Here is a 142001-nt window from a genome sequence, read left to right as displayed (position 1 = left end):
CTGTTGATTTCAAAGCAGTTGTGTTTTTTTAATAGCAAAACAAAACAAAGTGAAGTGTATCACACACTGTCTGGAGAGCATGGGATGAGGAGGGTTATTTCCTTCATTCACTGATTTAATCATAACAGTTTAGGAATTTCATTTGTTTGAGATCTCCAGCATGGTTATCCTGCAGCCATTTCAGTGCACGGATCTGTTTGATGTTCATGAAAACGAACCAAAGCACGAAGGCGGCTCCGCAGCCCCCCGGCAGCGCTGCCTGGGTGTGTGAGTGCCGAGCCACGGGGCGGGCAGCAGGGTGCTGTGGGCAATGGACCTGAGGGACACATCTCTGCAGCACCAGGGATTTAATGGGAGAATAGGTCAGCAGAAAGGTTTCCTCTTTCTTACATTATCAGTGAGATGCGTGCCAAGCAAGAAGATGTTTGCAGGGATGCAAGCGCAGCATGTCTCTGGGCAGTGTTAGCGGGGGGTTGTTTCTCTGATAAATGTTGGAATCGTGGCTTTTTAGCCAAAAAATCCCATCAGTAAACACTTGTGCAAATGCAGTGAGTGTATTTCAAAGTGGCTGACTGACACAAGGGGAATTAAGGAGTTATGGTTTGATTATCAAACAAATGGTTTCGTTCAAAAAACTTATGAATCTGCAGCCTAAACTGGGGGACTTGGGGGGAGCACGAGTGTATGAGCACCCAGGTCGACTGTGTCATAAACTGCCCCTCAAAAGGAAACAGAACCTGCAGAGAAGTGCTCACAGTATTGCTCACACAGCTGCTGCATTGCATCCTAGAATTGAAGACCTCATTGCTTTTAGCTGTTAACCAATATCGCCTTGTTTTAAGCCTGCAGCGTTGGAGAATGCTTCCAAAGTTAAATCTAATCTTTGTGTTGCTCAGTAGCACCCACAAGGATTAATTTTAAATAATATTATTTAAAACTTTGTTTTGAGATTAATTTCCCATTACCTCAGAATTCATCTGGGCTTCTCATCTCATAAATCCAAAACAGTTGATGCTGTCATTTAGTTCAGGCATTTTCTCTTAAGCTGCATACCTGCTATTCAAGTGCCCCAAAGGTTGGTGCTTCAGCTACACGTCCCATGTCGCCCGATGGTTCTCATCCAGCTGTCTGACTGGGCAACCGAGCAGATCACCTTCCTTTAATTAGAACCAACTGTTCCTCATCATTTACAACGAGAGATAGCAAACGAGGTAAGCGAGACTTTGTTGGCGCAAGCGGAAAATGGAAACAAATGAATTAACAAGCCCTGCAAACTAGCCTTTGCAGTGACAGATTTTCTTTGGTTAATACCTTGCACACATTGTGCATTTAACCACAGGGAAGCAGTGGGTGCTTAAGGTGAAAAAGAGCCCTTAGAAATATTTCAGCTAATACCATTATGTCCTTCACGTAGTTCTGTGTACCTTTCATGTCAGTGGGGAAAAGGAGCAATGACATTTGGGTATTAATACACCTCGAAACTGGGAAGTGCTGCTTCAGTGCTGCTGGGAGCCGCTCTGTGAGAGCTGAGCTTCTGCACTCACTGAGATCCGTAGCTGGAAAACAACAGCCCACAGGGACGGCGAGTTGTGCAGTGAGCGCCCCGACCCACTGTGAGCCCACAGCCAAGCCTGCACGGATCAGAGAGCTCTGCTGGAAACACTCCTGCGGAACAGCAGCTCTCTGTCGGCGAAGGTGGAATTTAGGTCGTAGAAATCATCGACTAAGATCCAACAGATAGCAGTATCTTTTCAAGACATTTAAAAATAGTCCTTGTCCACAAAGTCATCTTTCTGACTACACGACTGTACCAAATGCTGCAGAGAATTCGGCATTAGCTGAGTGCAGAGGGTCCCTGCTGGTCTCAGTCCTCCAGGTATTCCTCGCAGTGGACTGAGTCCACATTTGTAACATTCAAATGCGTTTTCCCAAACGACCTCAAAGACCTTTTAAATCAATATTTGGATGATCAGGGAGCAAATGTTTGAATTGGGAAAGGAAGGGGCGAATGCAGCCCGCGCATGGCTGCTGCGTCAAGCAGCGGGGGGGAGAGGATGGGGGTGCAACGCTGCGCCGGGCTGCGCTGGGCTGGGCGGGCGCCCCGCGGCGGTGCGGGGCTGTCAGCTCCAGTGCGGACGGACGATGTGGGGGGAATCACGGCGCCGTCCGGAAAGGGCTGAGTTTTGCCCGGTTACTAATGACGCGGAGATAGAGAATAGGGCGAGAGACTTCGGGGCAGCATCATTCACCAGTTCTTCCAGGTACTTCATCTGATGTTGGCAGTGAGGTGGAAGACTTGCAATTCGTGGCAGAAACCAGAGGGAGCTCATTTTTTGTCCTAAGCTTAGAAGGAAACTCCTTTGGTGCTGTAAGCACAACTGAAATCCTTTACGTGGTCAAAAAATTAAGAGAAAAATCACTCTCTTAAGACCTGATAGAGGAAGCTTCTGGCATCCTTATGTCTCAGCTCAGCTTTTCTCTTTCTCATTTAAAAATTCAGGAGAGGAGAGATGTATGCCTAGCAGTGATTAAAAAAAATTCAACAACCCCATTGAGAACACCTGGATAACGTTTGAAACAGACTATTAGGGTTTCTTCCAAGCGTGCGCGTAAGCTTTGTCCAACAGGAGCTGACTCAGACGCAGTGCGGTTCCATCACTGCTCCCAGCTGGCTCTTGGCAGACCTCGTCTTGGTTTCAGCACAACTCTCAGAAGACACTGATACTGAAAATTACTACTGGAAAGAGATAGCCAGCTTTTCTGCACCGCTCACATAGAAGATGTGTGCTCTGGACTTCTCATCCGGACTCTTGAAATATTGTGTTAAAGGAAATCATCAAAAGAAATCCCTAAAACCTTCAAACTCATAACCTGATGGCGTGTGCTTTTGTTAAGGGTGTGTTGAACTATCCTGTTATTATTCAAGGAACAATCAAGATAGCATCTCTTTAAGCTACATTGATTCAAACTCTCACAGACTGACACAGACAGAGCAGAGAGTGCAAATTAATATGGTGAGGGATGGTGCACACTTAAACCACGCTTTGAAACAACACACTGCTCCAGAAGGCGGTCTGCTGAGAACACCCTCATCTCATTTAACTGAAATTAATTGAAATTAAACGAATTCTCAATACGTCAAAAGCGATTGTAAAAAGAACAATGCGCATTGCAAACCCCTCCACCTCAGCAGCCATTATGTTTAAAGGAAATCTGTGATCTGCAACCAATTAGGAGCAAAATGGTTGTAAAATATTTAATTTGCGAGTAGCATTTTAAATTCAGTAACAGCTCTAGCAAAATGGGTAAGTAAATGACATTAATCACTCTTGATACTAAATTATCCCTATTTTGCTTCCAAGACAGGAATCAGACTGGGCGATGTTTTCTATTAGTTAAATACATCCATAATCCAATGAAAGCCTAGGAGGCCATTTAACTAATAGGAATTTCAACATCCTTGCTGTTCCTTTATTTTGCGTGCTTTTTAAAGGTCGTATAACCGTTTTAAAGAGTCACCCCTTGATGTTTCAGCAGAGGTAGTAAGCGTTGTTTTCCCGATAAGAGCGATTTCAGACAGGTAGAACAGCGTTTCCTGCAGTGAAGACTAAACACCAAGCTCATTTGAAATGATTTTAACAACTCCATGGCCTAGAGGAAAATACTGCTCTCTGGCCTACAACACCAGCACTTCGGTTTGGTTTTGTTGTTGTTCTTGCTTTTGTTTCAAAGAGGAAGAATTTTTGGTGGGTTACATAAGGCAATAAAATGTAAGTGGTTACTTTCCACAGCTGAGCTTTGGTTTCTTGGTATCTTGTTTGTTTGAATAAATGCATAACAAGTGCAGAGTGGTGCAAGTGCTGCGCTGCTCCCCGAGGGGCTCGGCGCGGCCACAGCCTCACGCTCACCTGCTTCCCAGGCTTTTCTATACCCTCTGGCTGCGTGTTTCCATTTCTCATTCATGAACACTGAGGTTGTATTTTTAATACATTTTAAAAGAAAATAAACATATTTTTAAAGCCCATTTTAATTCACAAACGTCTGAGGTTAGATTCAGCTTCTCAAGATGAATTATTTCCTGCCTTCTTTCTTGTAAATATCTTCCACCACCAACCACCTTCTGCAGATAAAACTTTACCAATTAGTCATTTACAGACATAAACTCACAAGGCAAAAAACAGCCTTTGCAGCTCTAGGCCTCTTTGATGATGATGATGTTTACAAATGCTTTCAGTGCTGCTCTAGTAATGTGCACTTTGCCATTAGCTCTCTGAAACTGTTCAACACACAGAATGTGCCTTTCAGTAAGTCAGATGGCAAGAAAGATTGTTCCTTTCATTACATGCAGGACACTTATAAAATAAATAGTGGCCAGGGGAATGTACCGCAGCCTGACTTCATCAGGCTGAAGAAAGATGTCTTTTTCACAGTGATTCCACTGAATGAACAGGTCACTTGTGTGAAAAGTGTCCCGGTGCGATTGCCACCATGCCCGTGTTGCCTACCAGTAGCAGGCTGTGGTGCCAGGTGATGGCTGTGCTCACTGCTCGTCAACCCCTGCATGAGAGACACAACCAAACCCTCTTCTCTTCTGTGGTTTCTCCAGTTCTTTGACAATTGTGGTTCTCTCCTTTTGGTGTCAGTTTCACCATCAGGACACACTGGTTCCTGGCAGTGCTATCATACATGGCAAAAAAAGCTCTATGTTCGATGGAGATGCAGGAGGTTAAAAGGGTTAAATCAGTCAAGAGAGACAAGAGTGATCTGCACTGCCTGAACAGAAGCAGAAGTTTAGTTCCTGAATTGTGCAGCCCACAGGACGAGTAAGTGAGACAAATGTCAGAACCCAGGGAGTGAGAGCAAGCAGAGACGTTTATACTGTTTGAACATCACAGGTGTTAGAGCCCTTTTATTGCTGCAAGCACTCTCAGATGAACAGCAAAGTGTCCATTTGGAGTCAGTCTGAAGAGAGCACGAGGTATCCCAGCTCAGCTCTTCTGTGCACTCTGGTTTTCCTCCATTTGTCTGCTGGGATCGACTTTTCCCTCTCCTGGAACTGCTTCACAGCTCAGTTTATCCCAGTACAACCAGGTTTTGCTTTACGAGTGACCTGGAAGAGGCCAGTACTTGGAGAACAGGCAGCATGTTCCATTTTCATCTGAGTACCGGACACTCTGAGGAATTCACAGGTGAGGAAGACGAATCACCTGCCCTGTGCATTTGCTTCCCCACGATGCTCTCCTGTAATCCACAGGATTACCTAAACGTCGGCTGAGTTTTGAGTTTGCTGAACGTCTACCAAAATATTTTAATAGATAATTTTGCTATTTCAAGAAAGAGAAAAGTAGCTAGAATAAACTGGACCAAATCCTTAACCCTGTGGTGCAAAATCTCTCCATCAGAGTTTTAATAACTATGTTAAAACGAAAGTCAGAGAGAGAGTAGTACATTGTAAGAATAGAATCAAACTCCTCCAGCAATAGAATATCCCTCTTTGTGAGGTGATTACATTGTGGCTGTGCATCATAGTCCCTGCCTGGATGCAAGAATAGAAAATGCTCCGAGTAATAGCAGATTCCTGTGAATTTGTCATTAGGGCATGTATTTGCTTGTCAGGAGAGAAAACCTTACCTTGAGTCCTCTCATACTTACATACTGTGGGGCAAAGCAAGCACCAGGGTCTTTACTCCTCGTATCTGTTGTCTGGTTATGTGTGTGCAGGGCATGAAGCTCTCCAATCTCAAGAAAAAATGGGAGAGGGAGTTGAAGTTTTGAGCATAAATATTGAAAACTGTCTCTGGGTCAGCAGGAAAACAAATCAGAGTATGCTCAGAACATGGATCTGCTTAAATAAATGTTCTTAGTGCATGGCACTGAGATTGCTGATGATCACGGTCTATTGATGCCTACACAGTCTGATGTCCTTACTCCAGGGTTCTTGGATTTCAATTACATTCTTTTGTCTCCTGTCTGCAGCTAGAGGGGGAGCAGGTTTCCTATGGTTGAGTTCCTGGAAGAAAAAACTGGGATCTGATTGCTTTGTTCCCCTGAGACATTGGCTCCTCTGGGGACAGTAACTGAGGTGTTCCAGGTTCAAACAAGGGCTGCACAGAAATGTGAATCAGCCTATTTGATAACGTATTTTCTCTTGCTTTCCTCCATTTCGTAAGACCTCAGAGAATCTGGACAATAAGATTCTTCCCTGCACTGTAGTCCAACACTATCTCCACCTCGGTACAGTTATGCGGTGTGGCTCTACATCAGCACTGCTGCTAAGTCTCTGAGCTCTGCTGATAGGAATGAGAGATATTTGGGAGAAATGTGCACATGACTTCTGTGGTGTCCTGTCATCAGAGGAAGGTGGGCACGCCTCTAGTAGATCAAAAGAGCGATCCCAGGTTTGTTCCAGAGCAAGGCACTGACCTAATTTAATGTATTCAGAAAACAGAGATGGGGAAACCCCTGTTAGTCTCTCTAGTCAAACTGCAGTTATCGGTGGCAGGACCTGTGCACTGAGAGACAGCGATCTCTGGTAAGGTGGGTGAAAAGCAAGAACTGCAGAAGTCAGGATCATTTCCCATAGTCTTTACAGATGTGGATCAGGTCCCTGGGAGCTGACCAGGTTTAGCATTAGAACTCCGTGTAAATGAGTCTCTCCCAGGGTGTTTTACTCTCCAGGTATCAGTTCAGTGCTTTCCTGCACAGTTTTATTTATGCACTGTGCTTAGGAGTGGCTGATTATTCATGTTTTAGGATGACAGAGTATCACTCTTTTCAACTCTCTGAACACAGATGATGCCTCACATTCAGTTTTCAGATGATGGTATGTTTTGGGGGAATGAAGAGTGACTGCACATATGCAGGGTGCTGTCAAGTACAACACAGGGTACTGGCACCCAGCTGAAAGCCAGCAGGATTTTATTTTTGTTATGTGAACACTTGCTTTTGAGTGAAAGAATTCCAACGCCATCAGCACTTGTGAGCAGCGAAAGAAAATGTTCTGGTGACGATGTGCGCTCGGTAAAAAAGCTGCTCTTCCTACAGCGGTGGGTTAAAGTCTGTTTTACTGCAGGATTTCATTGGGGCTGACTGGAATTTGGCCTGAGTAAGGTGCTCAAGGTTTTTCTTCAAGTAACTTCACAGTTATTCAGCATGGAGAACTGGGAACCACGTGATGCTCCTGGCATCGTGTGATGTTCCCACTCCTGCTGCAGGAGCACACTTATCTGAAGATTAAGCAGAACTTGCCCTTACAGAAGTGCACACTCACGCTGAAGGCAGACAAAGACCTTGGAGCTTTTGTGTAATTGGAACTCAGGTTATTTATTCAACTGTCCACCGTGGCAGGAATTTTTCTGCTAGATATATAATTCCCTACTTTTTTTCCTCAAACAAGAGAACCAGAGGGTGAAAGGGTTGAAGATTAAAATGTAAACAGCAAAATTTATTATAATTACAAGAGTGTTTCAAATTATTTCCTTAAACTGCAACATAATTTACCTCTAGTCAAGGTCTCTATTGGTGGTGAAAGAGGAAACTGCTTGACCTTGGGGTGACCTCTGGCCCCCGGGGGTCAGCGCCCGAGGAATGCGCAGATGTCACGGTTCATAAGCAAGGACAGAAACTCTCAGGTTTCCCAGGCAGAGAGGCGCCAGTTAGGGGATGGGGCCAATATGTGCACCTCCCTTTGAACCAACCACTTGTACCTGAAATCGCGTGGAAAACAAGCGTGTGCTGGACTAGGGATGAGAAGAGAGCAGGGCAGGATGGAGGCTTGCTCCAGGAACAGGCGCAAGCAGCAAGGAGCTTGTAGGAAATGCAAAGGCTCAAACAAGAAGGGCCCATGTCTGCATTGCCTTGCTGTGTGTGTGGAATGCTGCGAATGTACATGGTTTGCAGTACAGGGCCATGTGCAGCACCTGGCAGATGCTTTGACTGCAACAAACCAATGCAGCCTGTCAGTGCAGCAAAAGCAATGTCCTGCACCCATAGCAGTGTGAAGAGAGGAGAGTGAAACAGAAGGATTTATTGCCCACGCTATGTCAAGAAAAACTGGGCATGGTCTGAGTTAATGTGGTGCAAATTGCTGTTAGGACTTTTGGAACATCAGCAAAGATCCTCGAGGCAACCCAGATCTGCTGTTCAGCTTGCCTGCTCTCTGCCCCACAAGAAAGCAGTTTGCTTTGCCAAACAGTTTTCTTTTGACAAACGAAAAGAAGCATTTGAGACAAAAAAATCAAGAAGTGCTTTAAGAAAATTGTTCCTAATAAATACCAATAAATAAAGTCTGAGCTGAAACAAATTGCGTGGTGAATATTAAGCTAAGGGAGAGAAAATTATACCCACAATAGTATTCAAATAAGTAATGAGATGAGGGTAAAGCACAGACACGAGGTTCATTTTAATATTGAAATCGTAACTTATGTATCAAAATAAAATTTATATTCAAGGAAATTGTGAACCCAAGGGTTCCTTTTAACTATTTTCAGTCTACAAACCACAAGTCGTGCTAAGCATGATCAAAGTACTGCACAATTAGTTTGGTCTTAAATCACTATAATTGTCAGCCCAGGTTGTAATCAGAGAAACATTGTTCTGAGGCAGCAGCAAACTTGTCCTGGTTGTAATCTGGGGAAAATTCGAGAAAAATGCTGGGACTTGGTTGATCCCCAGGAGCACAGCATGAGTACGTGGGGACATTGTGCTCACCACGACTAGCACCAGAGAGACTGCACCGAATTTGAGACTGCCAGGCTGCCTCTCCACCAGGGCCAGGACCTCTTTACTGCTTCTGATCAGATCCATGCCTCAGTTTCCTTTGTGGGAATAGTGGGGATGATACCAGAGAGCCTTTATGAAGAGTAACTCGTGAATGCTACGGAACACGTGAGCTTCAGGTGGTGCTGCAAAGTGCCTGCATGTGCCAGTTGCAGGTTGATAGGAAGAGGAGGCTGGAAGCGCAGCACAGAGCGCTTGGATGGAGAATGCAGGAGTGCCAAGAATGACTGCAATGCAAGCAGGAGCCTGCTGGCACATTGCTCCTTTAATGATGCTGGCAGCACGTTATCTGGAAGCTGCAATGGTTTTCTGAATAGATTGCTTGGAAGTTTCAGGTTGGAGAGCTCTTCTAGGGGCTTTGCCAACAGCACAACAGAATAGGGGAAAAGAAAGCTCAAATGCTTTTGTAATTATTAACCGTGTTGGTTGTTTTTTTTTTTCAATTAAAGAGATCTTCCAGGAATACAGGAAATAAAGCTGGTCTTTGAAGGAATCGTGCTTTCTAGACATTAAAAGAGAAGAGGTAGCTTTAATCTGGACTTTGCTATGGAGAAACTGAAGGGCATTTCCCCTCTGGAAGCCTTGAAAGGAGAACTTGCTCAGCAGTGCAAATGAAGAAAACAACAGGGCTTTGTGCTGGAGGATCTCAAAGCGTTTTCTGATCTGGACCAGGAAATGTAATACCTCCTGGGAGCTGCACTAAATTGGAAACAGGGACACTGAAAGCTCACTCAACTCTGCTCCGGCTGCGTGCAGCCACGTTTCCACCCGTGCTGGTGGACCAGAAAAGCAATGTTTTGACAACTTGAGTCTTCAGCCGTGACTTCTCTATAGGGATGTGGGAGATTAGTGGGCAGTGTAGGGTTAGTGAAGAAGTGGTTAAGAGAAGGGAATTAACTTTGCCACCTTGCATCCAGCCAACCCTGAGGCTTTCCTTGGCCTTGGAAGAACGGCCACATTCTCACCTTGACTGTTTTTGACTAGTGAACATCTGTGCTCCCAAAAATGTGGATAACAGCATGGTGGCAATGGGGAGGTAGGGGGACATTGGCTGAGCAGGGTTTACATTGCACAGCAAAGCTTCCCTCGCTCAGTTTCGGAGGGAACTGAAGGAAGCACAAACACCATTTACCCCTTCAGTCATCTTCTAGCCACTGAAATGTAGTGAAGAGTAGACAAGAGGACTGTGAATGTGGAGGGAGATGGTTAGTGTGAGAGGTGGAGTCAGGGGCTTGGTCTCTTCTCCCATGCAACTATCGGTAGGACAAGAGGGAACGGCCACAAGTTGTGCTAGGGGAGATTCAAATTGGATATTAGGTAAAATTTCTTCACTGAAAGAGCAGTCTGGTGTTGGAATGGGCTGCCCAGGGAGGTGGTGTGTTGTCCATCCCTGTAAGTGTTCAAGAAACATTTAGATTTGGTACAAAGGACATGGTTTAGTGGGGCAGTACTTGCGGTAGGTGAACAGTTGGACTGGATGATCCTGAAGTTCTTTTCCAACTTCAGTGATTCTATGATACTAAGATTCTATGACTGAGTAAATCTTTTGGCTCCATTATCAATTTGTGTGTTTGGTGGTACATCACATCTCAGTTCTTCATCACGAAAGCTTTATGAGTGTGGCCTTGTGTCTAGTCAGCACACTTTTGTGTATCTTAATGTGAAGCAATAGTCTGTTTTGCTCTTGTGCGGATTTGAGTACAAATGCACTTGAGAACAAACAAATTCCAGCATTGTTGCACCAACATGTGTTTGATCCCAGCTTCTGATTGCATACGAGCTGGATGCGCCCTGGAAAGTCTGTTGTCACGTGAGTCAGCCCAGGCCAGGTAGCAGGATGCAGTCCATAAAGTTGGTGAGGGGGAGAGCAGTAATAAAGCAAAGGAGAAGAGGTGAACCAAGACTGCTTCTGGTATTTTTTTCCCCCATTTCATGAGAGGGGATGGAGGGACAGCTTCTGGGAGGTGGTGATGGGAGGGCTCCTCCTTTGAGTGCCTCCTCTCAGGAAACAAAACTCTTCCCCATGAGAAGCCGAGGAAAGCAGAGGAGACAGAGGGAAAGAAGTGAGATGGCGGTGCTGCAGCCAGCCCTCTGGCAGCGCTGAAAGCTGGTGATGGAGGCTGTTTCCCAAGCAGACAAAACCCGGAGCTGCTTCTTCAGCTCTCCTTTGGCTGGTCTAAGTTTTTCATGCTGATGGGAATTGCTGAGGTGGGAATGGTGGGGAGCGGTTTTGTGTGATTCTTCCACTTGAGTGTAGAGAACAGGGAGCGGAAGGTGCAGACTTTCAAAGAGGTCACAGAAGTGGGAGGTCTGATTCTGTTTTCCAAGCCGTGTCTGTTAGACATGAGTGCAGGGGGGTCGCTGAGCTCTGCTGCCCGGCGGGGCTCAGGAGGCAGCGGGCGGGCAGCGGCACTGCGCGGCCAGCAGCTCCCGCGGCGCGGTGGGAGGGAGGAGGCCGGGTTTTGCTTTGCTCTGCTAATGGCATCTCGCCGCGGCCAGGCACTTGTGTTTAAAATCACACCGCTTGTTTGTGGTTATGCAAAGGGTTACTCTGGAGGTGAGTACAGCTTACTGGTGCGCCTTTAAGCACAGCAGCCACTTTTTCAGTGATCACCTAACATGCTGTAATTTGCTGGATCTAAAAACTAGGCATTTTCCCAGAGCAGAAAACCCATTCTGGACTGAATGGCAGGTATTAGCAGCTGCTCTCCTGGAGAAGGGCAGCCCTGCTGCAGTCTGTTTCCTCCCCAGCCCTTCCCAATTCGCTGATACGTTTTGGGGAGAGGGTACCAGGGGCTCCTCACACAGGTTTTGATTCAATGTAAGATTTATTTCCGAGGAAGAGGCAGATTTACCTGTTTAGGTGGTATTATCTTGACTCAGTTGGCACCAATATCCTCTTGGACAAAAAGAAAAAAAAGGCCAGAAAGTCACCCTGTATGGACACTGCTTTGCCAATAATGGCACTACTCACTGATACTACTCACTAATATTAGGATTCTTGTTGCATCTGAACCAATCCATGGCATGTCTATAATAGGCCACAAGTAAAGACAAAAAGGGACAGATATGAAAGGGAAGATGCGATAGGGTCTCAGTTTAAGGCTGGCCATGGACTGTATATGACATTCTTGTAAGTAAACTGACAGTGTCCAGGTTTATAATAGCTAAACTCCTCAGTTTCCTTTATGTAAACATTTCACTCTAATGGAACATTATACCCAGGACTGTGCTTCAGCAGACACGCATGTATATGAATTGCATAAAGATAGACCAATAGATAAATAGATATCTGGATTTAATAAACACTCACGTTCTAACACTAGTAGGCTGGTGAAATCTTACAGAGAGGGAGCGGGAGACTGAAGGAAAATACAAAATACTGCTGAGAGTTTACAGACTGGAACAACTGGAAGCACTCAGCATCAAAAGAATGAGGGGAGAGAAAGGCCGAGATGGAACAGGCAAATTCAACATTAATAACATTTTCCCATCTCGCTGCAACGGATGCCTGCTTTTTCTTCAGAGGCAAAATCACCATTCAGTTCAGTTTCACTTATAAACCATGGAAGTAGAAGGATTCAGATGTGTTTTTGCCAAAGTCAGAGGATCTCTAGGGATGTATTTTCCTTGAAAGTAGGGTAGGTGCTTTTGAAGATTTTATCTTAGATGTTTCTCAGAAGCAAGAATGCTTCTGAGGATAGACTCTCTTCTGGATGATCATTTTCCTGTACACTTTTCTTAACGTTCTCCCTGCTGTCATTCATCTTAACATAAAGAATTATTAGTAGCTGACTAAAGTCCTCCATTCCCTATCACAAGCATTTATCTCCTCCAATACTTACTCTGCAAACCCAAATCCTCTAACACTTGTTGCTTTCTACTGAACTTGTTGAAACTGTGCCACTTGATAGAACGTGGTCCTGGCAGCTGGCAAGGAAGGCAGGAGGACTGCATGTCCAAAAAGCCTGTGTGGGAGGGCTCAGATAATCCCCTTCAATTATTTCACAGAATCACAGGTGTTGGAAGGGATCTCAAGAGATCATGGAGTCCAACCCCCCTGCTAAAGCAGGTTCCCCAGAATAGGTCATACACATCCAGCCAGATTTTGGATATCTCCATAGAAGGAGGTTCCACAGCCTCTCTGGGCAACCTGTTCAGTGCCCCATCACACTTACCATAAAGAAGTACTTCTGTGTGTTAATACGGAACTTCCTATGTTCAAGTTTTAGGCCACTGCTCCTTGTTCTGTCGCTATGCATCACCAAGAAGAGCCTGGTCTCATCCACTTGCCTCCAACCTTGCTTCAGATATTTATAAACGTGAATCAGATTCCCTCTCAAGTCTTCTTTTCCCCAGGCTGAACAGTGCCAGGTTACTCAGCCTTCCCTCACATGGGAGATGGTCCAGGCCCTCAACCATCTTTGTGGTCCTCCGCTGGACTCCTAGGAGATCCCATCTTTTTTGAAACAGGAAGCCCAGAACTGGACACAGTATTCTAAATGCAGCCTAACCAGGGCAGAGTAGAGGGGGAGGAACACTTCCATCGACCTGCTGGCCATGCTCCTCTTAGTGACCCTAGGATCCCATTGGCCTTCTAGGGTTCAAGGGCACACTGCTGGCTTATGACAAGCCTGTTGTCCACCAGGACACCTGGGCCTCTCTCCATGGAGCTCCTCTCCAGTAGCTCATCCCTTAACCTGTACTGATGTATGTGGGTTAGGGGATAATTCCTGTGGCTTCGGGCTTCAAAGCAGCCAGGTAAGAAGGAAGAGAATTTCCTGCCAGTAGACAAACAACAAACCAAAGCCCCAGATTGGACTTAAACTGGGGAAATTGATTTCTGAGCTCCAGCCTGCCCGCTCCAGTCTGCCTTTCAGTCTAGTGTCATCTACTACCCAAGTAAGGTGCCTCAGCCCAGGCCCCTTTTCTTTCTCTGTTTTTGTAGTCCCTGAGTTTATTTTTCTTCTCTTTATTTGACTCTATTTGACATCACATAAGCTAACGTTCATGCTGGTCTCATGGGGCAGGGAGTGTCCGTTCTTCGCTACATCCGCGGCATGTGAGATGTCCATTGTGGCAGAGCCCACAGCGCCCAGAGGGCTCTGCCTGTGGACTGTCTGCCACCATAGGGATCCTTGGAATTTTGGAGAGCCCAAGACTTCAGAAGCAGGCTCCCTCCTCAGCTGTCTGTTATTGCTGCTTTGTGCTGGTCTCAAGAAAGGAGTTCTCTCCTTTACGAAGAAAAAGCAGTAAGACAGAGGGGGCTGCAGCGTGGAGCTGGGAGCACGGTGCAGGAGCAGCCCCACATGCGCTGTGTTCGCTCCCACCAGGGATCTGGCAATCTTGCATGCATGAATTGCCTTGCAATGGCCACTCGGCTGTCATTCTGTCAGGCCCATTTACAAATCGCATAACAGGTTTGATTTTGAAATCTCTCTTCCCTTCCCCCCCCTCCCTTTATTTTTGCTGAAATGGATTTACAATGAAAGTATTTGAAAAGGAATAATTATCTATATGAGCAACAGAGGCACAATGCCTGCAGAAGGGGGGTGGGGCAGCAGGAGAAACGAGTCCTGAAGCCTGAAATCTCCGTTTGTACATGCCTACGTATTTACAGAGCTGGGTGTTTGTAAATACCTATGAAATATCTGGTGGATGTGTGCATGACGTGATTTTAAATTTTCAGACATGTGAAACCCGATCTCAGCTCTTGTTTTGAGATAAATGCCACGTTTTCAAATAGTCTCCTACCTTACGACTGTGCACTTTATATCTGAAGTCACATTAACCAAGGGATTGGTTACCCAACCCTCAGAAATGCTTTCTGCAGCCTTTATGCTTTATATTTTAAAAAGGAGAGCAGCCCATTCCCTGCTTTATGCAGCAGTGGACGTGAAGCTTGGGCTTTTTCTATAGTCTCTGTCCATTTCTCTCTGTGAATTGAATCCAGTCAAAGGTCAAACTGGCCAGAGGCACTTTTATTGTCATGGTAACCATGACTTAATCAAACAATCCTGAGATTCCAGGTTTGTGGGAACAGGCAAAGATCTGAAGAGGCTGGAATTAATCAATCAAAGGGGGCAGGGAAGAAAATCCTAAGATATATGACTTATCCTGCCAAATCTATTACTCTGCCCTTAAACACACAAGAATTATGCCTTGGACAAAGCTTCTTTTCAGACCAAATACCTCTGAATTTTATTTTCCTGTCCTTTACACCAAATTTCCTAACATACCTCTGTCCTACAGCAAATGAACCTAAGCCTAGATTGAAGCCACAAAGAAAGAGGAAAACAATTTAGAAAAGATGAAGATTATTTGGTATAAAGCTGCTTAAAGGAAGAAAAAAAAAAAAAAAAGAAAAACAAGTGAAAATTCTATCAGTGAAATAACCACACTTGATTTGGAAACCTATTTAAACTTGTTAGTAGCTATCTAGTGCAGATCCACAGGCAGTAAGTGTATTTTTAAGGTGGCCTTGATTTAGGGACTTCATTCCATTTGTCGCTCATGCTGCATCTTCGTGGGAAGGCAAGGCTGGGGACTTGATGTTGTCTCAGGACATTCAACAGCGCTGAGTTCATCTGACCTCTGTTCGTTCTTGAGAGCACAGCTGCTCAAAGACTGTTCTGATGCATCTGGTGAGCACCAGGGGTTAATCTAGAACTCAGCTGGGGATACTCTTATATTCTGTGCATCTTTGTTACTTTTGAAATCCATCTGCTTGTGCCTTACCTCTTGCAGGAAGGGATGGACCTGCAACTTCTGTTCTCCTCCTCTGTTAATGTCTAGTGTTTTCCTGGGAGCTGCAAGCTGCACCCATGTGCCTCTGAACCAAGAAACGAATTATTGCCTTGGCTTCTAATAAATGCGATGCACTGCTTTGTATTCTTTCTGACCATAGAGGTGACAAATAAAGCAGTAGAATTATGTTGGTATGGCAGGAGTAGGAGGGTTTGCTGAAATGCTGGTGGCAGTAGATTTGCCATGTGAGCGCAGGTTAGGTGGAGGCATGCCTGTTGCTTTCTGGCTTCGCAGAAGAATTATCCAGAAACCTGAGATGTGTTTGCTCTTGGAGGCATTGCAGAAATTGGTGTCTGGCAGGTGGGATTAGTTGCCCAGTGCATCTGTGCAGGCACTTGCTCTGCAGTACAGAGTCATGTGGAAGTTGAAAAGCTATTACCTGCTAGGCCATGCCGGGAGCTTGCTTTTGTGTCTGTGCATAGAGATCTTCATCTTTCCACCCTGCTCTCAAATGCAAGGCAGGCTGAGCTGCCTGTTTCCTGATGGCTACTTAGTCCCTGGGAAATTGCTGCTGAAATTTTGCTATATTCATGTCATATGAGGAATGCTGGTAACTTCTTGCGAACCCCAAGCCTAAATATTTTAATGGCAATCAAAGCATGAAAAGAGGTGATTGCTTCTTGTTCTAAGGGGTGAATTGGCCTGGAAAAAGAAAAACCTCTTTTTTCACTGCTAGATGATCTGGGACTCACCTGCAGAGGCAGGTGTTGGTAGTTAAAATACACAGAGAAAATTGTGTTGCAGAGCATAGCAGATGGACAGAACTTAATGGAGGAGCAGGGTACTGGCAGAATGGAAAACAAATGAATGAAGCTTGAGAATCTGATAGGGAAAGGGAGATTTGGTAGCACAGGAGGTCTGGAAGGAAGAAACACTGACTCACACCCAAGGAAGATGTGAAAAGTAAAGATCCCCTTTTGATTCAGCTGTAAGGAGGGGCACTGGTACCTCTGACCAGAAGGATGACTTGGAATGGAGACAGTTGAAGCCGTGTGAGGAGAATGGAGGAGACGCTTGGCGTGAAGAATGGTAGAGCTTAGAAAGTTAGAAAACAACAAGAAGGGTGAGGCACAAAGCTGATGGTGGTAAGCAAAAACCTGTCAAAGATCTGTAGACCTGACTGCAAACAAAAGGAATGCAAAATAAAAGTGGAGGTGGGATGAGAGAGGATAGAGATCAGGAATGAGAAGCAGGTGGTTGGTTGAGTAGCTGCGTGAGCAGAGAAACGGGACTGCTGATGTTCAGGGAGGCTTACTGAGGGCACAGTGAGAAAAATGCAAGGCGAAGACAAACTGTGCAGAGCCTGCTCTACAGATAGGAAGGGGCTGCAGCAGAGAACTTGGCATTATGAGAATTAAAGAGTATTCTGATGGGTTTTGATGAATAAATCTTCATTTCTTGTCCAGTGTGTCAACGCATCTTTAAATACCAGGGCAAAGAACAATGCTGATAGAGATGAATTGCCTCCTGCAGAAGTGCTGGGCACCCTCCCTATCACAAGTGCTGGGAGCAGTGGGCACTCAGCACTGCTGAGAAAGAAGCTTTAAATCCTCTTTGCTCCTAAATCTGTTGATCCTCTCAGGTCAAGGCTGAGGAAATTGGTGAAATGAGGGACCATGGGTAGGTTATGCACACAGCCACCACTGCACACGACCTGTGCTGAAGTGAAATGCAATTCTGGGAGGTAAAAAGCACTGTAAAACTCCACCCCCTTTGCAGAAATACACTCTGAGTTAGCTTTAGCACTGAGTACCATGGTTCCTGAATGCTACGTTTAAAGGTTAGCTTGTAAACTATAGGAACAGCCAGGGGCAAAAAGAGGCCTACTTCTATTTTATATGTAGAGATGCTGCAGAGAGCCAGACTGGGGGGTCTCAGAGCTCTCTGTGCTTTCCTTCCCTCCTGAACCTGAGATGGCTTTGAGGCTCACATGGAGCTGTGTGCCAGTATCCTTTCTTTTTCTTCCTGCATTGCAGTAATCAGCCATTTCCAAAGGGCTCAAGCAGGGGAGAGTTCTCCATCCCTGGCTTGCATGCCACACAGGGATGCCCTGCAGGAGGGGACTAAAAGTGGAAAGACTTTGGTGCACAGAGAGAAGAGAGATGCCTCTGCTGGGAGTTCCCAGCTTTCTTTGCTGTCTGCTCATCTCTGCACATTTGCTCCAAGGCAAGGGGACCCATGGGACAGTCAGGGTGCCTGGGACAGCTGTTTGCTTCAGATGTGAGTATCTTTAGCTGGGACCTTGCTTTGTATGTACGGGTGAGCAGTACACCTGCCTTCCCTGTCCAGCAGCTCACTATGATGAGCAGCAGAATTTTCCAATTTCCCAGTCTTTATCTTGTCCCTGCTCTTGGAGCAGGCACAGGACTGACGCTTACTGCTGAGCAGAGTCAGCCCTGCTCCCGGCCAATGTATTAGGTGTTACTGCAATACAAATAGCAGAACTTTCCTGGTGTCCAATGAATGTTTAGCTTGCAGAGATATGAGAACACTCTGCGGACTTTACCCCACACTGTAATCAAAAGAGTTTATTCCAGACTAAGCCTTTCTGCAAGCTGCTGCTTTCTACTCTATTATCTGCTCCGATAGCAACAATATTAATAGCAGGAACCTTCCTTGCAAAGCACCAATTGCAGCTACAACATGGCTCCCATTGCACTCTTTGCTGGCAATGCTATCGCTCTGTGCACGAAAACACTTCCAGGTTTACTCTGGTGGTTACAGTTAATGGAGATCTCCATTCATTTATCCTACATCAGCATAAACAGTCCTATCTGTGGGTGGTGCCTGCTGTCAGCTTCCACCCTTTAAAACAATACTGGAACTTCCCTGTGCTCAGAAGTATGAACCAAGGTCTCCAGCACTTTCTAGACAAGAGCAAGGCTGAATGTGACTCTTGAGGAACAGAAGTGCAAAATCTTTCTGGGACCCTCTGCCAGAGAGGGCTTCCTCCATTGTGCTTTTCTCTTTTAAAGAGGTCTCTTTGAAAACCTTTAAAAATACCTGGGGGGATTTGCAAGTATTCACTTAAGGGATCAGGAAAGCCCAACCACTTGATAAAGGTCATTATTTTTATCTTCAGTGAAAGAATGTTAATACTGGGAAGCTGCCATCTGCTGTTGCAAGGTTGTCCTTATGAAGAGATGTCGTTTTAGAACAGCAACATTCTGGGAGGAAAGATTTATCTGGCCAGAGAAGCTTTCCAAGGATCTTTCCAAAGCTTAGTTTTTACAAGAACAGATAATGCTCTGAGAACCATTTCTGTTGCCATGATAGACTTCACTTCTTCTGTGACAGCTGCAGGACCAGTCCTCTTCTGGATACTTGAGCATCCCTGACTGTGAGAAGTCTGAATGACGTTGATTGCTGAATGCTTCAGAAGGTATTTTCTGGAATTCATTTTCAGGGGGGAAATGTTACTTGTACCAAGCAAAACCTCTCTATTGCTTACTTGAAAAAAAAATGTGGAAAAGTACATGAAAGTGGCCACTTGGAATCCCTACTGGATGAGTTTCCCCGTGCTCTCTAACAGATACTCAGCACCCACCGTCCTCCCCTGTGCAGCCTGGGACTGTGGCTTTGCTGGAGAAAGCTGAATTCCACTGGTGTCTGTTTCCATGTTCCTCGGTCACACAAGTCAGAACAAGATCATATCAAGAGATGCAAATTCCTTTGCCAAACTTAGCCTGATCTGTAGAATAGTTCCAAATAATCTCGAATTCTCGTACAACATATCAAAACCTCTTCAAACAGTTTCTACAAAGGTTTCCAGTAGACTTTTGAGGTGTGTTAAAGCATAGAAGCAACATGTGCAGATGACTGGGAAAATCCAGCATAGGGCCATTTGCTTCAATGATAGATGCTCAGAATATTCTTTTACCGATCATGAACTCCATGAGTAAGGGCCGAGAGGATGTGCCCAAGGAGTTTTGCTGGCAGATGGCAGATGCAGGAGGAAAACTCAAGGTTAGTTCCCGAGGTTGTGTACAAAGGTTGCAGTAGAAAGTACTGGGTTTAGTTCAATCAGAGGGAGATGCCTAAAGCTAAATCACTTCATCTAAAAAGCAATGGTCACATCTATATGAATTTGTTTAGAGAATAAAACTAGTTCTACCCCTCAATAAAATTAACAGCAACAAAATTGGTAATGAAAAAAGAATTATACTGCTAGGTGAAGCTTGGAGTCTTATTCCAGGTTCGCTTTAAAACACATAAATATGAAGGAACTCGATAGAAGTCAGTGAGTTTACATCCCTTCATGCCCACTGGCAGGGAATGCAAGTGTTGACCCCGAGCCCGGCGGTGTTGGGCAGGCAGGCAGGCAGGCAGGCAGGCAGGCACGAAGCCACATCACGCTGCTTTGGAGGAAGTCACACTTCCCAGATAAGGATCGGTCAGTGGCAAACATTTTCCTCCCTGGGATGTGTGTACTCCTCCAATGTTTAGAATAAATGTGGTGCCATGAATAGAGAATACAGCTTTCACATATTTGATTACTTCAGCATTAAAGCAGCATGATAATATTAGTGGTACCCTTTAACGTGAACTTTGTGCCATAACTTACAACTTCCAGGCTTCAAAATCTAATGAGGAGTAAAACTGAAAAAAAAGAAGAAAAAAGGTCTTCAAACAAGGTGGTCTTCAGCACCTTTATAATAGATAACGGAACTGCCATCATCACGTATCACTGGGAATGCGTTACGACAAGGCGTACAGGCTAACATAGTGCACTGCCTGCTGAGGCTTGGTAACTGGCATAGGCCAGTGAGTTACTCTTTAATTTGATCTAGGATGAATTGATTCCACTTATACAAGAATTCAGAAAGTTTTGTCTGAGAAACTTAAACCTAGAGTCTCTCAGCACTGATTTCCAGTGCAAAAAGAGCACCACATACTTTGTTACAGAAGTTGGAAAATGATCTCTTTGCTTCTATGAAACTTGGAAAGAACAGTGCAGAAAGTTCTGAGCTTTCAGTGCTCACAGGTAAGAACGAGCTTTGGGAGAGCTTGGGATCCAGGCAGGCCACGAGATGAGTCAGGTTCTTCTCGTGCTGAGCTCCATTCCCAGAGCACTGGTGTGCCTGGAGCGTGTCTCACCTTCATTTCCAGGCTCCAGATGCGAATTCTGGGTGGATGTTCCTCAGGCCCTCAGGCCCTCAGGCCCTCACACTGCTGGCTCTGGTGTCTGCCTCATTCCCAGGTCTGCCTAGCAGGGAGCGCTTCAGGGGGTCTGCAGACATCACTATTGTGTCCCCTCCCATACAGGAACAGAAGGTAAGGTGTATATCTAAGAGAAGTACAAGTAAAATGCTTGAGTGAAAGTTTGGTCAGCAGAATGATATTATTGCATGTGATGTGCATGCTTCTCTGCAGCAGGCAGAACTATTTCTCTAACCAGCTATTGTCAAGATTATCCCCTCTGCTCTGCTTCTCCCCTGGCTGTGAATGTCAGACCTGGGAACATATCTTTCTTCTTTGTCACTGTTTCACATTATAACTCAAGAAAGTACAGTGCACGTTTCCAAAATGTTCCTAAAAGTACTCATTTAGCTCTTCCAGGCAGGTCAATGGACAGCTGGAACTGGGATGACCGAGAAGCACTGAGTCATTTGCTGACGACTTTTTTCCTTCCTTGCGCCTCCAATCATTGATTTGTTTCCTGTCTTCCTTTTGATTAGCTCTATAATATACTCAGATTGTAAAGTGAACTCGGTTTTCTCTCTTATTTTATCTGTAGTGCCTCATTACCCTTGGTACCATTATAATCCTTCTTTGAATCATCATTTTTCTACAAAAGTTTGACATTTAGGCTGGTTGGTTTTTTTGTTTGTTTGTTTGTTTGTTTTTTTCCATTTCTGTTTCTTCCGGAAGGCAATGGAGTTATTTCTGCCATCTAATCAATATAAATCAATTAAGAACACCATCATTTTTAAACACCGGCATTGCTTCACAAATGTTTTCAGATTTGGAATAGGTGGCATCAGCCACCCTGAGCTCAGCCACCTGCCTGGCACAGGGCAGGAGCCACCTCATGGTTTGCAGTGCCGCTCCGCAAGAGCTGAAGTCTGCAGGGAGTGCAGATGCTGCAGTGTGGCCTTGAGCAGGCAGGACGTGCTTCCTACCTGGGCTGGAATAAGGACAGCGAGTGAGTTCGGCCTCCCCGACCCTGACAAAAATGCCTAGAAGTTTTGTAGGGGCTGGCAGAAGGAAATTCTCCTTCCCTGCTCCTCTCATGTCTGCCTGTGAATCCAGCTGCTCTGTGGGAGGGCCTTAGGTGGAGAAATATTACTTTGTTAATGTCTTGAAATAGTCAAAGCACGGTTGCTTCTGCAGCTTCCTACTTGAACAAGGCTGCAGTGTTGATCAGCATTGAGCTCAGCCTCTCTCCACATCTTGTTCAGTTTCTACTGGAGCCTTTTATTCATCCGTGGGTATGCAGCACATACAGCTCTTGAGAAAACATTGGATTTCTCTCAGAGCATTTCCCCTTCCTCCACTGGCTTTGCACTGACTTTCACGATCTTGTTTCACTAAATACGATCTGCATTTTTCTAATATTTTTCTTTTCTCAGCTTCCCATTCCATGTGGTCTCACTTGAGTCTTGGTTTAGCTATGATAAGTTCTTTTGTTTTCCTATTCATCTTATCTTCACAGCCATGTTTATTTTGCTAAAGGCAGGCAAAAATTTCTTACTGCTGCAGAGCTGATGCAGAAAGCTAGAAAATTCTTCTCAGCAGTCCCAAGTCAGCTGGCTTCCACACAAGTGGAGCTGTGTGTACACAGAGCACACGCTTTGCTGAGCTGGGGCTTTTTCTTGACGGGGTTCTGTAATGTTTTTGAGCTGCAGCAATGGGATGCTGAGCTCTCAGTCTGTGACATCCTGAAAAACAGTGCAGTTATGAACTGTCTCGTAAGACTACCATTCTTTTGTCTACAAGACCAGGAATGCCATATTCCCACAGTATCTCTGCTGGGCTTCAGTTTGGCAGAATTTTGCTCTGGCTAGTAAATATATCACCAGTATTTAGGGTTCAGGGGATTACCTGAGGGGAGAAGTGCTTGGTGAGGTCACCCTGCCTGGGGCTGTCCTGCAGGTACACCTTGGCTTGTGGTGACACCAGAAGGCTCGATTCCCGTGCACTTGTGGCTGGTGTATTTTCGCTTTTGAAGGGGCTGAGAATGTTTCCCTCTCCTGAGCAGTCACGCTGTTATGACGGAGAAGCTGAAAGGACCAATTACCCACCCCGTGATTTTGTCTGTAGAGCAATTAGAACTGACAGTGTGATTAAAACCAAGAAGTTATTACTTCTTGTTTTGGAGTGGGAAGAGTGGCTGTTTGCAGATGAACATGCACCAGATCTGCAATGGGAATAATTTCCTCACCCACTGCGTAATCTCCACTACTTCATTACTAGCTGGATGTATGTAGGTGCATAGTGGTGGTTGGCTTTTTTTTGTTTTGTTTTTGTTTTTTCACATGAATTAATGCTTGTAGCTAATAGCTGTAAACTCACAAATGGACTATTACTTTTTACAGCCTTTTAGCAGACTCAGACTAATGGAGCAAAACCGTTAACAAATTAAGACACATTTGACAGGGCTTCAAGCAGGAATCATAACCCAGGAGTCACTGTTTGGAGCTGGGATGGAAAGATCTCTGCAGAACCTCCATTTATCTCAGCATGGGGCTGGTGGCTACAGCAAAACAGTTAAGGCAACAGTTTCTTGGTCACTCTGAGGTTTCCAGAGCAAGGAACTGATTTCCTTTAGTATTAGCAACAAGCTTGTCACATCTGGAGCGGCACCAGATACAAAACAGTAGTAACGATAGTTAAAGAACACATGGGGGGCCTTTAGGTGGACAAATAGGACTTGCAGCAATGTAAATATCTCAGGCAGCCGCAGCAGCCTGACACTGCGTGGGCCTTCTAGGGAAAGCACATGCCTTTGGCTGCTGGCTTTTTAGTGCTGAGGTGGAGGTGGCTCAGCCAGGGCTGGACGTGTGCTGGAGTTAACGTGGAGCAGCTGCGCGCCTCGGAGCTTTCTTCCTTTCCACCTCCAACTTTCAACCCTATAATTCTGCTTCTTTGGGGGGATTTCTGTAGTGTTTAATCCCATCTACCTTCGTCTTAAAGTAAATCTGGTCACCTCTAGCCTTTTGCTTGTTTTGGAGCTGGCTGTCACTTGTGTATGACACTGCTTTATTCTTCACTCAAGTTTTGTACAACTCAGCACTGTTTGTGGTAGTAAGACAGAGATGTGACATATGCCTTGAAACTCAGCATAAGCTGTAGACCCCAGGGGGGTTTCTCCTGTGCATTCTTATTATGGGAGCTTGTTGACTGTAAGTGGCGTCACATCAGGCACCCACATATGCTCCTGGCAGGGAGTTCAGCCTGTGGCAGCAGCTCTCCAGTTGCTGTGCTAATTACTAACTCACAAAGCCCAGGCAGTAATGTTCAGACTTACTTTTTTTCTTTTTTTTTTCCTTTTTTTTTTTCCTATTTCAAGACTTCTCCTCCTCCCTAGGCTTGCTAAAACTTCCTTCAGTGTCATGCGAAGGCTTGTTCTCCTAATGCTTTGTGATATTCCACTAAGAACATTAAACGTTACAATTCCAGCATAATGATATTTTCCTCATCGGTGTAAAATGTGTCTACATCAATAGCTTATTAAAAGAGTGTAATAAAAATTATGACCCCACAATTTTGCTATTAATATAACGACACAGGGCCAAGAAAAATCCCTGATTCTTCTTCCGCATCTTCTGTAGCATGATACAAGAGCAGAGCATCTTAAGTCAGTTTAATCCCTTCTCTTCATCCCCTAGCAATATATGTTGGCCCATGAGAGTAACATGAACTAAAAGTTTAATTTATTAATATGCGATAGTGATAATGTCAAAAGAACAATATATAAAAACCCGCACAGAAAAGGATTATGCCGTGCAGAGGGGAAAGCCTAGAGCTAATATTTAATACTGTAAAACAGAGCCAAAAATAACTTCTCATCCAAGGAGCAAAAGCGGGAGAAGTGTGCAAAGGATGGAGACACAGAGCCCAGCGAGCAGCCCTGAGCCAGAGCCGCTCCTGTGGAGCCTGCGGAGATCAGAGGCTGGGGGTGGTGGCTGTTGGGCAGTGACCAAAGGCCCGGCTGTCAGCTTGTCAACCTCAGGCTCTCGCAGCTCCCAGAGAACTGCACACCAGGCTCCAAGCAGCAGGCACAAGTGGCACACGTGGAAAGCAAGCCATGTCCAGCGCGCAGCGAGCGGGGAGCCCCGTGGCTCGGCATTTCAGTAGGTGAAGCGTGAAACCAGCTGTTCACTTCAGCTAAATTGTTCACTTAAGCTTGGATGATTAAACTTTCACCAGCAGCCAATATAACCTGCAGCCTTAGGAGGCATACAGACACATTAGCGTTTCATGAGCTTCGCCTTAAAGAGCAATTTGCCCTATAGTCTTAAACCAGTAACATTCTTGGAAGTGGAAAATGTTTCAGCCTCCAAGAGGCTGGCAGGTTTCAAACACTTTCTAGTTTGCTTTCCTGCCACTTCCCTAAAAGGAAGAACAGGGGAGGAGGGAACAGATGTGGAGGAATAAATCCCAGTACTTTCCCAGCATTACTAAGCGTGCAATGTGCAGCCCCTATCCGAAGGGCAGAACTTGCTTGAGGAAATCTGGGTCTGCAAGGGGAAGGCCTGCAGAGGGCTGTGCATGTGGGGCATGGGGCAGGTTCCAGAGTGGCTGTTGCTGGCCTTTGGCCTTGGTTCAGATTCCAACCAAAGTGTGAACTCCAGACCAAAATGACTTCTGGGATTCCTTCTGAAGGATGCTAATGGTAGAGCTGAAAATATATATATAAATGTTGGCAAGGATTGGACTCCTAGACTGTGGCAAAGCACTGGATCTTAGACCAGAGGAAGAATGGCACATCCTCAGAGGAACTAGTGCTGGAGACTATGCAGAAAGCATCTGTGACATGAGTGTCTATGGAGTGTTATTCCACAGCCTCGTGGGCCAAAGGGACGTGAGGCTGGAGGCAGATAAGTGAGTCTCACTAGTACAGAGTTTATCTAACTTTTACATCAGTGGGTCCTCAGCTGCCTTTTGCAGCTCTGGTAAGTGAGGGAAAATAAATCAAAGAAGAATCTGGCTTGCATGGGTGTTTCTATAATTCTGTGGTTTTAAATATCTCCTTGTATTACATCAGTCAGACACAGGACTATGAGAGGAAAAAGGAAAAAGAAAAGTGAAAGAAAATGAAGAAAAATGCCATCCTCTTCAGTACAAATGGTTCTTTCCTGGACTGAAGAGGGCAGAGGGAAAGAATTACAGAAAATTTTCATCACCAGTTGAAAGGCAAACCTGAAAGGTGCTGAGAGGAAACTGGAGGGAGTGATTCTGTAGTAAAGGGGGAAGAAAAGATTAAGATCTGACCTAGATACAAAAATCGCTCCTATCCTGCCCTTAATTTGCTAGGTCAGGAGAGGTAACAAGAAGACCAAGATGCTCCAAGCACTGCGACGGAATACCTTCTAGGATCTGAGCCCAGCTCCGTGCTAACACCGAGATCCTGCTGCCTGCCTGTGTGCCTCTGGGAAGTGCTTTGTTCAACATGTCCCCAGTGCTCCGCAGCTCTCAGCACCGGGTAAAAGCCAAGAGGTGGAGGAGGATGCGTGTGGAGCGACGGGTGAGGTTAGATTGGCCCACGAGTGACATGGTTTGGCTCGATGTTTGCCTTTGTGGCAGCACCTGAGCTCCCACCGTGTGCAGGAACTGGTCTTCTTTGTGTATGCTTTTCCTCTGCCCTGGGAATGGTCAGGCTCTTGCTTTGTCCACCTCAAAATAAGTGCCTGAAGCTTGGCTGCACAATCTGCCAGCAGATGGGGGATCTGGAAATACCGAGGATGCGTTAGGAAAAATGGTAGAAGAACAGAGCTATGAGTAATCAAATGACGTCGAAAACAGAAGAGACACCTGGAAAGTGTGCTGGAAGGTCTGCTACATGGAGGCATAGCCTTTTGGGATAAATGTGAGCCTTCCTGTGAAGCCATTCATAAATTATGTGATCTGTTTGCTTTTAAAGCTTCATAGTGGAGACAACAGCCAGCTCACCCGTGAGCTCCCAGTACATCCAGGATCCTTTCTTGCCTGTTATGCCAGGACCCCTATGACAAGGCTTCCTTACACCGACAAGTTAAGTCTGCTTCCCCAGATGATCTGTGCCAGCAAGGCTTGCTTTCTGTGGAGCTCATTCACCAGAAATTTGACATAGATATTTCTTGCTCGAAATGCAAGCTCTCTTACATGAACATTGATGCTGTGTGTATGTATATATGTATTCTGGGCTTGAATTAAATTTTAAAAAGTGCCCAAAGTGATTGCCAAAATCTAGTTTAATTTTCAGAAGTGACCTGGGCATCTCAGCCTATGTGAATATGGGTCCATTTAAATTCTGGGCAAGGTCTGGGTCACACATTCCTCCAGCCAGGCTTGGCTCCCTGCTGGTAACTGGATCCAGAGCTTTGTGGTGAAGCTCTCCAGTGTGAGCTGAGAAGGAAGAACACCCACGTGGACTCTGTCGATAAAAACCTTTGGGTCCTTGAGTGAGATAATTAAGTAACGTGAGAAAGATTTGTGGAAAAGCATATTTGACATTTGTTTTTTATGGACCAAGAACACATAAATGATGCATGTAACATGAAAATCAAAGTTTTACCTGCTGGCTTTCCTAAGCAAGGCACACAACATTTTTTCTACTCCACAGTTTGAGAAAACATTGATTTGATCCACTGAAGTGATGAATGACCACAGAATAAAACTTTTTTTTTTTTTTTGCTGGATGACCTCGCGCAGATTAGAGCAGCGAGGCAAGAAATCCAGCAAGTATTTATCAAAGGATTCTAAGACAGTGCAAACTCTATGGAGTTCAAAAGCAAGAGACTTTTCGTCTTCGTACAACTGACAGGGTTATAACGTTTCAAGAATGCCAGGAATCCATGTGGCTGTTCCATTAAACACCTCTGATTAGTGAATGTGCTGATAAACTTTGAGAGTCAGAGGTCAGAGCTGTGGAGCCGAAGGTACCCCAGGTATCTGAAAACGTCTCCAGGATTCCTGGTCCCCTTTCCCAGTTAACCCCTTCTGTCACTTCACCCACAGAGGCCTAAAGTGGAGCGTCTCTGATGCAGTACCTCCCTGATAGCTCTGCAGAGATGCTAAGAGTTATTTTGAAAACTGTAGAAAAATGACCTCAGGAGCTTCCCGTGGAAATGCTCTTGACAGCTGGCTGCTCTTTGATTTCAGCCCCAGTTCCTCGTTCATATATGTGCAGAATGCCGTGTTGCCACTGGATCATCCGGCCCCTCTCTCATCAGCTTCAGGTGATACAACGATGGCAGCAGGCTGTGCATTAAAATACCTCTGAAGCTATCAAATTGCAAAGAGGAATGCAATTTCAGAATGCTCAGACAGGAGCAGTCGCAGCACCCTGTCACCGCGTAGAGCTCTCCGCTTTGTTCACATTTCATCCTAGCAGCTACAGCTCTACTCCCACCGAGCGCCTGCAAACAGCAATTGGGAAATCCAGCAAACAGGACTCTGTGCCCGACTGCTGCTTTATCAGAGGATCCCAGGAAGCTGAGTTACCCCAGCAGTGTCCCAGACCATTTTTCTGGCCTTTGCCCTAACATTCAAGCCCATCCCGATGCAGCATGGGTGCTGTTTTGTCTCTGTCTCCCGGATGGCAGCTCAGGGCTCCAAGTTTATCCACTCCTGCAATATACGGCTTTTCATCCCACACCCTGGTTATGAGCTGCTGGAGGTACTGAGGATTTGTCAGTGTGACCCCATCAGCTTCTTTGAAAATCAATAGGAAAATGCCGAGGAATGCAAAGGAAGCAGGGACAGTCAAAGTACAGACAAGTGATGTCCTGTAATGGCCATAATGATTCTGAAACACGCAAGGTCACAGATAATTAGGAACCTAATTCTCCTTTGAAAGAATCTGTCAAGTTACTTCCCTACCTCAAAAACAATTGCTGATTGATGTTATTTCTGGGCTAACAAACTCATTGAAGGTAGTCTGAATGGGGGATGTACGGCCCTTGCTGTCCAGGTGGGGTTAGGTAGTCACAGCTGGAGAGTAAAACTTGAGTGAAAGAGATTTTCATTGCCACAGTAATGGTCTTAATTGGGCCTGATTCACAGAGGTGCCAGCTCCTTCTTCTCTACAACATTTCTACCCACTTGGGTTCTTTTTGATTTTATTTTATTTTTACTTCTAATTGTAAAGAGTGAGGCATATGCTGGTCTCCTGTAGGAGAGAGGGAAGGGGTTTTCTAACACCCACAGGGACTGAGCCGGCTCCTTCCCTGCCGCTGTGCCCCCCACTGCAGGGCTGCTGGAGCTCATGGCAAGGGAGCTGTGGCACGGGTCCAGAGCCGCAGCAGCATCCGAACAGTGGAGGTAAAATGTGGACTTCAGCACAAGCATGGATGTTAACTAGAAATATATAACACTACTGACTCACAGCTCAAAGGCCAGGGCCACAAGCAGTGAAACAGCAACCCCACAGCTCCAAAGCAAAAATTTGTTATTAGAGCAGATGACAGCCACAGGCAGAGCAAGGAAGAGGCTTTAAGAGCCTCTCATATAAAAAAAATGCAGTACTGATGAACCCTGTTCTGAGAGCTTTCTGTTTACAAGATGTCTTCATTTTTTTCTAAGGCTGGTTCTCCAGCTTTTTCACAGCTACTGCAACCTGGTGAAGGACTGCATGTGAGGGGAGATCGCTGATTTCTCCTGAACAAAGAGCAGTGCAGCTATGGTTCTTTGGGTCGTTTTAACTTCAGAGGTGTGGGGCAGAGAAAGGATGTAAGAAAGGCTAGAACATAAAAATGCAGTTATGTTTTCTGCCCCAGCTTGGATGGAGAGGGATGTAGAACTCAGGCAAAAATGAACTTCTGGTTTGCTCCAAATGAGGTCAGCAGGCAGAGCTCTTGGTACTGAGGGTTCAACCCAACTCAAAGCAGAAATCCCAATTTCCAAACCCAATTATAAACAAAAACCAAAACCAACCAAACAGCTGAAGTTTCTGCAAAGTGACAGCAAAGAATTTACCTCACCCCTAATTTACACAGCTCAGACACTTGGAAAGCAGAGATGTGAGTAATTAGGTATACAGCAGACTTTACAAGACTGTCTGAACCTGCCTGTATGGTTCTGAATTATAAAACACATATTTGCTCACATCCAAATGTTGGTTCTGTCAAGGTATATTGGTATCTAAGATTGATTTGTTTGAAAAAGGTCTTTAAAATTGCAAATATATTTGACTGTAGCCAGAGCACATGTAAGTCTGTTCTGCCAGACCAGCGTTAGGTTGTTAGCAGGGCGACCTGCAGGTCTCCATGCTAAGTGTTACAGCTGGCAACACAGGGAGCATATAGATGCGGGTCATGGAGCAGAGATGTGACTGCAAGCAACCTAGGGCATTTATCAGCCTGGAATTGGAGCTAGGGTATGAGAGCGTGGGCAACTGTAGTGGGTCCTCAGGGTGGGGAAGGAGGAGCTGGTCACAGTGCAGGACAGACTGTGCAGGAGTTTGGAAGGTAGATCAGCTCCTGGAGAGCTTGCATGTCAGTGCCCTGTGACAGTGACTTCCCTGATGTGACACGCAGACAACGTTACCTCCTCTGGGAGGATAGGCTCTCCAGGGACGGGAAGCACGCTGAGTCTGCTGATGGGAGGTGATCTCAGAGCATGTCTGCACAATGCGGTGAGAGTGCAACTTGTGCAGATCTTTCTGCTCAGATAGGCTCCCACATGAACTGCACTTCCCTGATCTCAGCTCCTGGCTTGGAGATGGGGCCTTTGTGGCAACGTGGCTGTGCTGCATCAATTTGCAAATAACAGCATGAAAGCAGCTGAGGTCTGTGCTGAGGTCTGCATCTCCTACAGCTGTACCCTCAGGTCTGCAGCGCAGTTGCCCACACGCAGGGAACGTGGGGATATGGATTTCAGATGGTCACCATCATGTTGATTTTGTTTCTTTTTGCTTTGTTTCTGTTATTGTTTTGTTTTCTTATCACAGACTGCATTTGGAGAGGGATTATCCAACCTGAACTGTGGTTTATTGTCAGTGCCCAAACTGGGCTGGAACACAGAGGCCGGTGCAAGACCAAACCTGAACACAATATGTGTATTTAGTTTCTCCTGTTTCATCCTTGTGGATCCATTCCCATTCACACAGATCCTTTCCATCAATTTCAAGAAAGCCTTAAATGAGAAGTAATGCTTCAGAAGATAAATGGGCACTTTTAGCTCTGCAGTCTCTTTAATGTGACATGTTCCCCCACCATGTCAGTAGGTGAGCCTTTCTGCCTTGCCAGTACTGCACAAACTGGCAAACACACTTGGATACATACGGGATTGAAGTCTGAGTATTTTCTAACACAGAGCTTTGGTTATCTGTGGGCTTTTCCATTTCTCTTTGAATAAGAGACTACTACCAAAGGGGAAAATTGGGTCAAGATCCTACGAGATGTTGTGTGTGTGAGTGTGTGAGTCCAGGAAGTAAGAATATCCTATTGCAGCCAGCATCCACCTTCTTCCTTCTCCTCTTCCTTCTATTATAATTTTTTAAATTTCTTATAAGAAACAAGTAATTTTTGCTTCAACCCAAAGTACTTTGAGAGCTGTTATTTCTCTGTATGCAGTTGACTCCTGCTTCCCATCTCTGAAGTATCTGGAGACCAGACCTGTGCTCGGGATTTCAGGCACATTTTTGTGGCCTCATAGTTCTTTATTAGTTCCAAAAAAGAAGAAAAACTGTTTTTTCATCGCCTGCATTTCCATCACTTCTGATGTCTATGGCATCCTCCCAGATGTGTTTCTGCCAGCCTGATCCTCTTGTCGATACTTATTAATATCATGACCATCTCTTCGAGTGTGTTTGGAAACAAACAGGGCAAAGTTACCCTAAGGTCAGGAATGAGCCAAGAGAAGTGAAAATAGGAGTGACCATGCTCTCCACAACAGTTGGTGCTTCTGCAGCTTTTCCCATCTTGCCCTTAAAATAAACTTTGCAATCAGATCTGTTGAACACCCCCGAATTGAGGGGAGCCGCTGCCCAAGCCCGGGAGCTCCAGGCACCGAGGCGTTACGACCGAAGTCGTTCAGAGATGCGGAGCCCAAGGCTCTGGCACGGCGCAAGCTCTGCCGATGCGGAACGGATGTCAAGACGAGGGCTTTCGCCGCTGAAATAACCATCCGCCGAAACAACCCAGGAATAAACGGCGCCGGAAAACACGGGGCTGTACAGGCGGCAGCGAGGGCAAGGCACTCCCGGCCCGCAGATGTTTTCCAGGCCGCGTCCCGGCTGAGGTGGGCGCCGGCTCCGAGCGCCCCCCGGCCCGGCCCACGCCGAGCAGCCCGATTCCGCGCCGCCACCGCTCCCTGGCGGGGAAGCGCTCCGCAGCGCGCCGGCTGCAGCACGGAAGGCCGAGTCCTTCCGCGCCGTCCTTCTGCGCTCCGAACCTTTCCTGCCTGCTGGCCCGGCGTGCCGTCAGCCGCGCAACACGGGCAGCGCTTCGCGACGGTCGTGAGGAACCCGTTCGGTCTGCGCCCACCGCCCGTGGTCCTGGCACGCCGGATGTTGCTGAAGAGAACCTGAGTGTATGGACATGCAGAGGGTGGCCGGGCTGCCGGAGGATTTTTTGGCGGCGGTAAACCTTCACCTGGACCTGAGCGGCCGAAAGCAGCAGTGGGGCAGCTGCCGCCCGATCTCCGGCCGTGGTGGTGGCTGCGGAGATGGAGCGATGCAGCGGGGCGGAGGAAATGGGCACGTAGGGCAGTGCTGCACACCCTATCCCTGTTCTGATCTGGGAATTGACCCTTAATCAGCAACAGTTTGTTAATGGGCGTGCAGGCCGGCTGCGTCCTGCTCTGCATCTTCGGGAAGAGGCAGACCTGCACCTCGCTGAGCTGCCTGGGAAGCGCCGTTTGCTGTAACGTTCTGCGGCCAACGCCACTCGAAGGCTGGGCGGCGCTCTGTGTCCCCGTGAGCGCAGCGCGGGCGAGAGAAGCCTTCAGAACGGGGACAGAGTAACTGCTGGGTGCTGAAAAAGGAAGAGATGGTGGGTTTTGTAGCAGGCTTATCGTAGAGGAAATTGAAAATATGCCTGTGACATCTCTGAAGGCTTTGTGTTAACTTGCATACTGATTGTTCCAGATGTTCCCCAGATGTCAAAGAGAACCAGGCACTGAAGAACACATTTGTTTTAGCAACTCACAGCTTTGCTTTTGCCAAGAATAAAGATCCCTGGCTTTGTTTCCTTCCCTAGTAACCTGTAGATCTAATAATGCCACTAATCTAAGCGAAGATGAATCCGTTCCGTTCATTCCGGACGCGTGGTGCTACCGCCCGTTCTGCTCCTCTCTGCTTCCCTCTCTGCGCGGTGACCGCCAGTCCACAGGAGCGCGCGCGGGGCAGGGCAGAGCCGCGCCGACTCTCCCAGGGCCGCACGTGGGAAGCGGGGCCGCGGCTCGCCGTCACTCCTCCACACCGGCAGGGGACGCCGGCGCAGCGGGCGGGACGGAAGGTGCCGCGGCGCTCCCCGACTTCCGGCGCCGTGCCCCGGAAGTGCGAGCGGGCGCTATGGCCGCTCGCTGAGGTGCGGGGCTGGGAGGTGTTTCAGCTCGGCGGGGCTCTTCTCGGGGCCTGTCCGACCCCGGGCTCCAGCTGTTCCCCGGGGCGCCTGCTGGAGCCGTTTCCCGCCGTGAAGCTGCGGGCTGCCCCGCGGAGCGGCGGGTTCTGGCTGCGTGCTCGTGCGATGCGTGGCTGCTCGTCGCTGGGGCTGCGCAGCGCGCTCCCGCGTTCCCTCTCTCTCCAGGCTGAGAACGGGCTCTCGTCCGTGAGCTGAGTGCCGTGGGCTCCGGGAAACCGAACCGCTGCGCCGCCTGTCAGTTCGTGTCTCGGCAGCCCACGATGAGGACTGTGCTGATGGTGGCGGAGAAGCCTTCCCTGGCGCAGTCCATCGCCAAGATCCTCTCGAGGGGTAGGAATGGAAGCGGCTCGGTTTCGTCCTTTTTTGGCAGTGGCAGAATGGAGGCACTGCCCTGCTGAGGAAATGGACGTGGTCCGCACAGAGCCTCGCTGCGTGAGGCAGTGCTTGAGATCTCTGCGGGAGAAGTGAGGTCAGGAGATAGCCAGGTGGCAGACTTGGTTGTCTTTGGGGTAGCAGGCACTGGAATAGTGGCTTAGAGCAACTGCCCGTTCATGAAATTACTGAGTGGTGCTTCGTTTTGTTCGTTCTGCGTATTTTGATGTGCCAATGTTTCTTCAACTTGAGAATCGTGAAATCTGTTTTTGTTACCTCTGGGCAGCCTGATCAGTGCCTGCTTTAGTGGTTGGCACCTCTGTCTGTGGCAGGGACATTGGAACAAGATAATCTTTGAGGTCCTTTCCAACCCAACCTGTTCTGTGATTCTCTTTTGTATGGCTGTAGTGTGTGTTAGTGCATACAGATTCTGGAAAACGCCAGTGAAGTAGTAAGCTGGTGTCTGGGAATTTCTGAAGCAATGGTAAATATTCTGTAAATTATGTGGATAACAGAAAACCAGCTGTATTTGCTTAAGGATCTCTTGGAGCTTGATGATCCCTGAGGTTCCTTGCAACACAAGCCATTCTGTGGTTCTGGTGGGGAAAGATAAAGGAGATTCTGGGTATTTCAACTGAAAATGAATTATGACAGAGAAAGTTTAAAACAATAGTTGGAGCAAAACCTTGATCAGAGTTAGAATTTTATGAGCAGGAAGATCCTAGTTGTCTGGTCTAGAGAAAAGGGGGTGTAATTATGAAAGAACAATGTTTCAGTAGTTTTTTTATTACTTCTTAGTTTGTATTTTGTTGTTAATTGTGTTCTTATTCCCACAGGAAGCATGTCCTCTCGCAAGGGACTGAATGGTGCATGCTCTGTGCATGAGTACTCAGGGTCGTTTATAGGGCAGAGTGCCCGTTTCAAGATGACATCTGTGTGTGGTCATGTCATGACTTTGGATTTCATAGGTATTTGTCTGTTCGTTGAGTGCTTTAACTGATATGGCTTGTAAAATTTTCAAGGACTGGATTATTTCCGTGTATGATATTTTCTTCAGGAAAAGCATTAAAGAGAACAAGAGCGGAAGGGAGTATGACAATATCACTTGTGGTCTCCAGTTTTTAACTTTTGTTTCTAGCCCCCTGGCTGACTTGTGTGACTGTGCAACACATCTTCAATACCTGAATTATATTATGAGTCTTAATTTGCCAACTATTAAATTCTGAATTACAGTGCTTTGAAGGAGTACAGTGTCATATAATTGTTAAACAATTTTGCGAACAGTTATTTTTGACAAAGGGAAATGAACAAATGCTCTGATATGAGAAGATGGTGGTACTGGATGCTTCACAGCATAATAGGGCTGTGACATAGCTGGCCATGAGTAATGGTAAAAGAGTGGAGTGTGCACTGTGAAAACCAGGAAAAATCGCTCCCTGGCCTGATAACTGATTGCAGGAACAGGAGTTTTTTAATAGCTCACATTAACGTTTCTGAAAGATGTGTAGTATGTCTCTAAAATCTGTCTGCCGTGTCTCAGAATTACAGCTGCAGTTCACACAGAGTTAAGAGGTCACTTGAGATCCAGTAAAGCAAGATGCATTAGGATGGAAGGCTTTCCAAGACAGTTTGAAAGCCAAACTATTGTTCTGGGGTTTTTAATGTTTATTTACAGCTCTACTTTAATGTACTTCTGCTTTTCAGGAAAATATAACAGCTGGGACAAGGTGGATCCAGCAGAACTTTTTAGCAAAGCTCCCACAGAAAAGAAAGAAGCGAATCCCAAACTGACCATGGTGAAGTTTTTACAGGTATTCCTCTTATGAAATGTTTTTGAGATTCGTGTCAAAACAAACGATCCCTGTGTGTATTGGATACGTGTTTGGCTTCTAACAGCACATGGCAGGTCTAGCCTGCAAATGTCTCCTTCAAAATATCTCTGTTAGCCTCTTCTCACGTGCACTTCTGTGGGAAGAAAGTGATAGTTTGGATCCTTTTTCAAAATTATGCTCTTTCTGGAAAGAAGGTGTTTGGTGTAAGACTGATATCTGTTGGATAAGTTTAGTTTTCCTGGCATCTTTATGAGCTAGAAAAGTCGTTCTTGATTTTTTGTTGTTGTTTGTTTGATTTAATGATGTGAGAATTAAGACAGAGGAAGGGGAAGGGACTGGGCCCAAGATCATGCATATAGTGTGGGGCAGGAGTTCAGAAGCCTTCTGCTACTGCAGAGCCATCCATGCTGATATATGTATTTTTTCAGGCAGACTTTTGGTTCTGTGAAGCACATCTTTCTTTTCTCTTAAACCATTCTATAATTACATGCTGTTTTCTTGTTCCTTTTGCTTTCTTCTCCCAATTCTTTTTGCACCAAATAAATTGTATCAATCTTTAGAGCTTTAAAACAGAAACAAAAGCTGTACAGTTACTGAAGAGATTTTTTGTTTGAGTTGCTGGTTACTGTGCTAATTTCTTTTACAGGTGGAGGGAAGAGGCTGTGATTGCATTGTCTTGTGGTTGGATTGCGATAAGGAGGGAGAAAACATCTGTTTTGAAGTAAGATTTCTAATACCATATTGTATTAATTTGTAGCATGAGGTACTATCAGTATGTTGTTCTTCGGATACATGGTAATATTCAAACTGAGGTAAATAAAAATTTAAAAGCATGGGGAGCCTTGGTGGAAAAGCTCGTGTTTTTGAATTCATAAGATGTCAGTCAAAGAGTGTAATTGATTTCGTTGATGTTGCAGACCAGAGAGGAATAATAAGATCTCTTAAATGTTGAAATGTAGCAGTGCTTTCTGTCAGAGTCAGTGTTTCACAGCTGGTTTAGTTATTTTTGCCATCCTTATAAAATTAATTTCTATTATCCTAGCTTAGTTGAGACATTTCTGAGCATAGAGACTGTTTGTAAATGTTGGCTTACAGCAGGAGTTTGGACTGTGCACCTTAAAGATGTAGAACTGAAACTTTGTGGTGTACAGAGACTTTTCAAAAAAATCCCGTTCCTTGAAGTCTCCATTGTATGGGAACTGCTGGGTCACAGCCTGAGCCTCTGATTGATCACCTGAGGGAGCACTGAGTCAGCCAGGGGAGCACAGCTGAAGGCAATGCAGCTGTGCTGCCAGAAGGGGTGGAGCCAGGCTGCACTCCTCCTAGACCTGTTTAAGAGCTGGCTACCAGTGGGGAAGGATCTCATCTGGAGATCTGCTCTGCTGGAGTTTTGTAAGTGAGCCCAGGGGTAAGCTTTCTGTCTATTCTCTTCTTGTTATCATAATCTGCTTTGCCAAACTCTCTTGTTTATTTTGTAATTATAACATCTTAATATTCATTGATTATACACTCTATGAAAACTATTTTTTTTTCTCTTGTTTGAAAAGCACATTTTATGAAGTATTTAAGTTCTTTAAATACCACTGTTTCATTACTGTGCCTTGGCAACCTAGGTAGAAACCGATGCACGTTCATCAGATATTCGCTGTACAACAGCTACTGTGGTGAGACTCTTTGCTCTGAGCTAGGAATAGTGTTTCACTTCCAGCAGCTGCTGTTTGATATACAGACTGTATGGGAACTGCTGAGTCACGGCCTGAACCTCTGATTGATCACCTGAGGTGAGCCATGAGTCAGCCAGAGGAGCACAGGTGAAGGCAATTCACCTGTGCTGCCGGAAGGGGTGGAGCCAGGCTCCACCCCTCCTGGACCTATTTAAGAGCTGGCTACCAGAGGGGAAGGATCTCTTCTGGAGATCCTCCTCTTTGATATCTTCTAGTGAGCTCAACCCAAGGGTAAGCTCTTCTACTTATTCTCTTTTGTAATCCTTGTTTGCTTTGCCTCACTCTTTTGATTATATTGCAATTATAATATCTTGGTTATACAGCTTTGCCTTACTCTTTTGAGTATATTGCAATTATAACATCTTGGTTATACACTTGGCGAGCCAGGCAGGCTGATTATACTGAAATTAACATGTCTTTCCTGTGGAACTTCTATAAATGGGTCAAGGGGGAGAACAATACTCCCCTAGAGAAAATGATTCCAGGGCAGATCCCAGGATTTGAGGGATCGCCCTATTACGAGTTAGCTGCCATCATTGAAAAATGGGGTCCCTTACGTGTTATGGGCAATCTCTCCCCATATCGCATGGCAGACTATTTTCAAGGACTTGGCAAGGACATTCTCATCACCAAAGAAAGACAATTGGCTGCCTCCATGGTGGCATGGCCACTATTAACCGCTTTAAATCATGCGGACTCAAGAAATAATACTTTAGAAACCGAAAATCAACTTTTGAAAGATCGCATTGGAAAGCTGGAGCACGAACTTGGCGTTTTAACGGGGAAGAAGCCAATTCTACATCTTCCTGTAAGCCAAATTCGTAATATTTCAATAAATGATGACCAGGCTCCTGAATCAACAGACTTCGTTGATCAGGACAACAAGAAATCCAAATCAGACCTTGAATGTCCAATTCAAACTGATCCATTGGAGGTCCGTCCTGTGATAACCCAAAAAACAAAAAAAGTACAGGACAGACCGGCAGGGGTGCCACCTGATCAATGGCCCCCTGCCCAGACTCATTTACATGTGACAGCTCGGCCATACACGGCGACAGAATTAATGGACTTAGTACAACGATTTCGGCAGAAGCCCAGAGAAAGTGTGCCGGCTTGGTTATTGAGACTGTGGGATTCTGGGGCAGAAAGTGTCTTGGTGAATGGCCCAGAAATATCTAAGTTGGCCACCATGACTGTCCATCCTGCTCTTAGGCAAAGGTTATACGTGGGCAATCAATATCGTGATGAAAACCATTCCATATTAGAATGGTTAATGGCGGCCTGCCGTATGGTATGGCCGAATAAATCAGACATACCGTTACATACAGGTATGTGGTCCTCCATGGAGGACCTTCAGAACTATATCCGTGAACTGGGTGTAAGAGAGGCCATCTATGAAGATACATTTGATGGCCCTGATATGGTTAAATTTTCAGCAGGGATGAGAGATTTAATTCTACAACAAGCTCCCTCCCATCTGTACGGTACCTTAGTTTCAATATTAAATCCCCTTGTAGCATCAGAAGCCGTAGTCCAGCAGGTTGCCCAGTTAGTTGCCGATTTGGGAGAAACAGAACGCCTGCGGACTAGGCGCAATATTCGGTTTTTGGAGGAAGCAGAGGTCCTGCCAGTAAATAAAACCAGAATGCCGGCTACTCGAGCTCCTCGATCGGGACCCATAAGGGTATCCCGAAAACAAATGTTTAATGATTTAATTCGGGCTGGGGTCCAATTTGCTAAGATCGACCGCCAACCCAATCATGTCCTTCTCCAGCTCTGGAGACAACTAAAGGACAATCAAAAATTCCAGAGCTACCCTAAGAAATCCAGGGTAAGAGCTATAGAAAGGGTTCCAACAACAACATGGAACCTAGAAGATTTTATTGTTCCAAACAGGAAAAAGAAGCCACCTCAGGTGTCTCGGGCCACAATGCCTGAGCCATCAGAAGCAAAAGAACTGGCCCTAGCACAATTCATGCAGTGACAAGGGGTGTTAGTCCCCGTAGGGCCTCCAGACGGGACCGGAGGCCCTATGTAGAATTAACGATTTATTGGTCCCGAAAAAATATTCAGAGAGTGATGGCACTAGTAGATACTGGAGCAGAAACATCAATTATCTATGGAGATCCGGAAAAATTTCATGGCGACAGAGTGATGATTGGTGGTTTTGGGGGACAGACTATTCCTGTCACCCAAACATGGTTAAAATTGGGGGTTGGGCGTCTCCCACCCCGGGAGTACAAGGTGTCTATTGCCCCAGTCCAAGAATACATCCTGGGCATAGACATTCTATGGGGTCTGGCTCTCCAAACAACTGTGGGAGAGTTCAGACTTCGACAAAGATGTATCAGTATCCGGGCGGTGCAGGCAATATTAAGAGGCCATGCGAAACATGAGCCTGTTTGCCTGCCGAAACCGCGCCGGATTACTAACGTTAGACAGTATAGACTCCCGGGTGGGCAAGATGAAATATCGAGAACAGTGCAGGAATTAGAAAAAGTGGGCATTATAAGACCTGCACACAGCCCGTATAACTCCCCCATATGGCCAGTGCGAAAGTCGGATGGCACATGGAGGATGACAGTAGATTACAGAGAATTAAATAAGGTCACGCCGCCTATTCATGCGGCCGTACCCAATATTGCTTCCCTAATGGACACATTGAGTAGGGAGATAAAAACCTATCATTGTGTCCTAGATCTAGCAAATGCATTCTTCAGTATCCCAATTGCTGAGGAATCGCAAGATCAGTTTGCGTTTACGTGGGGAGGCAGGCAGTGGACCTTTCAGGTCCTGCCACAGGGGTACGTGCATTCACCAACGTATTGTCACAATTTAGTGGCGCGTGACCTGGCTGACTGGAGAAAACCTGATGATGTTAACCTATATCATTATATTGATGATCTCCTGTTGACATCCGACTCACTGGAGGTAGTAGGACAGGCAGCTGATTCATTAACTGCCTATTTGCAACAAAGGGGATGGGCTATAAATCCCCAAAAGGTGCAAGGTCCAGGCCTGTCCGTAAAATTCCTGGGGGTGGTTTGGTCAGGAAAGACCAAAGTGCTACCCAGTGCTGTTATAGATAAGGTTCAGGCATTCCCAGTCCCTACAACATCAAAGCAGCTGCAAGAGTTTCTAGGTATATTGGGTTATTGGCGTTCCTTTATACCTCACCTAGCGCAGCTGCTAAGGCCACTATACAGACTCACGAAAAAGGGGCAGCTATGGGACTGGGGGAAAACCGAACAGGATGCTTTCCAACAAGCAAAACTGGCAGTTAAACAAGCTCAGGCATTGGGTATATTCGATCCTACCCTCCCAGCCGAGTTGGACGTTCATGTTACTCAAGACGGCTTCGGTTGGGGCCTGTGGCAGCGCCAGAGTTCTGTTCGGACCCCCATTGGTTTCTGGTCTCAGGTTTGGCACGGAGCAGAAGAAAGATACAGTATGATTGAAAAACAGTTATTGGCTGCCTATTCGGCATTACAGGCAGTAGAGCCAATAACTCAGACAGCTGCAGTTATAGTTAAGACCACTCTGCCAATTCAGGGGTGGGTGAAGGATCTGACCCACCTTCCTAAGACAGGGGTGGCCCAAGCACAAACAGTGGCACGATGGGTCGCCTATCTCAGCCAAAGGAGCAGTCTGTCTTCATCCCCCTTGAAAGAAGAACTTCAGAAGATCCTAGGCCCAGTTACATATCACAGTGATGCACCAAAAGAAATACTGGTCGCTCCACCAGAGAAGAGTCCCGTTCACGAGGGAAAATATCCTATCCCTGAAGATGCCTGGTACACAGATGGGTCCAGCAAGGGCAACCCGAGCAAGTGGAGAGCAATAGCATACCATCCTTCCACCGAGACAATCTGGTTCGATGAGGGGGATGGCCAGAGCAGCCAATGGGCAGAACTGCGAGCCGTGTGGATGGTTATAACCAAGGAACCCGGTGATGGTATCCTGAACATCTGCACAGATAGTTGGGCTGTGTACCGGGGGCTCACTCTCTGGATTGCACAGTGGGCCACCCAGGAATGGACTATCCACGCCCGACCGATCTGGGGCAAAGACATGTGGTTAGATATATGGAATACGGTCAAACACAGGACTGTACGTGTCTACCATGTTTCTGGTCATCAGCCCCTACAGTCACCGGGAAACGATGAAGCCGACACATTGGCCCGAGTTCGATGGATTGAGAATTCACCATCTGAGAACATCGCCCGCTGGTTACATCAGAAGCTACGGCATGCTGGACAAAAGACAATGTGGGCAGCTGCTAAAGCATGGGGACTGCCCATACAACTATCTGATATCGTCCAGGCATGCCAGGATTGCGACGCTTGCTCCAAGATGAGACCGAGATCGTTGCCCGAAACAACAGCCCATCTTGCTAGGGGACACAATCCTCTCCAGCGATGGCAGGTCGATTACATCGGGCCCCTTCCTCGTTCCGAAGGGGCAAGATATGCCCTGACCTGTGTCGACACTGCAAGTGGGCTACTGCAGGCCTATCCAGTACCGAAAGCAAACCAGGCATATACCATCAAGGCACTCACTAAACTGATGTCTGCCTACGGGACACCTCAAGTCATCGAGAGCGACCAAGGGACTCATTTTACTGGTGCAACGATACAGCGCTGGGCAGAAGAAAATAACATCGAATGGCGATTCCACCTGCCATATAATCCAACAGGGGCAGGCCTCATTGAACGTTATAATGGTATTCTTAAGGCTGCCCTGAAGACAGACTCCCAGTCCTTGCAGGGGTGGACAAAAAGACTGTATGAAACCCTGCGGGACCTGAATGAAAGACCTCGAGATGGCAGACCCAGTGCCCTGAGAATGTTGCAGACGACATGGGCCACCCCGCTTAGGATCCAAATTACGGGCACTGATCATCAGGCAAGACCCCAAATTGGTAATGAAAATAATCTTCTGCTCCCTGCCCCTGAAAACTTAGAGCCAGGTATCCATAAAATAAAATGGCCCTGGAAGGTGCAGGTAGGACCCAAGTGGTGTGGCCTACTTGCACCTTGGGGGAGACTATTGGAGGTGGGAGGCTCAGTAGTCCCTCCAGTAATAGGTACATGGCCTACTGATATTATGGTCAACACTCCGATCTTTATTGCTAAAGGGACCCCCATCATGTCCCTGTGGCAGATCAGGACACCTCCTTTGGTGCCTGATATCGTTATGCAGCCGCAGATATCCGGCAAAAAGGTGTGGTACAGGCGGCCAGGATGTGCCCCAGTACAAGCGGAAGTGTTGACCCAAGACAGAAATACGGCCTGTATCTTGCCCTGGAGAGCAGACCTTCCCCTCCTGGTACCTGTAAAACATCTGTATTACTCCCCGTGAGTCTGTGAGCCTTCAGGACCACCGGAAGGAACAAAATGCCATCAAGCGTTCCAGTGTTGCTGTCAGATCACGTACAACACCCGGTGATGGTCTGCATGGGACTGATGGAACATAGAATGGACTTGCACCTCAGGACTTCATACCTCCAGGCACATCATCGAGCACTGGCCCATAGAAGAATATGGACATCCACTAATCATCACTTGTCTTGAACTGTACCAACATACGTCGCGATAAAATTGTATAAGCGTCGCGATATACCGGATCTCTGTATTAGGGAAAGCTTACCCTTTTGTTAACCTGATCATTGGTTCACGCCGTGAAGGGGTGGAGTGTATGGGAACTGCTGAGTCACGGCCTGAACCTCTGATTGATCACCTGAGGTGAGCCATGAGTCAGCCAGAGGAGCACAGGTGAAGGCAATTCACCTGTGCTGCCGGAAGGGGTGGAGCCAGGCTCCACCCCTCCTGGACCTATTTAAGAGCTGGCTACCAGAGGGGAAGGATCTCTTCTGGAGATCCTCCTCTTTGATATCTTCTAGTGAGCTCAACCCAAGGGTAAGCTCTTCTACTTATTCTCTTTTGTAATCCTTGTTTGCTTTGCCTCACTCTTTTGATTATATTGCAATTATAATATCTTGGTTATGCAGCTTTGCCTTACTCTTTTGAGTATATTGCAATTATAACATCTTGGTTATACACAGACCTTTCCTTTTTTTGTAATTCTTAATATGCTTTTTAGTGTACAGACAAATACTGTTCTTATCAGTTTATGTGCTGACGTGATATCTTACTGAATGAGGAAAACAGTTACTCATCAGCAGGTGTTTTGTGGGGAGGTTTTGGTTTGTTTTTTGTTCCTGAGAGGAAAAACTGACTTAAGCCCTGAGCTTTCAGTTACTTATAAAATCTGCTTTTGATCCTCATTAGGTTCTCGATGCTGTTCTTCCTGTTATGAACAAACCTCCCAGCACTGAAAGGACAGTTTATAGAGCTAAATTCAGTTCTATTACTGACACAGACATCTGCAATGCCATGAATCATTTGGGAGAACCCAATCGCAATGAAGCTCTTTCAGTGGATGCCCGCCAGGAGCTGGATCTCAGAATTGGCTGTGCATTTACAAGGTGAGAGCATAGATGGGATGTAGTTTTATGAAAGGTTCAGGAGTACTGTTCTGTCAGCAAAATACGCCTTAGAGCTGTAGTGGCTAATTCTACTGAGTACCAAAGCAAACAGTTCTGTGCTGTAAAGTGAAAAAATGTGTTACAGCTTTACCTAGGTTAGAGAAAATAATGTCAGCAGATAATAGGTATCTTATTTAGTCTTCTCACACTTCCTTGGGAGTAAGCAGAATTCTAGGAAGCAAAGTAATTCTAACTTCTTTAGCTTTAAGACTTGATGTTTCTGAAAATAGGTTTATTTTTAATATATGTATATACCTGAGTGACTTAGCAAATTATTCATACATATCTGGAAAAGTTCCTGAAAGTTGCTTCTTTGCATGGGAATGAGGATATTGATGTATTTATTGCTATATATTATCTTCCCCTTAAGATTTCAGACCAAGTATTTTCAGGGGAAATATGGAAATTTAGACAGCTCCCTCATCTCCTTCGGGCCATGTCAAACACCAACACTTGGATTCTGCGTTGAAAGGCACGACAAAATCCAGTCATTCAAGCCTGAGACTTACTGGGTGCTGCAGGCTAAAGTAAGCTTTGTGTTACTTGTTTGATTAAAACATGTTTTCCTTCTTATGTACAAAGAAATGCGCTTGATATTTTCATTGTGTCCATTCATAAATTTGTAGCTGCTGACAAGGATTCACAATGCCTCCAATTTACTTGTTATTTTCTTTCAGTTTACATGTGTGTGTGTGTCACCACTCTCTCCAGAGCAGATTTGATGATGTCAGTTCTGTGTTCAAGTGGTAATTGTATGCTGCCTGTAAGAATTCCTCAGTGCTAACCATCTAAGCTTAGACTCAGCCAGAAAGACTACTTGAAATGGCTTGCTATTGTTCCCTGGGGTCCTTGGACCAACTGTGGTGTTAATTTGAATCCAAGAATAAATTTGTCTGCCAGCAAGCATTGGCATTGCTGAGTATTGGAGTTCTAAAGTAAATAAAATGTTCATTGTGTTGATGCTGAGTCCTCTGAATGCTTTGGCTGCTTATGGCAGTTTTATAGCCTTGCTGCTGTCCAAGCTTGGAGAGCAAACCAACATGGTTTTACTGTTTGTGATGACATGGATTGTGTAAATAAATAGAAGATAGATGGTAAGAAGTTGCCATTTTTAGATTTTAAAATTTAAAAAGAAAAAAAAAGGTGAAATCCAGTGTCTACTCTCATCTGTTTTTTGATACATCTCATTTATTTGTGTCGTGCTAGGAAGTATTTGGTGACGTTTTCAGGGAGTTGCATGCACACACACTGATTAGTTCATATTTATTTTTGTAGGTGGGACTTGGAATGGGGCCTAAGTACACTTTTTTTTTTTAATGCAAAGAATTAATTTTGCAAGTCAAAATGATAAACGTTGAATTTCTGCCCTTTTTGCCTTTGTTATTCCAAGTATTAAAAATAAAGATAGAATTTCAGTTAACTGCAAGAGTAATTCCAGTCATTCTCCTGAACTCAAATTACTCTGTTTCTCAAAAGCCACTGGAATGTGAGTACAGCTGCGTGCTTGGAGCTCTTGTAGAACATCTGTTACTAGGGTTTACTTTCTGGATTATTGTTGGAAAAGTGCATTCTGCACTTTTAATAATATTGTTGGTGGGAATTTAGTTGTTGTTGTTGTTTGTTTTTCGATCAACCAGGTGAACCCTGAGAAAGAAAGTTCTCTCACTTTGGATTGGGATAGAGTGCGGGTATTTGATCGTGAGATTGCTCAGATGTTCCTGAACGTAACAAAGACGGCAAGAGAAGCAAAGGTAGGAGTATTTACTAGGTGTTGCTAGAGCATATTTCACATAAAGGAGGTGCTACTTAATATTTCATCTACTGTATATTGTTTTGTTTTTGTGTTCTTTTGGTGAAGAAAGTTATGAAATATGATTGTATTTTTTAAAATTCAATTCAACTTTGTATAAACAATAAGCAAAAAGGTTCGTGATTGTAGTTTGTGTCGTTTGAGTCGCACTGGTATGGTCGTCTCAACAGAAGCCCATTCTGGACTTTGGAAATGGTCATCATTCATGACAGGAATTAGCAGTCTTCATTGCTGAACTTGCTGAGAAACACAGTTCAGAACTCTGAGCAGACCTCTTATTTCCCAAAGGACACTGTACAGATCAGAATTTGCTTACTTATGTAACAGCACTCCTGCAGTTAAATTTTTAATTGTGTATGGTGCAGTCTTTATAGCCAACTAACTTGTAATTCTGTTCTGTTCAATACTTGTTTGTCAGTGTGTTGGGATTTAAATGTTTACAGCTATCAACATTCAGAGGCTGTGTGAAGTCTTCAAAAATCTAGATCCCTATCTTTAGGGGCTACTACTTGGATTGAGCACTACACCCTTGCAGCACTGACAAATGTGCTGCTGAGCTAAATGGGAAGTGAAGATAGCAATAAGCTACTTTTCTGCATATCCAGTGGTAGGTCTGATCTAGTCCATGGTGTGAAGGGACCCTTGGGCTGTACCTTCAGCATTTGGTAAAGCTGTTTCTAGTCAGATTTCCACCAGATTTGATGGTTACTGTTCTAAGGAAAAAAAATCAAAACAGATATGACAAAAGCAGGTAATGTAGTTATACCACGTGGTTTTAATCATAATGGAAATTATGCATTTATCAATTACCAAGCTTCAAAACTTTTACTGGAAAAATGCTATTTTCTAGGTAGAATCTGTGAGTAAAAAAGAGAAGGTGAAGCAGAGACCACTGGCTCTGAACACGGTAGAAATGCTACGAGTGGCCAGTGCTGCTTTAGGTACGTGTAAAAGTTTAGATTTTCACACTGATTTAGAGCAAAATACTTTGGATTCTCAGCTGAAAAAATCAAGCCCATATAAAATGGGGTTTTGATGAGTCTCCTCTCCCTACAGTGTATCACTTCTGGGAAACATGTTTAGAAAGCATGTCAGAAATGCTGGGTCAGATCAAGGTGGCAAAAGCCTTACAGAAAGGACAAGCAGTAATTTATAACTGATGGAAATGTTTTGATAAGGTATGCTTTAAGACTCGGCAACCAAACCATCTACAGATTGCTGTATGATTTTCTCCTCTCCTGTGCCATCCCAGGAATGGGTCCGCAGCACGCCATGCAGATAGCAGAGCGTCTGTATACACAGGGTTATATCAGCTACCCTCGAACAGAAACTACCCATTATCCAGAAAACTTTGACTTGAAGGGATGCTTGAGACAACAAGCTAATAATCCTTACTGGGCAGAAATGGTGAGTACGTAAAGCAGCACCTCTGCTGTTCTACAGATGGTTCTCTAGTCCGTGTTGTAACACATCTCACCTGTACATTTTGATCTGTAATTGCTTTTACGTACAGATATTGTAGTTACGGGTTTGATCTCAAAAAAACTTTTAACCTGATAGTGGAGACCTGCTACCCACTTCAGCCTGTTTTCTCTCTTTTCCTTCACCCAGGTAAAAGCTTTGCTATCAGAAGGCATCAATCGTCCAAGGAAAGGCCATGATGCAGGGGACCATCCTCCCATCACTCCAATGAAAGCTGCAACAGAAGCAGAATTAGGTATAGACAAATTGAATAGTGCTAGAACGCTCTGAGGAAATCTGCTCCTGAGGGTTTGGGAGCTATGTTAAAAGACTCTAGGTTTTAATGTAAAATCTGAATTGGAAGAACTGGACAGAAGAGCAGACTTTACCTTAAGTTTCTAATAACAGCGAAGATCAGAACTCTCAGAGAGATTTGCCCTGTAATGGCTTCAAAGTGCTGAAACTTTATTAAATATTTCTGCTTGAAATTCAGACTTAAGCTGAATTTAATTTTTTTTCCTCTGTGTTTTGTGTTCGTTATGTTAAAATGTAAGATTTGACTCTATGCTGTGACCTGTTAAAGAGAGATTTAAAAATTATAAGGAATTATAGTGAGTGTGATGTGTTTATTAGGAATAACTAAGGTTGATGTAGAAAACTAGTAAATCCTGATTTTCAGCCATCAGTGAAATCAGCTCTGATAGAGAAGTAAACTGAGTAACCATGTAGCTTACTGAATGGCTATGTAAAACTTCTTTGTACACAGTAGGATGAAATCTGCAAAGCACAAGACTGATACTTAGCAGCTTAGTTTTCTGTTTATAACAGTGTAACCTCCACTATTTGATTTCCTAGCTATATATTGTGATTAAGGAAACCTGCATGTAGCTCCTGTCTGTGCTATGCTAGTTTGTCAGGCAATCTGGTTGATAACATTTAAAAAAAAAACAAACAAACAAAAAAAAAACAAAAAACAGTGTAACAGAGGATTCTAACGTGATTTTATGGGTAGGCAATTTTAAAGGGGAAGTTGGATGGACTTCTGAATCTTTTTTTCTCTTAGGTACCAGTTTTCCCTGTGGTTTCTGTGGAAATCTGATATCTTCTAGTGCAGGTTTTATATGGTGCTGCAAGACTTATTTGTGGGAGTAAGATATTGTTTATCCCCAGGTGGAGATGGATGGCGACTGTATGAGTACATAACTAGGCATTTCATTGCCACTGTGAGTGCTGACTGCAAGTACCTACAGACCAACATTTCTTTCAGTATTGGCCCTGAACGTTTTAGCTGCGTCGGAAAAGTGGTAACTTCACCAGGTAAGACTAACCAGGGAATAAGTAGTTAGCTACAATTTGAATGACCAATGCATGAATTACCAATTCATGCATTAAATAGATATAAAAGTGAAGTTTTGGAGCAAGTTGAATTTAAGACTTTTTTTCCTGGAGCTTATTAAGATCACAAGGACTGAATCTTTGTCTTTTCATTTCTGTTACCCTAGAAAAGGATGTACTTCCCATGTAGTAGTCTCAAAGTTTTTAGTGCTACACTTACTAGTGTAAAGACCAGTTGTTGTTTTTCAGACTGCAAATGCTTTTTGTGATTTATATTATACAAGGATTTTTTTTTTTTTTTTTTTTTTTTTAATTTTTTTCCTTGAGCCTCAGGAAAAAGACTGTAGTACCCTCAGTGAAATGTTCACAGCAAGTCATCTGTTACATTAATACAACTTAGTATTTGCATTTTCTTTTTAAGAGGCTCTTCCCATCCATTTGGTAAGACTTTTGGCACTATGCTTTCCTTTGAGGAAAGCCTTGGTTGGTTTTTTCTTTTTCTGCAGTTTCATTTTCCTCTCCATATATCAGCTGGACCCAATTTTCCACAGAACAGCTTTGATGCAGTGGGAGATCCCATTTCTTGATATAGTATTTCAAATATTGTCTGCAGGGAGGGCAAACAGCCTCTTAACTTTGATATGCATTGTGTAGCCCATGTTAAAATCAGAAATGGGAGTCTTGGCCTTTTGTAAGCTGTGAAGATAAGCTCTCATTATTTTGTTTACCTCCAGGGTTCACAGAAATTATGCCTTGGCACAGCATTCCATTAGAAGAGAGCCTTCCCTGCTGTGAGAAAGGAGATCTCTTTCCAGTTGGGGAAATAAAATTGCTGGAAATGCAAACCAGTCCTCCTGACTACCTGACAGAAGCAGAACTCATCACACTGATGGAAAAGCATGGCATTGGTAGGTACTTGCTTAACACACATTTATCCTGTAATACATCTGCTAAGAGGGCAAAGGGTCTGAATCACCCCTCTGAACTTTCTCTGTTGGTAATGACTTTTCAGTATTCATTTGAATAAGTCCAGACATGATCTCTTTCCCATCAAACCACAATGCCTGTATCATCTCTTAGTGGATGGTAGATTCTGCTTTCCCCACATTTCGTTCATTTTATCCTTATGCCCAGTTTCTGACCAAAGCAAAAACTGTTCTTAATCTCTCCTTGGCAATTCTGTGTCATAGAGAGCTATTGCGTGGAAGAATGTGCCTCCAGTTGTTAGCAATGGTTTTCTGTCTGTACAGTTTGCCTCAGTTTTGCTGGCTCCAATAGTCTTTAAGTATTTTATTATATAATTTATCACAGTATTATTTTTCTTTTTCAATCTGACTTGCTTCCTTCAATACATTTTCATAAACGTGTCCAGTCCATACAAACACAGTATCTTTTTTCCACTTTATTTTTCCAGAATAAGTGATTGTGAGAATAGCTTCCTTCTCATCGCTAATTCCTTGGAAGAGATGAAAGGATTAAGGTTAAAACATGTTTCAGCCTTCTGAGAACTGCAAAGGAACATATATGTTAATAGATAGAGATATTGTCCACTGGAAACTGGGTATTAGCAAAAAGCAGTCTCAGAAGTGCTGTAATATGACACAAAGCCAGAGAAGTCAGAAGCTAGTAGTTCAGTGAAAACTTTGATGGGTTATTTTGTCTTCCTTTGTGTGGCAGGAACTGATGCAAGTATTCCAGTTCACATCAACAACATTTGCCAGCGGAACTATGTCACAGTGGAGAGCGGTCGGAGACTAAAGCCTACAAACCTTGGAATTGTTCTGGTTCATGGTTATTACAAAATAGGTCAGTTGAATGCTCTCCTCCAAATTCATCCTCTTACCTTTTGTCCCCTTCAGTAAGTCAGGGGCTTTTGTCATTGTATAAATAATGTTTGTCTGAAGAGATACCTCTAGGAAAGTATTACTAATTCTAAAATCTGTAAAAACAAATTTATTTTGATATCATTTTATATATAGGCAGTTTCTTACTTCTGCTCTTGGTCTACTGTTGCTGCTTCTCTGTTGCTACTGTCTTTGTTTTTTCTGGTAGATGCAGAATTAGTTCTTCCCACGATCCGCAGTGCTGTGGAGAAGCAACTCAACTTAATAGCTCTGGGTAAAGCAAATTACCACCAGGTCCTGGAGCATACCCTTGACATCTTCAAAAGAAAATTTCACTATTTTGTGGATTCTATTGCAGGTAAAACTTGTAGGGAATTTCACATGTACAACAACTACTTAATTGTTGTACTTTCAAATGAGGTTGCTTTTAGGGTTTTAGGCTCACTGAAAGTTGTGCCAGGACTGTTGCTTTACAAAGGAGATTTGATCGTGTCTCCAAAATTCCACTTAAAATTGGTTTTGTGACTGCGTAGTGGTGAAAAGCTTCAAACAAGCTGAAATACTTACTCTGCTGTGTTTGTGGATGCTTATTGCAAAATAATAATTAAAGAAAAAAAGTTATCCTGAACAAGGAAATGTAATGTGAGTAAACTACTTTAATTCCCACTACGTCTTTGCTGGTCCTGTAAATAGTATTGTGCAAAGTTTCCTCCTGGGGGGAAGAATTCTAACACAGATGGAATTCCTTTTTCTCCAGGTATGGATGAGCTGATGGAAGTGTCATTTTCACCCTTAGCTGCCACGGGTAAACCTCTTTCCCGCTGTGGCAAATGCCATCGTTTTATGAAATATATTCAGGTAAGTTCACATTGTTTGGATTTTAAATTTCACTAGCTGGGGAGCAGTGATTAGATACCCCCTTGCCATTGTTCAGTGTGGATTCAAATGTCGTTGTCAAGAAAGCACTTCATGGGGAGGAGGGGAAAGGGTGAAGCCTGATGCAGTTTTTCTATGCAGTGCAAATCAGAGTGGTCACTGCCGGATTTCCTGCAAGTTTTGAACTGGCCATACAGGTGTTCTGAAGAGTTGCATTCTCTTTCCAGGCCAAACCAAGTCGTCTGCACTGCTCTCACTGTGATGATACCTACAGTCTTCCACAGAACGGTACAATTAAGCTCTACAAAGAGTTGCGTTGCCCCCTTGATGACTTCGAGCTGGTGTTGTGGTCATCTGGATCCAGAGGAAAGAGCTACCCACTCTGTCCATACTGTTACAACCACCCTCCCTTCAGGGACATGAAAAAAGGTAAAATAAATAAAATGCAGAGGGTTTAGCTCAAATGTTAGTTATCTTTGTGAAAGTTCCCTGTGTATTTTCTTGAATATGAGAGGCTGCTGTTACTTCTTTTGCTACAAGACAGAAGAGAGAGGCTGGTGTGCTTTCAACTACTGTTCTTACTTCAGTGTTCCTGGAGTTTAGTGAAAGCTGCTTTTGTCGAAATAGCAGCATTTTGGGCATGAATTCAGATGTTAGAAGATTAGCCATTTTTTGAATCCATCTTTTTCTAAAAGGGCTGATGTGGAGCATCTGGAGAAACACTTTAGAGTTGGTCATGCAGCCATGTCTTACAGTTTTTAGGAAAACTCTTACTCAGAATGTTGAATAAACCACAACAGATTTTATGAAGAAAATACGATATTAACTGATCTACATTGCACAGTAGGTGACCTTTCTAACGTTTATTATATGGATGAGACTATAGATTAAGGATAGAGGGGGAGAACTGTATTTTGATACAGGGATATAGATGGTACGTTAGAAATTATTGAAGGATATAAGAAGGGGCAACAATAGCATAGCAGTTAGTATAGTAACTGTGAGATCAAAAGCTATTTAAGTTATTGCTTGGAGGCTTTGAATGAGTGGCAGGAGCTTTGTGATGTTTTTTTTTTTTATTACTGTCTTCTGATTAAAAATGTCTTATGCTATTAGCATACAGTGTAACTGTAAAGAGCAATTAGGAGTCATACATTTAATTGAAAATGTTTTTTCAACACCTCATATCCAAACTATGTGCTGTACAGTGGCATTGTCTAGGAGTCATTGTACGATTGGGAGCAAGGGGTTATTCTGAGGAAGTGAAAAGACAGGTCTCCTTTTGGAGTTCTGTTGTGCAGTGGTTTAGAAAATCGGTAGCGTACTAAGCTGTCTTTCAATTCTGTGTCTCACTTTCTGCAAACTGAGCAGCGATAATATAGAGGATTCCACAGTGGTATAGTTTCACTCTTCTTCCACCAGGAATGGGCTGTAATGAATGCACCCACCCCACATGCCAGCATTCTCTTAGCATGCTTGGAATTGGGCAGTGTGTTGAATGTGAGAATGGAGTTCTGGTGCTAGACTCAACATCAGGTCCCAAGTGGAAGATGGCCTGCAACAAATGCAATGTGATTGTGCATTTCTTTGAGAATGCCCACAAAGTCCGAGTGTCACCAGAGACCTGTGAGTTGTGTGATGCCGCTCTTGTGGACGTAGATTTCAACAAAGCCAAATCTCCTCTACCTGGTGATGAGACCCAGCATTCAGGCTGTGTATTCTGTGACCCTGTGTTTCAAGACCTGGTGGAGCTGAAACACGCAGCCATGAGGCACCCCATGCACCGTGGCGGACAAGGGAAAAGGCAAGGTCGAGGAAGGGGAAAAGGGCGGAGGCCTGGGGGAAGACCCAACCCAAAGAAACCCAAGGACAAAATGGCAGCTCTGGCTGCTTACTTTGTATAATGGTCACACAATGCAAAATAAATAAACTTCTTATAAAAAATTTGTTTCTGTTGCTGTCATTGTTTCCTGTGCTAAGGCGAGTACTGTATTGGTATGTGTTGTGTTTCTGGTTTTAAGCGGAAAAAGAAGAGTAGCAGTTCTCTGCGGGAAGTTGGTGCCGGGTGGATGTAGAGAGAATCAAAATACGGATTTTAGATTTGATGGTTATGTAGAAGGAAGAAAAAGACATCTGCTAGGACTCGTGTCTGTCTGGGGCTGGTGATGCTCAGGTGTGACCTTGCCCTTTAACTACAGCTGCGTATCTACTATTAACTGCATTCAACTTTTAACTACAAAGTTTAAAAGCATTGACCGCTTATTCTTTCTTTTCAGAGCTCTGCGGTGAGTGAATAAGCGGGAGGCGGGCGCTGTGAGCTGGCTTTGGCGATAGGGGGTGGGGGGACGGCGAGCAGCGCCGCCAGCGGAGTGAGGAGGGGAGAGCGAGGGCAGCTGTCAGCGCACCGAACCGCAGCCGGTGCTTCTGCTTCGTTCCTTGCTGGAAACGTTCCGTTCTAACCGGGTACCGCCAGAAGCCTGTTCTACGAGGGAGAGGAACCCTACGGCTGCGTCTGAAGTGAAAAGCTGCTGCAGGTTGTGCGTGCTGAAGGTCCCTCCTTTGGGTGGACGCGCCGTTACGCGCGCGGCGGAGCCGCCGGCCGGGCTCCCGTCCGCCCCGCGGGAGGAGCGCCCGCCCCGTCCGGCCACGTGCCGCCCGGCCCCGCCCCGCCCCGCTTAAAGGCGCCGTCCGGGCCCCGCCGTCCACTCCCCTCCCTTCCCCTCCCCTCCCCGCAGCCCCTCGGCGCTCGCGGCCGTCAGCGCGGCGCCGCCATGGCGCTGGAAGCGGAGGCTGCCGGGGCTCCCCTCGGCTCCTTCCTCAGGGACTTCCCGTCCGCTCTGGGCCCGGGGGAGCCGCTGCCGTGGAGCTCGGCGTGGAGCGGCGCCCTGAGCGAGGCCGAGGCGCCGGGCGCGCTGGCCGAGTTGGCGGGGAACCTCCTGGGCGGCAGGTGAGCGCCGGGCGGGGCGGGGCGGGGCGGGCGGGGCATCTCCTCAAAGGCCCTGAGGGAGCGCAGCCGCCTCCGGGCCTCGGCCGGACCCCGCGGGGCGCTGCGGCTCCGGGACTCGGCCGGGCGAGGCCTCGCGGTGCGGTTCCCGGCCCTGGAGGGGCGGCGCGTCCGGCTCGGCGGGGCCGGGAGGGGAGGGGGCGGGAGGCCGGCTCCGTTCTCTGTGCCTCGGTTCGGCCGCGCTGGCTGTGAGTGCTGGGCGCCCTGTCCCTGTCGCGGCCGGAGGCGGCGGGCGGTTCGCCGTGGCCGCTGTGCGCCCTGGTGCCGCTCCGCTGAGTGGCCCGCTTAAACCCGAGGGCGACAAACGCGTCAAAACCGAACTTTCTGTTTGAACGTTTTCATTTGTTTGGGAGGAGAACGGTCGGTGTTCCTCGGCTGTGCCGTGACCGAATCGCTCCACACGAAGCAGGGCCGGCACTCGGTGCGCCGAGCCGTGCGGGGCTGCCGGCCCTCAGCGCCCCGCGGAGCCGCCTGCCCGCCGCGCCTCGCTCCGGCGCGAGCAGAACGGGGCTGCAGAGATGCAGGCTGCGTTCTTCAAACCGCAGCGACGGTTGCAGTGGTGTTTCTGAGTTACTCACCTGCGTTAAAAAGCGAGAACAGGGAGAGCGCAGCTCTTGCGATACTTTCACCTCACCTGTCGCTGTTGTGTTTACGGGCGCAGCCTGCCCTGTCAGAGCTGCATTGCTCGCATACCTGCCCTGCAGCGCCGAGCAGGCAGCCTGCTTAGTGGGGCTCCTGAAGCTGGCAGGGAAAGTGTAAGCAAAGGGGGAGGTGGCTAAAGAAAGCAAAACAGAATAAAAATGTAAAGATTGACTTACTTATGCTCCTTCTCACAAAAGGGACTTGGAAAACAGAAATACCAAAGGGTAGCGTTCTTAGGCAACTCTGATCATAACATCGCAGTTACTGACTGAGCTGAAGGCTCGAATTTTCAGTCGGGCCAGAGAAGAAGACTACCTTTCCCATGCAGCACGATGGCTCCAGGCCCTGCAGCAGTTGGAAGACTGTAGAGTGCATTGCTGGTCTTGGCTGGACTGTCCTACCACACCTGTATCCCTAAGGCTGCACACTTGGCTTGCATGGAAGAGCCGGGTGTCTGGAGCTGACCCTCTTGCTTGTCTTTGCTAATCTAAAATGAATTATTCTAACTATCTTCTGCACATGTAGCTGGCACTGTGAGACAGGCAACGCTTTTGCTTCCTGACCAGGTTTAATGTCTTATCTACTGAATCTTTGCAGATACTTCTACTTCGGATAATTTAAATCAAGGAAGTGCCTGCCTTATACAGAGTTAAATACTTACAGAGAACTCTTAGGAACTGGGCAAAGCAATCCTCTTGTTTTGCAGAATTTTTATTAATACTCTTCTGGCTAAGAGCATGCCTTACCACAACCTGTGAAAATGGATTGATGTAAATGAGAATTTAATTATTTCCAAACATTTAGAAATTAACCTAAAATTTTACTGTCCTGTACTGAAACAGAACACGAGATGTAATCTTAGCAGGAATACAGAAATGTTTCCTTTGCCTTGGTGGAAGCTGAAGACCATCCCATGACACAGCGAAAGAACAATGTGGGTTTCCAGCAGGCTTCCTGTTTGAGCAGACTTCACTGCAATAACAGCTGTGAGCTGCAGCTTTCCGCTGTGGCCCTTCCTGAAGCATTTGCCGTGTTTCGTCTCTTAGCTGCCTCAGCATCCTGTTCTCTGTCTGGTCAGGAAAGACCAAAGTGCTACCCAGTGCTGTTATAGATAAGGTTCAGGCATTCCCAGTCCCTACAACATCAAAGCAGCTGCAAGAGTTTCTAGGTATATTGGGTTATTGGCGTTCCTTTATACCTCACCTAGCGCAGCTGCTAAGGCCACTATACAGACTCACGAAAAAGGGGCAGCTATGGGACTGGGGGAAAACCGAACAGGATGCTTTCCAACAAGCAAAACTGGCAGTTAAACAAGCTCAGGCATTGGGTATATTCGATCCTACCCTCCCAGCCGAGTTGGACGTTCATGTTACTCAAGACGGCTTCGGTTGGGGCCTGTGGCAGCGCCAGAGTTCTGTTCGGACCCCCATTGGTTTCTGGTCTCAGGTTTGGCACGGAGCAGAAGAAAGATACAGTATGATTGAAAAACAGTTATTGGCTGCCTATTCGGCATTACAGGCAGTAGAGCCAATAACTCAGACAGCTGCAGTTATAGTTAAGACCACTCTGCCAATTCAGGGGTGGGTGAAGGATCTGACCCACCTTCCTAAGACAGGGGTGGCCCAAGCACAAACAGTGGCACGATGGGTCGCCTATCTCAGCCAAAGGAGCAGTCTGTCTTCATCCCCCTTGAAAGAAGAACTTCAGAAGATCCTAGGCCCAGTTACATATCACAGTGATGCACCAAAAGAAATACTGGTCGCTCCACCAGAGAAGAGTCCCGTTCACGAGGGAAAATATCCTATCCCTGAAGATGCCTGGTACACAGATGGGTCCAGCAAGGGCAACCCGAGCAAGTGGAGAGCAATAGCATACCATCCTTCCACCGAGACAATCTGGTTCGATGAGGGGGATGGCCAGAGCAGCCAATGGGCAGAACTGCGAGCCGTGTGGATGGTTATAACCAAGGAACCCGGTGATGGTATCCTGAACATCTGCACAGATAGTTGGGCTGTGTACCGGGGGCTCACTCTCTGGATTGCACAGTGGGCCACCCAGGAATGGACTATCCACGCCCGACCGATCTGGGGCAAAGACATGTGGTTAGATATATGGAATACGGTCAAACACAGGACTGTACGTGTCTACCATGTTTCTGGTCATCAGCCCCTACAGTCACCGGGAAACGATGAAGCCGACACATTGGCCCGAGTTCGATGGATTGAGAATTCACCATCTGAGAACATCGCCCGCTGGTTACATCAGAAGCTACGGCATGCTGGACAAAAGACAATGTGGGCAGCTGCTAAAGCATGGGGACTGCCCATACAACTATCTGATATCGTCCAGGCATGCCAGGATTGCGACGCTTGCTCCAAGATGAGACCGAGATCGTTGCCCGAAACAACAGCCCATCTTGCTAGGGGACACAATCCTCTCCAGCGATGGCAGGTCGATTACATCGGGCCCCTTCCTCGTTCCGAAGGGGCAAGATATGCCCTGACCTGTGTCGACACTGCAAGTGGGCTACTGCAGGCCTATCCAGTACCGAAAGCAAACCAGGCATATACCATCAAGGCACTCACTAAACTGATGTCTGCCTACGGGACACCTCAAGTCATCGAGAGCGACCAAGGGACTCATTTTACTGGTGCAACGATACAGCGCTGGGCAGAAGAAAATAACATCGAATGGCGATTCCACCTGCCATATAATCCAACAGGGGCAGGCCTCATTGAACGTTATAATGGTATTCTTAAGGCTGCCCTGAAGACAGACTCCCAGTCCTTGCAGGGGTGGACAAAAAGACTGTATGAAACCCTGCGGGACCTGAATGAAAGACCTCGAGATGGCAGACCCAGTGCCCTGAGAATGTTGCAGACGACATGGGCCACCCCGCTTAGGATCCAAATTACGGGCACTGATCATCAGGCAAGACCCCAAATTGGTAATGAAAATAATCTTCTGCTCCCTGCCCCTGAAAACTTAGAGCCAGGTATCCATAAAATAAAATGGCCCTGGAAGGTGCAGGTAGGACCCAAGTGGTGTGGCCTACTTGCACCTTGGGGGAGACTATTGGAGGTGGGAGGCTCAGTAGTCCCTCCAGTAATAGGTACATGGCCTACTGATATTATGGTCAACACTCCGATCTTTATTGCTAAAGGGACCCCCATCATGTCCCTGTGGCAGATCAGGACACCTCCTTTGGTGCCTGATATCGTTATGCAGCCGCAGATATCCGGCAAAAAGGTGTGGTACAGGCGGCCAGGATGTGCCCCAGTACAAGCGGAAGTGTTGACCCAAGACAGAAATACGGCCTGTATCTTGCCCTGGAGAGCAGACCTTCCCCTCCTGGTACCTGTAAAACATCTGTATTACTCCCCGTGAGTCTGTGAGCCTTCAGGACCACCGGAAGGAACAAAATGCCATCAAGCGTTCCAGTGTTGCTGTCAGATCACGTACAACACCCGGTGATGGTCTGCATGGGACTGATGGAACATAGAATGGACTTGCACCTCAGGACTTCATACCTCCAGGCACATCATCGAGCACTGGCCCATAGAAGAATATGGACATCCACTAATCATCACTTGTCTTGAACTGTACCAACATACGTCGCGATAAAATTGTATAAGCGTCGCGATATACCGGATCTCTGTATTAGGGAAAGCTTACCCTTTTGTTAACCTGATCATTGGTTCACGCCGTGAAGGGGTGGAGTGTATGGGAACTGCTGAGTCACGGCCTGAACCTCTGATTGATCACCTGAGGTGAGCCATGAGTCAGCCAGAGGAGCACAGGTGAAGGCAATTCACCTGTGCTGCCGGAAGGGGTGGAGCCAGGCTCCACCCCTCCTGGACCTATTTAAGAGCTGGCTACCAGAGGGGAAGGATCTCTTCTGGAGATCCTCCTCTTTGATATCTTCTAGTGAGCTCAACCCAAGGGTAAGCTCTTCTACTTATTCTCTTTTGTAATCCTTGTTTGCTTTGCCTCACTCTTTTGATTATATTGCAATTATAATATCTTGGTTATGCAGCTTTGCCTTACTCTTTTGAGTATATTGCAATTATAACATCTTGGTTATACACAGACCTTTCCTTTTTTTGTAATTCTTAATATGCTTTTTAGTGTACAGACAAATACTGTTCTTATCAGTTTATGTGCTGACGTGATATCTTACTGAATGAGGAAAACAGTTACTCATCAGCAGGTGTTTTGTGGGGAGGTTTTGGTTTGTTTTTTGTTCCTGAGAGGAAAAACTGACTTAAGCCCTGAGCTTTCAGTTACTTATAAAATCTGCTTTTGATCCTCATTAGGTTCTCGATGCTGTTCTTCCTGTTATGAACAAACCTCCCAGCACTGAAAGGACAGTTTATAGAGCTAAATTCAGTTCTATTACTGACACAGACATCTGCAATGCCATGAATCATTTGGGAGAACCCAATCGCAATGAAGCTCTTTCAGTGGATGCCCGCCAGGAGCTGGATCTCAGAATTGGCTGTGCATTTACAAGGTGAGAGCATAGATGGGATGTAGTTTTATGAAAGGTTCAGGAGTACTGTTCTGTCAGCAAAATACGCCTTAGAGCTGTAGTGGCTAATTCTACTGAGTACCAAAGCAAACAGTTCTGTGCTGTAAAGTGAAAAAATGTGTTACAGCTTTACCTAGGTTAGAGAAAATAATGTCAGCAGATAATAGGTATCTTATTTAGTCTTCTCACACTTCCTTGGGAGTAAGCAGAATTCTAGGAAGCAAAGTAATTCTAACTTCTTTAGCTTTAAGACTTGATGTTTCTGAAAATAGGTTTATTTTTAATATATGTATATACCTGAGTGACTTAGCAAATTATTCATACATATCTGGAAAAGTTCCTGAAAGTTGCTTCTTTGCATGGGAATGAGGATATTGATGTATTTATTGCTATATATTATCTTCCCCTTAAGATTTCAGACCAAGTATTTTCAGGGGAAATATGGAAATTTAGACAGCTCCCTCATCTCCTTCGGGCCATGTCAAACACCAACACTTGGATTCTGCGTTGAAAGGCACGACAAAATCCAGTCATTCAAGCCTGAGACTTACTGGGTGCTGCAGGCTAAAGTAAGCTTTGTGTTACTTGTTTGATTAAAACATGTTTTCCTTCTTATGTACAAAGAAATGCGCTTGATATTTTCATTGTGTCCATTCATAAATTTGTAGCTGCTGACAAGGATTCACAATGCCTCCAATTTACTTGTTATTTTCTTTCAGTTTACATGTGTGTGTGTGTCACCACTCTCTCCAGAGCAGATTTGATGATGTCAGTTCTGTGTTCAAGTGGTAATTGTATGCTGCCTGTAAGAATTCCTCAGTGCTAACCATCTAAGCTTAGACTCAGCCAGAAAGACTACTTGAAATGGCTTGCTATTGTTCCCTGGGGTCCTTGGACCAACTGTGGTGTTAATTTGAATCCAAGAATAAATTTGTCTGCCAGCAAGCATTGGCATTGCTGAGTATTGGAGTTCTAAAGTAAATAAAATGTTCATTGTGTTGATGCTGAGTCCTCTGAATGCTTTGGCTGCTTATGGCAGTTTTATAGCCTTGCTGCTGTCCAAGCTTGGAGAGCAAACCAACATGGTTTTACTGTTTGTGATGACATGGATTGTGTAAATAAATAGAAGATAGATGGTAAGAAGTTGCCATTTTTAGATTTTAAAATTTAAAAAGAAAAAAAAAGGTGAAATCCAGTGTCTACTCTCATCTGTTTTTTGATACATCTCATTTATTTGTGTCGTGCTAGGAAGTATTTGGTGACGTTTTCAGGGAGTTGCATGCACACACACTGATTAGTTCATATTTATTTTTGTAGGTGGGACTTGGAATGGGGCCTAAGTACACTTTTTTTTTTTAATGCAAAGAATTAATTTTGCAAGTCAAAATGATAAACGTTGAATTTCTGCCCTTTTTGCCTTTGTTATTCCAAGTATTAAAAATAAAGATAGAATTTCAGTTAACTGCAAGAGTAATTCCAGTCATTCTCCTGAACTCAAATTACTCTGTTTCTCAAAAGCCACTGGAATGTGAGTACAGCTGCGTGCTTGGAGCTCTTGTAGAACATCTGTTACTAGGGTTTACTTTCTGGATTATTGTTGGAAAAGTGCATTCTGCACTTTTAATAATATTGTTGGTGGGAATTTAGTTGTTGTTGTTGTTTGTTTTTCGATCAACCAGGTGAACCCTGAGAAAGAAAGTTCTCTCACTTTGGATTGGGATAGAGTGCGGGTATTTGATCGTGAGATTGCTCAGATGTTCCTGAACGTAACAAAGACGGCAAGAGAAGCAAAGGTAGGAGTATTTACTAGGTGTTGCTAGAGCATATTTCACATAAAGGAGGTGCTACTTAATATTTCATCTACTGTATATTGTTTTGTTTTTGTGTTCTTTTGGTGAAGAAAGTTATGAAATATGATTGTATTTTTTAAAATTCAATTCAACTTTGTATAAACAATAAGCAAAAAGGTTCGTGATTGTAGTTTGTGTCGTTTGAGTCGCACTGGTATGGTCGTCTCAACAGAAGCCCATTCTGGACTTTGGAAATGGTCATCATTCATGACAGGAATTAGCAGTCTTCATTGCTGAACTTGCTGAGAAACACAGTTCAGAACTCTGAGCAGACCTCTTATTTCCCAAAGGACACTGTACAGATCAGAATTTGCTTACTTATGTAACAGCACTCCTGCAGTTAAATTTTTAATTGTGTATGGTGCAGTCTTTATAGCCAACTAACTTGTAATTCTGTTCTGTTCAATACTTGTTTGTCAGTGTGTTGGGATTTAAATGTTTACAGCTATCAACATTCAGAGGCTGTGTGAAGTCTTCAAAAATCTAGATCCCTATCTTTAGGGGCTACTACTTGGATTGAGCACTACACCCTTGCAGCACTGACAAATGTGCTGCTGAGCTAAATGGGAAGTGAAGATAGCAATAAGCTACTTTTCTGCATATCCAGTGGTAGGTCTGATCTAGTCCATGGTGTGAAGGGACCCTTGGGCTGTACCTTCAGCATTTGGTAAAGCTGTTTCTAGTCAGATTTCCACCAGATTTGATGGTTACTGTTCTAAGGAAAAAAAATCAAAACAGATATGACAAAAGCAGGTAATGTAGTTATACCACGTGGTTTTAATCATAATGGAAATTATGCATTTATCAATTACCAAGCTTCAAAACTTTTACTGGAAAAATGCTATTTTCTAGGTAGAATCTGTGAGTAAAAAAGAGAAGGTGAAGCAGAGACCACTGGCTCTGAACACGGTAGAAATGCTACGAGTGGCCAGTGCTGCTTTAGGTACGTGTAAAAGTTTAGATTTTCACACTGATTTAGAGCAAAATACTTTGGATTCTCAGCTGAAAAAATCAAGCCCATATAAAATGGGGTTTTGATGAGTCTCCTCTCCCTACAGTGTATCACTTCTGGGAAACATGTTTAGAAAGCATGTCAGAAATGCTGGGTCAGATCAAGGTGGCAAAAGCCTTACAGAAAGGACAAGCAGTAATTTATAACTGATGGAAATGTTTTGATAAGGTATGCTTTAAGACTCGGCAACCAAACCATCTACAGATTGCTGTATGATTTTCTCCTCTCCTGTGCCATCCCAGGAATGGGTCCGCAGCACGCCATGCAGATAGCAGAGCGTCTGTATACACAGGGTTATATCAGCTACCCTCGAACAGAAACTACCCATTATCCAGAAAACTTTGACTTGAAGGGATGCTTGAGACAACAAGCTAATAATCCTTACTGGGCAGAAATGGTGAGTACGTAAAGCAGCACCTCTGCTGTTCTACAGATGGTTCTCTAGTCCGTGTTGTAACACATCTCACCTGTACATTTTGATCTGTAATTGCTTTTACGTACAGATATTGTAGTTACGGGTTTGATCTCAAAAAAACTTTTAACCTGATAGTGGAGACCTGCTACCCACTTCAGCCTGTTTTCTCTCTTTTCCTTCACCCAGGTAAAAGCTTTGCTATCAGAAGGCATCAATCGTCCAAGGAAAGGCCATGATGCAGGGGACCATCCTCCCATCACTCCAATGAAAGCTGCAACAGAAGCAGAATTAGGTATAGACAAATTGAATAGTGCTAGAACGCTCTGAGGAAATCTGCTCCTGAGGGTTTGGGAGCTATGTTAAAAGACTCTAGGTTTTAATGTAAAATCTGAATTGGAAGAACTGGACAGAAGAGCAGACTTTACCTTAAGTTTCTAATAACAGCGAAGATCAGAACTCTCAGAGAGATTTGCCCTGTAATGGCTTCAAAGTGCTGAAACTTTATTAAATATTTCTGCTTGAAATTCAGACTTAAGCTGAATTTAATTTTTTTTCCTCTGTGTTTTGTGTTCGTTATGTTAAAATGTAAGATTTGACTCTATGCTGTGACCTGTTAAAGAGAGATTTAAAAATTATAAGGAATTATAGTGAGTGTGATGTGTTTATTAGGAATAACTAAGGTTGATGTAGAAAACTAGTAAATCCTGATTTTCAGCCATCAGTGAAATCAGCTCTGATAGAGAAGTAAACTGAGTAACCATGTAGCTTACTGAATGGCTATGTAAAACTTCTTTGTACACAGTAGGATGAAATCTGCAAAGCACAAGACTGATACTTAGCAGCTTAGTTTTCTGTTTATAACAGTGTAACCTCCACTATTTGATTTCCTAGCTATATATTGTGATTAAGGAAACCTGCATGTAGCTCCTGTCTGTGCTATGCTAGTTTGTCAGGCAATCTGGTTGATAACATTTAAAAAAAAAACAAACAAACAAAAAAAAAACAAAAAACAGTGTAACAGAGGATTCTAACGTGATTTTATGGGTAGGCAATTTTAAAGGGGAAGTTGGATGGACTTCTGAATCTTTTTTTCTCTTAGGTACCAGTTTTCCCTGTGGTTTCTGTGGAAATCTGATATCTTCTAGTGCAGGTTTTATATGGTGCTGCAAGACTTATTTGTGGGAGTAAGATATTGTTTATCCCCAGGTGGAGATGGATGGCGACTGTATGAGTACATAACTAGGCATTTCATTGCCACTGTGAGTGCTGACTGCAAGTACCTACAGACCAACATTTCTTTCAGTATTGGCCCTGAACGTTTTAGCTGCGTCGGAAAAGTGGTAACTTCACCAGGTAAGACTAACCAGGGAATAAGTAGTTAGCTACAATTTGAATGACCAATGCATGAATTACCAATTCATGCATTAAATAGATATAAAAGTGAAGTTTTGGAGCAAGTTGAATTTAAGACTTTTTTTCCTGGAGCTTATTAAGATCACAAGGACTGAATCTTTGTCTTTTCATTTCTGTTACCCTAGAAAAGGATGTACTTCCCATGTAGTAGTCTCAAAGTTTTTAGTGCTACACTTACTAGTGTAAAGACCAGTTGTTGTTTTTCAGACTGCAAATGCTTTTTGTGATTTATATTATACAAGGATTTTTTTTTTTTTTTTTTTTTTTTTAATTTTTTTCCTTGAGCCTCAGGAAAAAGACTGTAGTACCCTCAGTGAAATGTTCACAGCAAGTCATCTGTTACATTAATACAACTTAGTATTTGCATTTTCTTTTTAAGAGGCTCTTCCCATCCATTTGGTAAGACTTTTGGCACTATGCTTTCCTTTGAGGAAAGCCTTGGTTGGTTTTTTCTTTTTCTGCAGTTTCATTTTCCTCTCCATATATCAGCTGGACCCAATTTTCCACAGAACAGCTTTGATGCAGTGGGAGATCCCATTTCTTGATATAGTATTTCAAATATTGTCTGCAGGGAGGGCAAACAGCCTCTTAACTTTGATATGCATTGTGTAGCCCATGTTAAAATCAGAAATGGGAGTCTTGGCCTTTTGTAAGCTGTGAAGATAAGCTCTCATTATTTTGTTTACCTCCAGGGTTCACAGAAATTATGCCTTGGCACAGCATTCCATTAGAAGAGAGCCTTCCCTGCTGTGAGAAAGGAGATCTCTTTCCAGTTGGGGAAATAAAATTGCTGGAAATGCAAACCAGTCCTCCTGACTACCTGACAGAAGCAGAACTCATCACACTGATGGAAAAGCATGGCATTGGTAGGTACTTGCTTAACACACATTTATCCTGTAATACATCTGCTAAGAGGGCAAAGGGTCTGAATCACCCCTCTGAACTTTCTCTGTTGGTAATGACTTTTCAGTATTCATTTGAATAAGTCCAGACATGATCTCTTTCCCATCAAACCACAATGCCTGTATCATCTCTTAGTGGATGGTAGATTCTGCTTTCCCCACATTTCGTTCATTTTATCCTTATGCCCAGTTTCTGACCAAAGCAAAAACTGTTCTTAATCTCTCCTTGGCAATTCTGTGTCATAGAGAGCTATTGCGTGGAAGAATGTGCCTCCAGTTGTTAGCAATGGTTTTCTGTCTGTACAGTTTGCCTCAGTTTTGCTGGCTCCAATAGTCTTTAAGTATTTTATTATATAATTTATCACAGTATTATTTTTCTTTTTCAATCTGACTTGCTTCCTTCAATACATTTTCATAAACGTGTCCAGTCCATACAAACACAGTATCTTTTTTCCACTTTATTTTTCCAGAATAAGTGATTGTGAGAATAGCTTCCTTCTCATCGCTAATTCCTTGGAAGAGATGAAAGGATTAAGGTTAAAACATGTTTCAGCCTTCTGAGAACTGCAAAGGAACATATATGTTAATAGATAGAGATATTGTCCACTGGAAACTGGGTATTAGCAAAAAGCAGTCTCAGAAGTGCTGTAATATGACACAAAGCCAGAGAAGTCAGAAGCTAGTAGTTCAGTGAAAACTTTGATGGGTTATTTTGTCTTCCTTTGTGTGGCAGGAACTGATGCAAGTATTCCAGTTCACATCAACAACATTTGCCAGCGGAACTATGTCACAGTGGAGAGCGGTCGGAGACTAAAGCCTACAAACCTTGGAATTGTTCTGGTTCATGGTTATTACAAAATAGGTCAGTTGAATGCTCTCCTCCAAATTCATCCTCTTACCTTTTGTCCCCTTCAGTAAGTCAGGGGCTTTTGTCATTGTATAAATAATGTTTGTCTGAAGAGATACCTCTAGGAAAGTATTACTAATTCTAAAATCTGTAAAAACAAATTTATTTTGATATCATTTTATATATAGGCAGTTTCTTACTTCTGCTCTTGGTCTACTGTTGCTGCTTCTCTGTTGCTACTGTCTTTGTTTTTTCTGGTAGATGCAGAATTAGTTCTTCCCACGATCCGCAGTGCTGTGGAGAAGCAACTCAACTTAATAGCTCTGGGTAAAGCAAATTACCACCAGGTCCTGGAGCATACCCTTGACATCTTCAAAAGAAAATTTCACTATTTTGTGGATTCTATTGCAGGTAAAACTTGTAGGGAATTTCACATGTACAACAACTACTTAATTGTTGTACTTTCAAATGAGGTTGCTTTTAGGGTTTTAGGCTCACTGAAAGTTGTGCCAGGACTGTTGCTTTACAAAGGAGATTTGATCGTGTCTCCAAAATTCCACTTAAAATTGGTTTTGTGACTGCGTAGTGGTGAAAAGCTTCAAACAAGCTGAAATACTTACTCTGCTGTGTTTGTGGATGCTTATTGCAAAATAATAATTAAAGAAAAAAAGTTATCCTGAACAAGGAAATGTAATGTGAGTAAACTACTTTAATTCCCACTACGTCTTTGCTGGTCCTGTAAATAGTATTGTGCAAAGTTTCCTCCTGGGGGGAAGAATTCTAACACAGATGGAATTCCTTTTTCTCCAGGTATGGATGAGCTGATGGAAGTGTCATTTTCACCCTTAGCTGCCACGGGTAAACCTCTTTCCCGCTGTGGCAAATGCCATCGTTTTATGAAATATATTCAGGTAAGTTCACATTGTTTGGATTTTAAATTTCACTAGCTGGGGAGCAGTGATTAGATACCCCCTTGCCATTGTTCAGTGTGGATTCAAATGTCGTTGTCAAGAAAGCACTTCATGGGGAGGAGGGGAAAGGGTGAAGCCTGATGCAGTTTTTCTATGCAGTGCAAATCAGAGTGGTCACTGCCGGATTTCCTGCAAGTTTTGAACTGGCCATACAGGTGTTCTGAAGAGTTGCATTCTCTTTCCAGGCCAAACCAAGTCGTCTGCACTGCTCTCACTGTGATGATACCTACAGTCTTCCACAGAACGGTACAATTAAGCTCTACAAAGAGTTGCGTTGCCCCCTTGATGACTTCGAGCTGGTGTTGTGGTCATCTGGATCCAGAGGAAAGAGCTACCCACTCTGTCCATACTGTTACAACCACCCTCCCTTCAGGGACATGAAAAAAGGTAAAATAAATAAAATGCAGAGGGTTTAGCTCAAATGTTAGTTATCTTTGTGAAAGTTCCCTGTGTATTTTCTTGAATATGAGAGGCTGCTGTTACTTCTTTTGCTACAAGACAGAAGAGAGAGGCTGGTGTGCTTTCAACTACTGTTCTTACTTCAGTGTTCCTGGAGTTTAGTGAAAGCTGCTTTTGTCGAAATAGCAGCATTTTGGGCATGAATTCAGATGTTAGAAGATTAGCCATTTTTTGAATCCATCTTTTTCTAAAAGGGCTGATGTGGAGCATCTGGAGAAACACTTTAGAGTTGGTCATGCAGCCATGTCTTACAGTTTTTAGGAAAACTCTTACTCAGAATGTTGAATAAACCACAACAGATTTTATGAAGAAAATACGATATTAACTGATCTACATTGCACAGTAGGTGACCTTTCTAACGTTTATTATATGGATGAGACTATAGATTAAGGATAGAGGGGGAGAACTGTATTTTGATACAGGGATATAGATGGTACGTTAGAAATTATTGAAGGATATAAGAAGGGGCAACAATAGCATAGCAGTTAGTATAGTAACTGTGAGATCAAAAGCTATTTAAGTTATTGCTTGGAGGCTTTGAATGAGTGGCAGGAGCTTTGTGATGTTTTTTTTTTTTATTACTGTCTTCTGATTAAAAATGTCTTATGCTATTAGCATACAGTGTAACTGTAAAGAGCAATTAGGAGTCATACATTTAATTGAAAATGTTTTTTCAACACCTCATATCCAAACTATGTGCTGTACAGTGGCATTGTCTAGGAGTCATTGTACGATTGGGAGCAAGGGGTTATTCTGAGGAAGTGAAAAGACAGGTCTCCTTTTGGAGTTCTGTTGTGCAGTGGTTTAGAAAATCGGTAGCGTACTAAGCTGTCTTTCAATTCTGTGTCTCACTTTCTGCAAACTGAGCAGCGATAATATAGAGGATTCCACAGTGGTATAGTTTCACTCTTCTTCCACCAGGAATGGGCTGTAATGAATGCACCCACCCCACATGCCAGCATTCTCTTAGCATGCTTGGAATTGGGCAGTGTGTTGAATGTGAGAATGGAGTTCTGGTGCTAGACTCAACATCAGGTCCCAAGTGGAAGATGGCCTGCAACAAATGCAATGTGATTGTGCATTTCTTTGAGAATGCCCACAAAGTCCGAGTGTCACCAGAGACCTGTGAGTTGTGTGATGCCGCTCTTGTGGACGTAGATTTCAACAAAGCCAAATCTCCTCTACCTGGTGATGAGACCCAGCATTCAGGCTGTGTATTCTGTGACCCTGTGTTTCAAGACCTGGTGGAGCTGAAACACGCAGCCATGAGGCACCCCATGCACCGTGGCGGACAAGGGAAAAGGCAAGGTCGAGGAAGGGGAAAAGGGCGGAGGCCTGGGGGAAGACCCAACCCAAAGAAACCCAAGGACAAAATGGCAGCTCTGGCTGCTTACTTTGTATAATGGTCACACAATGCAAAATAAATAAACTTCTTATAAAAAATTTGTTTCTGTTGCTGTCATTGTTTCCTGTGCTAAGGCGAGTACTGTATTGGTATGTGTTGTGTTTCTGGTTTTAAGCGGAAAAAGAAGAGTAGCAGTTCTCTGCGGGAAGTTGGTGCCGGGTGGATGTAGAGAGAATCAAAATACGGATTTTAGATTTGATGGTTATGTAGAAGGAAGAAAAAGACATCTGCTAGGACTCGTGTCTGTCTGGGGCTGGTGATGCTCAGGTGTGACCTTGCCCTTTAACTACAGCTGCGTATCTACTATTAACTGCATTCAACTTTTAACTACAAAGTTTAAAAGCATTGACCGCTTATTCTTTCTTTTCAGAGCTCTGCGGTGAGTGAATAAGCGGGAGGCGGGCGCTGTGAGCTGGCTTTGGCGATAGGGGGTGGGGGGACGGCGAGCAGCGCCGCCAGCGGAGTGAGGAGGGGAGAGCGAGGGCAGCTGTCAGCGCACCGAACCGCAGCCGGTGCTTCTGCTTCGTTCCTTGCTGGAAACGTTCCGTTCTAACCGGGTACCGCCAGAAGCCTGTTCTACGAGGGAGAGGAACCCTACGGCTGCGTCTGAAGTGAAAAGCTGCTGCAGGTTGTGCGTGCTGAAGGTCCCTCCTTTGGGTGGACGCGCCGTTACGCGCGCGGCGGAGCCGCCGGCCGGGCTCCCGTCCGCCCCGCGGGAGGAGCGCCCGCCCCGTCCGGCCACGTGCCGCCCGGCCCCGCCCCGCCCCGCTTAAAGGCGCCGTCCGGGCCCCGCCGTCCACTCCCCTCCCTTCCCCTCCCCTCCCCGCAGCCCCTCGGCGCTCGCGGCCGTCAGCGCGGCGCCGCCATGGCGCTGGAAGCGGAGGCTGCCGGGGCTCCCCTCGGCTCCTTCCTCAGGGACTTCCCGTCCGCTCTGGGCCCGGGGGAGCCGCTGCCGTGGAGCTCGGCGTGGAGCGGCGCCCTGAGCGAGGCCGAGGCGCCGGGCGCGCTGGCCGAGTTGGCGGGGAACCTCCTGGGCGGCAGGTGAGCGCCGGGCGGGGCGGGGCGGGGCGGGCGGGGCATCTCCTCAAAGGCCCTGAGGGAGCGCAGCCGCCTCCGGGCCTCGGCCGGACCCCGCGGGGCGCTGCGGCTCCGGGACTCGGCCGGGCGAGGCCTCGCGGTGCGGTTCCCGGCCCTGGAGGGGCGGCGCGTCCGGCTCGGCGGGGCCGGGAGGGGAGGGGGCGGGAGGCCGGCTCCGTTCTCTGTGCCTCGGTTCGGCCGCGCTGGCTGTGAGTGCTGGGCGCCCTGTCCCTGTCGCGGCCGGAGGCGGCGGGCGGTTCGCCGTGGCCGCTGTGCGCCCTGGTGCCGCTCCGCTGAGTGGCCCGCTTAAACCCGAGGGCGACAAACGCGTCAAAACCGAACTTTCTGTTTGAACGTTTTCATTTGTTTGGGAGGAGAACGGTCGGTGTTCCTCGGCTGTGCCGTGACCGAATCGCTCCACACGAAGCAGGGCCGGCACTCGGTGCGCCGAGCCGTGCGGGGCTGCCGGCCCTCAGCGCCCCGCGGAGCCGCCTGCCCGCCGCGCCTCGCTCCGGCGCGAGCAGAACGGGGCTGCAGAGATGCAGGCTGCGTTCTTCAAACCGCAGCGACGGTTGCAGTGGTGTTTCTGAGTTACTCACCTGCGTTAAAAAGCGAGAACAGGGAGAGCGCAGCTCTTGCGATACTTTCACCTCACCTGTCGCTGTTGTGTTTACGGGCGCAGCCTGCCCTGTCAGAGCTGCATTGCTCGCATACCTGCCCTGCAGCGCCGAGCAGGCAGCCTGCTTAGTGGGGCTCCTGAAGCTGGCAGGGAAAGTGTAAGCAAAGGGGGAGGTGGCTAAAGAAAGCAAAACAGAATAAAAATGTAAAGATTGACTTACTTATGCTCCTTCTCACAAAAGGGACTTGGAAAACAGAAATACCAAAGGGTAGCGTTCTTAGGCAACTCTGATCATAACATCGCAGTTACTGACTGAGCTGAAGGCTCGAATTTTCAGTCGGGCCAGAGAAGAAGACTACCTTTCCCATGCAGCACGATGGCTCCAGGCCCTGCAGCAGTTGGAAGACTGTAGAGTGCATTGCTGGTCTTGGCTGGACTGTCCTACCACACCTGTATCCCTAAGGCTGCACACTTGGCTTGCATGGAAGAGCCGGGTGTCTGGAGCTGACCCTCTTGCTTGTCTTTGCTAATCTAAAATGAATTATTCTAACTATCTTCTGCACATGTAGCTGGCACTGTGAGACAGGCAACGCTTTTGCTTCCTGACCAGGTTTAATGTCTTATCTACTGAATCTTTGCAGATACTTCTACTTCGGATAATTTAAATCAAGGAAGTGCCTGCCTTATACAGAGTTAAATACTTACAGAGAACTCTTAGGAACTGGGCAAAGCAATCCTCTTGTTTTGCAGAATTTTTATTAATACTCTTCTGGCTAAGAGCATGCCTTACCACAACCTGTGAAAATGGATTGATGTAAATGAGAATTTAATTATTTCCAAACATTTAGAAATTAACCTAAAATTTTACTGTCCTGTACTGAAACAGAACACGAGATGTAATCTTAGCAGGAATACAGAAATGTTTCCTTTGCCTTGGTGGAAGCTGAAGACCATCCCATGACACAGCGAAAGAACAATGTGGGTTTCCAGCAGGCTTCCTGTTTGAGCAGACTTCACTGCAATAACAGCTGTGAGCTGCAGCTTTCCGCTGTGGCCCTTCCTGAAGCATTTGCCGTGTTTCGTCTCTTAGCTGCCTCAGCATCCTGTTCTCTGTCTTTGTGCTTTGCACTGTAATGCTTACACCTGAGGCATAGCCCTGGTGTATTTGTTTTCAGCAGTTCTCTGCTTTTAGAACTCTTAATTTCGCAATTCTGATATTTTAACGTTTTTATGTGATGTTCACGTGAAGCTGGGGGAGGGATTTGTCTTGTGACTGATTTACTCAATCTCTTCTAAGAGCAACCTTTATTATCCTCCTCTCTGAGCACTGTTACTGACCCAGCATTTAATGAATCACCCCACGCTTACTTTCTCACTCTTGGTTTTGGACAGCGTATGTTACTGTGATGCACAGAGTACTGCTCTTTCATGATCTCAGTGATCCATTTGCTTTATGTGAACACCTACCAACAGACTTTCCGCTTTTCATGGGACCAGTTGTGCTCAGCTGTGAAAGCAAGTGTGGATTAGCAGGAATGCCTGTTTTCAGGAACCACCGGTGTGCGCATTTGTTCATGGTTCGTAGTGTTATGGTTGGAAACCTTGATGAGATCAGTGCACAAGAGGCATGTAGTGCTTTTGCTGCTTACTAGTTGATTTTGTAAATTATTAACAAATAGAGTCTAGGAATTTTGGGTGATGGTCAAAACCAGCTTGTTCTGTGTTGCAACTGAGGCCTCCAAAATAGCAGACAGGGAGCTGTTGGAGAAGGTCCAGAGGAGGGCTGCAACAGTGATGAGAGTTTGGAGCACCTCCACTATGAATGCAGGCCGAGGGAGCTGGGCTTATTCAGCCTGGAGAAGACAAGGCTGTGAGGAGTTCTCACGGCAGCCTTTAAAAGGAGATTATAAAAAAGGAAAGGAATAAACTTTTTTCTTCAGGTAGATAGCAACAGGACAAGGGAGAGTGGTTTTAAGCTTAAGGAGGGAAGATTTAGATTGGATGTCAGGGGGAAGCTCTTCAGAGAAAGTGGTGAGGTACTGGAACAGGCTGCATGGAGATGTTGTGGATGCTCTGTCCCTGCAGGTGTTCAAGACCAGCTTGGATGGGGTCCTGGACAGCCTGAGCTAGTGCCAGATCTGGAGGGTGGTGGCCCTGCATGCCACAGGGGGGTTGGAGCTTGATGATCCTTGGGGGCCCTTCTAGCCCAAGCCATTCTATGATTCTGTATCTGGAGGAGAGAAACTAAAGTCACAGACTGGGGAGAAAATATTGAATACAAGCAACTATTGTTTATCGGGAGATCTTATGACCTGATGTCAGAGAGCTGCTGGCATTTGCAGATCTGCATTAAAAATGCTTTGCTGATGCAGTTGTAATGTGCTATAAACACACCGAGTCTGCAGTGCCAAACTTTTGCTTCAGTGGCAGAGCTGTACTGTATGTGCTCTTCTGGTGTTACAGCTACCAATAGGAGCAAAAATAGGTCTTCCCTACTGCTGCTGCCTGAAGCTAGAAGCGTTTGATGGCAGATTTAACATCTCTTCGTCACACAGCCTACATCTACCTCTCTCTATAGCTTTTGTGTGTGTATATATATCTGATTATATAGATACGCTGAAAGGAGGATTGTACAGTGGCAGCCCTTTAATATTTCATCTGTAACTCTTTTTTTTCTGTGAAAAGTGGCAAGTGGTCTTCAGACATAGCCACTGCAGTTAGCGAGCTCTTGTTGTCATAAAGAGATCTCCTGACGTGGCTGTGGAATAGAGCATGTCAGGGAATGTGAATTATTTTCCTCCCAAGAAAAGGGGAAAACATTCCGCAGGCTTTGTGTAAGCCTTGGGTGCTTGGTCTGTCCCCATGAGGCTCGTAGCACCCTGCACTGGATCATGCAGAGCTTGCTGCTCTGCTCCAAGAGCAGCTGTTTGGAGCCTGCCATCTGTTGCAGAATGCTGCTTTCTCAAAACTGCCACAAGCTGCAGGCACAGAGCATGACAGAAGGCCTGTGTGTGTTTGCAGGCCTCTGAAAGAAACGTAGTCGGAGCTGAGGCTTTACTCTTAATGCTTTTGTCTATTCTCAGGTCTTTAAAATGAGGCTCATATTTTACCGTGAAGTAGCTGGAGGATATGAACTCTGTGCCCCAGCCACTGGTGCTCTGATTTCAGCTGGCATTGAAGCTACAGTGCTTCATCTCCACTGTTACAACATGCATTAATTTTCGTCTAAATTTTTACTGTGGTCAAAACACACCCTTTTTGTCGGCAAAGAAATAGCCCGTAGCAGAGGAATTCTCAGGCTGTTTACCACCAGCCTGTGTGGGCTGAGGCTACGTAATTAGAGTTGCGTGTGTCACAGAAATGGTATTGTCGTATTTCTCCTAAGGCTTTTAAGAGGATGTTGCTTCCTTCCATGAAACATACCCCACTGACTTCCCTCTTCCTCCCAACATGGTTATTTTCTCACTTAGGAAGCAACTACAGTAGTTCTTCTGATTCATGAAAACTGAACTGTGCTTGGTTCAGCCTGTCAGCAGGGTGTCCTGGACTGCTTTGAAAGGATTTTGACAAGAAGTGACGGTCTTCTTTGCTTACAGAAAAAGCATTGAGATTTCTTATTGTAACTGCAGTGGGCTTCTGCTTTTGCAGTGGTTGCCATAGGTACTGCCTCTGCTCCCAGCCATTCTCCTGCCAAGTGAGACCTTGGGCTCTACACTGAAGAAGCAGTTCTTACTCATCTTTGATTATGTATTTTGTTAGCTCTTGAAGCTCAGCTTTAGGGGCTGAGATTAGAACCAGTAAACATCTAAGCTGAATGGAAAACAGCATTGCCCTGGAGCCCCATTTACCCGAGCTTTATTAAAAAGCAGGATTACAGGCATGGTAGCACTAACACTGAGAGCTTACAAAATAATCAGGGGATGTGTTCTGTCCAGAGCTGAGGTTTGACTAGATGGGCAGGATCATGATTTTTTGTAACTGTTGTCTTCTGCTGGTCCATGCGAACCAGCTGCATTGGTTCTGTAGAGCAAACAGATTCTCAGTAAGCAGCCTTTTTCTTTTTTAGATTTGCAAAACTGTGGAGATGGACAAAGAGAAAATATGTAGGAAGTAAAGCTCAATGAGATGTATCAGTATTGAGGAATCTCTGAATTTCCTTCTAATAAACTGGGTGGCATCTGGACAAAGTTGAAGGATGTGACATAATAACTTGTAAACCTTTTCTTTGTTGCAGGCTTCCTGTACAAAGAGTTTTTACGGGGCTTGTGAATTATGGCAATAAGTACGTTGCCTTTTGGTTAAGGGTCTTCTTTGGGACCCAGTACAGCAGGCCAGGGCTTTGTAGGAAAGAAAGTGTCTCTTCAAAACGTATTAGTCTTTTTTTCTTTTTTAATAGACCAAATTTCTGGCTTCCCACGATGTGGGATGACTGCAGGTAGTGCTGCAACAACTGCAAACTTGTTGCCATCTATCTGAAGTACTGAAATGACTCATTAAAGTAGGCCATCATTGCACAGCATAAAAAATGCTTCTGTTAGCAACCTGCTGACTAACACAGTGCTTTCTGTTTGCTGCCATGGGAGGTGCTCATATGTGGCTGTGAGAATATGACAGAGCATGTCTTTCAGAAACAATGGCAAAATACGTTTCAGATTGTTGTCACAGGGATCTGAAAGCTCACAGTCTTCCCCCAGCTCTTCTGCCTCTTGTCTGCGTTGAACCTCTGCAGAGCCAGTTGCTCCCACCAGTTCTTATTCCCCAGCTGGCGATGTTTTCTGGCAGAACAACATCTTGTCCTTGATTTGCTGCAGATGCCTTAAGGTGTTATTTGCTTTGTTTGCATAATTTGTTGCTTTGTGGGCATCAAACACCCCATGAACAAAAGATAAAGTTCTTAATATGAATGTCTGCTTATTTTTCATTGTGCCCATAAAAAAATGTCTGGAATGGATGTCATGTACTTAACTGTTAGCATCAGCCACAGGAGTAGAGTGAATATAGGAGTCATTTTCCAGTATCACCCTTTGCACCTTTTTCCTTGGAGAAGGGTTTCTTTGGAGACCTTCCAGTCAGAACAAACTGAGTGTGAAGAGTTTTTTAGGTTAGTACTGAGCGTGGCTTTCCTCTCGGAGGGAAGGGAATTGGAGTCCAAAGTAACCTTTTTGGGAACCACCGCACGGAGATCCTGCTCCTGCCTGCGGTGAGGCAGTTAGCTGCAAACAGGAACTGTTGCATAGTGAGTCCCAACAGCAGGTTTGTGCTCAGAGCCCAGAGCTGAAGGTAGCCATTCCCATCTGAGGGCTCGAGAGTATGGGATACCATCTGTGGCTGAAGCACGAGGCAGCGGTTTGAGAACATGATTCATGTGCTTCCTCCTCTTTGCCTTCTTGAGAAGGTGTTTGTCTAACTGAAGATCTTTCTAAGCATTTATACGAATAAATATCAAACATGGTTTGTTCTGCTCGTTTACTAATAAAGTTGAAATTATTGATTGAGTACACGCTCTTAATTCTGAGTTGAGGTCAACAGTCATAAACAGTGAGGCTGTAGTTCAGTTTAAACTAATACTGTTCTTCTTTCCCTTCCTTTTGTTACCAGCAGAGGTATTTCGCCACTCCTTGCAGCATCAGTGATCCACACTGCAGTTGATGAAGTTCTCCGAACAGATTTGACTAAATTTAAGAGGGAAAGTGTGGAAAGACAGGGAGAAGGCGAGGAGGAAAGATTCACCTGTAAGTATACTTTCTCCTTCTGTGGTTTTCTCAGAGGCTGTCTGTTGGAATACTTCAGTGTTTTGAAACGTTTCCCAGAATATCTGGTTAGACTGTCTGGTGAGCAGCACTGAACAGAACTTTATTTGCCCCTGCCAGGTATTTGTGGGAAGAAAGGTAGTGACGCTGGTTTTGTGGGCAAGATACAAATGTGCTGTCTGGAGCCCTGGACTCATTGCAAGAGTTGGTTTTCTGGAAAGGGAAGAGAGTTTGTCTTTCCAAAAATAATTAACAAGTGAACGTGTCTGCAGTGCTTCCTGAATTAGTTAGTTAAGAACTTCTCACACAATGCCAAAAATCAAATCATTCAGTCTGATGAACAGTAAATTTGGATAAATTGATCTTTGGGACCAATCCAGAAATGGATTTGAGTGTCTGTCTGGAGCTTTTTGCACTATGCTCAGTGGGTCTTTACATTTTCTGCTCTGTCATGACAAAGCAGGAAAGTTGCAGGTTCTTTTCTGTCCCTTCAGCTTTTACAGCCCCATGTGTTTAAAAAGATAAAAACAGCAGCTTAAAATTTGAATCTGCTCTGCTTGGCTATGAGTTGAGCTATTGACCTCAACAAAGCTTACTCTTACACTTTCTTGTTGTTGTAGTGGAAGTGGTTCAGTAGGACATAACCTGATGTCTGGCTAATGGTATTTCAGTGCTTGTATCCAAGAGAACAATCTGTTATCCAGTTGGTTGGATTTTCTGCCTACTTGATCTGTTTTTTATTTTTCTTTTTGAATAGGAATGCACTTCTGCCACCAAACATGGTGTGTTTCACATAATATCATTTGTGTCTAGTTTGACAGACAGATTTTTTTGGATCCTGTTGGGATTACTTTTTAATGTAGTCACTTCTGTGATAAGCCCATTTTTGAATGAGAGCTATGAAGTACCCGAACCTTTCCTTATCCCGAATGTTACACTGTTTTCCAGTATTGTTGCCTTTCATGTGATTCTCTGGAGCCTTGCAGAGCTTGTAGGGGCAGAGTGCTGAGTGCATGCATGTAGCTCTAAGGAAAGCCACTTGAAGGAAAGACAGGGTAAATGATGGGGCACGACTTACTGTTTTGTCTTTGTGCTGTCAGTGCTGGACGGAGAGTCGCTGCAGCGCTGCTTCTTTAACAGACTTCGGGATGTCTGCTTTGAATGGCAGAAGCAGTCGCCACCGCTGAGACCACTGAAGCGTTTCCTGCTTGTTTCCACCCATGCCATCCGTAACACTCGACGGAAAATGGAGGACCGCCATGTTATCCTCATGGAGTTCAATCAGCTGTTTGGCTTAGCAGTAAGTCTGGACAGCGCTGGGGAGAGCAGTTCATTAGTTTTTCAACGTTGCAATAAGCACAGTGGTCTAGTGATATGTGATTTGTGAAATGGTGAGGATTTGCTGCCATGAGGTATTTATCATGTCTGTGCTGGAGCAAGTACCTACTTTGTCTGCTAGGGGCTGATTAACCTAACTAATGCCCTGATAAAGAAGGATCTTGTGACTTTAGGTTTCGTCTCGTAAGCGTTGTGGAAATATTGAAAGTTATCTGTCACTACGTTGCTGGAGGTGTGGTGTTTTTCTGACTTATGTGTTTTATTTATATTTATTAATATATTTATATAATATAAATATATAAATATCTATATATAAATATAAAATATTTATTTATTTATTTATTAATGTGTAAATTATGTGTTTTAATTAAAAAAAAAAAGAGGAGTTAAACAAGAACAAATGCCAATAAAGAAAGCTGGAGTAGAACTACATAATTAACTCTGTACTGTTTCAATTCTAGAATTTTAGGATGTTAAATTACTAAGATCTACTAAAGAAAAGTAATTCCCCTGCGGAGTACCCACTTCATCCATTTTGCACGTGGCTTAACTGGCTTAAATTGTCCTTACCTATGCAACATCATATGGAAGAAAGCCCAGAACAGAACGTTGCTTGCTGTTACTGCTGTAGGAGCTATTTTATTTTTGAACATTTATATTTCTTCCTTTTTCTTCCTCCCCGGAAAAGGATGACATCGATCGTGCTTACTTTGCGATATTTGATGGCCATGGTGGAGTGGATGCTGCCAATTATTCAGCAACACATTTACATGTAAATGTGGGGCTGCACCAGGAGATTGTTAAGAATCCAGCTGAGGCCTTGAAATGCTCTTTCCAGAAGACAGATGAAATGTTTCTTTTCAAAGCTAAAAGAGAGGTGAGTGGGTAGAGGTTAATTCCCTTGTATTCAAATAACAGTAAGAACTGTTGGACAACATGGTATTATCCAGAAAATTCTGTCACTATAGTATCTTTGAATTATTTATTAAATAATGCTGCATGAAACTGTTTGATCAAATTATTTCTCTTTTGAGGAAAAGTGAAATGGTGATGCTTGCATGTGGGTGATCAAAAATAAGCACTAAGTGTTCTAAACAACCAGTTATTTGAGAGAACATTGCTCTCTGCCTGAATTAGGCAGTCTCTAGGTTCCATTGTCCTACTCCTTACCTCAAAAGAGATTTCATCTTCTTCCTCATTTTTCCTACCTTTAACGTAACAGGTGACAATAAGATAAAAGTGTATTCTGTAATTGTAAAAAGGACCTAGAACAGGCTCTTCAGGTATTGATCTGCCTTGAATCGAGTTGGTATGATGAATATTTTTTTTGTCAAATCTACAGAAAGGAAGGATGGTTTATTATAATAGTGCTGGTAGTGAGAACACTTGTTACAGCAGTAACTGATCAGTTTTGGAACTAATAGCAGAGAGGGAAGATAATGAAAAAGGCAGTATGAACTATCTGCATACTGGAATAAATAGTTTATTTCACGTGTATCTGTGTAGATCTTTATGCATCTGATATATGTAGTACCTTTTAAAATGTACTTGAATTATGATCACAGGTCTACTGCACTGCGTTTAAGTTTTATTAAATGTAAGTTTGTAGTTTTGCTATGTGTATGGGAACTGCTGGGTCACGGCCTGAACCTCTGATTGATCACCTGAGGCGAGCCATGAGTCAGCCAGAGGAGCACAGCTGAAGGCAATTCAATTCACCTGTGCTGCCGGAAGGGGTGGAGCCAGGCTGCACCTCTCCTAGACCTATTGAAGAGCTGACTACCAGTGGGGAAGGATTTCTTCTGGAGATCCCTCCTTCTGGTGTTTTGTGGTGAGCCCAACTAAGGGTTAGCCTTCCATTTATTCTCTTTTGTTATCATAATCTACTTTGCCTAACTCTCTTGTTTATTTTGTGATTGTAACATCTTAATATCCATTGATTATACAGCTGTGTAACCTATTTGTTGGATATTCACCTAACACATCTTTTTCCTTCTGTAGAGGCTGCGGAGTGGCACAACAGGTGTATCTGCATTGATTGTAGGGAACAAGCTACACATAGCATGGCTAGGGGACTCGCAGGTAATGCTTGTGCAGCAAGGAAATGCTGTGACGTTAATGGAACCTCACAAACCAGAGAGAGAGGTAAGTCTGAATCTTTGATTTGTTTTTCCTTTTGCATGTGCTGTCAGAATCTCTCTGAAACCTTTTGGAGCCAAGCGTTGAGTTTCATGATCCGCATACTTTCTGTAGTGCAGTAGGTTTTTGAGAATGATGATTCCATCCACTCCTGTGTTACGAAAAGGCAATCTCTACTCCATGACGCCTTGGAAGTGCTGATGGTACTGGTAGTCTTAACTGAAGTTCCTATGCAGACTGTTTTTCCAAAAGACACTTGGTATGAAATGTGTATTTTGCTGTTTTTCAGGATGAGAGAGCACGTATTGAGGCTCTGGGTGGATGTGTAACCTACATGGACTGCTGGCGGGTTAATGGCACTTTGGCTGTTTCCAGAGCAATTGGTAAGCATCAGCACAGTTCAGATCAAGCTTTATTAGAATGTACCACCTGAGACTGTGTAACTAAGTGACATTTTGCTCAGTGTTGTTCAAATAGTGAACCACTTTGCCATGAGGTTAGACTATGTCTATGTAACTTTTTAAATAGTTTATACCTATCTAGTCTTACTGCTTTTACCATGAGCATGGTATGCTGTTCTGTTTTACATACTGGACATGACATTCCAAAGTATTTAAACCCTTGGCTTCTTGAAGGTTTCTGACACTGTTCTCCATTGTTCTACAACAAACTTAAGGGTATTTCTTGTGTTCAAGTGGAAGAAGTAAAAAATGTTTATCCAGGCTTCTTTGTGTTTAAATATGTTGTATTTTTTATTCACTCTTGGGTACAACTTTTAAATCAGATTGCTGTGTTCTACCTTGAATTCACTATTTTTCACTGTTCCAGTCCAGTATCAGATATGTCTGGAGTATGATCTGTCTGTCCTCTGGGGCACTAAAAGCAATTATGGGTGAAGAACTGTTCGTATTTGAAGTAACGAAGCCTTTGTTTTGATCATTTGTCTTAGGTGATGTGTTTCAAAAGCCTTACATCTCTGGTGATGCAGATGGAGATTCGTTTGACCTGACTGGTTCTGAAGATTACTTGCTTCTAGCCTGTGATGGATTCTTTGATGCTGTCAAGCCATATGAGGTTGTAGACTTAGTCCTAGATCATTTAATGCAAACCAAAGGAGTGGGTCTCAAAGCAGCAGAAAGACTGGTGGCTGCTGCGAAGGAAAATGGCTCCAATGACAACATTACTGTTCTAGTGGTGTTCTTGAGGGATCCACAGGACATCTTGGCAGACTGTCTCAGAGACACTAAGAGCCTTGAGACTGGGGATGATGCTCGGAGCTCACCCTTTAATTTCCTCAGCTGTGAGGCAGCAGCCACACAGTGACAAAATCTGCTTAATCCAGAAGGTTTAAAAGTTTGCTTAAGGAACTGCTTTCCACTGAAGTAAGCCTCTAATACAATAGGCAAAATGCGTCAGGAAAAATGACAAATGGACAAACATTTAACAAAAAGGAAAGTCTCCTTTTACTGAGTTCCCATTTGTCTTTTCTTTCTCTTTCCCTCCATTCAAAAAACCCTGGAGAGCCATGGAGATTCGTACAGCTCTCTTGTCTGTGGGAGTGGAATTCTAAAACATGTCCCAGGACTGCTGCCATATCCTTCTGCCCTGGGGTGGCAAAAAGTGTACGTATAAGCTAGTGGGTGAGATCCACCATTTGTGAATTCTAAGTGAAAATTTGAAGTAATGCTTCAAAAGAGTGCTCTGTGTTCCATTTGTGATATTGCTTTGGGAACTGGGAGTAGAGAAGCTATCATGAAAGAAAAGGTTGTTACTTTGCATAGTTTGTAGGAACAGGCTTGATAGCACACCATTATGCTATGTAGGTTACTTTTGTTTTGTACCAAAGATGATGTTAAGAGAACGATATTGCCTCTTTCTTCAGGCAGAAACATTTAATTTTGTGTGTATGGAGACGGGAAAATGGAGCTGAATGCTCCAGTGGCAGAGCAAAAAAGCAACATCCCAAGCTACTTCCTGGGATGCTATGGTTAATAAACTGGAATCCAGTATTTAACTGCACTGGATTATTTCTAACAAAAATGTTTATTGGCTGTCTGGCAGCCTGAAAAGAAAGGAACCGTATTGCTGTATTTGAGAGAGATCTTTACAAAGTTTGTGTGCGCGTTAAATATGTTCTGTTTCTACCATTTTTCTGTGTACTATAACAAATGCGATTTTTATTTTAGCTTCTGAAACTTAGAGTGGAAGATTTTTTTTTCTCTTTGCAGTGTTACTTTATTTTGTTATGTTTTATTTAAATTAGAATTTTAAAATGGCATCTTTATTACCTGGTTTTAAAAACTGACTGTCCTCAAGTGCCTTAAATATTTCACACAAGGATTGCTGGCTTCTCATCATACTCTGATGAGCCAGTTTATAGTGTTTTTAAAATGTGACTTTATTTCATTAATATTAACGTGTGATGCACTTAACTCTTTCACTTTTATTAATGATTTTAGTGGGAACAGGGTTTCAAGAAAACATCTCGTTTGTTGTTGCCAAGTTGCATAACATGTGACATAAGCTTCACAGTACTTACTGTGACTTACCCCTGCCCCATGCATAAAGCTCTGGCTAGGTAATCGTGAAGTAATAATCTGATCTCATTTCATTTCATTTAAAAAGAAATACAACTTTCAGAAGAAAATTTGGTAACATAAACTAGAAACGTTTCAGTAATCGTTTTTTGTTACTAGATGATTGATTTTGCCATATTTCTTGGACTTTGGGAATCTAAATAACTTTTTAAGGAGATGTGAAGCTAAGGTTATGATGAAAGAGTCCTTAATGAATGTGTGTTTTGTTTTGCAACTGCTAGATCCATTACACACTAGAGCCCCTGGCCGTGTTTGCTCCTGCTTTGCTAGCCTGACTGGCAGAACTCAACAAGATCTGAAGGCTCAATGGCAAATGTGTTAGTAATTTCTATACCTAAACAAGAAGTGCTTTACATCTGGCAGCAAGATTGTATGCCTAATTTAGAAGCACATGATGTTGCAGTATGTCAGTGCTGTGGATCAAAATGTGTTGAAAAGTAATGTCTCTATGGGAGGAAATTTTAGCTAGGAGAGTTGAGATGGCTGAACAAAGAACAGTAGAGCTGTTTCTGTCTGTGCTGTCTCTGCACCATCAGCTGGGGTGGGCAGTGCGGTCCTCGAGTGACTGGAGCCTTTGTTGGGTTATTAGGGACAATGGTAGCGTTTAACACAGTAACTCTTCTGTGAGCTGCCATCCCTGTAGCAGCTCGGCCTTTGTTGTTTTGCTGTGCAACAACAGTAGCTTTTCCAACAAGGTTGTAACCACTTCCCCATCCTACATTTTACTGACCTAAAATAGGTGACTTCTTTCTGTGAGGGTAACCTAGTAGGGTAGGTGTTAATTTTTCTATGAGCCTGCTTTAGTTCAGGAAGCCTTCTGTCTTGCATAACATAGTCACTTTGCATTTGCCATCTCCCATCGCTATGATTTCTGACCTAGATATTCAGAGTCATGCTAAATTCTGATGACCGCTGTGCCTCTTGGTGTCTTGGAAACAAAGTTCTTGTTGTTAGTATAGAAAGAATAATACAGAATTGTTTGATTTCATAGCTGTCAGGTGAGGAGGAAGCTGTTCCATTCATGAAGGGAGGTGTGACATTTTGCTAAGTTCGTAATATGGATCACTCTGAAATTGGTCAAGTTTCCCAAAACATGGAGGATGGGGGGCTGAACAAGTCAAACTCTCAGAAATGATCCTTTCATTTCAATCTCTTGGTGAAGATTTACAATACTGTAGAAACAAAGTATTCCAATGTGTACTTACAGCTGTGTGAGAATATCCAGTCAAATTTGGAGCTGGTTTGTCTGTTTGTTTTATTGGAGGCTAAGTAAAACACACCTCTTAGAAAGCTGTCTGCAGTAATCAGAAACCTAATTCTCAAGCTGTGCTTCAGGAGAGAAATTATGCATTCTTTCACTTGTGATGTTAATATCACCTCTAGAAGCCAGCAGCTGTAATGCACAGCACTGTTACAAGGAGTGCCAGCAGTGGAGCGGTGCTCTAGCAGAAGATAGTCCACGCTATGGACAAAATACAGAGGGTGCTATGTTTGGTATTTTAGGGTTGTGGCGTGTGTTTTTGTTTGCTTGTTTTTTAATCCACAGTGCTAACCTGCTACGCCTGCAGCTTCTCATATCATCCCTCTCAAAAATCCCTGGATTTCAGGCGGTGGGTTTGATTTGCTTTATTTAATTTTTGTTCACCCTCTTGGTTTCAACACATAAAAATGTTATGTAATTTGAGTGAGGAAATGATCTCACCTCTCTAGGCCTTACCAGTGTACTCAGTGATACAACAGTATATTAATGCTTGTCCACCAGTTGACAGTTTGCCTCCTTGTTTGCTGATGAACGTGCATCAAAACCAATACTTGAGTCTTGCCAACATCTCTGAAGCTGTAGAAATTAGCTGACACATTCAAGACAAATGTTCAATGAAAAATTGTTTTCATATTTTACTAGATTTCAGCTGGCTGTCTGCTGCATTTTTAGCACGCAGTCCTAGAAAGCTGCCCCTGAGAGGAGCCAGAATCTTTGAAACGCAGCATGCTTGTATTCTCACATTGTGCTTGGTTGAAAACTGGCTTTAGCCATCCTGCTTAGTGGGTATACAATGTCTCTTTTGATTATGGGTAATTCACACTTCCACCTTTCTTTCCTTTCCTACCCTGCCCTCTCTGGCAAAGAAATGCACCTGGGATAATGAAGTCTTGGTCTGACACAGATGAGGTTACAATTTTAAAGATTACTTCTTTTGTTTGTTTGTTTTTCTTCCTAATACAGAAGATAGAAAGGCAGGAAGATTTTTTGAACTGAGATTAAGTAAAATCCACCCTGTAAGTGATGGAGGGGTGAAAAATAGAGAGGAATGCATTTAAGTATTATTAATGCCTATTTTAAAAAGGAAGTGGGCTGGAATATAAAGCCGCACATGTCAGTTCTTTGGCGTGAAGTACTAGTGCTTGAAAGGGTTGGAAACACAGGCATTAAAAAGGCAAAACTGAGATGTGGCAGCTCTGGCTTCAAACAGTCAAGGAAGGGATCACAGTGAAAGCATCCTGAGTGACTGACCCCTCAGTGCTGTCTTGGAAGTTAATGCCACCAAATTGAGTTTTAAGGTGTCTTCACATGTAAAGTACTGCTAAGAGGGGGCATTGGGTGCGTTCAGTCACTGCAGCTGCTGCCATGAGTAAGGATGTGAAGCGTGCTAACGAAGTGGTGCTGCTGGTGAGCTCTCACAGGATGAGTAATTGAGCAGAGCTGGTGATTGAATCATGTTAATCACAGTGATGACTTTAATAGTGTTTAATAGACACTTATCTCAAAGTCAGAAGAGATATTGCTGTTTTTAAAAGCATTTCCAGTGCTATTAGCTTTTTGTCATGAAAAGCCAATGGAATGTCCTTTTTGGTTGTTGTTGAATATTTGTAAAAGTGCTTCTCTTGCTTTCCGAATTCTGGAGAGAAGTTAGCTGTCTGCTATGGAAAACCTGCTCTCTGTTGATAGCTTAAAGCAGCTGTCTGGGGGTGAAACTTCTGTCCCATCAATCTTTAAAAACAAACAAAATGTGCTTCCAAAACAAGTGGCTGAGGAACATATGCATTTCTAAACAGTGTTGCATGAGAGACAGTGTCTTTAAGGAACCAGCAAATACCTTCCATTCATAGAGAGTCAGCTAGTTGAGCTGCTTGAAGCCTGAAGTAAGATTGCAGCTCTGCTCTCTGTTTGTGCTCATTATTTAGCTTACTGGGATTCTTGTGGATGCAGATAGGTAACACATGGCACCAGACATGGTATACGTCTGTTCTCATAGTACTGAAGTATCAAGCAAACTCTTAAAGGAGAAGGTGGGGCAAATATTAGCCACAACAGAGCAGATTGCAGAGGCTTCACGTGCTGTCTGTTGTGCAATTGGGCCTGTGCTGTCAGACAAAATCCCACTGGGACGTAATGGTCCGGTTCCCTTTTTTGAGGAGCAGACAATTCCTGATAACCAGAATGTGTTTCAGGAAGGGCTGAAGAGGGAGAAAAGCTTTGAAATGAGCGCTAAACTTCCTCATCTACAGCACTTGTGTATTCTTTCTAAACAAGTTTATGGCATGTTTGCAGTTGTGCTGAAAAATGATTAATTTTTCTGCCAACCTAAACTGACAGCACCTAAACCATGAGGCTGATCCTCCCTGCTTCCCTGAATCTAGCCACCAGAACAGCCAGCCCTTCTGTGGGACTGCTTCATAGCACTGGCAGCTCTAAGAGCTAAGCCCATCGCTTTGTGCTCAAGATGTGCTTGTTTCTAATAAGTTCACTGGATCTTATTGTAGGTACTTATTTCTGTTGATTTCAGCCACATCAGCTGAAAAGTAATCAGATGGAAACAGCTGAACACGTATCTGTCGTAGACACTTCTCAAAATACCTTAAAATAAGCTGGTAGACTCCTGTCGTAACCTTCTATTTCCAAATAAAACAAGAAGCCAAAACCGCACAGAGAATTGCTTACGTCTGTGTTGTGTGACCCACTAGGCGGGAGCCCGAGCAGGACGAGCCGTCCCCTGGGTTGTTGGTAGTTCAGTGTGTTTTCCAAGCAGAGCACACTGCTGCTGGTAGACACAAAGATAAAGAAAAGACAGCTGTGTTGGCAGTATAGAAGGTGCAGCTTTTGTCAAATAGAAGAGGAGAAAATCAACAGGGAAATAAATGTTTTCAAGCTTCTTGGAATGCAAACAGTGCAGTAACAACCTAGGAGAGTTTGCCGTGGACTGTCAGCTTAAAACCTCAGCAGACGAATTTGGCTGCTTTGTAGTATTTTGCTTTATTTTGTTAACAAACTCCTCTCAGTCTTACATGCTTTTTAGTCTGAAGAGAGAAAAAATATTCAGCTGCTTAGAAAGTTACATTTATCTGGGCTTTGTGACCACTCTACTGGAGAGAATATTCAGTAATTGTATTCTAAACGATTAGCCTGATTCCCATGAGATATTAATATATCAAGTAATGAACACAGTAGAGATAAAATGTTTCTGGGTATCCATGCACAAAAACCATGATCTAGTGGATCACTTCCTGATTTATTATCATCTATGTGGCAGTGCCTTCGGCACATGGAGGGTTTGTTGCTTTAGCAGATGGACCTTGAAGGTGTGATCGTTGCTCCCAGTAGGAAGTGTTTATCCTCTTATGTAAGGGATGACTGTTTCTTTTGGATGTGTAAAGGCAAAGAGTAACTAGAGAGATCTTAAGGGGACCTTTTCAGGAAATGAGATGCAGCAGCTCCTCTTCCTCATGTTGCTCTTTCTAGTGTTAAAAGACATTCTACTAAACATTAGATGATGAATCCTGCTGTCGTTTATTTCTTTTTTTCCTCACCTTCAGTGTGTTTGAAGGACATCCTGTTTAGTAATAGACAGATGTTTATTTTGTTGTGGGTTAAAACTTTACATTGACAAAAGAGGATATTGCATTTCTTACTTCCTCTTCTGAAAGCCAGTCCTGCTATCTTCCTTCTTCCCAGTTTTCCTTTTCTTCTACCTCTTACAGCCTCTTCCAGTGTCAGTCCTCCACTGCCTTGTCCCCCTCCCAGAAAACCACTGCTTAATCAAAAAACAATATTGGCTGTTAAATCAATTTGATTGCCTTTTTGTAATTTTAATTTCGTCTGTGTTATAGTGAATGTGGTCTGATCTTTGGAGGCCTGCAACACCAAGAGTATAGAAGGTACCATGTCAGCTAGGAAGGTATGAGACTAGAACAACTCGTACTTTTGGCATTGCCCAGTACTGGCTGGTTAAGAAGAAAATCCTGCTATTTGCATGCTATTACCTAGGAATAATTGAGCTTTTTTTCAGGTAAGAGTAGCTCTTGTCCCAGATACAGGGCTTGAGAGACTTTCTAGTCTCTGGTTTCTGCTCTTGCAGGCTGTTGGTGTTTTCACCCTTTGCACTGTGTTTAAAGGAGGCTTCTGAGTTTCTCCACTGCTTCAGTGCTCTCTGTTTCCTGCCCTAGTTGGTTTAGCAGACAGGCTGGTAACTGCAGCATGGCACGTGGTTAACCAACCTCTCTGTCAGAGTACCTCCTCAACATCTGCTCTATTATAGCTTCAATCCTTCGCTTATTTAGAAATTGAACTTCTAAGTAACTACTCCTGCTGACACACAAACGTGTCCTTATCAGTATTAAAATAGTCCACAAGCAGAACTGTTGCTTTAGGCACATTTCTTGCCACTGTGTTGGCTAATGAACCTTGAATGAAAGTGAAATGGCCAGTGAATTTGAAGTAGGAGCTGTTAAGCAAGTGTTGTAGAGCTGTAGTCTTTATTTATTTTGTATATTAATCTGCACTTGTGACACAGAGCAGAAAAGCTGCAGCACAGCAGATTCTATAAGCTGTGACTTAACCAGTTTCTAGTATCTTAAAACTTTATTTAAACTGAGTGGTTGTGCACGCAGGTCAGAAACCTGTTGTCATTGATCATTACATGCTGTGCGTATCGTGTGTTTGTTTATACAAATTGTTCTAACAGCGCTTGTGTGTATTGTGCTACATCACCATATTTTATATATATTTGTATGTATGTATGGCGTAAGGTTTAATTGTTGGGGTTTTTTTGTATTGTCACTTTTGTATTCACACAGTGCCTCATGTATCTACTTGCATATGTCAAGAAATTGCTTCAAAGCAGTGACTGGAAACAAGCGAGGAGAAGAACTCTTTGCTGTGGGATTTGATGTTTCTGAGGTGTTAATAAAGCATACTGATTTCAAGTGTCGTTTGTTTCTTTTCTTCAGTGTATTTTTTTCATTTTTGTCCTTCAAGTAGCTTGATGCACAGTGGTCATATTGCATTATCTTTAAGGGATCTTTCTGTCATACTGATGATCATCACCAAGTCCTTTCTTCCATGGGGTCTTTTACAGGAGGAGAGACTAGCAGAAGTACTAGAAGGAAATAAGCCTGAGGATCACAGAGGATGCTTGCTTGAAAACATGATGCTACTAAAGCCATCGTAGAAATCACCTGTGTACCTTAATTTGTTGGTCTCTTTTCTTTTGTTTTTCTTTTGTTTTTCTTAGCAGCTAACAACAGTAGTAGTGCGAGGTAAGTTTGGCTTACTACCTAATGTCCTACAGTAATGGGATGAGGATCAGAAAACCCGTTTCAGAAGAGAAAGTAACAGTTTGTTGCTTGTCTACTTGTTAAAGAAATTATCTGAAAGCATGTAGGATTAACTTACTACAGTACCAAGATAACTTCCCAAATATAAGAACAGCTTGGAGCTATATAATCTGTTATGGTTTCTGAAGAGCTGGTTTTCATTTCCTCAGGAAAGGAAGATGTAAGGACAGCAGGACAGTGATAACACTTGCTAATCTGAAACAACTCATGGGAATCTGAAGTATGCAGCCTTTTAGGCAGTTTGCCTAAATGCAATTGTATTTGTCTTAGTAAAGAAGGAAAATGAAGTCTAGTGAGAGACCAGGATGCTGTATCAGAGCAAAGCAGCAGATAAGGTACTTCTTGAAATACAAAAGTAAGTATTGAGTAGATTCTGTTTGAAGTGCTGTGGGCATGCTTGAACATACTTCAGATCAAACCTTAGATCTCCTGAAAACACCTTCCATTTCGTGGTTCTGAATGTTGGGTTTCTATTTTTTTTAAATTATTTTCTTAGTAAGAATGCCTGTGAAAATGCACCTTGTAATAGTCTCAGAGAAGTAGTATCTCCAATAGATCGTGTGTTCAAAATGGAGCTCATAGCCAACCCTCTGCTCTGGAATACCATTTTCCACAGTACTCCACTGCTGGTGGATTTTAATACAAAACAACCAATGAGCCCATGAAAATGAATGTAAAACTGTGATTTAAAGCTATAGTAAGTTAAACTTGGATGTCAATTGAGATTCAATGCATCTACATATACATCTCATGACACAGAAGCATTATCCCCACCAGCTGTTTGACCAAGCAATAGTGATTATGTCCCTTTTAACCATTCCCATTTAATGTATGTTTCTCTGCAGTCAATTGCAGAAAAGCCTCCTGCAGCTCGTTTTCCAGGCTGTAGGAAGTACTGAAGAAACGGTGTTGATGGGGCAGATGTTACCATACCAGCCTCTATTGGAGCCCAGTTGTTACAAATGAGAACTACTCACTCTTTGCAGAGCAGATCAGCTGACCTTCACTAGTACTGACTGTCATCTTGGTTCTTTAGGAAACATTACTGGGATTTGCTAAGCAGAAATCAATTCTTCAGCTCTACCAGATCAGTCTGGAATTGCCTGTTCCCTACCCCTGGGAAGCAGAATGAGCAACAGTGTTTCATCAGAGCCTAGAAGAACTTGAAGAGATGTGGGATTTCCTGAAGGAAGGCAGGAGATTCTACATTTCTATTCATAGTCAAGCACCAGACAAAAATTTCCCTGCATCTGGATCAAGATCTTATCACCCTACAACTACCTGAAGGGAGGTTGTGGTGAGGTGGGGGCTGGCCTCTTCTCCCATGTAATTAGTGATGAGATGAGAGGGAATGGCCTCCAGTTGTGCCAGGGGAGATTCAGGCTGGAAGTTGGAAGAACTTCTCCAAAAGAGAGGTCAGGTGCTGCAATGGGCTGCGCAGGGAGTGTGGAGTCACCATCCCTGGAGGTGTTCAGGAAACGTTTAGATGTTGTACTGAGGAATGTGGGTTAGTGGGGAATATTGGTGGGAGGTGGACAGGTTGGGCAGGGCCTTAGCTCCTAAGGTCTTGGCAGATGCCTTTTAATACTTTTTAGCTCCAGCTTAAAAGTTCTGTAGTTTGTGTTTGCCACATTCTCCCGTTACTATGTTGAGCTGTTTGGAAAGAATCTTAAGTTCTCATTAGAATAAGAAAATATTTAAATCTGCAGCTGTTATCAGGCACTCAGAAGCAGCTCTTTGAAAGAAATATTTTGAACATGCCTTGACAAATGCAAACCTGCTTGCTGTATGTATGAAAGAGTTCATTGTGTGCTCGAGGCATATAATAAGGCAAAAACAAGTATTTTGTGTAGCCTAGAAGAAAAATCCTAACTATGCTGTGGTGGGCCAGCCTAGCTACAGTACTTGAATTTTCAGTTTGGTGGATGTCCTGTATACTCTGAAAAAGATTGCTCAAACAGTAAGGAAAAAAAACAACCTTGACTTTCCACGCATTCTGGGCTGTAGAGTAAGCACTTCCAGGAAATAGCTTGTAATCTTCTCCTGTCCAGCCTGGCTTTTCTGCACAAATCTGTGGTTTTGGAGTCCTCGTGAGTGATGTAGACCCGTCTGGTGACCTGCTGGTATCTGAGCGCCCTTCCAGGGCTTTGTGTTTCTGCCTCTAGAGGGCTCACTCTTTCCTTTGGCCATTGCGAAACAAGGGGCATAGAAGATACGTGACGCTGCTCAGCACCGGGAGCTGCGCGAGGGAGCCCGCGGCGCGCCGTGTCATTCCCATCGTATTGCAGATACCGCTGGAAAGCTGAGCCGGAAAAAAGTTCTTTGCATTGTAACGCCTTCTTTCCAACTGCACATCTTTTCAGAAGTTGCAGTGATTCTGACACCAATTCTGTGTTTTGTTTCCTTGCTGGCTAAAATTCAAGTAGTTGGTTCAGGCTGGGATGCAGCCTGTCCTGCACCATGGCCAACAGCAGTAATCTGGGGAGAGTGCAAAAAGCCAGGAGAGAGGTAATTCGCACAGGGGGTGGGGTGAAACAACAGTGTGTTAGAATAATGTTCTTCTTTGCATCTCTTAGATGAGATTTTAAAAAAAAAAGTCATTGTGTTTCTCCTTATATGAAATATAAAAGATATCTGTGTGTGTGTGCTTATCAGCCTATCTAAGAGACCTTTCTTTTAGTTGAATACAAAAGCAAGTTCTGGTGTCAGCATAGGGAAAGAAAAACAACAGCGCAACAATGGAACAGAAGACACTTCAAGCTTTCTGTATAATTAATTACAGTAATTTAAAAATCTTGTGCAAAGTCTGTGCTTGAAGAAGTTCTAAGTTGCAATTAAGCCAAGCTGCTAATGATGGATCTAATTGTTGGGTTACGTACAGACACAGGTGACACAAGTTGGGCCGCTGACATCAGAGGTTTCACCTAATTGCTTTCTGTTGATGCTTCTGATTCCACACAGCTGTTCCAGCAGCTGGAATGACCGGCAGGAGGTGAAGCCTGGATGACCATCAAGAGTTTGCCCTGGCAAACCAAGCTGTCCAAATGCCGCGGGGCTTTAAAGGTACCATGTCCTTACTCTGGCTCTCCAAAGCTTCTGGGGGGCGCTGCTTCTTTTGCACCACCCCCGTTGAGCCCCCAGTACCAAGGGACTTGGGACGGGAGAAAGAATTAGATGCTGAGGTGGCTCTGCAAAGTATTCCTTTGTGTAATGGCAGCCAGGTGAAATCTCACATTTCTGAAGAAATGAAATGCAGTTGAGGCGAAGGTCGCATTCAGCAGTGTCGTCAGGCTTTGTTGTGGTATTGGTGAGCCTGCTTATAAAATAAAAGTGGATCCTTTCTTCTTCTCTCTGTTCCATCTTTCAGAGGACTTTCTTCTCCAAAATGTTAGAAATGTTGCATCCTACATGGAAGGACCTTTCTTTTACTGCAATCAAAGACTGAATGCCTTGACTGATAAAAAGATACCAAGATAAACATCCAATCTTGGACATTTACTATTAAGGTTACATTTAAAGTCTGAATACAGAGTGTGTGGAAGTTTGCAGCCTTCCTGCTACACAGGGCAGTGTGTAAATACCAGGGGATCTTGAGGAGAGCATTTATGTTCTTATTTTTGGATTGACATTAAAAGCTTTGAAGAATAATTTCATCTGAATTTATTTTTGCACTATGTTCTTTCTCATTTTAGCACTGAAAAGGTTGTTTCTGTCTTAATTGTAGCATCTCTGTTTTGTATTCTAGTTTTGTCTGCTTTCTGAAGTGTAGGAATTAGGGATCTGTACTCTTGGTCTTAAACCTCTTTGTAACTTCTAGCAGTTAATTATTTGTTCATTTATGTATTTGGTAGTGCTAGATAGAGATGAGAAACTGGCTAGCTTTTGCAGAGCAAGAAAGAGAGGATCCAGCAATTTTGCATCTTTTAAGTAGTTTAAGGAAAGGTGGCTGGATAAATCCCGGCAGAAGTACTTATGAAAGCTGTTCATTTCTTCCCTCCTCACTTCTTGTAATGATATTTTGCAAAGGCTCGCCTTTCCCCTCAGAAAACTGTCTTTCTAGTATTTTCTTGTTAATGAAATTTTAAGTCAATGAGCTGGTTCCCAAATAGTAATAGACCAAACCAGGATGTGCATTAGCAGGCTAATGGCAGCCACCCTCCCTTGCTGAAGGCAGTGTGTCTCATGGCAGTCCTCTAGGAGTTGGCTGCATCGCTCGGAGCACTTAATGTTGGCTCTGCTAAAGCACTTCTTGTCCTCCCATCATCTCCTTTGGGAAACTTCTCTGTTGACTAATAGATCCCACTTGTCAGGAAGCCCTTCCTGTTCTTCAGTCTTACTGACCTCAGTTCCAATACATCTAACTGTAATTTCTTTGACTACTCTTTAATGAAATATTAATAAAGAGAGGCAAAAAGCCATCGCATTTATATTCATATAAAAAATGGAAACTAATCTGTAGTTTGGTCTTCACTGTAAAACTTGCAGAACTAACTGTTCAACAGTAGTAGTTAAATGCTGCCTGCATACATTTCAGGCTGATAGTGGCAGGACCTGAAGTTGGCTTGCATAAATCCAGCTATAAGTAAAACTCCTGGGACTTGGAATCTGTCAGGACCGGTGTGTGTGTGTGTGTGTGTGCCTGCGGCGCGCAAAAGCTGGCAGCTGCTGAGAGCAAAGCTGACCTTCTGGGGGCTCCTGGGACGTTTGTGAGGTTGTGCAGTGTGCTGGTTGAGATGCCGTGGGCAAACCAGAGCCCTGGGGTGGGAGGGGAACCACCGGGGCTGAGTTTAGTGAGGAGGATGGTGTCAGTGTGGCCGCAGCCTGCATAGCTCCATCCGGTGCAGTGGAAGCTGCTTGCAGCCGTCGTTGCCACCAAGAGAGGCTGGTGTGCAGGAAGCAGCTGGGAGAGGTTTGCACAAGGACTTGTTGTTTGGTTGCTCACATTATATCAGTGTTTGGGCTATTGAAAGGGATTTGGCCTTTGGGTCTCGCTTGCATCTCTATTTGTTTTTGCCCATTCTCAGTTCTCTTTGTGAATGCCAATTTTCTGAGTCACTCAGAATGATTCCTGCCTTCATTAGGGATTCCTTCCAGCTTCCCTTTAACTGCCTGTAGGCTGCTGCCTGCCCCTGCCTCCCTCTGTGCACTTGGCGGTATGGATTTAGCTCTCAGTATTCTGTAACTCATCTCCTGCAGCTCAAGCAGCTGAATACCTTCATCCACATGAAACTGTACTGTACCTTTGGCTCTGCACAATTCGCATTCTTCACCTGCCCTATTCTGTGCCATCCCTTCAGCTTCTGGCATTTAAGGTGTGGTATGAGGCTGTAGTTTATTTCAGGCCTACAGTAGCTGTGCTTGAGGCTATTCAAATGAGATGGTTAAACCAGGAAACAGCATCCGGGAACCTTTAATCTCTTTCTGTTACACTGTGTCCTTCTGTGTCATCCTGGATAAACCCATTTTACCTACCGGTGTCCTTATTTCTGTGACATTCGTTAGAGTTTAAATTGCCTGTGATATCTACACCACACAAACAGGACTGCTTTTTTAGAAGCCTAAATTAAAAGATGCAATGTAAATAAGAGTTAATCATGTGCTCTTTAATGGGTGCTCTTACATGACTTGCTGACCTCTGTGTACTCAAAAACTTGTCTACACGAAATCAAAAAATCAATAAGGAAAATAACCTGGGATGGAGGATGGGGCTCTAATTGCAGCACTGAGTGTCAATAGAGTAGATGTCTTAATGCTGGTTAATGACTGTCCATAATGCTATTCAAAAAATGTACATTTGCTGTCACTTTTTCAAAGTCCAGATGAGCTGCTTGGAGCTCTGCTAATGATGCGAATTATTTAAGTCTCATTTGTATGCAGTATGCTCCTGCTTTGAAAGTACTTTGCAGAATTCAAGCCAAATTCAGCCTTGCAGCTCCACTGAAGTCAATGCTTGTCTGTGCATCTGTTGATTGTTTTTCTTTCTTTTTTTTTTTTTTAATTCCTTGAAGAGTTATTTTCTTGTTGCACTGATTTTATTTTCTTAAAGGTATTTTCTGCAACGGGTTTGTAGTCACTTCTCCCCTCCCCAGTAAAGTAGCTGTAAGTACAAATGCAGTTCTATTGATTCTCCCATCTCCTTCGTAAGCCCTACAAATGAGGACAAGCTATGCAGAAAATAGCGTTTTGTGTTCTTTCCTTTATACTACTTTGCACCTCCTAGGCACAGTTTTGGTGATGCATGGCACTTCTCCTAAAAAATGTCCTGCAAAGAATCTCTGCCTGCCATCTGATGTATCCAAGAAACTGAGTTCCTGTCTGCTGCCTATTTCTGGATTAACCCAACACGAACTGATGAAGACCCTGGACTTGCATGATTCTGCAGGTTAGTTCTGCTCAGCCATAACAACGCAAGGATGCACCTTGTGATGGCTGACAGCAATATGGTATGGGAGTCTGATCTGATATTTAGGATAAAATTAGCTGCTGGAAGGGAGGACAGGCATTCATAGTTAAGACTTATATTTTAGTATTTGACTTTATAATTGAAATATTCCTTTAATGTAGTTTTTAACTTGACCCAGCTATGTTTTTAACGCACACACTGGGGGTGGTGGGGAAACATCATCTGTGATTATATCATTCACTCCTCCTGGGTAATGGGCAGGGGTGTGATTTTTATCTTACAGCATAGCCCTACAACTCTACTGCCTGCACACAGTAAGTGGGAGGAATGGAAAAGCTTCCTTTCTAAATGTACACATCACTAGAATGGGCAGTGATGTTTCTTGCCAGCTCTTAGATATTTGCTGGCAGCACCAATACAGGGATGACTGTTGAGATGTGGGAATAATGGGTTCGTTTCCAAGCTGTACGGAGGATGAATCTAGATGCCCTGCTGTCCTATGTTATATAACACTATTATAGTGTGTGGCTTCCCCTCTCCCTTCACTGCAGCACAGCTCTCCCAGCCTGTGCTCATCGCAGTGCACTTTACAACACGGCTCCTCCCCCTGAGCTGCCTGCCCATCCCTGCTGGCCCACATCTCTTCCCTTTCTCCTGCTGGGGCAGCCGTAATCCCCGCAGGAATGTGGCCCACGGCCTCGGGCATGTGACTCCGGAGAGCTTCTGATGGAGAATACAAAGCAGGAAAAAGCAGTCTTGTGTCACCTAGCAGCGTAGGAAGGGAAGAGCTGAGCATCTGTGGGCTGTTCGATGTGCTGCTGTTCGATGTGCGTGGCTGTCCAGCCACATCATCAGACAGAAAAATAGAGGCTAGACTTTTCGGCTGCATGTCTTGTTTCGCTGTCCATTGTGTCTGCGTGATGTGTTCTCTGCCTGTGGTTTTAATAAACGTCTTTCTAAACTACTTTCTGCTTCAGCCCCCTTTGGGATAGCTCGTTCCAACTCAGCTGCTTCAGTGTGCTAAGATGCTAAGTTAGTTATGTAGAAAAGGGGAAAAAAGAAAACTCCATGTAAAATAGCTGAGGAAGCTGTGGCTGTATCTCTGTGAAGCTGCTGTATGCTAGAAAATCCTCACCTGACGTTGCACGAAGCACTGCCACTTGGTCATATTAACACTTCCTCCTTTTTGCATTTATGTCTACAGAATGCGCAGAAGTATTTGCCAAGAGAATCCCAAACTACTGCGAGGACCCAAGCTTGTGTTGGATTCTAATAAGCCTGTCCAGGTAGGGTGTTGCTGTCTTGTACAGTGCCTCACAAATCTCAACGATTCCAAACAATTTCTGTGTGTGGAAACTGAGTTTTGTACTACGTTGTAAGCACCCATCTTAACCCTGCTAGAGCAGAGCAGCCCTTTTTCTAGCAGAAACCAGAGCTGTTGTTGATTAACGTCTTGCTGAAAACGAAGTCTTTGCCATCTGTTCCGCCCCCTCACTACGAATGCCACTCTCATTATGTTGATTATGTAATTAAAAATGAAAATATATTTTGGTAGAGTGCTGCATAAGCATCTGTGCTTATTCTTCTGCCTCCTGCCCCACCTCATACAGAAGAGGAAAGACAACAATTGTTCCACTCGCCAGTGCTTTATGTTGAAGCTGTCGCGCTGGCTGCCAGACCGGAGCACGTCATGGGAGCAGCCACTTGAGCCCTGCTGGGTCTGAGCTGCGGCTCCTTCGGAAACCCCGGCTATTAGGTTCATGAGAAATCTGTGGCAGGAAGCTGACCCTTAAACTGAGGCTCCTTTAAGTTCTTGTGATGGGTTAACTTGAATCCAGAACATGAAAAGTGAACAGAAGGAGGCCTGGCTACTTCATAAGTGATGGTGTGACCTCTGAGATTAGCGGGGCTGCTCACCTTACAAATATGGCCTGTCTATCTAAGGATGGAGGAAGAGAAAGAGAGGAGGGGTAGCCTTCTTGGGTTAGAGCAATTACTGAGGTCTCTTACAGCAAATGAAGTTGTTAGTGTGACTCACGTTCCCTTTTATTCCTCTTGCTGCCAAGTTTTAAGCAGTAACCAGACAGGGAAGAAAAAAAAGAGAAAAGCAACAATGGAGAAGAGTTGAACTGAAACAACCCTTCATTCAGGGTATTGTTTGACATTTTAGTTCTGATTGTACATAGAGATAAAGGACCTATAAATATCCTGTCTGCTGAAATTCCTTATAGCAACATCGCCTGTCAGCTGAACAAATAGGGTAGGTTCTCTAAATGCTACCTAATTACACATGTAAATACAAATTACCGATTATCTCCCTGCACCGCATGGAATGAAGACCCGATCGCTGGGAGGGATGTTAATCTCCCGTTTTACTGAGAGATGCCCCAGTCCCAGGAGAGCAAATGGTGCACAGCTGTTACTGCTGAATCGGTGCAAGATCCGAGACCAGACTGAGCCAGGCAAGGAGATGTTTATCTGGCTGGTGAGCGCAGATGAAAGCCTCTTCTGATGCTTCTGAAAGTATCTCAGCATTTAGTTCTGTTTAACAAATGGCTGGAAGCTTTTCTACTCTGCTTCAGAGCTTTTAATGAAGCATTGTGATTCCCATTGTGGTCGATTGTTTGACAGTTTTATTATTACTGGTACGCATCGCGTTTTTTAATGTTTGACAGCTGGAGAAAGAAGTATTTTGTGCATTCAAATTTTTAGTACAAAGCTGCTGTTTTCTATTCTGCCTTTGCCTTTGTCTCATTGCTGATGCAAATCAATGAAAGACAGAACTGATGAAATTACATCTGTTTACTTTTCACTTGATAATAATGAGACACAGCCAGCCCTTTGTAAAAGACAGAAATGGGGGATGTGAATGTTTCTACAGTATTTCTATAAGGTGTTTTTTTTTTCTTACGATATAAAGACATTTATTTGTTTCTTATGTCTTGATTTATAAGATAATGTGCACTTCCTAATGTGTGTGGAATAAGAATGGAGCTATGAATGACAGCAATGGATTCCAATTGAAAATCTCTTAGCTTGTTACTTTTATCAATTCAACAACACAAATGATCGTAGCACATTGCAAAACAAACACCAAGATAGTTCTGTGCTTTACAGTAGGACTGCCTCTGATCACTGCTGTACATCTGTGTACAGCTACACAAAAAAATCCAGTCCGCTGGCTTTCGCTTTATACACACGTGATTGTTGCGAGGCCCCAGCTTTGATACACTGGTACGATATTGGAAAGAAACAAGCTGCAGAAATCAGATACCCATGGTCGTTTTGGTGAGTAATGTGCGTGTCTTGTGGATTGTGTAATGCATTTTCTCGGGGGGGTTTTGAATGCTTGCCCTTAGGAAAGAGGCCTACATTTGTCTGCCTGACTTGTGCAGCATGCTCGTGTTTTTGCATGTACATTTCTAGGTGTTCATAGCTGCAACAGAAAGGTTTTGGGAGAGGTAAAAGGCAGAAAAAGGAGAGGAAGATGAGCAGAAGGGAGGTGGTAAGGGAGGCACTTACACAACTGCTCTCCTGATGACTGTTTCCTGTGTTTTGGCCAGAAAGGAGAAAAGAGCATCAAAGGATGGTAAAGCCAACAGAGGTGTCTGAAGGCTTCTCAGCAGGGGAGCCAAATTTCCCTGCTTCAGAGGCAAAGCGAGACTCAAGAGTGCTATCACATGGCAGCTGAGCCAAACCCAATGAATTGCGAGTATCAAAAAGGACAGCCCTACTGCTCTCTTTTGGTGCAGGTCTGGTGCTTGTCTGACCCTTTGATGAGTATATGCAGCTCAATAAATTTAAGAAAATGAATTCAGCAAAAAAATAGTGAAGCTATCAGCCACGGAAGGGAGGAGGGGCAGACTCTTGCGAGAGTCAAAACTGGAGCTGCAGTGGTAGGGAGAGGTATGGATATCAGATTTTTGCTGCAGATTTGGGGTGTGCTGGAGGATGTCTTGCTGCTACCCTACCCTTAACCTTCCTCTTCATCTCCTAGGTGGTGCCTTCCCTCAGAGGAGGATGCCCTGAATACGGAGTGATTAAGAAGGATGCCTGGACAGGTGAAGGGAGCTGGCGGTGGCAGTGTGCACGGCAGAGGAGGGAGCGAATTGCTGCAGGACTGCAGGAGCCCAGGAGGATCTTGCCATGGGTAAGAGTAGTGGAAGAACTGAGGAGGAAAGAGGATGCACTCAAAGCGACTGCAGAAAGCTGCTACAACAAGCACTGAGAAAACACTGGAATACAGAGCAATGGTCCCATTTTGCCAATCTAGCTCTTAAAGGGTTATGCTAATGTATCCAGGTAGCGGTTCCTGAAGGAAGAGTCCTGTACATCTCCCTTACTTAGGCATGCATTGGTCCAAATTGGGTTTTGACAAGAGGACAGCAGCTGGATTTTTATTATCTGAGACAAGCAATGATATTAGCTGTTCAGAGTTCATGATGGAAATGTATCTGCATGCTGGCGTGCATCCAGCTGCACTTCACAAAGGTAAATGGGACACGAGAGTGGTGCACTGCTCCCTTTTAATCCATTTGCTGTAGAAGGGGGTACTCTGCCTCTCTGCAGGAAGGCTGGCAGAACTAGTGTGCTAATGAACACACATTTCTTGCTGCAGCATATGGGCTCCCCAGATTCATAAACCCAAGCAATTAATAGATGAATTACAATATCCACACACACTTTGTTGCAGTCTGGTGTGAGAGGCATAGGCCAAAGTGTCAGGGCATCTGCTGTCTGCTTTCCTGCACATACTGCTTGGCAGAGCACAATCCCTTAGTCTTTCTCCACTTCCATTAATTGTACCTTCAAAATCAGATGCAGAGTGTCATCCTACAGATGTTTTGCCATGTCCTTCCAAGAGCAGCATTCTCTCCTGCTCTCTCTTTTTCCCTTTCCTTCTTCTTCCTTTTTTTCCTTTTCTTTTTTTTTTTTTTTCCTTTTTCTTTTAAGCAGCCCTTATTGTCAAATAATCAGAAATACTTTTCATTGCTGCTGGTCTTTTTGTCAAAAGATTCCTAGGCCAAAGGTTCACTTTGGTTCTGTTAATGACAGTGGGAAATGAGACATCATATCAAAATGTTGGTAGAGATGAAGGGCACTGGTGGATCCCCACAATTCTGTGTCACCTGTACAAGACCCATAGGCTCAGTAACGTAGTAAGATAATGTAGCACGTGATTGCAATGGCTGTATTGCACTTATGGAAGGCACCTTATCATGGGGCTCCACATATCTCAAGTAATAACTGCTGATGTCAGGTAAGACAACGGTAATGGGAGCAGATAATTCTCCTGTTGTTAAAACGCTATAAATGTCTTAATTACATGAAATTTAGCTAGATCTAGTGCTGGTGGCTGGAGGGAACATCCTTCTGAGGTTCAGCCTTTCTCTTGGTCTGAACAGAGCTATTTAAAGAAGTAAGAATTATATGTAATTATTACCCATCGTGAGTTTCCAGGCAGCAAGGTTACCACATGAAACTGCCGTTCAGACGTTCTCATTTGTCCCAGGAAGCTTGAACAAAGATCTATAATCTGCTCTGAACTTAACGAGCTTCCTTCAGTGGTGAAGCCCCTTGAGGCACACGAGCTGTCTTCTGCACAGTTGTACAGCTACCTAACACAGTGCTCACTCCCTTATGGATGTAGCAGACAACTTGTGTTTGGCCCCTACCCCACATTCCTGTCAGTCACAGGCTAAGTTCTAGCCATATTGCAAGAACATCCTAAACCAGTCTGCAATTTGTATTTCCTTGCCAAAGATCTTATCTGCTGCGGGTGCAAGTTGCACCAGAAAGGTTGCTGGTGTTGAAAAATGTGCACTCTTCTGTTCTGCAGCTCTGCCTTGTCAGGCTGGGTTAACTCACCCAAAAGAGCTGGACTGAGCTGTCCTGTGAGAAAGCTCACGCAGCAAGGCAACACTGTTCTGATCATTGGGCACTTGCAGATTATTGTTCTTAGGAGCAGGCTGTACTTTTGCCATCATGTCAGGCTCTGAACTGCATTTCTGCAGAAGTTCATGCTTTGTATTCCTATGTTTGCAAAAATGACAAATTGAGAGTAAAAATTTGTTCAAATTAATTGCTATTTATATATTTACAGGAAAAAAAAAAAGTATGCCAGGGATCCAATGACCCTGTGAGAGATGTGGTGTGGATTTCAGTGGGGTGTGGATTGGGCCTCAAAAGCTGCTGATCTCAGTCCCCTGATACTATCATGAAAACTTTCCATCTACAGCAACAGATGCCACAGGGGGTTTATATTTGGATATTATTAATTCCTTCCTTAGGAGTGTTTATTAACAAATGCTTGCAAATTGTATGATGTGGTGTGGTGTAAACAGGAAGCACTCCAAGGTATTGCGTTGCCCATGTAATGCAACACATATTCCAACAGCTTGGCTTTTTTTTCAAAATACTGCAACACCAATTCCTTCAAGAAATCTCTCCTGTCTGCACAGCTCGTTTCTGCCATAGACATGCAAAGCTGCAGAAGAGCCAATTGTCTTAAAAATGAATGTTGATTTGCTAGATCGGGAACCGACGTCTGCAACTTATATCCCACCTTGAAAGTTATGCAGTACAGACTCTTTGGGTGCTCTGATCAGTGGATTGAACAAAGCACAAGAGAAGAGGCTTTCCTTTCCTGCAGCACAGTGCTGCGTGGAGAGCAGCGATGCAGATTGCCCTGCAGGTACTGCAGCACCTCTCAGCCCCAAACCTGGGGCAGTGCCTCTTCTGCCACTGTGCCAGCAGGCTGGGCTCTGACTCGTGCAGGGAAATAGCTGTTCATTTCCAGTCAGCTCTTGTTGTCTGCCAAGAGCAGCAATGGGAAAGCTAAGAGTGTCTGTTCATAAGTGGAAACTTTATAATCAGAATAATGGTGCTGAGGCCTCCAAGCTGTCTCATAAAGGCTCCATGCTCTTGTTGTGTGATGTACCAGTGTTGTCTGTGTTCTGAGTCCTGGTAGCTTTTATATCAGCATCTCAGAATCCCATTGGCACAGTTTCCTATGCCTTGTTCAGCCAGTGCTATGTGCAACAGGAGCAGACAGTGGGGAATTACACTTGTGCCACCACAAAATCACTGTGTGTGTGGTTGTTATAAACCAAAATGAGTGGTAAGAACATCACCTGAAATGAAGTTCTAGGGGCTCTGTTTTGAAGGTTTGGTGTCATTTCCCAGACTGGTTCTCAGTGAAGGTGCTTCTGTGTCTGCCCCAAGTGCAGATGCAACTGGGCTAATATCAGGACTGATGCTTTCTCCTCTATCCTCACATCAGTCAACCTCTTCATCACGTGTGCTCCCTTGATTTCTTAACTATGAGCAAGAAAGAATGAAAATGAAATTGCTGCAATAAAACCACACAAAACCCCAATAATCCTGTGTCTACATGCTCTAACTTCTGCCTTTATTGGAGGCATGCCTTGTCCGGCATGAAGCTGAACTGAGGGTGAGTGGGGGAAACAGACGGCGTATTTAAGTATTTGTAAATCGTGAGCCTTGTGAGGTTTTGTAATGATCTTACTGCCTGATTTGTACGTTCATGTATTTGTCTAGCAACGGATGATATCAGAAACAGTGATCAGGAGGCTGATATTACACACTAAGTCTGTTCTGCAAAATCTCAATAGCCTTTTGGTGCATGGAGCTTTGGCACATGCAAACTGTGATTGCAGCGACATCCTTGTAAGTCTGTGCAAACACTGACTGCATGTGTTTTGTCACTCCTGTAGGACAACTTTGGTTCAGTATTTGCATCATCCACAGCTTGTTTACAGAATTTGAAGTCTTGAACAAAGTGAAGCTAGCTGATGAGGAGAAGCTGGTTTTCAAAAGGTACAAGCTCCAGATAAGTGAGGACAAGTGAAGCACACAACAATATAGAAATCACTCGGTTTTACTGCAGCCAACTGAGACGGAGTGTGCTTTGGAGCTGGGAAATTTCCATTCCTGAAGTGCGGGACGGTGCCTGGATACTGCTGCAACTGCAGCTGAGAAATAAAAGCAACTTAATCTTACATAGCAGCAAAATGTCAGTACGTTAATTAAAATTGATAGAGTTTTATAAGATTTTAAGGTTGCTGTAAAATTGATTCCTTCTAGAATATTTAGAAAATAACTGTAAATTACTTTTATAGAAATGAAGAGTGTTAAAAGGACTTGAAATTGCACCTAGGCTTTCAAGCTGTATCCTATTTGTGGACATCAGATCTGACAAGAACGTGACACTACATCCCCTACAACAGTGACAATGTGACAGTGGCAGAACGATATGCAGTGTGAGATCAAGGTTGTTACGGACAATGTAGTTCTGCAGCTAATAAATGTTCTTGCTCTCTGTGGCATGTTCAAAACAAATATAGCTATCTGTTTACCACTTTTAAGTCCATAATCTATAAACCACCATAAGCTTCCTGTAAAGTCAGTCAGAATGCTGAGCAGGGAAGAAACAAATACTGGGGGCAAAAAAAAGTGAGTTCGTTTTGGCATCAAACTGCCCTGCTCTTTGGGCAAGATACTGCTTTTAACTTCCCAACGGCATAAAATTACAGAGATTCTCATTTACATTGAGGTCACTTTACATTGCTGAAGCAGCGGATGACATTTAAATGAAAATCTGCCCCGTGGGCTTTCAGCTATATGTCACTGGTTAAATCGGGCCCAGGTAGGTTCAGACTAGAAGTTATTAGCATCTGATGCTCTTTATGAATCTTAGGATGGTTCCCAGCGGATCAGAGCTCATATCTGAGCAATTTAAGTTTGTGTCACATTCATCACCATGGTTCCTGACTGCCTTAGAAGTTAAAATACATCTTTATAAAACGCCTTACATGTCTTAGTTCTTTTTCTTTTCCTCCACGCAGAGGCTTGAAGTCTCTTTAAATAACGCTGGGAAAATTGCTTTCTGCACTGAATGTCTGTGTTTGGTTTGGATGATGGGTGGGTCAGGGTCACCCCAAAGTACTGTGAACACAAACTATGTGCTTCTGCAGCAGATGCCAGCAGAGCTGTGCCTCCAATGTCCCCACACAAATAATGCAACTAAAGTGGTGATGATTTCAGGAGAGGTAGTTTTAACTTTAGCAGAAAAAAATGAAATCTCCAATAACCAACATTGTAGGGCAGCTGTGTGCTGTTCTTTTTCTAAGCCTGATTATGCTGTTCCCAGGAGCAGTGGGGCTCTCATAGTATGTCCAAACCGCGGCACGTTTAACCTCTCCTACGGTAAGGCTTACCGTTTCCTAATACAGCCTTCAAACACAAGGCCGCGCTTCTGTCTGGAAGAATCTTCTCATTGCTGGTTTTATTTCTACCGGATGCATGGAAACATTCTTTCCTCTCTGCTTTTCATTATCTGCTATCATTTCGTGATATCAGTGTCCCCAATATAACCCAATATTTTGACCATCAAACTAATAATGTCCTTAAAACTCATTTACATTCTTTCTAGAATTGATACTTTAATGTCACCTCGCTAAAGTAGAAGACACAGCAAGTGTGGGTAATTGCAGTGTATTTAAAGGGGCTGAAAAGCAGTTGGTAACATTTGTATTGTCCTGCTGAATTCAATAACTGTACTGCTTCACTGAAAGGCTTACATGGCCTTCTGTCACAAGAGAGATGGTTGGCAAAGCACACCATAGCCTTCTGACCTCTCGTTTGGCTCTAACTGGATTAAACACATATGGGACTGCAGCATTCACAGGAGTTGAGGGATCTCCCACACTTCCTGGCGCTTGGTTTCCTTTTCTGTTCTGCCACACCTCAGCGCAGGCAGGAATGTCATCCAGATGCGGCAGCTTCGATTCAGTGTCGCTCCTGCAGGCTCTGTTTAAGCCGGTTTCCCAGCAATCGTTGGTTCTGAGTTTGCCCAGGGCAGATTTACTGAAGTAACCAGAACTGTAACTATCATTCATTTTCGGAGTGGAGAGCCATGGAAATCACGTTGGACTTAGTTTCAGGAAATTTCAGCAATTATTCCCATTGACTGCTGTCCAAATTTCCTGAGAGAAATGAAGCAGTGCTTCGAGGCAGAGCACGCGGGGAAGCACGATGTGCACGGCTCACGGCTGCTAAACGCAGGCAGGACGCGACGTCCTCCCGGCCAGCTCTGTGAGCAGCACGCGAAAACGGAACAGCCAGGCAGGGCCGGGAGAAACCTGCAGGGCGACGGCGGGGAGAGCCCAGCGGCAGCCGAAGCCCGGAGGAGTCGCAGCCCCGCAGGGCCCGCGGGGCAACCGATGCCGAACGGCCAAACTCACGAACCGAGGAACGGCTCCGGGAGGCGCGGAAGACGGAACTCCGCCGCGGAAAGCCGCCCCGCTGCGCGGAGCGGCTCTGAGGCCACAGCAGCCTCGTACCGGGTCCGCAGCCCCTCCTCGGGCCGCCACCCGATCCCGCCGCAGCCCCGCCCGGTGCGGGCTCCATTTCCTGCCCCGCCGTCACCTGACGCCTCTAATGGCGCCGCGCGGCCCGCGGTGCCGCCGCGCCCACCACGTGACACCCCGACCACGTGACCTGCGCGCCGCGCGCCGCACCCCTTCCCCGGCGGCTGCGGTTGCCGCAGTCCTAAGCTCCGCCCCTCCCGGCGCGAGCTCCGCCCCCGCCCATCCGCCCCCCTCACGCCGCCACCCCTCCTCCTCTCCCCTCCCCGGCCGCGGTTGATGCGCGCGCGTGGCGGTTCCGTCTTCTCAGAACGGCCGCGGCGGCGACGGCGCTGAGGGGCCCGGCAGCCGGCGCCCGGGGCTGCGGAGTGTGGCGGGGTGGAGCCCGCCTTCTTCCTGCTCTCGCCCTCTTCCCTGTCCCCCTCCTTCCTCCGCCCGCCTGGCCCTCCCCGCACGCAGTCGCCGCGGTTCCCGGCACGGACAACATGGCGGCGGTGGCGGGGGCCGCGGCCGCGGGCAGCTCTGGTGGCGCCGGAGGCCCGGAGATGGTGCGAGGCCAGGTGTTCGACGTGGGGCCGCGCTACACCAACCTGTCCTACATCGGCGAGGGCGCATACGGCATGGTGTGGTGAGTGCCGCCCTTCCCCGCCCGGCCGCGGGGAGCGGCCCGCGCGCGGCCTGAGGGGAAGGGAAGGGGAAAGGAAGGCCGGGCGGCTCCGGGGCGGCCCCCCCCGCTGCGTCCCGCCGTTCCCGGCCTGGGGGGCCGCCGCTTCCCCCACCCGGCTCTGCCTTTTCGCCTCCGCGGTGCCGTGGTGCGGCGCTCACCTGGCGCCTGCCGCCTGGGCCCGGCGCTGTGTCCGCGGGGCTCCGCTCGGCCCTGCGCGGCGGGAGGGTGGCGATCCGCGCGCGTGCCGCGTTACTTCGGCTAGCGGCGACCCGAAGGAGCTCCGTGCGCGACCCGCAAAACGCTGGAGAGCCATCGCGAGATGTCGGCGTTGTTGTAGCAGCGCCGGGCCGAGCCGCGGTGCCGCCGTTGCCCGTCTGGTGCGCGGTGGCCGCGCGGCGCTGCTGGGGCCGCGCTGCTGATGGGACTCGGCCTAGGGTGGGAAACTTCTCTCCTTGTTTGCCGGCTCGTTACGGCGCTGCCGCTGTTTTTCGCTGCGTTGTTTGACCGGAGGCGCTGTGTGACACCCGCGGGCTGTGACGGGGTGGGAGTTGTAGCGGCGTTGCTTTCTCTCTCTGACTTTTAATTTTCTGTAAACCGCGGCGTGTTTCTCAGCGAAGGCGCCTCGCTGCCTGCAGCTGCACGCTGTGTATCGGCGGGTTTTTCGTCCTGCGGAGATGTGCTGGCCCGCCGCGGTGAGGCCGTGCCGTGTGTCGGTGGGAGCTCGCGGACGAACGTCTGCCAGAAAGCTTGGAGGTGCGGCCTTCGCTTTTTTGTTGTGGGAAGAAGCTCCAATACGCAAACTGAAGCTCCCGGTGATGGTGTAAAAATAACCTTGTTAGTTTAGTGCTGGGAGTCACAACAACGGCCAGTCCAGAGCTCGTCTTACAGACTTTGTTATTGTGTGCTTTTATCATCTGAGCTGGGACGGCTGAAGCAGCGCAGGCAGCTCCGGCAGGCTGCTTTGTGCTTGCAGAGTGACTTAGGTACGTGGGAACGGAGCTCGTGTCGGTGGGGTGATGGAGGTGGTGGCACAGCCGCTGTTCTAACGCTAAGTATTTCACCACTGAGCAAAGATTGCACGGCGCAGTGCGGTGGCAGCTGATGCCCTTTTTTGGCGTCACCGTACTTGGGAGCAGACGGGGGAAACCGGGTCCTTTTCTTTCCCTCTGCACGGTGTGTCATTCCCTACTGTTACTGAAGGGTTTTCTCTCTGTAACTGGAATGTTATCTTTTATTTTAAAGCTTACCGTATTAAATGATATCTGCTCTAAATGCTATCCATATTTCTTAACAAAAAACTATGAATCTCCAGTTTAGTTGAGACGTGCATCTGGCTCCTTTGTTTTCTCCACTAAAGCTGTTAATGTGAAATACTGAATGTGATGCATTGTGCTGCAATTATTATCTTCTGCCATGGGTGTGAAATGGCAGGGAACAAAGTCTCAGTTTATGCTGTGTGCTTGACAAGGGAGGTGTTGGATGCACATGTTCCAGCTGAATGCCATAGCAACTGTAATGCGTTGTAGCGCGCAGCACGCTACTATGGTTAAATAACAGTGCTTATTGAGCTGCCGAGGTAGAGCTTATGCAGATTCTGCGTGTCTCTGGTCTTGCTTTGACTGCTAATGCAGCGAAGATGTGCAGGGCATCTCCCTTCGGGGCGGGGTGGCGGAGGGCAAGCCACAGGGGTGCAGGTGGAGACAGCTCTTGCTGTTGCAAAAACCATGCAGATTTGTACACTTAACAAAGGACAGCAGGGCAAGCGTTAACGGCTTTAGGCCGTCAGCTAATGTGTATGAGACAGAAGGTGCTGGTTATCTCTAAACGCCTTGTGCTGTAAGACTTTTTATATGCAAAATGGATGACTTAACTCTTAGAATTCCTCACTCCCTTATTTTTCATAAGTGCTATGTTTCCACAACATTGAATTAGAGAGTTTATGTTTAAAAAAAAAAAAGTCTTGCTGGGAGTTAAGTGGTTAATAAGTGGGTATATAAGTATATAGGAATATAATAAGTTGTTGATAAGTGAGCATCCCTTTCCAAACTTTTGTTTTTCACTTTTCTTGCATGTGGAACCAGGGAATGAGCACCATGCAGAGTTCTAGCTGAAATCCTCAGCAGGACTGTAGGACATGAAATAACAAATGCGGGGATTGGCCTGGGGTCAGCCAGTACTGGCTGCAGCTGGAAGCTGCAGAGCTCTCAGGTGCAGTGTGACGGCTCTGGAAGCTGCCCCTTCCTCACCAGGGCTGGTGGGCAGCGTGTCTTTAAAGTCAATGACTGTACTGAGCCCTAAATTTCCAGCAGGAGTTGTTCTCCCTCCACGTGGTTGGTGCTAATTTGGCAAGGTGATTGTCTGATAGTCTAAAATAGGTCGTTTTTTGAAGGAAATGGTTAATGGGAATGTGATGACAGGCTTCTGTTTTGTATTGTTACTTGGAACTCTGCTTGTCATCACGGTTATGTAAATGTGAAGTGTTATCACTGCTGCAAACTGTGCATATAAATCATGAAGGCGAATGGAAAGTGGAAAGAAGATGGCTTTGAAGCTCACGTCTTGTATTTCTTGACCTAAACTTTACACTGTTGCTAGAAGGATATACTGACTTTTCTTTCCAGTTAGACATGGGTGGGGCCTGTGTTCCCCGCCGAGGCCACTCTGGTGATTTGGGGCAGAGGCGGCCTTGCTTTGGTTCTGTTAATTATCCATTGATCTGGAGAGAATACAGCCTGCTGATGGAGTGAGTGCAGAGGTCAGCGTCCTCCTTTATAAGTGCTTTTAGGGAGCACAGGTTGCATATAGGTGTTGCTACCTGTTAACTAATGTGTTCTGGTCTCTGATAAGGAAAGCAGGGAGCTAATAGGCGTTGCCCTGATACCTCCTCATCAGTGCATGGATTGGAGCAGAGATTTGGAGGTGTGATGGATGGAGGGTGTCAGTCCCCTCTCTCTGGCAGCAGCCTCCCGCAATGGGATGGTCTGTGCTGCAGGTGGGGGTTGGAGCAGCGTCTCCTGTTCTGCCCCGGGGGCTTGGGGAGGGGAGGTGCCTTGTCCTGGCTGCCAAAAGCCACGGCTTAGGGCTTGGAGAGTGCAGCTCAGGGACATTGCATTCCATAAATAAATACAGGTTTTCGTAACACAGCATGCCCCAGCCCACAGAAACAGATACCTTGTGGGTTTTTTCCCGTTACGTATGAAGGAAATAAGGCTGTTGTGCTCACATTAGCTGTGTGTGGTTGCATCGCTGTCTCCTGTACTCCTGTATCAGGATCTGGGACTTATTGCTGGGCCTCCACCATTTGGCACATGGTGAAGATCTTACCAGACAAGAAATTTCTGCAAGGTTCTTAAAAATCTTCACTTTGCTACAGCAGAACAATGTGCTGTGCGTGTCTGACGGGGGAGGGTTTACACAAGAGGTCACTCTGCAGAGACATGGGTTAGCCTGTTGGCAGCTGTGGCACAGAAGCTGCTTCTGGGGAGGGATGGCTGCTGGGCACGTGGGGCTGGGGACCTTCTCTTGTAGGCTGTGTGTTGTGGTAGTGTTCAGCTGTGATCCAGAAAGGAAATTATCTGATCCATTTGATGTTTGATATTTTGACGTCATGCTGTGCAGCAGTTCATGGAGCAGAGCAGGTTGGGAGGCGTTGGTCACACAGCCTCTGCTCACAGGAGGGCTCCCTCATCCATCCAGCAGTGCTGGTGGCCTGCTCAGAATTTCTAGTATCTGCAGATGGAGGTTTCACCCCTTGTCTGGGCAGCTCCTCACACCTACCCAGCTGCCAGGTGAAATTTCTGCATTGAGAAACATGAGAATCTGCCTTGCTGAAGCTTGTCGCTGTAACCTCTTGTCACTTCTTAACCTCTGAAAGAGCCCAAACCCTGCGGTGCGTCCCTGCTCTGCGGGCAGGTGGGTTCCTGTGGCTGTGCCTGGCAGTGTGTGGGGTGAGGAGCGCTGTGAGGCGGCACGTGTCTGCGCCCAGCGTGGGATTCCTCAAATAACATCTGCAAAAGCCCTGTTGGCTACTTTCAATGGTACTTAAGTTTGGGTGTCCAGATTGCTCAGGTGAAGCCTGTGGAGGCACAGCTGTCTCGGAGAGTCACTTTTATTGTATTGCAATGCAGAATGAAGTGAACAGCCTAGGTGTGTACTCTGTTCTAAGTGATGGGGGTGAGCACTGTGCTGAGCTGTGTCTCTCTGGCCTCCTCACCCAGCAGCACCCAAAATCCAACACAAGTTCTGCTGAGGGAAAAACCACTTCTCTTGGGGTTATTCTTTTGTATTTTAATGTAATTTTCATAAAAGAGTGGAGTGCTCAGAGGTGATTAGAATGCAAATGACAGTTTTTGTTACATGGTAGAAAGCGTTCATCTGTGTTGTGGGTATGTTTTAACTACCAGCAACTTGCAATTAGGCTTACAGTTTATGATATGTAATTACTTCATGCAGCAGTTTTCCTTGCAAGTAGCAGCTGTCCCCATACCTTCCTGCGTGCCCAGAGAGATGCGCTGCAGCCCAGCCGGCCCAGTGCGCACAGCAGCCTTCCGTCAGCATCCTGGGGAGGGCAGAACTCCCACGGCAGGTGTGAAGGCGTTGTTGGCTGCAGAGCTCTGAATGAAACTCAGACAAAATGAGTGAGGCTGAGGACTCACTGCTGGCACAATCTTCTGAAAAGCGAGGGAGAGCCCGCAGGGTGCGCCCAGCCTGCTTCCTGTGTGCCATTCCCATTTCTGCAGGGTTAGGAAGACCTTTGCCTCAAGTTGTGTGTGAACAGTCTGGCTCAGCCGTTATTACTGTCACTGCGTTTTTTTCTTCCTGCATCTTCTTGGAGTGAAATACCGCCAACTGTCTTCTCTGAAGTTTTGTACTGTGTGGAGTTGAGTCCATTTCTGAAAAACAGTGTCATCATCCCCAATCTTACGTTTTTTTCCTTTTTTTCTAAAGCTGCTTTTAGGAGTATTTGTGCTGTCGGCCAAATTAGACCCTCACAAGACAGAAGGGCGAGCCCAGCTGGTGAGCTCATTAAAGCCATTGCTGCTCTCAGCTCTCAGGCCGCACTCTTCCTTTGCTGGTAGGGAAGGAAGCGTTTCCTGCAGTACCTGCCATGCTGGAGCACTGCTCCGTGGTGCCATGCAGGGCACTGTGCGGCCCTGCAGCAGGCAGCTGCTGCTTTGTCCTTCCCACCCTGCTCGGGTCACAATGTGCCTCCTGCCACACTGCTGCAGCACTGTGCTCTGCAGCTGGTTTAGCTGAGACCTTACTTAGGAAAGGTTGAGGTGGTGTGAGTGCCGCTGGGAGGGAATAGGAAGGTGCTGGCAGAGGACTTCTTTGCTCTCCCTGTTCCTCAGCTTGCTCGGCTTTGTGCTGCCCTGGGTGTGAGGTGAGGGAGGGGCAGCGGAGTGCAGCCCTGAGCTCACGGTGCCCGTCCTGGCTGAGCAATTTGCAGGGAAGTTGTCTGAAGTTTATAAAGAATATGGGAACTTGGCATAGCGATGGGTGCTGTGGGTTTGTTTTGGAGGGAAGGGCTTTTCACAGCAAAGCTCACAAGAAATGTGAGTGTCATTGATCTGCATCAGAGAGCTTGCATCTAAGATGGGGGTAAGCATGAGGGCCGCAGGTGGACAAAGCTGTAAGAAGTATGAGATTAATCCCCACCCATTTCCCGAAGACCAACTTAAGCAGAGGGAGGGTGATGAGTAGGTACTTACAGTGACTTGTGTGCTGGTACGCAGCTAAAGGTATGGAAAGAGCCGTGTGGAAAGACTGTCAGCTTAGTGACGGTGGGTTTCCCGAGCACTGAGATGTCAGAACACCGAGGAGTGAAGTGACTCTTTAACAAAGCTGTACAGAGCGCTGTGTGGAAGCACGACTGCCTTTTCCAGTGCTGCTGCTGGGGCGTAGTGCTGCAAGTGCTGCTCCTCGTGGCTCAGCTCCGCAGCCGCTAACAGAACAGGGGTCATTGCTCTGCCACCCGGCATCGTGCAGTGACTCAGCTTTCTGGCAGGAGGAACTTATTTCAGACTCCATTTTGCATGACTAGATACTTATTTTCAAAGCTAGGAGCAATCTTAGGAATTAAACCTTTAAATAGTTACTACGTGCATAGTAAGTATTTTAGAATTATAATGCTTTGAAAGGTCAGATTTTACTTTGCCAATTCGGAAAAATACATGTGTGCCTTTTTGGCTTAATAGAATTATTTGAATAGATGAATGAAAACAAATCTCTTACAGGAGGTGCCGAAGTGCCTTAAGAACTTGTGGTGTGAAGGGCAACAACCTGTGCTGGGTCAGAAACAGCTGAGGTGTAAAAACACTTAAGAGTAATCATTCACTTCTGTTCTAGGGTGGAAAGAGTTGGCATTATTGTGCCAGAAACCTTTATCATTAGGATTGGTGGTGAACAGTGGGTGAGAGATGGCCGGAGGGGGCGGGGGGCTCAGGTGAAGGTCACCTGGTTCCATTTTAGTGCAGTCAGTGGCAGAGGCTGACAAAGCCAGGATGGAGCAGCACATGGCTCACTGACACCGAGCTTTGCTCCTGAGCTGAAATAACAGATGTTGAGAGAAATGGGATTTCTTTCCTTTTTTTTTTTTTTTTTTTTTTTTTTTTAGAAAAGAAAAAACAAACAAAAAAACCAAACAGATCTATAATGAATGCAAGTTAAAGTAGTTTGCTTAGGTCATCTTCTGTTAAACACACACAAAAAAAAACTGCCAAAAAACTGTAGCAGGACTTGATCTGGTGATGAGCAGCATGTGAATGGGGATTAAGAACATGGTTAAATTCCTGAGGAATTTGTGAGGTCTGACACTGCTTTGCAGAGGAGTCGTGATAGAAGACTTAGTAACAGATTTGTGTTTTCTTGGTCTAGATGCAATAAATCTACCTGGTGGCACCAGATCCAGTCAAATGGAAAGCTGTTCAGAGAACATGAATTCTCAAGTAGTCTGCTGTCAGGAACTTTGAAGCAGACCCAAATTCAGGCTGCTTGGAATTGAGTTGCGTGTGCTGCTTAGCAACTGTAACATTCTCTTGTTGTTCACTCTTCTGCTGTCAGTTTCGTAGCATGGGATGTAAGGAAATGAAGAGAAATAGGCGGTGCTGATGGCTGTGCGTCCTTTGGCTTTTCTTGAGAAGATGACGTAAGGTAAATGTGAGCTCATCTCGTACTGCACGACTTGGGGCAGGTCTCTGAGCACAGGTGACGGGGCGTTCAGCAGTCACACGTGTTGTGGCTGCACTGAGAAGGGCCTGCTGGTGTTCCTCGCGTCGCACTCCTGCCTGCTGTCCCTGCAGGGAATGCCTGCGTTGTGCCACAGGTGACTGGGGACTCAGAGGTACGTGTTTGTCTTCTGTCCTGTGTGGCACGAAGAAGAAGCCGTGTTCTTACAGCCTGTGATCTCTGTGGAGTTTGAAAAGCAGCTGGAGATCAGAGGGTGGGATGCCTTATTTTTAATTTTTCACGAATCTAAAATAGAAGCAGCTCTCTGCTTTCAGCTGCTCCAGGAGTTGTGCTTTTGTAGGTTGAGGTCCATTAAAATGATGAGAATATGCTTAATGTGAACATGCATGTTTCTTTTAAAAGTAGGTTGATTCTCAAGGTTACTGCTAGTGCTTGAATGAATACTATGCTTATTTATCTTAAGAAATGTTAGGAATAAGCGGAACAAGGTATCAAAGACTTCTGTTACCCCTAATTGTTCACAACTGGGGATGAGAGTACGTCCAGTGTTAGAAAATGACACAGCTGGATGTCATTGAATCTGAAACTGCCTACTTTGTCCCTTCCTCGAGCCTTTGCTCTTAGGAAGGTGTTCTGTAGCTGCTCCCAACCTGGTTGGCCAACTGTATCACAGTACTGTTATTTTGCATACAGCAGTCTAAAAAATAAGTTCAAGTTGTTTGCATCGTAACGTGATAAATGCCAGCACGTCGTGGAAACATCTGCAGTTGAGCTAAATGCAGGCTGAGCGAAGAGCCTGAAGGTCTTTCCAGATCAGCTGCTCTGGGAGCCATGCTTTCCTCTCCAGACTGCAGGCCGCATTATTCAGTATTTCAGGGAGATTATCTCTGACTGTGCCCTTGGAATCTTGTTTCCACAGCAACGCGAAGCTGCTGACAAAACATCCCTTTTAAACCTGAGATGGGTCAGTTCTGAGTTGTAATCGTGGTGTGTGGTGTCGGCCGCAGCGCTTCATACCTCTGTGTCTGCGAGTGGCTGCAGGACAGCATCGGGCTGCTGACCCCACAGTGCAGCCGAGGGGTGAGCAGAGGAGGCGGTTGTTTGTCAGCATCTGTGTGAAGAAGCAGCCCGCTGTGGGATGTGGCTGCGGCCAGGAGCTGGATCCTTTCTCCCAGCAGCTGCGGCATGCTCTCACTTGTTCCAGCTCCAAAATGAAACGTGTGAAGAAAAGAAATGGGCGGGAGAGCGTGCGGCAGCCTCTGTGGTAGGAGCTGAGCTTTGGTGCTCGTCCTGTACTGTGTGGTGACAAGCTCTCCTGCCCTGGGAAGGGCTGAATGGCAGAGGGGCTGCACACCCACCACTCATCGCGGTTGGTTTGCGGCCAGAAGCAGCCCTGCCCTGGGTTGGACCGCAGTGCCCGGGCTGTGCAGCCATCAAGGCCGGCTCAGAGCAGCGTGGCGCGGCTCCCCAGGCCATGCGTGCTCATCTGTTTGCTTTGTGCTGCTGTGTGGGATGTTCTGTTTAGTCAAAACTTTGTCATATATTTACCTTAAATGTATTACCTTAATACTGGCAATGATGAACGGTAGCGCTAGGGCTGGTATTGATTTGTACACGGTGTCTGGAAAGGATCTGGCTAATGGTGCTGCTGTAGGCTGTCACAGGATGGTAGCTGCAGCTCGAAATAGGAATAATGTGTATGCTGGAGTTGGGCTGTTTAAATCAGAATCAGTTTAATTTTATCATGTTACAGATAAATAGCATTCACAGCTGTGGTTGCATCAGCTGGTGAAGCTGCACATCATGATGGGTGAAAATCCTTCCTTTTGAATACGTAGTGCTGGTAACGAGATGCACCGTCATGGGAGTAACCCAGAGCCCGTAGGGCGCGATGTGCAGCGGTGAGTGTATGTTAAGGGTTATAAACTAGAAGCTGTGGATTGGCACTTAGCAAATTACTGGTATGAGAACTGGTATTCCCAGTTCATGGATCTCTGAAAAGCCGGCAGGTTCTTGGCTCTGGGAGGCAGTTGGTTGGCTGCTTCAGTGAAAATAACAACACTTACAAGATCCAGCAGAGCCCAGTTAGGCTGTGCAGCAGTTCCAGACAGTGCTTCCAGAGTGTGGATTATCCAAATTAAGGTCGTGCTTTGGGATGTATATGTAAAGCTATTTCTTCTTGAACTGTAGGGGGAGCCCAGGCAATTGTTTGTCATAAGATTAGATCTCTAATTCTGGCTAAGGCTGCTCAAGGTGAATCCTGTGTTAGGTGGTAAGTAGGCTGTTCATTAACAGCGGCGAGTTTTTGCATTGGGGTTTTGGATTTGCATTTCCTGTTACTGCCAATGGACTCCAAGCAATGTGTTCTGTGTTCCTTCAGCTGCTGTGGGGAGCAGCACTGGTGTTAAAGGTTGTGAGGAGTAGGAGGGGCTGTGGGAAATGGTTGGGTCTGGCTAGCAGAGTACAGAGTTACCTTAGTGTGCAGTGATTCCTATGTCATGACATTATGTAGCAGTATGTAATCTCACAGGCTGAATATGGGTGCGGTGGCAGCACGCATGCGAGTGGGAACACGTGACTTCAGTTCTGCTGAATTCAGTCTCCTGGGTACCTTTCATGGATAGGGACCTGGTCTTCTGCCTAAATTACAGGGAAGAGATTGAAGCTGTTAGTGGCCTAACCTGTCTTCTGTGTCTTTTAATTTTATTATCAGCATCTTCGGGGCCTTCGTGACCCACCTTTATGTGAGAATCAGCAATGTAGACAGACATCCAGTACTGCAAGGGATTAAGGCTTTATTTAAGCAGCATCAGTTGTACATGTTAGGCATTTTGCCTTGTTCTACTTGTCATAGCTGCTCCTGGCTGATACATATGGTTCTTCATTGTGAGAGCAAAATAGGCTTCAGTCAATACGAAGAAGAGAATAAGCTTATTTAAAACAATAGAATGATCTGTAAGATTCTTTTATTTCATTCCCAAGTACAGGCTGTTCGCGCTTAAGAATCTCTAGCTTTGTTTTGTGCTGGTGACTTTCTGTACTGGCCTGCTGGAAGCACCTGGGGACATCCTGAGCAGCCCAGAGAGCTGCCACTGGGGAGGTGGCATTTTGCTATTGTTTGGTTTGGGACTTGTGAGTGCTGATGTATTGGATACACATATTTACTAACAGCAGGTGTAATGAATACTTACTGCGTGGAATTTCAGAGCACTTCGTGGAGCACTGGAGTTCAGTGTTTCTGGAGGCGTGTAACATTTGCGCTTGGTCTGTGCTTATAGATGAGTTACAGGTCTAAGCAGGTCGAAGTGATTCTGTGGGGGCGAGGGAGTGAAAGGGATGTCACTGCATGTATATGAGCTACATGAATTTACTGGCAGCATAAATTCTGTATCATTTTTGGCAATAAAAGTGAGAAATGTAAATGTTTTTGCATACTGAAGGTACAGTGCTGTCTCAAAAACATGTTATTGCACCATAAGCGTGCTTTGTGGTAGAAGAACCTTGAAGGAGCCAGACATCAGAGTTCCTTTCAGTCATCCTCTTCTGATTGGATTTTCATATCCATATTTCATTCCGGCTCATCTGCTTGCCAGATGCTGCCTAAGGCCAAGAAGGAACGTCCTGGGATTTGATGGTAAAAAATCCGTAGGATGAGAAGCGTGGTTAGCTGGCAGCATGGCTGTATTTTCATGTGAAATGGCTGAGGCCAACAAATGTCTAAATATAAGCTTGATAAGTATTTTTTAAGAATTCTAAAGTAGTGAATAAAAAATCTGAAAGGAACAAGTGATCTTTATATATTAAAAATTATGAACATTTAAATTCTAATTATGTTAAAAGCATATGGTAATGTAATTAAAGAGAAATTATTATAATGAGATGCTTTGCCGTTCGTGTAAACAAGACCTTAAAGAACGTGCTAGAACAGCCTTGTAACCATTCGTAGCCTTTTTGCTCAGGAATAACTGGAGGCTGTGGTTTGGAGATCTGCGCCTCCTGCACAGCCTCACTGCTGGGCCGGGCGGCGACGTCCTCGTGGCTGGGGGGCACTGTGAGCGGGAGGCCTGAGCTCCTGTGCTGGTGCAGCCCTGAACGCTGCCCTGCGCTTCTTACCTCAGTGTGCCCTAAGCAGCGCTGCTGCAGGGCTGCTCCTTGCTGCCCTTTGTGCGAGTATGTTATTTTCTGGAGCTGTTGTCCTTGGAATTGAACTGGGAGAGGCATCTTCACAAGTTCTCCGTTCCCTTGTTCAGAAGTACAGAAAATGCAGTTCAGTGGAGGAGTGAGACGTGGTGTAGGATTCTGCTGCTTGAAAGATGGCTTTGGAGAGCTTTTCCAAAGTGAATGGGTTAACCCAGGATTAACTTGTTGTCTAAAATTTCTTCTTGATCACAGTGTACAGGAAGAGCCAAACTTGATTTTTCCACGGGGCAGTGAGGAGGTGAATGTGTCTGTCTTTGTTCAGGTACTTGGGACTCAGCAGGCTAAAAGTTGGCTGCCAAAGGTCATGACTTGTAGGTACCCAAATAAGCTGAAAACAGAAAAAATATTGTTGCGCTGTCATCAACTTAAAAGATACTTGTTACTGTCTCCTGCATTTGATAAAATAAATGTAAAAACAAGAGAGCAGTCCTTGCGTTCAGTAGAATTAACATTCTTGCTTTCTGAATTGAATGAATGAATTTTAACTTTTAACACGAATTATTGGTTCTGTTCTAGTTCTGCCTACGACAACGTCAACAAAGTTCGAGTGGCTATAAAGAAAATCAGTCCTTTTGAGCATCAGACGTACTGCCAGAGAACTCTGAGAGAGATAAAGATCTTACTGCGCTTCAGGCATGAGAATATTATCGGAATAAATGATATTATCAGAGCTCCAACTATTGAACAAATGAAAGACGTGTATCCTTTCAGAATCTGTTGTGCTTAGTGGTTGATACCTCCTTCTCTGTTTTCATTAGATCCCTCTTCATCCTTATCCTTACTAAATTTTAATAAAAGCTGGCTTTTATTACTTTAAACTGGAATGGGAGTTCATAGTATTTGATGGATTTGTAGATGCGTTGGTTGATAGGTTTGATTCCTAGATAAGTGCGAGGTTTGTTTTTTCTCCATATTTAAAAAAAAAAACAAAACAACTCCAAGGCAAAGAACTCAATTTGCATTTAGTGCAGTCAGTCTTTGAACTGTCATTGTATGCAGAACCTTTGTTACAACTGTCAGATTGCTTCAAGGAGAAAATGGAATGGTAAAGCTCTGATGTAACTGTCTAAGACTTTCCTAAAGAATGGAAAGGATACCTTTGGGGCAGGGACTCGAGAGGCCAGGCATCCCTCCACTCTCACTGTAGCCTTGCAGTGCTTCTTGCATATATGAAGTCTGAAACTACTCACAGGCTGGTAAACATGTACTCGCTGTTGGCTTCATGTGTATATCAAACATACCAAGGCTGTTACAGCTGAGAGGTTCTGCCCATGGTACCAACCTTAGTTTGGAGTCAGCTTGCATCATTTCACTAAGTCTGTATATATTGTTTCCTTTTGGCTTCACAGATTTTCATAGATGTCTGCCTGTTTAAAAGCACAAGGCATTGAATTGAATTGAGGTCAAACGTTCTCACTTCACTAATTAGCAGTGTGCTCTTTGAGTTCAGTCTTCTGTGGGACTCTGAGGTTGCACTTCTGCGGCCAGTTGCTGCTGTAGGCGTGTGCTCTTAAAAAGATGTCCTGGTGGTGTGGTGTGATGGCAGCGTGCAAAGGAAGGGATGGAAACGCCCAGCTGAAATGGCAGTAGGAGTGGCTGGCGTTTGGGGTTGTGGGTTTGTTAGCTTTTTTTAATCCTATTTTGGGGGAAAACTGTTGTGGAACTACACTCCGAGAGTTTTGGAGTTGAGTTAAAGGAAAGGAAATTTTGGCTCAATTCATTTTTGTCAAAGCAGAATTAAACCTTTTTGTGTTAATTTCAGCCTTGGGAAAGAATAATGTGATGAAAGATACTAGAATTTAACTTGAGCACAGTCTTTGCTTACCAATATGGTATGGTAAACGTATAGTAAAGGAGAACATTTTGGAAGTGGCGGAGACTGATCAGAAGTGATTGGATTTTCCACCTTGAAGCGTTTGTGCAGCAGGAGCTAATATCTCAGCTTATTACTCATGAAATGAAAACAACTTGAATTTCTTGGCAAGCAGGATAGAAAGCTAGTCGCAGTAAGATTCCAATGAAGATCAGTCTCTAATATAAGGAAATAGTTTGATTATCTGCAGGGGACCGCGAGCTCGTGCCTCAATTCTCTGAGGGTCTCTATCACTTATCAGCATTAATTTGATTCAAAGTCTGTAAAGCAAGAATCAACCAAGTAGTTCCAATTGTTGTGAAGCAAAGAAAGAAAAGAAAAAAATGGGTTTAGAAGTTTCATTTGGTACTGTATGTTGATATTTAACGTGCCACCAGCTTTGTTTTGCTGCCTTACATCTGATTCCTTACAGATACATTGTGCAAGACCTTATGGAAACAGATCTTTACAAGCTCTTAAAGACTCAACACCTCAGCAACGACCACATTTGTTATTTCCTTTACCAGATTCTGAGAGGGTTAAAATATATCCATTCAGCCAATGTGCTTCATCGTGACCTCAAACCTTCGAATTTGCTGCTTAATACCACTTGTGATCTCAAGGTTAGTAGAAATTTCTTAAAAATTTTGCCCCTATGGTCTTCATCAACTGTATAATCTGTTACAACTGTGAACAACTAGGAATGTGATAGTGTTATTGGGGATTAATGTGATTTTTGTTGTGGACAGCTTGCCAAATCATTATTAATTTTCATAAAACGATGTTTGAGAACTGTGCTGTGTTATCCTGTTCTAATGAGCGCATCGCTGTTTCCATCTGGAGGCTGGCTTTGAAACAGCGTCCTTAAAGGCTGGTGAAAATGCCAATCTGAAACACAGTTGGAAGGTAAACTGACAGTTGTGTGTATTTCAAGTCTTGAGTCCCTGTATTAAGACTGTTAATCATTCTGAGTTGGAAAAGAGCTTCATAATAGCAGACAACCAAAGCGATACGCTAAAGTCAGTGCTGATTGGAAGCAGAGCAATCAACTGGGAAGAGAGCATTGCTAATTTATGTTTTCTGTCATAGGTTCTTTATGAATTAATACTGCAGATGATCTTAGAGCTGTTACAGTACTTGGAAAATGTTACCTTGTTGTTTAGTGGCATTCAGAGAAGCAAATCAAGTGTGAAGAATGAGAACAGAAATAAAGAACAAAACTGAAAACACACCTTGCTGTAACTTTCTGCTCTTGTGTGATTGTAACTGTCACGCTTCTCCCTGTGATGGTCTTTCAGAAAGAGGTGACCAGGATTTCAGGGTGCTCCTACCCCAATGAAGAAGAGCTGTGTTTAGCCTAGGTCTTCCCATCTGGAAGATACTGCTTGAGTAAAGAATGAACACAATAGAAGTGGATGAGGTTCCTAGTGGCAAGGAGAGCTAGTGAACTATTACAGTCCTGAGCTATGGAAAATAAAAACTGGACGGGGCAAATGAAAGGAGCAGCTGGCATGCTCACAGTGAATGGATTGAGTAGTTAACGTTCAGCTTTTTAAGGTGTGGAAATTGGTACATAGAATAGATATTAAGGTAGTGTGACTTACACACCAAGCAGGTAACCAGAAGAAAAAGGTTTTGAATGCTACCTCTGGTTTAGTATTCCATGGTGGTAAGTGCGTGGCATGTTTCCTCGTACACATCGAGTACTTCCAAGTATTCACTGTTAGCTACTGATGGAATGATATCGGAGTTTACATGGCTTTGATCTGATGTGGTACAACTGTTCTGTTCCATGCTGTCTTCCCCCCTAATTACACTGATTTCTTATAGTGGCTCTAACACGCTAATTATAAAACACAGCAGTAACAACTGACCCTCTGCAGAATGTGAACCGGCTGCTGGCCGTACAAGTTTGTCAGAATTCCAAGAAAAGTCTTTGCTGCTGAACTGCTCTATGCACTGGTCCACTCTAAATACTGACCGCTCCGTTAGTTTGCTCTGTATTCCCACTGCTCCTTGTCTGCCTTTCCCAACGCACCCTGCTGGACAAGGCCCTCTGCCTCTTGCAGGAACTGCAGCTGTTGTCACATCAGAGTTCCTCACGGCATTAACCCCTTCATGAAGGAAATGGAATAAAATCTGTAGTAGAAGCAGGAAATAAAAGTTGGAGCGTAGCTGTGTGCGTGCAGTTAAAGAAGTGTTTTAAGACAAGTAAGATGCTCATAAAAAGTAAATTAAGTTTGCTGGGTGGCAGCGCATGAGCTCAGTAAATACTGCTCTGGTTTCTTTCTTGGGTATTAAAAAGAGCATGTTTCTGCAATGTATACTTCCCTAGTGCAGAGTGTGGTAGTCTGTATGACAGAGCAAATGCTTTTTCTTAACCTAAAGGGAACTGCGGTGTTGCTGTTACCACATCTGAAGTGTAAGCAATGGAATTGAAAAGAAAGTGTGTGTTGGGCCTTGTCTGTGAGCACTGATTTGTGCTGACTTGTTTCTTCTAGGGTTGTTCTGCCAGTCTGTGTTATGCACACGTGCATGCTTACAAAGTGATCGTTGCACTTAAATTCAAAACACAGTGTCCCATGAAAATGAACGGCTTTAAGTCATGCTTTCAGGGGAATGAAAACAAATTTTGTTCCTCTTAAGTGTTAACACTGTTAATTATTGTTTGATGGCATTGTGACAGAGAGCTGCTGTGCTGTCTTTATTCACGTTTCCAGTTTCCTTATTTTCTCTTTGGAAGAAGGACATAAATGGCTCTGAAAGCCATGGAGCCTCCTTATCAGAGTGTGGATAAGAACACTTTCTCCTTTTTGCCCATCTCACTGCTGTACATCAGAGATGACTTTTTCATGATTAGATAAAATTATTTTCCTGGCATAAGATTGAGAAATGCTCTCTTGTGGGTTTTTGTGCTTATGCTTCCTTGAGCAACCTGTAGTCCCTCCAGTACACCATTATCTCATGGTGGTTTTTTTTGCGAATATACACTGTTGTAATGGTACTTTTTGTAAAATGGAGTTTTGAACTGTTCTTCAGATGTGTTGGTCGTTAATTCTTTTTGTTGTTGGAGAGCTTAATCTCCTCTTTTTTTTTTTTTTTTTTTTTTTTTTTTTTTGTAAAATTCAAATAAGTTGGAGCAGGGTGCTTTACCCCCTTCCTGGCGGATAGCGTGTTAAATGAGCCCATAGCAGAGCATCAACTGTATGCCAGAAATGTTCTCCCTGAAGCTATTAGGACTACTTATTCTCCTTGACCCGTCTGGGGCCTTATCCAAATAGCCTTTTTGTATTTGAGTTCCAAATATTTTTTTTCAACCTTGGTGAGATAATTTATTTCTGTAGGTACGTGCTAGCATCACTGTCTTTGTAAGTGTACCATCCTAGGTGGGGTGACTTGGAAATATTGCAGCGTGGGGAGCTGTACGTATGCATGTCTAATACAATTGCTCTTTTTTTTAATTTAAAACCAGATTTGTGACTTCGGACTGGCTCGTGTTGCAGATCCTGACCATGATCACACAGGATTCCTGACAGAATATGTGGCCACGCGTTGGTACAGGGCTCCTGAAATCATGCTGAATTCTAAGGTAAGAACTGCAGTGTGCTGCTGTGGTGCTTCTATTGCTGGTTATTCACTTGTGAGCACCAAATTTTTCTCCTTTCTCCTGTTCCCTCTGGATTATTTTTTTTACAGTTGGAGCTCACACATAATGTTGAGGGAACAGAGAAATGGATTTACAACTGTTGGTTTGCAGTGAATTTGGGATTTCAGGTACAATTATTGGATACTACAGCTGAGTAGAGATGTGCTTGGGCCCCCGTATGCCTCATCTCTTGCCATTCACGAGACTTTATTCTGTCAGGTGCTCTCTTTTGTAGAGCAAGACAGAAATGCTGGTGATGAGGGCACTTCAGTGTATTCAGGAAGATTTGCAAGTGTTGCCTTAGTGTTAATCTTGACATCTTTGTTTAGATTTAGAATGTATAATGAGGGTGAGTCTTATTTTGAAGACGTAGTCTTTGCTGTATGTCAATCCTAAATATGTTCTTGAAGTCTTAATCAAATCATCGCTTTGTTATTGTAGTACTTGGAATTATTCTTACGTTCTTCTGTGCCTTTGTTAAAGTCAGTCTGTTTTCTGTATGATGCGGTGGGTAACCTCCACAGCCTCTGCAGAAGTTACCACGGTGCACTTGGTAGTGCCAGTGTGACAGCTCTCTGTATTTGGTATTCCTCAAAGGCTTTGTAGGAAAACCGCTTCATTGGTTGTTCAGTTTGATTTTTATTTTTTTTTCCAGCAGGTTGAATGTAGAAAATAATTATCTCCTTAGTTGAGTTTTTAGGCTCCTTATATTTTAAACTTCCATTGTGGCTATAAGCATAGGGCAGCTTACATTTATTTCTGGATTATCAGCAGCTTTTACAAGAAGATATCTCGTATTTCTCAGGAAGTGCACAGTGCATGATGTTCCTGGTCAATAACCTGATTTCTTCCAGAGTTGGTGTGTAGAAAACAAGCAGTCAATGATAGGATGCTGAGAACTGTGCTGAGCGGGCAGTGGAGTCAGCAATCGCTTGCTTTTGTGGCAGCTCCTTGCTGGGGGACGGGGAGCAGCAGGCAGCAGACTGTGGGAGGGGAAGGCGGGCATTTGTGAGGCCAGTGGTTCTTGAGGTAGTTCCCTGTGTATTACCCAGCACCAGGGTGGATACATAAGAAAAGCCTTTGATTCCGAAGCGTATAATGCAAGTTACTCACCTGAAGATGTTGTTTGTTCCATTCTTCTTATCTCATTATTTGACCTTCTCACACCGTCTTTACTTCTTACTTTCCTACTGTGTTTACAGATCAGCTAACCCACAATCTGTGTTGCCCTTTCACTCCCTTGGTGATGAAGGTTTCTTACTGACCTATGGCTTTTTCCCGCTGCTCACGTGTTCAGCGTAATGCTGGGAACTGCAGTAACCTTGATGCTGTGAACTTCTCAGAGTCCAAGTTAGTGTAAGGCCTGTTAATGAAGTCTGCTGATGTAAATTGGCTATAGAATTAGGGAGCCTCACAAATATATGGTTGGTCATATGTACAGCTAACCTTACTGAATCTTTTGGAAGAGCGCGCCTTGTGTGTTTCAGGCTTTGTTACTCATTCGAAGCAGTATTTTTGATCTACAGTTCTTAATTATTTCATTATATACCAGAAAAGTTGAACAGCATGAACAGGCACGGCACATTTAAATAGTTTTGGTGCTTTTGTACTAAAGTAATGTGTTACTGCAGTTACACAAAAATGTATTTGATTAAAAGTGGTGTTTTTTGTTTTGCTTTACTTGCAGGGTTACACCAAGTCTATTGACATCTGGTCAGTAGGCTGTATTCTGGCAGAGATGCTCTCCAACAGACCCATCTTTCCAGGAAAACACTACCTTGACCAACTTAACCATATCCTTGGTGAGTTTTACATAATAGCTTTTCCTCATTCATCCACTTCTCTTCATCTTTTCTACCAGATGGACCAATCTGGGTCACCCATTTTTTTTCTTTTAATCTTTCAGTTCCTTTATTCTATATATTGTCCTTTGGTCTAATCCATGGTGATGTATGTATGGATTGTCTTCAAGAACATATAATTCAAGGATCTGTCGATGCATTTTGTGTTCCCTGTAGTTATTTCTGTAGTGATTTATGAGGTAAATCATTGACTTGAGGGGTGGTTGGAGGATGTTTATTTGCTATATCAGCAGAGATGTTTTAGAAAAATTAATAAACAAAGAAGCTCACATACCAAAATGTCTAAGTCCATTTGTGAAAGTTTCTGTAGGTAAACTTACATCAATTGGATCTTATAAGCAAACTGCTGCTAATTGGAAAACTCAAATGCATCTGTTTGTTTATGAGAAAACAAGTAACCAACACCTTGTTAGTAGGGGCTGCTGAACATTCTGTGGTATTCTGTGCTCTTAGAACACGTGGTGTGGATTCTTTGCAGCACTTTTAATGTTGGCTTTTAGGAAACATGATGCAACTGCTATAATGTGACTTTCATAGGAGTGCAGTACTGTTTGTGTTTTTATTTTTATAGGTATACTTGGATCCCCTTCCCAAGAAGATTTGAATTGTATAATAAATTTAAAAGCCAGAAACTATTTGCTTTCCCTACCACACAAAAATAAGGTGCCGTGGAACAGGCTGTTTCCGAATGCTGACCCCAAAGGTATTTTATTCTCTATTGCGTAGTATCAGATTTTCAGAAGTGGAAATGAGCACCAAAATGAGTGGCAGAATGGGATATTTTTTAGAACCACTTTATAGACTTTTAGAGCCACTATATAGAATTTATTTGAGTTGGAGTTAGGGCATCGGGGTCCATTAGAACACCTGTGTCAGATGTGAGCGCATCAACCAGCATGAAACTCCTCTTGCCCTTAAACAAGTCAAAAATTGTGTTATGGTCTTTAACTTCTTTGAAAAAGGTGGGAATCCCAGCTGTTGTTGTCTTGGAAAGTGTAGTTCATTCGGATATGCAGCGTTGGCATTGGACATTTACAGTTTGTTCTGTTGCATAACTGATATTTCCTTCTAGCTTCTACTTTGTGTAGTTCAAGGATTGCTGTTTGCACAGCATGGCTCTCATGCTTGCTCTGACACAATGCATGTCACCTGAGTTTTTGAACTGATAAAATAATTCGCTTTCAGTGAATATGATCAGGTACTGAAGTGTCATGAAAAAGCTGATTTCTGCAGCTGGAACAGTAGAGCTGATCATCCTTATGGAGGGAAGCAGCGGTGATTTATTCTGGCTTTGTAACTGTGCTCGTCAGCCTGAGAAATTTTTACTGGGGTTTTTGACAGCTTAAATGGCAGTGAAGCTCATGTGCTTAGCTGCTGGGGAACGTGCAGTCAGTGAGACTTCGTAACACCTTTCCATCTAAACCTTCAGAGCAGCTTTAACAGAGCAGGCTTTCAGAAAGCTCAGTGCCGTCGTTTCGGTGAGAACAGTGTGCACAACGTGCTTTGGCATGGAGAAAGCAAGGGGCTTTCTAGGTCTGTGAAAACAGGCCTTCCGAAGGGTGCATGTTTTTCTATACTTGTTCTGAAAATGTGCCAGAGCGGGCTGAAGGAAACTAATTTAGGAATGCTGATAAGATGGACAAAAAGAGACGCGCTGCCCTACTCAGAGGAAGCATTTTGCTGTTTCTGTTGCTGCTGCCGCTGTAAATGAAAATTAGCACAAAGGCAGCTTGATTTTCGTATGTAATATCAGTAGCACTTACTGTACTTTGCCATTTGAAATGTGTATTAAGCTCTTGTTTGCTTGTTTTTTATCTTAGCACTTGATTTGTTGGATAAAATGTTGACCTTTAATCCTCATAAGCGAATTGAAGTGGAACAAGCTTTAGCCCATCCGTATCTGGAACAGTATTACGATCCAAGTGATGAGGTAAACGCATTGTGAAAATGTGAATCTTGTTGATAAAGTGATACAGTGTGGTTTTTGTCTTCATTAGTGTATGGACAATTCCAAGTTTCTACTTGGAATGAAGAGTGGATGGTATCATTTTACCAACCTGGTTAGAAATGTATGTTCTGCTTCCCAATGGAAATTTGGAGTAGTATTTCGAGCCTTGACAACACCTCCAGTGTTCCAAATTGAGACAAATAGTAAGCAGCTGAAGAGCTGCATCTGTTCTTTACATCTGAAAATAATGCTGCTACTTTTTAGACATCTTTCAAGAGATTTTAATCTTTTGTTGCAAAGTTTAAACTTTTAAGTAGTGTATTGCACTTTGTCACAGGCCTAACACAATCAAGAGGGTTGCTGTTCTCTTGCTCTTTACAAGCAGTAACTTATATTAAGTGGTCCTTATAGACCGAGAAGTCTTGCTTGCATTTAGAGATATAAAGAAGTTGTTTAAATGTTTGTTTAATAAAAATAAGTGGGGAAAAATCAGTCTGATCAACGTCAATCCTTGAAATTAATGTCCTGCTTTTGTTTTGATCCAGTGCTACGTTTTGGAGGCACAAATCAAAAACAAATATATGCTAAGGAGTACTATTCTGAAAATGGAATTTCTCAGTTCACTGTGGTTTTGTTTCATAGTGACTGGGATGAGACAGGAGAGGTAACGGAAGTTGCCATTACATTGTGCTTTAAAAGCCCCCAAAACTGAGCTTACTGGAGTTGATAGAACACTGATGAGATTTCAGGTTACCTGTGAAGGAGGGGAGAAGGAAAAATGCAGGTTTTCCTTGAGGGATAGATTTATTCTGAGAGATCTGCTGTTTCAGATTTCTGTCCAGGTAGTTACTGAGATATAAGCTGTTGTCAAGTATTAGGCTTTGTTTTGCATTTGACTGTAATTTGATTTAAAAATTTTTAATATATGAAGCATATAAGGACTAATTGAATGAATCGTTCCTCATAGGCTGCAAAATACTGCATGTTTCTGTGAGCACACTTTTAGATGTTTTTTTCCCATTCAGGATCTCCGTTAATTTCAACAGAACAATAGTTTGAAAAAGATGAATTGTTACCTTTTTTCTTTAATTTTATCAAGCCTGTAGCTGAAGCACCGTTCAAGTTTGATATGGAATTGGATGACTTGCCGAAGGAAAAGCTGAAAGAACTGATTTTTGAGGAAACTGCTAGATTCCAGCCAGGATATCGATCTTAAATTGTGCATAGGTAAAGTTACAGCGATAAGAAACCATTTGACCAGAAGAATTTTGGAACTCAGTGGTTACTGCTAGTGAGACGTATAGCTGACAATTTCTGTTGACTTGCTAACTAACTGCTGAAGTGCAACTTTCTGCTTGTTCGATTGACCTCAGTCCTGTTCTCTTACTGAAGAAATGAGTGTAGATTGCAGCACCGAACTGTCTGCAAAGAATCTGGGCAATGGCCTTGAGATGCTTACCTGGTTCTCAGGTTGCATTTAAGGAATAAGGGTTACATTTGATTTCATTCTCGAATAAAAGTGATGAGAACGCTACTGAAATGCAAATCTTAAAAACAAAAACCACAGCTTTTCAAGGGGTCAGTGATCTTCATAAAAGACAACAGAGTATTTGGTCATGTGGCTTCAAATGCTCTTTAAAATCTCTTTCTTAAATTTAATGTGCAGAGGAGAAATCTATTGAACTACTCTTAAAAAAAAAAAAGAAAAGCCCCAAACCTCAAAACCATGAATCTTCAGTGAGACTTCAGTTTTAAGTACCTCTGAGATAATTGTATGAGCAATTAACTGTGCAGCTGTTTATAAATCAGTTATGATTACTTTTGCTAGTTCTTTGAAGATCTAAACATGCTTAATTTGAATTTGCTGATACTCACCTGTGTTTTGTTTCAAATCAATAAAGTTCATGTACTTTGAGGCTTGATGTCTTGGTAGTGTCATACAAAATTGGTAACATAGTTAACAGTGTATTTTCTCTAATACTTGTGAATGAATGTTTTTAAGTAAGCTTTGTAACTGGAGAAGAAACTAAAAATATGAAGACAGCTGCCTGATGTAGGTTGCCCTATTTTGTGGCCTTAAAAGTGATTTCCATGGTATTCTCCATCAGCAGTTCACAAATAGAATCTCTGGTTGACAGTTCCAGCAGAAAGTTCTGACTCTGAGCCTGCGCGCTTCACTGTGAGCCATCTGTGGCTGTGGCTGCAGCGTGTAGGAACGTGACTGCTTTGCTATAACCAGTAATTCTTCTGGACTAAGAATGGGATTTCTGTTCCTGCATTGCTTATGCTTCTAGTCTCTCAATTATTATTGCTTGGTAAGAAAAGAGGAAGGAAAAAAAAAAAAAGTTGAGTGAACTGTAAATAGTTTTTCCTCCTTTTGTGTCACTAGCTTGAATATTGAATAATTGTACTGAACATAAGAGCTCACAACTGAAGTCATTTTGATTTTTGGGAACAGAGAATCTTGCTTATTAAACTTAGTAGCTAACATTTGAAACTCTTTTAATAATTAGAATGCAAGTAAATCTGAGCCTTATGCTGTTGGACGTTCCCAGTAGAATTACCCTGGCACACAGTAAGGCAGATGGTGCCTGCTTCCCTCCCGTGCTGTATGAAGCTGATTCTGTACGAGAGGCACTAGGAGTTTGTGCACATTGTGGAAGACAGTTGTCTAACTGGAGTAAGATGAAGCCTGTGTAGGCCATGGAATCAAGGAAGGAGAGCAATAGCTGACACTGTGGTAAATCATAGGTGATGTCTCTGCTACTCACCTCTTTGCCCAGGTGCACGTACCCAGGCTGTAGTAGGGATTAAGGGGTAAAGGGACTAGGAGTGCAGATATCAGTGATCCGGTGCCAAGAGAAGTCTCTGATCCTTTCAGTGCTGCTACGAAGAGTTGATTTGGCCAGTAACATACTGAAATTTGAGTATTTTACTTAACTAGATAATGATTCACGAGAACTGTGTGAGTAATTTGTGGTCAGAATTACTAGGTATTCCACAGTACAGCACTTAAGCGTCAGTAGCTGACATCCTAGCGAAGGCCAGTCCCTAGCAGTTGGCTCACAGTGCACACTGAGTCTCTTCCCATATATTTCTGCTCTCCTCCGCAGCCCCTTGCTATCGCCTGGCTCTTATCAGTGTGTTCTTTGCATTGTCGTTTTTGACTCTAGCTTTTGGAATTATGAAACAACGTGGGGAAAAAAAAACAGTTCTTCAGATAACCAAGTAGTGTAGGTGACTCATTTGGAGAAAGGTAGAAATAGGAAAATGTTTTTAAGACAATGTTAAAATTTCCTTCACTGAAATGTCTCTGCTTTTTTTTTTTTTTTTTTTTTGTAGGACAAGGACTTAAAGGACTGGGCATGCTCAAACGTTGCTGTTCCTCTTCCCAGTTCTTTACTGTTGGTCATGTCTTGTGGCCTCTCTCAGCTTATCCACTAACTCCTTTGAGCCATTCAGGAGGGCAGTTCCTGGTAGTTTTGGCTTTTCATGCTTTCAATGAATCTTTTAAGCCTGAAGAATTGTAATTGACACTCCTATGCGTAATGCCCGTTGTTGACCTGTTGCAGTACTGTACTGTAAGTGCACCTACTGCTGGCCATGTTTTAACTGCTTGCTTTCTGGTTTGAGAGATGCAGTGGTTCCTTTCACTCCTGGATTAATATCCAAGAAGATAATTCATTACTGATGTGAAGTTTACACCATGAACTGTGTTCTTCTGACTTTGCTGAAGTCGCTGGCATTTTTTTTAGAAAAGCTACTATTCAGGGCACTTTAAGTCAGTGACATCCCAGATTTTTTTTGCACTTCCTTTTTAAATAGAAATGGTTAGCATCCGGTGAGTGGGGTTTTACCATGATGCTCTGGATTACAGCATAAGTCGTGTTCGTGTTAATCTTGCTTATGCACTTGTTTGGGTGTCCTGTGCTGTACATGCAGGTATTCTGTACGGTGTGGTAGCCACATAGGAACCCATCTTAATTGAGTTCATCTAAGAAACATTTTACCATGCATTGACAAAATTTGTACCTTTTTTTCCCCGCCTTTTTCAAAACAGATCATTTTAAGTTTAACCGTGCTGGGAGGGGTAGTACTTCCAAAGTTCATACCTTGTGGTCGTGTTTATAAGGCTTGTGCAAAGAGAATGAGTGGCAGCTTGCCATCCTATTTATTCCCTGTGTGATGGGAGATTAACAAAGAACAAAATGGCACGATGACCTAATGGGGAATGCTTTTCTTTGTGGAAGGCATCCGAATGTGGTAAGTGAGAATCCAAAATATGATGTTAGTAATGATGATGATGAAGTCTGCATACTTCATACCAATGAAATGCTTCAAATGAGGATTGGTAGTTTTACACTGCATCCAATCACTGACATTCAGAATTCTCGCAGAGAGGAACACTGCATCTTTAAATGAGAAAGTTTGAATTTCCTTTTGCTCCTACAGCATGTCAGCATCTCAAGTTCATTTCTTGCAACCTACACTATGGTGATTTGTAATCAAGCCTCCATGAGCTCGTGACATAAAGTACTGTTCTGTTGTCAAGTACTATCAAACTTTTCTGATAATGCTGAGTTAGGACAACCAAACAAAGCTAGCACTAAATAATGTTTAAAATTGTATACCTTTTAATGATCTTTTCAAGTATTTGTTACTGAAATTGTATAATGTGAGTTTACTAGGTGTTATGTTCCAGTGCAGTGCCTCCTTTTCTTTCCCCACTGCTCTCTGTGGTGAGAAATTTGCCTTGTTTAAAATGATTACTGTGCCCTCGCATGACTGTTAAAGCTTTCTGTGCAAAGATGATTGTTTAAGTGCCACATGCCTATGACTGAGAGAAAAATCTATTGTTACCTCTGAGTTGTGTTCAACTGAAATGCTATTCAACAAATAACTTAGGAAAAATAGTTCTATTTTTAGCTTTTCATATCTCTGCTGTCTTCTCAATTTATTTTGGCAGCAGTGAAGAATGGATTGTATAGACTGCTTGCTAATATGAACAAAATGCACTTGTAATTCCTGGAAATAAATTTAAATCTTATATCTTCACATTAACATAAAGAATTAGTTTTTGGTTTCCTCTTGGGTAATGTGTTTGAATGGAAATCAGATTCACTTGCTGCTGCAGTATTACAAGGATGCTTGCTGGTTAATGAATCCAGGCTTCCTCATTCCACGTAGTCTGCTTTTCCAAAAAACAAAGCCATTAACTTAGATTTCGATCGGCGAGGGTGCTTACAAGGTTCCATTTCAGATTTTTTCTTCAAGTTTGAGTCTTAGTCTACCAAAACTAACTCTGAAAAGCAGTGGTTCATTGTAAGGGGCATTTTCAGTTGGGAAGTCCCTGTGGTCCCTACATCTCTGCTGCGTGGAACAGAAGGAGCAGCCGGGACGCTGCGCGAGTGGCCGTGGGATGGCGGCACGGAGCTGTGCTGAAAGAAGTTTCTGTAGAAATTATGCGCTTGACTGTTGATCCTTGTGTAGAAATTTTTTCTGGTGTTTCTACACATCTTTACCAAAACGCTTTCTTCGTGCAGTTCAGAGAAGCTGAAATATTTCTAGAATCTCTGCTCCTTGTACCATCGTCATCATTACAGGAATCACGGTTGGAAAGATGACTGTTACTGAAAAAATTTGTAAAACTAGTTTGTAACACCTCAACCTGAATTTGCTAAGGAAGAATTTTGGCAGCTTATTTCATCCTTTTCCCAATTCTTTTTTTAATACTTTAATTTTGGGTTTCTGGAGAGGTGTAAACTTACCCTTGCAATCTGTCTTTCAGAATGATGAGCCAAGGGTTTGCTTTACCTAACGTGTGGTGCTTTCAGGCCTTCCTCCTTAGCTGTCCTTACTGACCCAAATTGGAGTCCATTGGTACCCATAACTGCATCCATCCATCTCCTGCTGAACGCAGTAGGCGTTGTTGAGCTGAATGCTATATTGTCAAGTGCAGAAGCATGACTTTTTCTTTTGTCAGATATTGAAAATGTTTAAAAGAAGGTGCCTATAACACTGCTAGGTCGGCTATTGCTCCGTTTTGCTTTTTTTTTTTCCCCTCTTTTACTTAGTTTTTGAATATGTAGAGCAGAGACCTGAAGCCTGTATTTGAAGTAATATATATTTCATGGTAAAGATGTTTTGGGAATAAGGAATATGAACAGTTGACTGTCTAAACATTGCAGCTGTACTGCGGAAGAAGAGTGGGCAAACTTAAACTTTTCCTGGATGCTTTGGCAAAGAAAGCATCTTATTCTGCTGTCCTGACTTCCCAGAATCGTCCTCATCCCTGTCACACGCCCCAGGTCCGAGGTGTGCGGCGCCCTGCCGGGCTGAGCGGCCTGCTGCCCTGCGAGGCTTCGGCAGTCGCAGGTGGCGGCGTGACTCAGCGGTGGCCACAGGCAGCCCAAGGAGCTGAGCACGGCTTGCCTTACAGAACGGGGAAAAAAGCCTGTTGCCCGTTGTAATCCGCTGTGATATATTTATACCATGTCAAAGTTGTTTGCTGAGCAACTGTACTATAGATTTAAACTGTATTAATATATATTTGCTTACGTCAGTGTAGTTTATATAGTCCTTGGTTATTGATGAATTTGTGTTGTTACAGCACAGTGATGTGGTATAAATATAGGCCTATGCACACAAGATGCTCACGGATTTGGTCCCTTGCATAGTACTTTTATATCTGTACAGCGACGTCTTCAAGCAATCCCAGATTTTAGGGGAAGTATTTTTGTAAATGCAGTGGTTTGAACAAAAATCCAAACAGTCCTTTTACTAAGTTTTAAATGCGTTTGCGGTTCTAAATGGTTTGGTTAATGACTGAAATCAAGACACTAAATCAGTGAAAAGTGCACATTAGTAAAGTGAAGCGTACCATGGTTTTCTGTAGCATGTGCTGTGATGGAGCTGGGGGAGCGCTGGACGAAAGGCAGACTGCCTGTGTAAATGTAGAACAAACGCCTGCAGGTTGCAGCTGGATTACTTACTATTGTTGCCTTTTCTTGTGTTGTATCAGTGTAGAGCACTCTTAAATACTCAAACTGCTTTGTCTTTGCTTTGTACTGTCGGTGCCTTCTTAGTCACGTACCCCACATGTCCTGCATAGCTAATTTAGTTAATGGTAAGTTTAAAATAAAATAAAGGAAGATTTTATATTAAAAAAACCTTTAAAACTTCATTTTCTGTATGTTCTTATTCATTGTAACAATTAAACATTTATATTGTGGCAGATTTGTGATTTGGTTAATCTGTATAGATCAGTTGTAAGTAGCAAAGGTTTATATTTGTCTTATTCTTTTAATGTTGTAAACGTATGTGATTTTCTTCTTTAAATCAGGTAACTTAATGTTCTGTTTCATTTTTGGCATCTGAATCTTGTATAAACAAATGCAAAGAAAACCATTAAATTGTGTCCCTGTATTACCAAATCAGCATAGTGCTGTGCGTGTGTAGAACGACTGAAATTCTGCTTTGCAATGACGTTAGCGCGTCTAACAGTGAGTCGCCCGAATGGAGCAGCAGAGAGAGCCTGCCTCCGTGTTCCTGAGTGCACAGGTGTGTCTGTTTCAGAGTACGAGTGCACCAGTCTGAAATTGGAGTCGTCCAAAACATTGCAGGTAAAGTTTGTAGAGGGCAGAAGAGCTGTGTCGTTGTGGCAAGAAGGCTGTGAGATGAGTGCTGTGAGCTGCTGGGTGCAGAGGTGGCCCGTGTTTGGCCCGTGGATGTTAGCACAGCTGCTGCCCACTGCCCGGGAAGTTTTGCGAAGCGCTCAAGCAGCCCTCAGAGAGCAAATGCTTTCAGTTCAATATGAAAACGTTGTTCTCAGGCCGAGGTTTGGAGCGTTCTGAGGATTGTGGGAACAACGCGCTCGAACGTCCTGTAATGGCATTTTCACTAATATTTTTAGTCTGAAATCCAGCTGTGCCAAAGAACTGAGAAAAGGTGTAACTGGATCCTGGCAGCTAGAGACTGCAGTGTGTGTGACAACGTGCAAAGCCTGACCTGAAACTGAGGTGCTTGCCAGTACTGGACAGCTCTGTAACAGCTCTACGCCTGGCTCGTTAAGGTTCCTCTCTCCGTCCCCTCCCTGGTCTTCACAGCAGTATGCACTTTTTTTCCAGAATATTAAGAGTTTGATTTTGCCACACATGCAGTTATGCGCGTTGCTTTTTCATTGACTGTGGCTGCTCTTGTCTGTCTCTGTTCCCTCTAGCAGTGTGCTGCATTGCAGTGTGCGTTTCAGTGAGTTACTTCAAAGTTTGACTGAACTGCATCGTCCCAGCAGAGGTTTAGACAAGCTGCTGCTGGACTCAGTGTTTTTGTCACACTTGTTTAAATAGGATTAGTTGGAAAACACTTTGCTTTTATTTGCTTTGTTCACCAGAATAGGACGCCGATCCTTCCTGTCTGAGCTTTGAAGGGCAGTGGGTAGTGAGACCTCGGAGCCAAAGACTGCATAGATGAGCTGTGGGGTCTGTGTGCAGGTTCAGTGCTTGTGTGGTGTGCTCTGGTGGGCAGCGTGCCGTGGAGGCTGAATAGCCAGTGCTGGAGGAGCTCCTGCGCTCACAAAGTCTTGAGGAACCACTTCTGATTCTAACCATGTTGGCTTGAGCAGTGTAGATTTGATGCTGTTGGGTGATAAAAGGAGTCCTTAGGCATTTTTCTGATTCCCCACAAAAAAAGGAAGAAATGTCTTGAGAATGCTGGAGAGCCAGCATGCTGCCTCACCTAAAAACACTGAGCTGAATCCTTTTGTGTATCTTGTGGGTCTTTCTGTGGGTTTGTGTGGCACTCCCAGTTGTGCCACTGGCCGATTGAAACGCTTCTCTGTCTCCCGCCGTTGCTTCTTGCACAGAGCTGACCTTTGATCCCGTTGAGTTTCTGTCTTCCAGTGATGCTTTTCTTCCTCAGGGTTTATACATTCCTTGTTGGTATTTTTCTCCCCAGTTCTTTGACTGCTGTGACTGACTGGGTGTCACTTTCTTATTTTCTTCTCCTTATTTTGTATGGCTGTAGCTTCCCTGTGGTCTCACAACTCTCCCTTTGCTTTTCAGAAACGTCTGGGTTTTTCTAGTTATTCTGTAAGGCTGTGCACGCAGCCATACTTCACAGAGCCAGGCCCTGCTCACGGGCAGCTGACTCAAGGGCTGCTGGTTACGCTCCAGCCGCTGGCTTTGGGGAGCACACTTGCACAGGCAGAGCAGTTCCTGTACTGCAGCTCCAGCGCCTGGGCTTTGCACCAGCTGCGGTTTTGCGCAGCGCAGCATCTGTTAATTCCACCTTACTGTTTTAATGCCTTGAATACAAAAGCCAGAAATAACAATGGAAATCTTCATTCTCCCTGGCTATGATGCATTCTTCTGCACTACTGAAACTATATCAAAATTCAGGCTTTTCAAGCAAAAAAAAAAGCATAACCCAAAGCTGCGAGTGTGCCGCGAGCTTAAAAAATAACAGAATGATAACAATCTGCTATGATCAGGAGACTTATGATGCACCTTCTACTTCGATCATAACGTCCAAGACGCGTAGCTTGTTCTGAAGATGCTTTTCTGCCTTAAATCTGCAAATGCAAAAATGCTGAATATTCAGAATCTTGGCTTGAAACTCTGAACCGATGATATCAGCAGTGAGCTGAAAACCCGGGGAAGGTTTGAAGTCAGGCCTTCTAGCTCAGCTTTAATCTCAATAGCAGGGGAGAAAACTTTAGCTATCAAACCTTCCTGTTCCTAGAAATGTTTAAAATTTACAAATATTCTGTCTCGTAGTTGAGGCATCTCAGATGCAGGTTCATAGACTAAAGAATTTTTAATGTTCTGTGCTTTTAAAAAGTTTTGTTAGTTTTGGTACATGTTTACTTTTGCAGGCTCTTTGAGTAGGCATGCACAAATGTGCAGGGAACAAACTTCTGCAGGCCAGTTGACACATCCAGAAATGCTTAAAGGAATGTTGTTGGTGCCACTGTAGCTACGTGTTCTGTCTGCTCTCGTGTGCAGCGTCCATCAGCACTCCAGAAGAAGGTGGGGATTAAAGAAAAATAAAATTGTGGTCATTTCTTAAACATTCTTTTATAGCTCAACTTAATTCACGGGCTTGTTTTTGAGGGTAGTTTGGTATGTGGGGAGAACTGTGTTAAGTTGTTTTTACAGCTGACTTGACGTTTCTCTGAGTATAATTTGCTGTTATTCCAGCATGGCAAAGATCTGCATAATTCATGCGTGCTCAACGTAATCACTGGTTTTCTTCTAACAATAAGTGGCATTGTACCAAAAGCAATATATCCTGTGTGTAGTTAGTAGTGGAAGTAATTATTAGTGTGCAGCTTTTATTTTCATTGTCTTTCCAATGGTTGCTGCTAGCATGGATTTGTGCATTGACAGTTGTTCCAGGCTGTTAAAGATGTATTCTGGGGAAAAAGTCCTGCATAACACTTGTTTGCTTTCTGGAAGCTGCTGCAGTACTTTGAAGCAGAAAAGAGTTGCATCTGATGCTGCAATAAGCTTGTTTTCCTCTGAGTCTTATCAGCAGAACACATCCAGATCCAGGGAGTTTCTCCGGAATTGCTCCTCCACGTTTTTCCTCCTGAGAAAGGCCCGGGCTCAACACCAGCACCGTTAGAGCCAAGGATTATAAGAGAGCAGAAGGGCTTTTTTCTCTGCTTGATTTTGGGATTCTGCTAAGCTACACACAGCCTTATAAGATCACGGCGCTGTAAAAAGACTTGGGGAATGCAACTGGTTTTGTTCGCCGACTACTAACTCAAGACCAGATAAGAACGCACAGGCAATATGCAATGCATGGGAACTCTCTAGTCTTAATTCTGTCCTTCCTGCCCCCTGATAGCATTTCTGCACTACTGGCTCTGCAAGTAAATCTGCGCTGGATAACTTTCCTTTAAAGAGGGAAGCTTTGTTTTTCCTCAGAAGGACAAGGTATCAATATAGTTATCTCCCCACCACCTGCATTTGACTGCTAGTGTGTAGTGTTCATCATTACCACTGTTAGAAAAAATTTAATGCTGTAGAACTAACAGGGGTGAAGAACTCGCTCTTCTCAACTTGTACATTTCTCCTTGCTTTTGAAGTGTGTAGAACGATGCCTACTTTTAATTATAACTGAATAGCTTTTCTGCATTCTCTGTGCACATTTTTCTCTGCTGCCTCCTATTCTAGATGTTACTTCTAATGGTGTTATAAAAAGTGTAGTACTACAGGTGTTGTATGGTAACTTGTAAATAAATTACTATAAACACACGGTCAAGTTATGTGTGGTGCTCTGTAACTGCGTTTACCTGAGCTGTAAATCTGATCTGTGCTTTCCTGAGGAGCTGCCCGTAGCCCTTGGTTACGAAGCCGGTGTCTGCGCCTGAGCAAGAACCCTGCGCCGCTCTGCTCAGCAGGCTGCTCCTGGTCACAAGTTCAGGAAGCTGTAGCATTAACAAGTTATTTCTACACAGAGCACGTGCAGCAACATAATGCAGCATGATGTGCTACATGACAGCAAATCAACACCTACATCAAACTGATTGGCTGTGGATAATACATGTTGATGTAAATATCAATTCACGTGGAAAGAACACAACATTATTTATGGTTGGAAGCTGATCAGGGAACTGCTGCATTTTGTTCTTGGAGCCTATCAGCTCCAGCAGAAGTCTGCTTGTTTCCTATCCAATTTGAGAGGGTGGCGGAAGAGAAGTGGGAGAGGTCTGACCTGGGAAGGAACAAAGAATGCTACATTTTAGTGGGGGGAAAAACACAGAAAAGCAGGTACTCTGTTCTGCATTTTCCTTATGGTTGACACGCAGTCGGAAATGCAGCAGAAGTCCCCTCTCTCTTCTAGAAAACAGTCTCAAGGAGGTCTGGTTAGCACTCAGACATTTTCCATTCCTCCAATTGTGCTTCCCTGTGGCTGTTAAATACAGTCATTGGAAGCCTGATTCTTTTTAAGGGATTTAAGTGACTTAAGAGGCAAATTACTTGCATCTGGAAACGTTACTCTAGAAACTCTCGCTTAAGGTAGATCAAACTTCCTCAAAGCAGGAGCTGTGACAGCGTAGCTTGTGGTCTTTTACCTTAAGGGGCAATCGAGAGTATTTACAATAGGCATATTAAACTAAATGAGAGTTCAGAGAGCAAATATTCTCAAAACAAATGCGATCATTTTCAGAATAAAGCGTCAACTACTGAGTGGAATCTCAGACATCAAAAAAGCAACCAAGCCACAAACAAACAGGTGCTAGCAAACAAAAATGTCTCAGAGGTAATGCACCTAATGAATGAAATCTTTGTGAGCAACAGAGATCCTCTGAAGGTGCTGTTATATTATTAGCCAAGCATTTTTTGTGGGCAGGAGCAATGAACACTGGGGCACCTCCTGGATAAACATTGCTATCTGCAAACTGCCACGCACCTCCTTGAACAAAGATTAATTAACCATTAATTAACCAGGAAGTCGATTTCAACTCTTCAATTCCTTCTTCAGGATGTCCAAGTGTTGTCGTGCTCTTCGCTTGCACTGGGAATGGGTTCACGGTGACGTTTCTGTGTTTGAGCATTGAAATTTCACGAGTGTATTTTGGTTTTACTTAAATGTATGAATCATTTGAACACCTGGTGATTTTCACTGTAAAAAGAACTGTGACAGCTTTTCAGTGATCCTACGTTGCTGTTGCCTCTTAACTGTACTTGAATGTGGAGGTGGGGAAACATCATTTGCTTTTCTCTGAAATGCACCCTTCTGTGCTGGGTTGTCTTTAGAATCATCTTCAAGTTAACTAGTAAAAATGACAAAAATCTCTCTGTACCTACTCATATAGCAAGGGCTTATAACATCTAAAAGGCTTGAAGGAGGTGGATACGTAGCCCCAACTAGAGCTGTCCCACAAACACCATTCCCATATCGTACTTGTGATCAACCACAGACTGACAGCTTCCAGGGCCTAGGAGTTGGCAGAAGGCACCTTGCTGTGGGGGGGTTTGTCTGATGTCACACGGTTTTTTTAGCTCAATCCAGAAGTTCATCCCTTTTTCTTGAAGTACGGGGTGCTGCCAGAGGTGCTTCTGCAGGCGTCCCATTGCAGTCATCTCTCTTTTGCTATTTGTTGTCTCGTGCAATCAGTCATTTTCTTTGTTTAGTTTTTCTGCAGTCCTTTCTCCTGGGGGGACTTAAGCACTGTGTGCAGGTCAGGTTAATGCTTGGTCTTAGATGAAGGATGGGATCCAAAGGGGCAGAGGCCAGCAGTGGTTGCCTAGGGAGAATGTAAGAAAAGGCAAGCACCTTTCTCCAGAATGTTTCCTGACCAGCAGTTTTGTAGCTCAGAGATGATGCTTTCGTACTTCAGAGGTGTAGGTGTAGGTTAGAGGTTTGTGTGTCCTTAAAGCCAGTAACAACTGTGAGATCTTTCTGTAATTCTTTGCAGTTGTATGCTAGTTCCTGTCCAATGCATGTCAAGCTAACACAGGTAATCACTGACAAAACAAGCAGGTTGGAAGGAATTTCTGAAGGCCATCTGGTCCAACCTCAGGTGATAACAGTGAAGGTGTGGAGACTTGACTGCCCCTGGACTGTATGGAGCTGAAGAAGACCTGCTCAGACTTGGTTATGCTTTCCACTGCTGAAGGTCTTAATAAACACAGTAACATACAGTAACAGAGACTGAGGCAGTGAATTCAGCCTTTCACTTTTGTTTTCACCTCTACTTCAGTCATGTAACCTTCAGAAGATTTCTTTTGCTGTTTGACTGGAAGATACTGTTAGCAAATAATATAATTTACATCTGCTCAGAGCCTCTAGCTACTGCAGAGATGCAAGCAATAAACTGCACTCTGCTGTACAGACTGCCCTTCTGGCACCATCACGGCTGTTACTGGTTAGAGCAGGTGAGACAAGAGTGCACTGCCATACTTGGTGATGTTCCTGCGCTCGGGCCAGGCTTTCATTCTTCCTGTGCTGTACATTTGCACTTCTCAAGCACTGGATTTTACACATAGAAATGATCCATATTCTAAAAGTTAAAACCTTTTTATGTAGCATTTGCTATTAGTTTTGCCCGTAGCAGTAATGTTCAGTGTAGAATCATGGAATCACCAAGGTTGGAAAAGACCTCCAAGATCCTGCAGTCCAACCATCCGCCTCCCACCAATATTCCCCACTAACCCACATTCCTCAGTACAACATCTAAACGTTTCTTGAACACCTCCAGGGATGGTGACTCCACGCTCCCTGCGCAGCCCATTGCAGCACCTGACCTCTCTTTCAGGAGATACGATTTTCCTAATGTCCAACCCGAATCTCCCCTGGCACAACTGGAGGCCGCTCTCCCTCACCCGATTGCTGGCTCTGTGTGAGAAGAGGCTGACCCTCACCTCACCAGCCCTTCCTTTCAGGCAGCTGCAGAGTGACCTGCCCCCCCCTGAGCTCTGCGCAGTAAAGCACCGCCCCAGGCCCTCAGCTGCCCCTCGTGAGACTTGTGCTCAGTGTCCAAATTCAGGGCCTAGACTTATGGTAGTATCCAGAGAGAAAAAGAAGAGAGAAGATTGGCCATGGAAAAGATACAATCGTACTTTTTGTTCAGCTTCCCGCTAGCAGCCTTGTCTCCACGCGAATCCAAAAAGTGTTAAAGGAAAAATGCAACTGTAGTTTGAACCTCTGCTCCACGCCTCTCCGGCCGTTCTAGGAATTGCAGCGCTGTTAAACCCGTAGTTGTGCCATCTGCTGGTTGGAAAGTAACCATGAGTATAATTTCCGTAAATAAAAAATGCAGCAGAATGACTGTGAAGCACGATGATTAAATAGCAAAAGTGATAATGCCCAGCATTCTGAAAAGTGTTCTGTAGCACTGTAGTGCACCTGCTGTCAAAGGGTAAGCTAGCAACACTTTAGGGCAAGAATTTATCTTGAAACTGGGAGTAAACAGTTTACATTCATTCATTCAGTTTACATCATTTACATGATGTGGCAGGGATTTGATTTTTTGTTTCTTTCATTGTTTGCTTTTCCTATTTGTAATTTTATTTAATTTCATTATTATTATTATTTTAATTTTTATTTGAAGCAGACAGTGTGTGTGTGTGCAGTATGACTGCTCAAGGCACAGAATGTGAGGACTAGAAGAAAACTGAGATGGATTTTTCCCCTTCTTT

At 44.4% G+C, this 142001-nt stretch overlaps 3 protein-coding genes across 15 annotated transcripts; all 3 read left to right on the top strand.

Moving 5' to 3' along the window:
* The first annotated feature begins 33219 nt into the window (after nucleotides 1-33219).
* TOP3B (DNA topoisomerase III beta) lies at nucleotides 33220-68608 on the top strand. Of its 8 annotated transcripts, none has more exons than XM_048964485.1 (17): nucleotides 33220-33644; nucleotides 34523-34654; nucleotides 35391-35497; nucleotides 36165-36239; nucleotides 59078-59274; nucleotides 59705-59861; nucleotides 60972-61085; nucleotides 61995-62085; nucleotides 62397-62551; nucleotides 62756-62861; nucleotides 63776-63922; nucleotides 64675-64848; nucleotides 65618-65746; nucleotides 65993-66142; nucleotides 66542-66642; nucleotides 66888-67089; nucleotides 68083-68608. In XM_048964485.1, exons 1-17 carry the CDS (start codon nucleotides 33575-33577, stop codon nucleotides 68562-68564), a joined length of 2589 nt encoding a protein of 862 aa, XP_048820442.1. In that variant the 5' UTR covers nucleotides 33220-33574; the 3' UTR covers nucleotides 68565-68608. The 8 variants fall into 8 exon arrangements, with proteins under 8 accessions (XP_048820442.1, XP_048820444.1, XP_048820441.1 ...); XM_048964487.1 differs by having other exon boundaries at nucleotides 68063-68295; XM_048964484.1 differs by lacking the exons at nucleotides 59078-59274; nucleotides 59705-59861; nucleotides 60972-61085; ... (8 more) ...; nucleotides 66888-67089; nucleotides 68083-68608 and adding exons at nucleotides 43533-43729; nucleotides 44160-44316; nucleotides 45427-45540; ... (8 more) ...; nucleotides 51343-51544; nucleotides 52538-53049.
* PPM1F (protein phosphatase, Mg2+/Mn2+ dependent 1F) lies at nucleotides 53784-105702 on the top strand. Of its 6 annotated transcripts, XR_007380400.1 has the most exons (9): nucleotides 69337-69607; nucleotides 75861-75994; nucleotides 77113-77312; nucleotides 78039-78227; nucleotides 79352-79495; nucleotides 79779-79872; nucleotides 80439-81111; nucleotides 94919-95080; nucleotides 96306-105702. XR_007380400.1 is itself a non-coding variant. In XM_048964496.1 (7 exons), exons 1-7 carry the CDS (start codon nucleotides 53887-53889, stop codon nucleotides 80810-80812), a joined length of 1308 nt encoding a protein of 435 aa, XP_048820453.1. In that variant the 5' UTR covers nucleotides 53784-53886; the 3' UTR covers nucleotides 80813-88287. The 6 variants fall into 6 exon arrangements, 4 of the variants coding, with proteins under 4 accessions (XP_048820453.1, XP_048820451.1, XP_048820452.1 ...); XR_007380399.1 differs by lacking the exons at nucleotides 94919-95080; nucleotides 96306-105702 and adding an exon at nucleotides 87193-88287; XM_048964496.1 differs by lacking the exons at nucleotides 69337-69607; nucleotides 94919-95080; nucleotides 96306-105702 and adding an exon at nucleotides 53784-54062 and having other exon boundaries at nucleotides 75864-75994; nucleotides 80439-88287.
* Nucleotides 105703-105740: 38 nt separating this feature from the next.
* Nucleotides 105741-138111, top strand: MAPK1 (mitogen-activated protein kinase 1). The gene is made up of 9 exons (XM_048964497.1): nucleotides 105741-106117; nucleotides 118061-118243; nucleotides 119830-120019; nucleotides 122869-122985; nucleotides 124730-124844; nucleotides 125476-125607; nucleotides 126725-126834; nucleotides 127952-128079; nucleotides 130195-138111. The coding sequence occupies exons 1-8, from the start codon at nucleotides 105975-105977 to the stop codon at nucleotides 128066-128068; spliced, it is 1107 nt and encodes a 368-aa protein (XP_048820454.1). The 5' UTR covers nucleotides 105741-105974; the 3' UTR covers nucleotides 128069-128079; nucleotides 130195-138111.
* The last annotated feature ends 3890 nt before the right edge of the window (nucleotides 138112-142001 follow it).

The sequence above is a fragment of the Lagopus muta genome, chromosome 17, assembly GCF_023343835.1.
Source record: "Lagopus muta isolate bLagMut1 chromosome 17, bLagMut1 primary, whole genome shotgun sequence".
In the NCBI taxonomy this organism is placed as follows: Eukaryota; Metazoa; Chordata; class Aves; order Galliformes; family Phasianidae; genus Lagopus; species Lagopus muta.
The sequence above is the reverse complement of the archived record's forward strand: the minus strand, read 5'-3'. Positions and strand labels throughout refer to the sequence as shown.

What these genes read in the sequence shown, in the direction of transcription:
- TOP3B (XM_048964485.1), top strand. Translation starts at nt 33,575, where the DNA reads ATGAGGACTGTGCTGATGGTGGCGGAGAAGCCTTCCCTGGCGCAGTCC. An exon ending in CCATGGTGAAGTTTTTACAG is followed by an intron (nt 35,498 to 36,164) that starts GTATTCCTCTTA and finishes TTTCTTTTACAG; the next exon opens with GTGGAGGGAAGAGGCTGTGA. An exon ending in GTTTTATGAAATATATTCAG is followed by an intron (nt 66,643 to 66,887) that starts GTAAGTTCACAT and finishes TTCTCTTTCCAG; the next exon opens with GCCAAACCAAGTCGTCTGCA.
- PPM1F (XM_048964494.1), top strand. Translation starts at nt 53,887, where the DNA reads ATGGCGCTGGAAGCGGAGGCTGCCGGGGCTCCCCTCGGCTCCTTCCTC. An exon ending in CGAGGAGGAAAGATTCACCT is followed by an intron (nt 75,995 to 77,112) that starts GTAAGTATACTT and finishes TTGTGCTGTCAG; the next exon opens with TGCTGGACGGAGAGTCGCTG. An exon ending in TTTTCAAAGCTAAAAGAGAG is followed by an intron (nt 78,228 to 79,351) that starts GTGAGTGGGTAG and finishes TTCCTTCTGTAG; the next exon opens with AGGCTGCGGAGTGGCACAAC.
- MAPK1 (XM_048964497.1), top strand. Translation starts at nt 105,975, where the DNA reads ATGGCGGCGGTGGCGGGGGCCGCGGCCGCGGGCAGCTCTGGTGGCGCC. An exon ending in CCAACTTAACCATATCCTTG is followed by an intron (nt 124,845 to 125,475) that starts GTGAGTTTTACA and finishes TTATTTTTATAG; the next exon opens with GTATACTTGGATCCCCTTCC. An exon ending in TCCGAATGCTGACCCCAAAG is followed by an intron (nt 125,608 to 126,724) that starts GTATTTTATTCT and finishes TTTTTATCTTAG; the next exon opens with CACTTGATTTGTTGGATAAA.